This window comes from Manis pentadactyla, chromosome 9 (genome assembly GCF_030020395.1).
Source record: "Manis pentadactyla isolate mManPen7 chromosome 9, mManPen7.hap1, whole genome shotgun sequence".
NCBI classification, from domain to species: domain Eukaryota; kingdom Metazoa; phylum Chordata; class Mammalia; order Pholidota; family Manidae; genus Manis; species Manis pentadactyla.
In genome coordinates, this window is record NC_080027.1 from 19996680 (window position 1) to 20140858 (window position 144179).

At 36.0% G+C, this 144179-nt stretch overlaps 15 protein-coding genes and 1 pseudogene across 16 annotated transcripts in view; 11 read left to right on the forward strand and 5 right to left on the reverse strand.

Moving 5' to 3' along the window:
• Positions 1 to 2735: 2735 nt before the first annotated feature.
• LOC118908038 (olfactory receptor 5M1-like) lies at positions 2736 to 3683 on the forward strand. The gene has a single exon (XM_036877099.2). The coding sequence runs from the start codon at positions 2736 to 2738 to the stop codon at positions 3681 to 3683; it is 948 nt and encodes a 315-aa protein (XP_036732994.2).
• A 5225-nt stretch (positions 3684 to 8908) lies between these two features.
• Positions 8909 to 9847, forward strand: LOC118908041 (olfactory receptor 1030-like). The gene has a single exon (XM_036877102.2). The coding sequence runs from the start codon at positions 8909 to 8911 to the stop codon at positions 9845 to 9847; it is 939 nt and encodes a 312-aa protein (XP_036732997.2).
• A 7302-nt stretch (positions 9848 to 17149) lies between these two features.
• Positions 17150 to 18097, forward strand: LOC118908037 (olfactory receptor 5M1-like). Its single transcript, XM_036877098.2, has one exon. The coding sequence runs from the start codon at positions 17150 to 17152 to the stop codon at positions 18095 to 18097; it is 948 nt and encodes a 315-aa protein (XP_036732993.2).
• Positions 18098 to 23533: 5436 nt separating this feature from the next.
• On the forward strand, positions 23534 to 24472 carry LOC118908045 (olfactory receptor 1030-like). Its single transcript, XM_036877108.2, has one exon. It carries the CDS (start codon positions 23534 to 23536, stop codon positions 24470 to 24472), a length of 939 nt encoding a protein of 312 aa, XP_036733003.2.
• A 6337-nt stretch (positions 24473 to 30809) lies between these two features.
• Positions 30810 to 31778, forward strand: LOC118908001 (olfactory receptor 5M11). Its single transcript, XM_036877071.2, has one exon. It carries the CDS (start codon positions 30810 to 30812, stop codon positions 31776 to 31778), a length of 969 nt encoding a protein of 322 aa, XP_036732966.2.
• An 11200-nt stretch (positions 31779 to 42978) lies between these two features.
• Positions 42979 to 43935, forward strand: LOC118908060 (olfactory receptor 1030). The gene has a single exon (XM_036877124.2). It carries the CDS (start codon positions 42979 to 42981, stop codon positions 43933 to 43935), a length of 957 nt encoding a protein of 318 aa, XP_036733019.2.
• A 10183-nt stretch (positions 43936 to 54118) lies between these two features.
• Positions 54119 to 55053, forward strand: LOC118908000 (olfactory receptor 5M8-like; annotated as a pseudogene).
• An 8260-nt stretch (positions 55054 to 63313) lies between these two features.
• LOC118908061 (olfactory receptor 1030-like) lies at positions 63314 to 64252 on the forward strand. Its single transcript, XM_036877125.2, has one exon. The coding sequence runs from the start codon at positions 63314 to 63316 to the stop codon at positions 64250 to 64252; it is 939 nt and encodes a 312-aa protein (XP_036733020.2).
• Positions 64253 to 79828: 15576 nt separating this feature from the next.
• On the forward strand, positions 79829 to 80763 carry LOC118907999 (olfactory receptor 5M3-like). Its single transcript, XM_036877070.1, is given in 2 exon segments — positions 79829 to 80135; positions 80138 to 80763. Coding segments are annotated over 2 exon segments (933 nt in total).
• Positions 80764 to 86174: 5411 nt separating this feature from the next.
• Positions 86175 to 87110, forward strand: LOC118908042 (olfactory receptor 5M9). The gene has a single exon (XM_036877103.2). It carries the CDS (start codon positions 86178 to 86180, stop codon positions 87108 to 87110), a length of 933 nt encoding a protein of 310 aa, XP_036732998.2. The 5' UTR covers positions 86175 to 86177.
• A 3298-nt stretch (positions 87111 to 90408) lies between these two features.
• Positions 90409 to 91353, reverse strand: LOC118907998 (olfactory receptor 1038-like). The gene has a single exon (XM_036877069.2). It carries the CDS (start codon positions 91351 to 91353, stop codon positions 90409 to 90411), a length of 945 nt encoding a protein of 314 aa, XP_036732964.2.
• Positions 91354 to 104997: 13644 nt separating this feature from the next.
• Positions 104998 to 105957, forward strand: LOC118908052 (olfactory receptor 1038). Its single transcript, XM_036877116.2, has one exon. It carries the CDS (start codon positions 104998 to 105000, stop codon positions 105955 to 105957), a length of 960 nt encoding a protein of 319 aa, XP_036733011.2.
• Positions 105958 to 116092: 10135 nt separating this feature from the next.
• Positions 116093 to 117052, reverse strand: LOC118908073 (olfactory receptor 5AL1). The gene has a single exon (XM_036877136.2). The coding sequence runs from the start codon at positions 117041 to 117043 to the stop codon at positions 116093 to 116095; it is 951 nt and encodes a 316-aa protein (XP_036733031.2). The 5' UTR covers positions 117044 to 117052.
• A 1966-nt stretch (positions 117053 to 119018) lies between these two features.
• LOC118908049 (olfactory receptor 8U9) lies at positions 119019 to 121885 on the reverse strand. Of its 2 annotated transcripts, XM_057507073.1 has the most exons (2): positions 120965 to 121885; positions 119019 to 119051 (listed from the first exon to the last, which is right to left on the reverse strand). In XM_057507073.1, exons 1-2 carry the CDS (start codon positions 121883 to 121885, stop codon positions 119019 to 119021), a joined length of 954 nt encoding a protein of 317 aa, XP_057363056.1. The 2 variants fall into 2 exon arrangements, with proteins under 2 accessions (XP_057363056.1, XP_036733006.2); XM_036877111.2 differs by lacking the exon at positions 119019 to 119051 and having other exon boundaries at positions 120926 to 121885.
• Positions 121886 to 134939: 13054 nt separating this feature from the next.
• LOC118908079 (olfactory receptor 8J3-like) lies at positions 134940 to 135881 on the reverse strand. The gene has a single exon (XM_036877141.2). The coding sequence runs from the start codon at positions 135879 to 135881 to the stop codon at positions 134940 to 134942; it is 942 nt and encodes a 313-aa protein (XP_036733036.2).
• A 3750-nt stretch (positions 135882 to 139631) lies between these two features.
• The window catches only part of LOC118908053 (olfactory receptor 8K1), an 8829-nt gene continuing 4281 nt past the window's right edge, over positions 139632 to 144179 (reverse strand). Inside the window, exon 2 of the mRNA XM_057507072.1 lies at positions 139632 to 139664. Coding sequence (XP_057363055.1) covers positions 139632 to 139664 — 33 coding nt within the window. The remainder of the gene's footprint in view (positions 139665 to 144179) is intronic.

Genomic DNA, 144179 nt, shown 5'->3' on the forward strand with positions numbered 1-144179 from the left:
AGATTATACAATATTTGTCTTTCTCTGTCCTTCCTAAAATGGAATAAAAAACTGCCTAAATAGTGAAAGGAAGTAGCATACTGAAACAAGTCACATGAAAATTAAGGGATATTATGTCCTTAGGAAGGAGTCAGGTGTAAAGTGAATCAACCAGTATGGAATATGTTTATACTACTATTTAGTTTTAAAACACTAAAACCAAATATGCATGCATACTCGAGCAGCTGTTATTTAAGTGGTTTGTAGTTAGACAAGAATTGAGAAAATAATACGTGATAATGATAGTTGTTAATGTTGTAGGGACAAAATCATATAACACTCTTCTGTAGGAAAGGAAAGTTCTAAGTCAGAATAGGCATACCCTGTTAAGAAGGGAATTTATTTTGATTAAGGAAGCCTAATGAAACTAATAATGAGGTCATTAAAATACATAAAATATTAAGTTTTTCACACACTGGTTCTATATTCAAGATAAGTATAATAAGAAATATTTCAAATATCCACTGAGAAAATAGCAAAATTAGAGATTTGAGTTTTTTTGAGAAGATAATCACCTTTCACTGTAGGAAATTACATACAAATTGTATGAAGATAATTTTCATCATAAAGCACTTAATTTTGCTGATAAGATAGCTCAGGGGTTCTCAATTCTGGTGGCCCACAAAATGAAAGAAATAACTTATCTGCTAATTAATAAAGTATAAATGAGTTCTTGAGTGAGACTGAAAATATCTGATTAATCATGAACAGCTGATTTCTGCTGTTGCCTTTCTGATCAACCATTTCTAAACCACTTTCCCAGTCTGTTTTTTTATTAGGCTCTCACTTGATCCCAAGCAATGCATCCATGCACAAAAAATATCAGTATTGTTCCAGGGAATTGCATTTATGGACAAGCAACACAGTGCACGCTTTTTTTTTTTTATTGTTGTTTGAGACTAGTTTTTTCCTGGTGGGTGGATCTCATGGGAGACTGTTGAAATGGAACTTTTCTCCATTGAACCAAGGTTTCTCATTTTGTTTCACATCTTTGTTCAGCAGGCTATAGATAAATGAATTCAGCATAGTACTCACAAAAATACAAGACACTGCTGTATTTTTCCCTTGCAGAACAGACTGCTTGTTTGCTGGTCTCAGACACATGCAGAACAGGGACCCAGAGAACCTGGTGCCAAGTGTCAGGTGGGAGCCACGGGTGGAGAAAGCTTTGTGCCGTCCTTCCCTGGGATGTATCATTGTAATGGTGATGAAAATGAGGATGTAGGAGACAGGGATGATGAGTAGGGAACCTGTGAGGCTGATCCCTGTGGACACGGCCAGGGCAGTTTTCTTTCTGTGTTGGAACATGTCAACACCAGGAGGGCTGGGTCAGCGCAGTAGAATTGTATGGTAGTGTCGGTCCATAAACAGACAATGGTTTTCTAATTCAGATCCCCTCTTCTTTACTACATTAAAAGAGCACAACTTAAGTACCCCCATGTTTTTTTCCTTCCGTAGTATGAAAAGTGATGAATAATTTCTCTCTCTGTGCTAAAGAGCTCGTGCACAGCATAGTAGTGTATATGGATGTAGGCAGGAACCCTGGCCTCAGAGGAGAATTTCACTCTTAAGCATCAAGTTAAGATTATGCCCCTGAGGAAGGAAGATTTTGTAAACTGGCTTTGCAGAATTATTTTTAAAATACTCTGTGGAATGCACTTAAGAAATACATTATAAATTTCCCCACCTTGTTTTTCCAAAATATACTAAGACAACTTTTGCAGGTAGGTTGTTTTATATAATTGCTCACTAAAAATATCATATGTGTGGAGATTGGTAGTCCATCCTGTGGAAAAAATTGCATCTGAAATTTTCTTCATAGTACTTGTTTCTGGCCGACATAATGATATATATTTTTTATGTGTATATAATGTCTGCTCCTTCCTGTGCAATATAACATCCCTCTGTTTGGGAAATTTATTCCCTGCCATAACCATAGAACTTAGAACAGAGAAAAAAATATTTATCTTTACAGTGTAAACAATAAATGAATAAATGGCTGCATGAATGACAAGGCAGAGAGAACAATTTTTCATTTTGTACTTTCTTAGCCATGTGTCAAGGTATATATTTCACTAATTCAATATTTCTGAATGAAAATAAGCTGGCTGAATTTGGGTTGTAGGCAGAAACACTATATTCAGTGTTTGATTTATTGAGAACATCTTTTTGTCTATTTTCTGTCTGAAACAATAGAATATCACACCTTGGAGGCCTTAGAATTCCAACTATCTGTTATTTGAATGATGCCAATGACCTGGTTCTATTCAGATCTATTTTTCATTCCTTTGGCTTTTTTTTTCTTAAGAGTTTGAAAAAAAATCAAATAGATATTTCCTCAGTGAGACACGTATAAATGTATGAATATGAATATATATGTACATATAAATATTCATATATGTAATATTATTACATAATTAATATCAACATTAATATATATGCAAGTGAGAGAAAAAGTGAGTGCATGCAAATGTATCTGCATGTATATTTGAGATTTAGAAGAATTAGAAAACACAGAGGTTAGGGGGAAATATGTGCATTGACGTTCTGTTCTGTTTGTTAGAACAGGAAGAGTAATTTCCCCATAGATGAGTAGATCAAAGAGTTAATAATGAAGTAGATGGAAAAAATGTGGAATCTGGATCAGACAAAATTCCTCCATCTCTTTGTTACTTTCAGTTTCCAAGGGATAAGAAATGTCTTCTGTAAACCGCACCACAGGGACGGAATTCATTCTCTTGGGACTCACAGATGACCCAGTGCTGGAGAAGATCCTGTTTGGGGTGTTTCTGCTGATCTACCTAATCACCCTGGCTGGGAACCTGTGCATGATCGTGCTGATCAGGACCACGTCCCTCCTCCAGAGCCCCATGTATTTCTTCCTGAGCCACCTCTCCTTCGTAGACATTTGCTATTCCTCCAACATCACTCCAAACATGCTGTCCAACCTCCTCTCAGACAAGAAGACCATCTCCTATGCCGGGTGCTTCTCACAGTGTCTTCTCTTCATCGCCCTGGTCATCACCGAGTTTTACATGCTTGCTTCCATGGCAGTGGATCGCTATGCAGCCATTTGCAGCCCTTTACATTACAGGACCACAATGTCCAGGAACCTGTGCATCTGTCTAGTCACGGTCCCTTACGCTTGTGGCTTCCTGAATGGACTGTCCCAGGCGCTGCTGACCTTCCACTTGTCCTTCTGTGGCTCCCTGGAAATCAATCATTTCTACTGTGCTGACCCTCCCCTGATGATGCTGGCCTGCTCCAACACCCATGTCAAAAAGATGGCCATGTTTGCAGTGGCTGGCTTTACTCTTTCAAGTTCTCTCTTCATAATCCTCCTGTCCTACCTTCTCATCCTTGTGGCCATCCTGAAGATCCGTTCTGCTGAAGGCAGACACAAAGCGTTTTCTACCTGTGGTTCCCACTTGGCAACTGTCACCATATTTTATGGGACCCTCTTCTGCATGTACTTAAGACCCCCATCTGCGAAGTCCATAGAGGAGTCCAAAATAATTGCCGTCTTTTATGCTTTTTTGAGTCCAATGTTGAACCCATTGATCTACACTCTGCGGAACAAGGATGTGATCCATGCCATGCAGCAAATGGTGAAGGGCAATCTCTTTCATAAAGTTGCCATGTAGGGCTCTGTTCATTTGTAATTGCTAAGTGTCTCTGATAACACAGTGACTCCCTTCAAAGGATAAATCTACTACTTTATATTCTGATTTTTCTTCTTGGGTTCTTGATGATATTAGCTAATGTCTCCTCAAATTATGATCTTTAAGACAAAGAGTTTCAATAAAATCTTAAATATTGAAATTTAAAATTATTTTCTTTAGCAGAAGACCTCTATGAATAAATTGGGTAATATTCCATAAATCCATATTATTCTTTAAAGTCTTTATTTGCTTGAGGATAAATATAATGTATTCTGTGATGGGAACAGGGTAATCTCTCTCCTATGACTTAAAAGTCTACCGACCCATAATTATGGTCATATTGGGTGATTAGTTTTCACACCAGTCTTTTTAAATTAAGATATAATTTCTTCATGGCTCTGGTGCCTGATTGATTGGTCACTGGAATCACCCTCGTGAAACTTCTAAATTTGTGGATCATCCATCGGTTTAAGCTTTTCATAAATTTCCCCAACATAACATCATAGGCATACTGAGAAATTTTTCCCATTCAGAAATCCTACTTATGCTCCTCAGTTTTGAAAATAAACTGTCAGCACCTGCTTCTAAGTTTCCGGGAATATGGATCCAATTCCAATTGCAGTGTTGTGCGATGGCATTCCAGATATATTTTTCATGTAGTAGCTCTGACTTAGGTCTAATTTCTTAAGAGTTCATAGAGTCTTATCAATTGTATTCTGTATACCCAAGAATTCTCTAAAACAGCATGCAAATGACTCGTGTATATGCCTCTTTTTGGAGAAGAACAACCAATGTTTATTTTGGTTCATAAGGGTTTTTGTGAGTCCTTAATATCTGGAGAAGTCTGTCCAGTAATTCTCAAAATTTGTATTGAGAAAATTAACAGTAAAGGAGGTCATCAAGAGATACATCATCATCCACATCATTTCTCGCATTATTAGTCACGTAGATGGCTGCATATTGAAATATATATGAAACTTATTTTTAAATTGCCTGAAACATTTGTTTTCTAATATTGTGCACTCTGATTTTAGCTAAGACCATAATACTTAACGACCACATGAAAACAACTGCTCTGTTACCTGTAATGTGTTCAAAATGTTTCCAAGAAAGTCACTGAGATGACCTGCAGGTTTAGAAATACATTTGTGTAGTATAATACACAAAATTAAATCATACTTAAACTTAATTTCAAAATTCACATATCTATTGTAGAAAAACATATACAAAATACTGAAAGATTTTTAACATTTTGGAATAAACATCAATTTTAAATTTGGTGTAATAGCAAAATTTCTGGTAACTTCCTAATTAAAGAGAGCTGTTTTCTGTATTTGTTGTATTTTTTCCAACATAGTATGTGTGACAAACCATTATTCCACAACATTAATCTATCCCATTTTGTTAGGATTGACTCATATCTCTAGGGACATACCTCTATTCCAACAAGGACTCATTCCTAAATGGGAATTGCTGAATTAAATGCTTTGAACATTTTTAAAGCTTTGTCAATTTTTCTACATGTAAAATTTTCTCCATAAAGCATCAATCATTTATACTTATGAATAGTAATGTCCAAAAGTAACTATTTCACTGTGTCTTCATTAATATTAAGAAATATCATTTTGCTACTTTCTTGTCAGGACTGAAATTCTTAGGAAAGGAAATGGACTTAATTGGAACAAAAGAGGAAGTGATACATATATTTAACAAATAAAGGATATGTATCAGTTTGGTGATTGTTGTTCCTGTTGTTTGTGATGATTCCTCATATGAAGAATGTTAATATATTTTTATTCCAAAAAAGATTAACTTTTTTCAAAATTTATTTTATTTTATTTTCTCTTCCTCCCATTTCTGACATTCTGCTCCTTTCAAACATGGGTAAAACTCATCTGGCAACTAGATGCCAAAGGGACTCCACTGATGTGATCCACAGAGTTAAGCTCCAGGTGTCCAAAGCAAAGCAGAGAAGAAAAACCAATAGGTTGGGGTGGAGTCGAGCGACAAAGGCAAGATCACATGCACATCGGTACCTTCTCTCTGTCCATCATGTTCCCACAGCTACGTGTTATTATTCTTATTTAAAGATAAAGAACATGCCTAGGGATCAATAAATAACTAGTCCAAGGTCAATAAAAGTTAACTGATCTTCCAATGGTTTTTCAGGCTCCAAAACTTTCTCCCCATAAATGTACTATTCTTATATGTTGTAAACAAAACAATTTAATGTTCTTCCAAGTCAAAAAATACTAAGACATTCATGCATAAAATAAAATAAACAACGAATCCCTTTGCCCCATCATTCTTGAGAGATTTGATTCCTGATTATACTGGGGAGTGGGCAAACATGACGCCCTCAAGGAGCTCAGGATTTTCAGAGGAATACAGAGAGAGTGGTTGTTCATAGTCTGAATGAGTTTCTGTCAGAAATAATTGAACCACGGGGATTTGATCCCTAGATGAAAATTCTGTTATAAACTCTTCAGGTTCATCCTGTCCGTGCTGTCACTGGGAAATCACTCTTTGGTAAGTAGGATTACGCATGGTTAAAAAATATTTTGAAATCTAGGAATAAATGTTTTAGTCAATAAAAATAAAATTATGGGCTGAAGCATATACTGATGGATCAGCAAATGTCTGGATTTAAATTCTAGTGATGTTTTCAGAGTACAAATATTTATAAATATACAGTGGAGTGGTAATTTTAATGGAAATGGAATGAGACCAAAGAGAACATTTACTTCATCAGAAAATATTTATCAAGTCCATTTGGGAAAGCACTGTTCTAGGTGCCGTTAAGATTACAGCTATAGATTAGATAAACTCTTTGTCCCAAAGTGCTCACTCCTTGATGTTGAGTCTTCTTTTAGACTAGACCTGGATTTGTCACCAAAATATTAGTAGCTACAACTTATGAGGTGTTTACTACATGTCAGACATATTTTTTAATTTTGCCTTACATGGAGGATGTTACTGTTCGTAATCTTATCTTAAGCATGAGGAAAATTGGGCACATAGAGATGACTCACTTTCCCAGTTACTTTCCCAGCTACAGTAAGAATAAGCGGGTATGGGTTTTCTAGCCCAGAAGCCTGGCTGCAGACTCCCAGTAACTGGTACCCTTGGGGGACTCTCAATAACTAAGCATGTTTACTGTCTTGCTTCATGAAGAAAAGGAAGCGGTGGTGTTCAATAATCATTTTGGTTCCTTCTGAGTTAACAGTGATCCTTTTTGTAATTGTAAACAACCTAATCTATGATCTTCTGTACCCCCTTCATAGAAAATTAGCCACTTTTAGTTTTAGCATCAATGTTAATTTTTAAAGTTAATTAAAAATGAACTTCATGAAGATGTCTTGAAATTCATATTTCCATTTCAAAACGAACCATGATGACATGCCAAGGAGACATCACCCTTGTTAAAGCTAAATTCCACCTTCTAGACTGGGTGGCTGGGTCGTGGCAGCAGGCAGCTACCTGAGGGTGCCTTGGGGTGAGCTTGCATGTCAAGAGTGCAAAACCTCAGGCATTCCCAGAGCAACCTCTGTCTGCTGACAGTGCTCCTGTGTTTCCTTGCTCAAAATGGGTTAAGATGTTGTGTTCTGCTCATTAAAGATGGTTTTTCCCTTCAAGCACCCAGTGAATTTTCTGGAGTATTCATTCCTTGCACTGCCTCCTTTCCCCACAGTAAAATATAAATGGAAATATTATTTTGACTCTTAATTAATGTTCCAGTAAATAGATATACTTTGAAAATGCCATCCCAGGACCAAAGAGTTGTCTGCTATGATAAGTATATACTGTGATCTTATAAATTAAATAAAAAGAAAAACCCAATACTTACGAGCCCATTAATTTAGTTGACTTGTCTTGCATTTTCTTAGCTGATCTAAAAGTCTCAAGTTTACATGTGCAGAGTGGAATAATGCAATGCACGGGATGCTGAGTGGTACATTTACAAAAAGTGCCTTACAAAGTGACCTGAACCCATCCACGGCATTGTAGCTAATAAGAATCAGGACGTCATTGCCATACTGGGGAATGTGTCATCAAAGGAGGATATAGAGTTTTCCACAATGGTCTTCGCCTTCACCTGTGTCCTGCCAAATGTTGGTAGATGCACTTCATGTATCTTATGTCCTATCTCAGTTTTATGGTGAATATGATAATTATTTCAGTGTGGCCTTTTACATGTTTTTAAAAACTTAAATTGAATTCATGTTAGAGAGTTTTTTCTTAATTTTTTCAAGAGATAAAATGAGGTAAAATTACAACAAAACCATTATGGTAACAATGAGGTAGAATTACAACAAAATCCTTATGATCTTGTCAATCTCTTTTACAGTATTGCCTCCTCTCTCAACAGGGAAACTTTAATACACTATTATATCATCTAATCACTCCCCTAATGAACATTTTACACCATTGATACATGTGTATGCATATATCTAAATAAACATACATATAAATACATATATGTGTATGTATGTTTATCTGTATTCTTAAAAAAAACAGTGATTTACATTTGTGGCTTATGAACCAATTTTGCCCCAATAATTGGCAATAATACACAATGGAAAGGAGCCCCTGAGCTGAGTCTTAAAAGTTAAGTAAGATTCAGTGATGTGAGGCCACCTGAAGAAGATGGGAGCAGGGAAAATGGTCATTCATGGCAGGGGAAGGAAGAGCTTGAAAATGACCTTGAGGATAGAAAGGTCACTAGACAGATCCTAGCTTAAAATGATATGTGCCATCCAGCAGTGCCACTCCCCACATCAATTTAGCTGTGAAAAGCAGATAACCTTCAGTGACTGATGCTTAGATGTCACATCAAATGGTACGTTGGGGAAAAAAAGATTACAATTTCACATAAAAGCTATGATGAATGAAATTGTTTAAGGGAAGTGTAAGTACAAAAATGTCCTAAAGACTGGCAGAAAAGATAAAGTCTTTTCAAACATGAAAAGGCTTGTAGGAAAGTATTTACAATATGATTGTCTTTATAAATAAGGAGCTCTCTATATTAATTTAGACATTTAGATGATCAATTGCATGTTTACTAGGTTGTTTCTTTGTGCCGTGTGCATTTATAAATTTGAGAGAAGAGAAAGAACTATAATATGACATGACGGGCAAGACAGATAAATGACCAATGCATTTTTATTTCCTTTGCTTTGGCCCTCATTTGAAGCTGAGGAAACACAATGTCAGAGGAAAACCACACGGCAGTGACTGAGTTTATTCTCCTGGGACTGACAGATCGCCCTGAGTTGCAACCTGTCCTCTTTGTGGTCTTCCTTGTCATCTACCTGATCACCGTGATTGGCAACGTGAGCATGATTTTGGTAATCAGAAGTGACTCAAAACTCCACACGCCAATGTACTTCTTCCTCAGCCACCTCTCCTTTGTAGACCTCTGTTATGCCACCAGTGTCTCTCCTCAGATGCTGGTTCATTTCTTATCCAAGAGAAAAACTATATCTGTCGTTGGTTGCTTTATACAATTCCACTTTTTCATTGCCCTGGTGATCACAGACTACTACATGCTCACAGTGATGGCTTATGACCGCTACGTGGCCATCTGCAAGCCTTTGTTATATGGCAGCCAAATGTCAAGATGTGTCTGTCTCTCTCTTGTTGCCACTACATATATTTATGGCTTTGCAAATGGTCTGGTCCAGACCATCCTGATGCTTCGTCTCTCATTCTGTGGACCCAATGAGATCAACCACTTTTACTGTGCAGACCCACCTCTCTTAGTCCTTGCCTGCTCGGATACGTATGCCAAAGAAATGGCCATGTTTGTGGTGGCTGGTTTCAACCTCACCTGCTCTCTTACCATTATCCTTATCTCCTACTTTTTTATATTTACAGCCATTCTGCGTATCCGCTCTGCTGATGGAAGGCGCAAAACCTTCTCCACGTGTGGGTCTCATCTGATGGCTGTCACCATCTTTTTTGGGTCACTGTTCTGTATGCATCTGAGGCCTCCTTCTGAGGCATCTGTGGAGGAGGGGAAAATTGTAGCTGTTTTTTACATCTTTGTGAGCCCAATGTTAAACCCTTTGATTTATAGCCTGAGGAACAAAGATGTTAAAACAGCAATTGGAAAAAGTTTCCACAGGAAGTTGTTTTCCAAGTAAAGTATATATCTTGGTGTAGGTATATATCCTTATTATCTGACCAAATAATGATCATTTTAAATTAACAAATGACATTTTGTCATTGAATATTTGTTTCTTTCAAAATTTGCATATGGTAGGTAAGTTGGAGGAATGTATCTAATTATACACTAATGTTTGCTGTGACTTCTCAGTGGATAAGAAAATAATACTGCATAAAAATTTGAAGAGAAGGTCAAAGGCACTGGTTTTGCTCTAAAAAATCAAGAAAGAACAGATGATTTAATCCATAATACTCATATTGGTTAAATGCTATAAAAGACAGAATTGCCAAATGATGTTATGACAATGACCAAATGTTTGATTTTTTTAGTGCTAATAATTTCCAAACTATTTTCCAGAAACTTCTCCAATATAACAGGTGAGTGTTTTCTTTCTTTTTTTCTTTATATAAACCATATATCAGTGAAGATCTTTGATTATCTCATTTTACCAATCTCATGCCATTTGAACGATAATCCTCATTCAAGGGAATCCTCATTTGTAACGCTTCTGATGGAATGCCAAGTTTCCTTCAGCAGATTTTTTTTCACTGATATTCATTCCCATTAAAAAACTGGTTTTGTTGTTTACTTGTTAATTTTTTTCATGAACCATTTCCAACATACAGTAAAAATAGAAAGTAATATAAAGACCACCTGTGTAAGCAAAAGTGATCATTAAGTGAAGACACAGTACTTTTGCTTCAGACATTTGAGATACTTGGATACTATTAAATTGAGTTCCTGGTTATATTCCTCTCTCCATTTCTTTCATTGAATTATAATATGAATTTACAGTTTCTTATCCCTACATAGATTTTTAATATATGCTGCTGTTTATGTATGCACAGAACTATATATATTATTTTGTTAGATTTAAAACTTGATATAAATGATATTATATCTTTCTGCAATTTTATTTTTCTCTCTATATTGTTAGATTTATCCATGTTGATTCCTGTGGCATCTGTTTTTACTGATACATTTCTATGTCAGTATATAAATATACCACAATATATCTGTCCATACTATTATTGAAGAATGAATCTATTTTTCCTATTTCTTGATAATATGAAGTCCAGTAATACATTTTCTTGGGAAGTTCTGAGTGTGTACCAATTCAAAAGTTCCTTTCATGTACATGCCTAGGATGGTCATTTTTGGGCCATAAGGTATGACCATCTTTAAATTTAGTAAATATTGCCAAGTTGCTTTACCAATTTAAATGTTTTCTAATCTGAAGGGCAGAATGGATTCTCATTTTTGTCTAAGTTTTTAGATTGTTTTACAAGTGAAGTATTTTTAAATGCTTGGATGATAACTGAATATTTCTCTGTCTTTCACTTGAATATCTATATTTTTGTTCACTTTTCAGCTGAGGTATTTTGGCCTTATTTCTTACATCTGTAATAGTTATTTTTGTATTCTATATCAGTCACTATTCTTTTAAATATCTTCAACCTTTTTTGTTTGTAACCTGGTATTTAATTTTTGTGCATAATATATTTGGACAAAACTTTTTCATTTTAACACAGTCCAAATTTTAATTTTCTCTTTATGGATATAGTTTGTATATCTTGTCTAAACAACTCTTCCCTATTATAAAGGTATTCTCCAATCTTCCTTTCAATGGTTTTAAGATTTGCTTTTGCATATTTAAATTTTTATTTGTTCTGACATAAATGTTGCCAGACTCATTCTATTTTTTAAACAAAAATAGTCAATTTTCAATGTTCTGAATACTTCATACATTTCTCTTTAAGTTTTTAGTGTAAACTCTGTCATGTATCAAGTTTTCTTTATATGTATCAGTCTGCTGCTGGTTTCTCAGTTTAGGACAAATTTGTCATTTCCTACATCAAAGGAACTATTTTATAAAAATTGCTCTACTCTTCCTCATCTGGAGGTTTGAGATACTAGGGTATTTTCTTCCAGGATCTCTGACAAGAGATCCCATTACATTGTAGAGAAATACCTATATTCTCTCCAGAGTCCACACCTGTCATCTCCTTGGAGGGTGCATGAAACCAATTTCAATGACCCAGTACTGGTGGCTATGGGAATGAGAAAGTAGATATTTACAGTCTGTGTTTAGTAATGTGTCTCCCCTCTCATTTTGGTAGTCATCATCACAGATATTTCTTACCCGTGGTTTGACATATTTTGCAGTGTGTCATCAGGCATCATTCTGCATACCTTGATAGCCTTTCTTTCCTCTCCAAGCTGGGCCAATTTCTTAACCTGAAACCATCATCCCCTAATTTAAGTTTCACAGGCAGAAGAGCAACAGAAGCGAGGTGTCATATTATTTTACTCCCCAGGCATTACAGGAGGTACATTTCTTGCTGGAAAATGTGCACACCCATCCATGTCATGGTCCCTTACTGCTCATCTTTGGCATTTTCTCCAATGACATACTAGTTCTGGAAGTCAATGATCCCAAAAAACACTCTGAGAAGAAATGAGACCTACACAAAGCAAGATTCTATTAAGATAATCTAGTTGCTATTATTTTTCTTCAGATATGCAGGTCCCTACAAATATTTTGTTTTATATATTAAAAGGGAGAGAAATAGTTATGGGTTTGTCGATTTCTCTTTGTAATTTCTTTCTTTAAACATTAAGGCTTAATCATTAGGTGATGTTGAATAATGAATTAGTATTATTTGTTATATCATTTTATAGTTCCTATCCTATTTTGATAACTAAATAAAAAAGTCTATTGTGCCTGATATTCATATGTCTTCAGCAGTGTTCGTTATTTGTATTTATTGTATATTCACTGAATTAAATACACTTTGCACATGCCTTATATTATTCAGCAATCAACATTTGCTGATCAACTACTTTCCCCCAGGGCCTGAGCTAGCTGTGGAGATTGCAGTCCTTGCCTATTAGGTTCTTAAGTCCAGTGATGGAATAGAAATGTTAGCAGGTAATTACAACAGAGTGTGTTAGACAAGGATGGGGCAGTGCCCTAGGAGAGCAGAGAGGTGAGAGGTCAATCCCACATTTGTGGAGGCACAGAGACGAGCATCTTTTGAGAAGACATCAACTGCAGCCCCTGCCACCGCCAGGTGCGATGAGAATCTGATGAGAATAAGGAAAGCACTGACTGGAGGGAAGCTGGGGACATATTAAAACGGTGCTAGAAGGAAGCACAGATCCTGCAGGTTGAGGCGTGGCAGCTATCTATGTTTGAGAAAGGAGTCACCTGGGAAGGTGTGAATACAGGGATTCAATCCCACCCTGCCACTTGCCAGCTGCATGGCTCTGGGTGAATTAGTCCCTCACTATTCACTCAGCGGAGCCTCTGTTTCTTTAGCTGAGTGTGCAGGATGGAGTCCTGACCTCTTACAACTGTATTGGAGAGTCAACTCAATTATCGTCATGAGAGACATCCCAAAGTGCTCACCAAGGTGTTTACCAACGACTCCGTGTGTTTCACAGTCCTGTTTATGAGTAATCCTGGACAGGACTTCAGTGTTCACCAGAGAGGGTATTGCTAAGAGCTCTGGATTTTATGGGAGGAGACAGTTTAGAATAACATCAAAATTTTAATATGAAACTTTTGTGCCTTCCAGAGATCTCTTGGGACAATATTAAATACGGAATTTTGGGGAATTTGACTCAGGATCATGATTAGCTTTCTGATCCCAGAGAGCTCCAATTAATCCCGAGGGGCCTGATTCCCTGGATGGCAGTCACTGCTGGTACTCTGAAGTCCCTCTGAAATGTGCTTTAGAGCAGGTCCTTGTACCTCCCACTTGCTGGTATAAATGCTGGGACATTTAACATCTGAGATAGGCATGCATGAACTTCCTTAATCAAAGGTGAGAAAATAGGTGAATATCCAAAGTAGAGTTAAATCTTTGTGTTGCTTACGTTCCTTTTAGTCAAGAGGAGATAGTGTTGAAGTCTCAAACTGAGGCCCGCTAATTTGCCCCCTGTTAGCTCAATATATGTAAACACACACTTCAGCTTTCTGCTGTCCTGGAGCTGCTCCTTTCTCCGTCAGGCGGAGGCTCTCCCCGGGTGTGAACCGTGTTTGCACAAGTGCCATCCGTGTTCAGCAGATTTTCACCTTTTCCTCTGGCTTGACACAACCACGATTTTCTTTCTGTGTGAACACATACCATTCAGTCTTTTCCTCCTCTCTCTGCTTATCTGTATTTTTGCTTTACTTCAATTGGGTATTTCTGGATCCCACACAAGTCACTGAGCTTGTGAACCAGACCATTTCAGATCATGATAATGATGATGAAACTGAAAAGGCAGGAGATGAGATGATGACTGGGGAACCGGAACAGCTTTCTGTAAGTCCGAACATGTCAACACCAGGAGGGCTGGGTCAGCACCGTAGAAGTGGTTGGTGGTGAAGTTTCCACGAAAGGACAAGCAAGAGGCCAGTATTACCTGCATCGTGCCTCCCCCCCCCAGAGCCCCAGGGGAGCGGGAGCGACCAGGCAGAAGCAGAGGCACCGCACAGTCTGCGGCTTTCACGCAGGGGATGCGATTGCCACCGACCCGCCGTTGCCGCGGCATCGAGCATGTCACACTCAGTCAGGAGCAGGCTCCTGAAGATGAGCATTTCTCTTGACCACTCCTTGACCACTTAGAGCTCTTCATCTAACGATTTCTCCTCCCCTACCTCTCTGACTCCTTCCTCATCTACCTCTTTTTTTTAAAACCCGTTGTTCCTTGATACTGGGAAAGAAAAGAGGAAACAGATATACTAGACAGCTTTCTGGATTCCATCCTCGATGTACTTGTTAATTTTCAAGATGAAGGAGGTTTGAAGACAACCTCAGCATTCACCTCTTAGCTTGACCTGCTTTAAGTATGGAGAGAACCCTGATAACATGAGCCTCTGTTGCTATTTGTTCTAGGCCTTCAGGATTAAACAATGAGTGAGTAAATCGATCTGCTTGACCCTGAGGAATGCAGAAATGAACTCTAAGTGAAATTTCTGCAGGTAAATTTCTTCACCATAAAATCTCAATATGTCAGTGTAGCTTGACAAAGGTGTACAGCCATAATCTCATATTCCAGTTCTCAAGGCTGCTGTGCAGGTGCGGAGAGGGGAAGGGGGTAGGGCACATAAAATTGCCACAAAACTCACTTTACTTAGCAAGGTGCTGCCGTGTTGACTTGAATAAGCAGCTCTAAGTTTGTTGCAAGCCTTTGGCCAATTTCTGAAAAAGCTGATTTTGATAATGTGTCAGTGTTTTCATTGCTTTTATGGGGGATCAAGTTTGGGGAGGTCATATCCCACTAATCATAAGTTGATCTCCCTCTCTATATATTCATTTAAATTGCATTATTAGGTTTTCATTTTTATTTCTGTGTAGTAGTCTTTTAATTGGATATATCCCAGTTTTATTATCTATGCACCTGGTAATGTTCATATGAGTGTCTTTGTGGTTATGAGTCTTATTTTCTCATGTATGAATAATACTTTCTTGGCCAGAGTGTAACAAGAAACTGTAGTGCTGTGAGATATTTTATAAGGAACAGCCAGTTTTCCTAAGCAGTTATTTTATATTCATTCAAGTGACGTACTGGAAGAGTTTCAGTTACCTCACATCGTTATTATCTTTTTAATGTCATTTAAAAAATATTGACACTGATGTGACTGTGAAGTGGTATACCTGCTGTGGTTATAATCTGCATTTCCCTGACAGTTATGGATGGTGCCGTTCTTTTTGTGTGATCATTCACCATTCGTATATCATTTATGAAATGTCTGTTCACATCTCAGACTTCTTCATTAAATTGGGCTGTTGTTGACTGGGCAGTGAACTGTGGAGAACGTTTATGTGTTCTAGACAGGTACTTTGTCAGCATTACTGGGCGTGAATATTTTTCCTCAGCTGTGGCGTGCCTGGTAATTCTACTCCTCAAATCTCTCATTTACAGGACCTTCCTGCTCCTCACTCTCACTAGATGACCTCACCTCAGTGTGTAGAGAGGAAAACTGAGGTCTTCTAATTGGGATTCCCTCTTCTTAACACTATTAAAAAAGCACAAATTATGTACCTGCATGTTTTCCTCCTTCCATAGTATGAAAAGTGATGGCTCATTTCCTTACCTGTGCCAAAGAGCTCATGCACAGCACATGGGTGTATACGGATGTAGGCAGGGACTCTGGCCTCTGTGGGCAGGGGGGGAATCTCGTTCTTAAGCATCAAGTAAGGATTATGCCCTTGAGGAAGAAAGACTCCTTTAATGGGCTTTACAGAATTATTTTTAAAATGCTCTATGGATTACACTTAAGAAAAACATTATAAATCTCTCCACCTTGTTTTTCCAAAATGTGGTAAGTCAACTTTCATGGGTAGGTTATTTTATACATTTGTTCACTACACGTATGTTTTGATCTTTTTTTGAGGGTTTGTATCCCAACATGTGGAACAAATTGCACCTGTAAGTATCTCACCTTCATTTTTTTTCATAATATTTGCTTCTAACTGACATAATGATATATATATTTGTCCAAATGTTTACTATCTGTTCCTTTTTCTGCAATATGTACTCCCTCTGGTTGGTGGGATTTCTTCACAGATGGAACCATAGAAACTAGAAGAGAAAAAATCATCAATCTTTACAATGTAAGTGAATAAATTAAAGTGTAAATTTACAAAGTAGAGAGAACAATTCTTGATAGCCAAGTATCAAGATAGAAATTTTGCTAATTTAATATTTCTTAATGAAATAGAACCATGGGTTTTAAGTGAAAATACTATACTGAACATTTATGCTCTATTTTATATCTGAAACAATAGGGTATCAGAGCTAGAAATCCAAACTCCTTTTTTATTCTACTGAATGATGCCAATGATCTGCTGGTTTTCACATCTGATTTTCAATCATTTGGCTTTTTTTCCCCTAGATTTTGAAAAAAATAATATCAAATACGGAGTCCTCTAAGAAAACAGGTACAAAATATATTATATGTCATATATATATACATAACCAATATTTTTACATTATTATATATTAATATAATATGAATACATATGCAAATGAGAGACAGATGTTGAAGGGATGTGTGCCTGTTTATGTGCTTGTGATTGATATTTATAGAGAAAGTGAGAGATAACACAGATTTTGGCAAAAATATTATATAGACATTCTTCTGTGTTTGTGATATGAGATGAATAATTTCCCCATACATGAACTGATCAAAGAGTAAATGATAAAATGGATGGAAAAATGTGGAATCTGGATCAGACAGAATTCCTCCATCTCTTTGTCACTTTCAGTTCACAAGGGATAAGAAATGTCTTCTGTAAACCGCACCACAGGGACGGAATTCATTCTCTTGGGACTCACAGATGACCCAGTGCTAGAGAAGATCCTGTTTGGGGTGTTTCTGCTGATCTACCTAATCACCCTGTCTGGCAACCTGTGCATGATAGTGCTGATCAGGACCACGTCCCTCCTCCAGAGCCCCATGTATTTCTTCCTGAGCCACCTCTCCTTCGTAGACATCTGCTATTCCTCCAACATCACTCCAAACATGCTGTCCAACCTCCTCTCAGACAAGAAGACCATCTCCTATGCCGGGTGCTTCTCACAGTGTCTTCTCTTCATCGCCCTGGTCATCACTGAGCTTTACATGCTTGCTTCCATGGCAGTGGATCGCTATGCAGCCATTTGCAGCCCTTTACATTACAGGACCACAATGTCCAGGAACCTGTGCATCTGTCTAGTCACGGTCCCTTACGCTTGTGGCTTCCTGAATGGACTGTCCCAGGCGCTGCTGACCTTCCACTTGTCCTTCTGTGGCTCCCTGGAAATCAATCATTTCTACTGTGCTGACCCTCCCCTGATGATGCTGGCCTGCTCCAACACCCATGTCAAAAAGATGGCCATGTTTGCAGTGGCTGGCTTTACTCTTTCAAGTTCTCTCTTCATAATCCTCCTGTCCTACCTTCTCATCCTTGTGGCCATCCTGAAGATCCGTTCTGCTGAAGGCAGACACAAAGCGTTTTCTACCTGTGGTTCCCACTTGGCAACTGTCACCATATTTTATGGGACCCTCTTCTGCATGTACTTAAGACCCCCATCTGCGAAGTCCATAGAGGAGTCCAAAATAATTGCCGTCTTTTATACTTTTTTGAGTCCAATGCTGAACCCGTTGATCTACAGCCTGCGGAACAAGGATGTGATCAATGCCATGCAGCAAATGGTGAAGGGCAATCTCTTTCATAAAGCTGCAATTTAGGATTCTGTTCATTTGTATTTACTAAGTGTCTGGGATAACACAGTGACTCCCCTCAAAGGATAAAACAGGTATTCTGTATTCTAGATTTGTTTATCTTCATGAGTTCTTGATGACATTAGCTAATTTCTCCTCAAAACTGAGATCTTAAAGGCAAATTGTTTTAATAAAAACTTTAGTATTGAAATTTAAAAAATATTTCCTGGTGCAGAGAACCTCTGAAAATAAATTTGGTGGTACCCAATAATTCCATATAATGCTTTAATGTGTTTACTTATTTGTATGTAAATATTATATTTTACTCTCTTTGTAAAATATTATATTTTACTCTCTTTGTACTCTCTTTTTACACTATGTACAGAGCCATAGTGTGGATCTAACTAAAGTGAATAGTTTTACATTCCCATTCTTACAATTGTGAAATAATTCTTGAAAGCATGGCCTAGAAAAATAACTCTGGTGCCTGACTAATGACTGGTATTGCCTTGGGGAAATTTAAGTGTGGGAATCTCCCACAGGTCCAAACTTTCTGTAAGTTTTCCCCAACCCACATCATGGACAACCTGAGAAACTTTTTCCATTTGTAAATACTACTTATGCTTTTCAATTCTGAAAATAAACTGTTAACACCTGCTTATAAATTTTCAGTAATACAGATCCAATCCAATCAGTAGTGCAGTATAATAGCATTCTAGATATATTTTTCAGGTATTTGCACTGACTTTAGTCTAATTTATTAGCAGTTAACAGAGTCTATCAATTGGTTTTATCAAACCTACAAATGCCATCAAACAGTTTTCAAATGCCTGTTGTGTATGCATTTTTCTGGAGGAGAACACCTTATGATTACTTTGGTTCATAAAAGTGTCTGCAACTCATTTTCTAGATAAGCCTGTTTAGCAGTTCCTAAAATTTCTATTAAGAAAATTAATAGTAAAGAGGGTTACACTAGGGGAAACATCTTCCATCTACATTAAATTTCATGCATTCTTGGTCAGCTAGATGGCTTCATATTTAAACAAAGGAAACTTTCTTTAAATTGCCTGTAATATTTGATTTGTAATACTGTGCATTCAATTTTAACTGAAGCTGAAATACTAAATAGTAAATGCTCATATGAAATTAACTGTTGTATTTCCTGTAATTTGTTCAAATTATTTCCCAGAAAATCACTGAGATGACTGCAGGCTTAGAAATTTGTGCTCCATTCATAAGCTGATTGAATAAGGCTGATTGTATCAAACTAGTTCACTACAAATAATAAAATTAGAGACACATGTGAGGAAGTAATATTTATCAGTGATATGTCCTAAACCAATGGGCAACTTCTATTTTTTTTGTTCTGTTTGTGAATAAATTGATATGCACACATATTCTTACAATTCATAATATAAAATTGAGATCATTTTCCATATAAAATCATTTGTCAATATTCGTACAAGTTTGAACATTGATTTTCATTTCATATAATGTTTTTATTTTCACATAAATAAAGTATTTCAGTGAAAATCATTTTAATGTAGGATAATACACAAATTTAAATTGTAGTTGAACTTAATTATACAAATATTACATACTGATTGCAGAAAATCATACCGAAATATGCTTAGAGATTTTTCAATTTTCAAATAAAATTCTCAATTTTGGAATAAAAGCAGATTTTACTTTTAACCTCCTGTTTATTTATTTATTTACTTTTATTTTTTAACCTGGTTAAAGAGAGCTGCTTTCTGTATTTAGTGTGTATTTCTCACATAGGGTATTTTGCAAACCATTATTCCAACATATCCGTGTATCCTATTACTGTGAACGATTCATATCCCTATATGTACACACCACTCTGCTTGTTTCTTTGGATACATTCCGAAGTGGGAAATTGCTGAGTCAAATGCTCTGAACATTTTTAAAGCTATTTGTAAATTTTTCTGTGGCTACATTTTTCTCCAGAAAGCATCAACCACTTATACTTACAAAGAGTAATGTTTGAGAGTAACCATCTCGCTGTACCTTCATTACCATTAGGAAATATCAGTTAAGTCTATTTGCTTCTTCATTGTCAAGAGATGAAATTCTTAGGAAAGGAAGCTATCTTAAGAAAAGAAAAATTGAAATATATACTTGATGAATGAAAATTATATACCAGTTTGATGATTGGTGTTCATGTTATTTCTGAAAAAATTTATCACTTTTTTTGAGGTATTTTTCTTTTCTTCCCACTTCTGACATCTTGCTGATTTCTCCCTTTGGACAAAATCAGCTGGAAACTGGATAGCAAAGGAGCTCTACTGATGTGATCCCCAAGGGTTAAGCTCCAGGTGGACAAAGCGAGGTAGAGAAGAAAAAACAGTAGGTCTGGGTGGAGTCGGGCGACAAAAGCATGATCACCCATACATCGATGTCCTCTATCTGTCCATCATGTTCCCATGGCTGTGAGTTATTACACATTTTAGAAGGTAAAGTGTAGGCCTCGGAATCAATAAATAACTAGTCCAAGTTCAACAAAAGACAATTGATCTTCCAGTGGCTTACAGACTCCCAAACTTTATCCCTCCACATGCACTATTTTTACATTTTGTGAACAAGAGAACTTAATATTCTCCCAAGTTAAAAAATATTAAGACATTCAGGTATAAGTTAAAATAAATAATGAATCCCTTTGCTTCATCACTCTCAGGAGATGATACTCCTGATGATATTGGGGAGTGGGCAAACATCACATCTTCAATGAGTTCAGGATTTTCAGAGGAATACAAAGAGAGTGGTCGTTCATAGTCTGAATGAGTTTCTGCCAGAAATAATTGAACCACAGGGATTTGGTCCCTAGATGATAATTCTGTTATAAACTCTTCAGGTTCATCTTTTCCATAGTGTTACTGGAAATCTCTCTTCCACAGGTAGGATTGGCTGTGATTAAAATATATTTTGGAATCCAGAAATAAGTATGTGAATTAATAAAATTATGGACTGAAATATACACTGATGAGTCAACAAACATCTTGACTTAAATTCTAGTGAAGTTTTCAGAGTACAAGTATTTATAAATGTACAGTGGAGTGGTAATTATAATGGAAGGATATGAAACCAAAGAGAACATTTACTTCATCAGTAATTATTGGTCATCTCCTTTTGGAAAGCACTGTTCTAGGTGCCAGTGAGGTTACAGCTACAGATTACATAAGCTCCTTGTCCCTAAGCGCTCACACTTTGATGCTGAGTCTTCTTTTAGACTAGACCTGGATTTGTCACCAAATAATAGTAGCTACAACTTACGGAGTGCTCCCTACCTGTGAGACATATTTTAAACTTTTTACATGGATTAACTGCCTCACATGGAGGAAATTGCTATTCATAATCAAGCCTTTGCATAAGGAAAATTGGGCACACAGAGACAAATCACTTTCAGCCCCACAGGTAAGAATAAGAGGATATGGGATTTCCAGCCCAGAAGCCTGGCTAAGCATGCTTACTGTCTAGCTTCACGAAGAAAAGGAAGTGGTGGTGTTCAATAATCTTTCTGGTTCCTTCCAAATTAGCGGGGATCCTTTTGTAATTATAAGCATCCTAATCTTCTGTACCCCCTTCCTAGGGATTGGCCACTTTGAGTTTTATCATCGATGTTAATTATTTAAAGTTAATTAAAAATACAGATGTCTTGAAATTTATTTTTCCATTTCAAATAGAACCATGACCAAGTGCCAAGGAGACATCACCTTTCACTGGGTGGCTCGGTTGTGGCAGCAAGTAGCTACCTGAGGGCATCTCAGGCTGATGTGAGCATCAGGAATGCAAAGCTTCAGGCATCCCCAGAGCTACGTCTGTCCACTGACAATGCTCTTTGTGTTTCCTTGCTCATAACATGAAGGATGTTGTCTTGTGCTCTATAAAGATGGTCATTATTATCAAGCAACCAGTGAATTTTCTGTAATGTTCAGTCCTTGCAATGGCTAATTTTTCCACAGTATAACACAAATGGAAATATTATTTTGATTCTTGATTAATGTTTCAGTAAATAGATATATATTAAAAATTCCATCCCAGCACCAAAGAGTTCTCTGTTATGATAAATACTGCAATCTTTTGAATTAAATAAAAAGAAAAGCACAATACTTTTGAGTCCATTGATTTAGTTGACTTGTCTTGCATTTTCTTAGGTGATCTAAAAGTCCTAAGTTTACATGTGCAGAGTGGAATAATGCAATGGATGGCATGCTGAGTGGTGCATTTACAAAGTGCCTTACAAAGTGACCTGAACCCATCCATGGTATTGTAGCTAATAATAAGAATCAGAACATCATTGCCATACTAGGGAATGTGTCATTAAAGAAGTATACAGATTTTTTCACCATGGTCTTCACCTTCACCTGTATCCTGTACAAATGTTGGTAGATGCCCTTCACATATCTTATGTACTGCCTCAGTCTTATGGTGAATATGATAATTATTTCAGTGTGGCCTTTTACATGTTTTTAAAAACTTAAATTCACGTTTGAGAGTTTTTCTTAATTTTTACAAGAGTTGAGATGAGGTAAAATTACAACAAAATTCTTATGATCTTGCCAATCTCTTTTTTAGTATTGCCTCCTCTCTCAACAGAGAAACTTTTATATATTATTATTTCATCTAATCACTCCCCTAATGAACATTTTATACCATTGATACATGTGTATGTATATATTTATATACACATACATACACACATATATATCAATACATATATGTGTACATATGTTTATCTGTATTCTTAAAAAAACCCCACTAGTTTTCATTTGTGCCCATAAACCAATTTTGCCCCCCAAATTGGCAATAATACACAATTGAAAGGAGCTCCTGTGCTGGGCTTTCAAAGTTAAGTAAGATTCGGTGATGTGAGGCCACCTGCAGTAGTTGGGAGCAGGGAAAATGGTCATTCATTGCAGGGTGAAGGAAGAGCTTGAAAATGACCTTGAGGATAGAAAGGTAACTAGACAGATCCTAGCTTAAAACGATATGGGCCATCCAGCAGTTCCACTCCCCACATCAATTTAACTGTGAAGAGCAGATGGGCTTCAGTGACTAATAGAGACCACATCAAATGGTATGTTGGGGAAAAAAAGATTACAATTTCACATAAAAGCCATGATGAATGAAATTGTTTAAGGAAAGTGTAAGTATAAAAATGTCCTAAAGACTGGCAGAAAAGATAGTCTTTTCAAACATGAAAAGGCTTGTAGGAAAGTATTTACAATATGATTGTCTTTATATATAAGGAGCTCTCTATATTAATTTAGACATTTAGATGATCAATCGCATGTTTACTAGGTTGTTTCTTTGTGCCGTGTGCATTTATAAATTTGAGAGAAGAGAAAGAACTATAATATGACATGATGGGCAAGACAGATAAATGACCAATGCATTTTTATTTCCTTTGCTTTGGCCCTCATTTGAAGCCGAGCAAACACAATGTCAGAGGAAAACCACACGGCAGTGACTGAGTTTATTCTCTTGGGACTGACAGATCGTCCGGAGTTGCAGCATGTCCTCTTTGTGGTCTTCCTAGTCATCTACCTGATCACGGTGATTGGCAACGTGAGCATGATTTTGGTAATCAGAAGTGACTCAAAACTCCACACACCAATGTACTTCTTCCTCAGCCACCTCTCCTTTGTAGACCTCTGTTACGCAACCAGTGTCTCTCCTCAGATGCTGGTTCATTTCTTATGCAAGAGAAAAACCATTTCCTTCCTTAGTTGCTTTACACAATACCACTTTTTCATTACCCTGGTGATTACAGATCATTATATGCTGACAGTGATGGCTTATGACCGCTATGTGGCCATCTGCAAACCTTCGTTATATGGCATCCAAATGTCCAGATGTGTCTGCCTCTCTCTTGTTGTCACTACTTATATTTATGGCTTTGCAAATGGTCTGGTCCAGACCATCTTGATGCTTCATCTCTCCTTCTGTGGACCCAATGAGTTCAACCACTTTTACTGTGCAGACCCACCTCTCTTAGTCCTTGCCTGCTCGGATACTTATGTCAAAGAAATGGCCATGTTCGTGGTGGCTGGTTCCAACCTCACCTGCTCTCTCACCATCATCCTCATCTCCTACATTTTCATTTTCACAGCCATTCTGCGTATCCGCTCTGCTGATGGGAGGCAAAAGGCCTTCTCCATGTGTAGGTCCCATTTGACGGCTGTCACGGTCTTCTTTGGGACCCTGTTCTGCATGCATTTGAGGCCCCCTTCTGAGACATCTGTAGAGGAAGGGAAAATTGTAGCTGTTTTTTACATCTTTGTGAGTCCTATGTTAAACCCCTTGATCTATAGCCTGAGGAACAAAGACGTTAAAAGAGCAATCAGGAAAGTTTTCCACAAAAAATTGTGTGCTAAATAAAATAGACATTTTGGTCACAGGTGTGTAATATATCCTTATCTGACTAATTAATAATTGTTTTAAATGAACATATCACGTTCTGTCCTTGAGTATTTTTTCTTTTGTAATTCACATATAGCACTTGGAAGAATGTGTTGATTTGTTTGCTACTGTTCACAGTGCCATTTCAATGAGATTTTTGAAAGTACTGCATAGGCATTCAAAGAAAGACCAGAAGGCTATCTTACAGCTTTATGTAATCAATAAAGAACAGATGATTCGATCCATAATATTCAGACTGATTCAAAGTTATTAAATAAAGAATTACCAAATGATGTTATGACATTCACAATTAATTTGAATTTTTCTATTGTTTAATAATTTCCAAACTCTTTTCCAGGAACTTCTCAATAATTGCAGGTGGGGTGTATTTTTTTTTCTTTATCCCTTTATGCAAATATATAATAATGAAGATTTGGGTATCCCAGGTTATTATTCTAAGATTGAATAGCCAAATATCCTGTAGAAAATTTTATTTCATTTCATTTTGTTTTGTTTTATTTTATTTTATCTTATTTTTAGTTTCCAAGATGGTTCTGCATCATAAAACAAGTTTTGGTTTAACTCATTAGTTTTTTATGAACTATTTTGACATGTAAAAATTACAGAAATAATATAAAACCTCTATTGTAAACATAACTAATCATTGAGTCTTCACACAGTTCCACTTTTGTTTCAGACTTTTCAGGTGCTCAGATACTGTGAAACTGAAACCTCCCTGCCAGATTCCGTTCTGCTCCACATTGCCTGCATACAACTCTGTTATGAATTTAATGTTTCATATGCTTATGTAGCTTCAACATTTGCCAGTGTTTATGTATCAACAGAATTATATTATTTTGCTATCCTTAAAACTTGATATAAATGAGATTATGTATCCTTCTTCAATTTATTTCAATTTTCACTAAACATTTCTAGATTTATACATGCTGATGTATTTTCCAATGACATATTCTATATCATTACAAGTCAAGTGTTTTTAAATGCTTTGATACACATTGAAGATTTCTTGTTTGTTTGTTTTTATATCCACATCCCTTGTTCACTTTTTAGATTGGTTTCTTTTTAGTATTTGAATGCTACATTTGTAATAGCTTTTTATGCATTCTGTACTAAACTTTTTAATGACATATGAAATGTGAATATTTTCAACCTGTTTGTAGTTTGTATTTCATTTGGAGCATGATAGCTTTGATAGTACAGAATTTTTTTCATTTAAACATATTTCAAATGTATCAATATTTTTATGATTTTGCTTTATCTTATCCAAATAATTTTGATATTATAAAGATGTTCTTCTACCTTTTCATTCATGTTTTTATGTTTTACTTTTACATATGTAAGTCTGTATTTTTCCTGATATTATAAATGTTGACAAACAGAATCTATTTTTTTAATGAAGAGAATCAGTTTTCCATTTTTTGAATACTCCTTACTTTTCTCATTAGGTTTTTAATGTAAACTCTGTTATGTTTCTAGTTTTCATATGTGTATCACTTTCTTTCTGGATTCTCATTCCAGGAACAATTTTCAATCTCTTCATCAATAAAAACTATTTATATAAAAATGGCTTTACCACCCGTTATAAGGAAGCTTTAAATAGAGCATTTTCTTGATTTCTAACAGATCCCATTAAAATCTGGAGAACTACCTATACTCTTTCTAGAGTTCACACCCATTATTTCCTTGGAAGACATGTGACACCAGTTTCATTGATCCTGTACCCGTGGCTATATAAATGAAAGAGAAAAAAAATTATTTGTAGCCGATAGTCCTCTGTCTTCTCTCTTATCTGGCAATCACCATCACAGATAGAGATGTTCACCAGCATATGATGGTTCAAGTCACAAGTTTTCATTTCTGCAATGGCGCAAAACTTATATACATTTAGTAAAAGCCATACTTCAGACTTTGAGTTCAGATCTTTTTCTGGGGTAGCAATATGTAGTACATACTCTCACGTGATGATAAACCAGGCCCTCATGTGAATAAATAAGCAATATACTTAAAAGACTTCATGTGAGACATATTCTCTCTGTTTTGATATTTTTTTAAACTCTCTTGTTTTAATGTTAATTCCTGAAGAAAAATTCATTTGGGTCTGGATCTAGATAGATATTTGCTTTCAGTTGTTAGAAAAGATTTCATTTTCTGGTTTCTTCGATTTTTTTTTCTTTTTTTTGATACACATGATTGTACTACCAGATTATCTGTTACTTCTGTATAAGTGGAATGCCTCCTATTTTGAAATTTGGTACTTTTGAGTTTCTTTTCGTTAATATTAGTTATATTTGTCCTTTTCTGATTTAACTGCTTCCTTGGCTGACTTAGTAAGACATATCCTCTTAGTTCTAGAGGACATATGTTCTAACAGTATCATGTACCTCTAATTCACAGAACTCCTCCTCACAACTGTAATATAACATTATCTGCATGAACGATTCATGGTTGTATCATTACTCAGATTGTCAACTCCATGATGAAAAGGTGCCTATCTGATACTGCTCACTATTTTAAAGCTAGCATTTATCCCATAGTCTAGAAATAGGTGGTTCTCAATAAGTATCTATTGAGTTAATAAACAATTACTGTGCCCCTTGCGTTCTGGCTATGGGAGTGCAAGCTCTACTCTTTACCACGTCCTGATGTGATCTTCCTGAATTCTTAACAATCAACACCCTTATCCTGAAATTTTAAGTATGCATATCTCTTCCCTCCCACCATGAACCAGAAACTCTTACAAAGTTTTTCACTTCCCTTTTGCTTTCTGCATAGACAGTACAGTGGTGAAGGAAGGTTTTCCCCGAATATTTATTAACTATACGAATGAATGAATGAATGCCACAATAGCTGGAGAATGGTTAGTATGGTGTGAGCATGGCACAACTATAAACAGTGAATTTTCACAAACTAATGGTTGCCCTGTTTGAATCTCAGGATCACAGTAAATTATTTGTATATGAAAGGGAAAGTCACTTAACCTCTCTATGCCTCAGCTTCCCATCTGTAAAAGGAAAATAATGATACTAATGACCCATGGAGTTGTGTGAGGTTTCACCTAGCTGAGGCTTGTAAAGTGCTGAGCCTGATGCCTGGCAGACAGTAGGTACTCAATCTTTATTTCCTGTAATTAATTATCACCATTTGGTTTTCTTTCCTTTGGATTCTCAAACAAGTCAGTCACTCATCCCAGTTCATCTCCCAACAGAATGTTTGAGGGTAAGGGAATGTGTTCAATATAATGTGAAGTTACCTGGGAGGGAATTACCAGAATTTGTTGTATATTCACTGAATTAAGTGCATATTGCATACCCCTTATATTATTCAGCAAGCATAAGCTGATCAACTATTTTCCTCCAGGGCCTGAGCTAGCTGCGGAAATCACTGTCCTTGCCCAGTGGACAAGGGTCTTCAGTCCAGTGATGGAAATAGAAACATTAGCAGGTAATACAACAGAGTGTGTTAGACAAGGATGCAGACAGCGCCCTAGGACAGCAGGGAGGATGGAGGTTCAGCCCCAGGTCTGTAGAGGAAGAGAGAGTGTCTTTTGTGAAGACGTCAGCTGCAGCCCTTGTCCCCAGCAGGTGCAACAAGAATCTGAAGAGAATAAGGAAACCCTTAAGGGAGGGAAGCTTGGGATGTATTTAAAAGGGTGCTAGAAGGAAGCGCAGGCTCTGCAGGTTGAGGCGTGGCAGATACCTACATTTGGGAAAGAATCAGCTGGGTGTGTGTGAATACAAGGATTCAATCCCACCCTGCCGCTTGCCAGCTACGAGGCTGTAGGTGAATTAGTCCATCACTATTCACTCAGCGGAGCCTCTGTTTCTTTAGTCAAAAGTGCACTATGGAGTCCCTACCTCTAAGAACTGTATTTGAGAATCAGTTCAGTTACCTACATGAGAGATGTCCAGAGGTAGAAAGTGCTCACCAAGGTGTTTGTCAATGACCCTGTGTGTTTCACAGTCCTGCACATGACTGACCCTGCTCAGGACTTCAGTGTTCACTAGAAAACATTGGTAAGAGTGCTGGATTTTAGGGAAGCAGGCAGTTGTAGAATAAAAGGAAAAGAAAATTTAAAAATCAGAACTGCAAAATTTCAATAGGAAACATTTTTGCCTTCCAGAGATCTCTTGGGACAATGTTAAATATGGAATTATGGGAAATATCATTGAGACATATGATTAGTTTTCTGATTCCTGAGAGCTCCAATTAATCCCAAGGGGCTGGCTCCCTGGACAGCACCCTTTGCTGCTACTTGGAAGTCCCTCTAAAATGTGCTTTATAGCAGGTACCTGCACCTCCCACTTGCTAGTATAAATGCAGGGATATTTTACAACTGAGAGAGGCGCCCATGAACTTCCTTAATCAAAGGTGAGAAAATAGGTGCATATCAGAAGCTTAATTAAATCTTTGTATTGTTTGCCTTAGACAAAGGAGATTGTGTTGAAGTCTCAAAGTGTGGCCACAAATTTGCTGTCTGTTAGCTCAATACGTGTAAACGCCATCCTTCCTGTTTTCAGTAGCAGACTTTAGACCTCATCTAAGTTCCCTGTCAACAGGCTTATTTAAATTTTCTTTCACCTCCCTGGACAGCATTTTAGCTTTTTACTATTCTTGAGCTGGCTCTTTCTCCGTCAGGGGGAGGCTGTCCCTGTTGTGAACTAGCAATTCCACAAGTGCCATGTTGAGCAGATGTTCACTTTTCACTCTGGCCTGACACAGCTGTCACAAAGCTATGATTTCCTTCTGTGTGAACACATACTATTCACAGTCATTTTCTCCTCTCTCCACTTATCAGTACTTCTGCTCTACTTCAGTTGGGTATATCTGGACCCCACACAAGTCACTGAGCTGCGAGTCCAGACTATTCAGATGCTGTGGGTAGTCATTCAGTGACATGCAAGAGATGAGGACTTTTGCCAGTGAATCCAGATTCCTGCTGTGTCTATAAATCCAAAACTCCCACAACTTGATTTTTTCCCTCCCATTTTTCTCTGTGTCTTTAACCACTATCATTTCCCTTTCTGAGGATTCCTGGGTGCCGGAATATATTAACATATCTCCTATACCATTTTGTTGTTGTATAAGAATAAGTAAGCTGTTTTTAGAGTATTTCCTGATAGAACTTTCTTGAAGAGAAGCTGCTAGTAACTGCCAACTCCTGTACTCCAGTGAAGGTCATAGATATTGCTCATAGGAAAGGCATAGGTGGAGGTGAATAAGACTTCCAAAAAAAAAAATGGAACATTTGTGGTTTGAGGAACGTCTCAGCTGCGACTTTCTGCACCTCTGTGCATGAGCTCTGCACACGTTCACATCACTGGGATTCTAAAGAAAGATCACGTATGATATCTTTGCATCTGTTTTTTAATCTTCCTAGAACACCTGTCTTAAAATACCTTTATTTCTTTTTCTCTTCCTCTTCAGTTTGTTGCTAAGCAATTGTTACCCTTTCATGAGTTCTTCTTTCTTGGTACTATTTAAAGTTTGAGCACCCTTTCCCCCAAACTCCACTTTGTGTATTTTCTCCACTAGTTGAAATACCATTTCCTTCCCCCAGTCAGTGTCTTTGTTCACTAGACTGTGAATGCCAGAAGGGCAGGGGCTTTTGAAGGTTTTGCCAAGTTTTGCACCTACAGTGCCTAGTCACAGGAGATGTTGAATACCCATATATATTTGTTTTATGAATATCTAATTTGTAAATATTTGTTTTACAAATATCTAATTTGATGTCCACAATGACTTAACGGGGAGACAGAACAGGTATTATTGGTCCCACTTAAAAACAGGGAAATGAAGTGACTCAGAATTAAGGATCATTACACATTGTCAATACCTATTATTAGTGTATTCAGCAATATTCATTAAATACTTACTAATCTAGATAGGAGACTTGGTCTCTCTATAACTTACACTGAAGTAAGGCTTAGTGACTTATTTTCAAATGAGAGAAGCATTGGGAAGGTTTACAAAATGTAATTATGAGAAAAAGGGTCAGAAATAAAAGCATTCGAGAGAAGAGAAGAGATTCAACACTTGTGACATGAAGGAGAAATGAAATCCATAGTGAGTGGCATTTCTGCAAAGAACTGGTGATTTTAAATTAAATACTGATCATGCAAATATTTTCTTTTCTTTACCTACAGTATGTCAGTGCTATAACGCTCCCCCAAACACTAAGTGAAAAATCATATGAATTGATGATTCTTTGCTCATTTTTCTTTACCCAGTACTATGAGCTATACCTTCATGTCTGCTCCATTTCCTTCTGTTTCAAGTACAGGACAGACTCCAGAAAATGTCCATCAGAAATGCCAGTGCCGTAACAGAATTCATTCTCCTGGGGTTCACAGGTCGCCCCGAACTCCAGCCTCTCCTCTTCTCGCTGTTCCTCCTTGTGTACCTTGTCACCCTCTTCGGGAACCTGGGCATGGTGGTGCTCCTCAGGCTGGACTCTCGCCTTCACACCCCCATGTACTTCTTCCTCACTCATTTAGCCTTTGTAGACTTGTGCTATACCTCCAACGCAACCCCTCAGATGTTGACTAATTTCTTAGCAAAGAGGAAGACCATCACCTTTGCCGGCTGCTTTACACAGTGTTACATTTTTATTGCACTTCTCCTCACTGAGCTTTACATGCTGGCAGCAATGGCCTATGACCGCTACGTGGCCGTATGCAATCCTCTGCGCTACAGTGTGAAAATGTCCCGACGGGTCTGCATCTGCTTAGCCGCATTTCCTTACATCTATGGCTTCTCAGATGGGCTGCTCCAGGCCATCCTGACCTTCCGCTTGACCTTCTGTAGGTCCAATGTCATCAACCACTTCTACTGTGCTGACCCTCCACTCATTAAACTTTCTTGCTCTGATACTTATGTCAAAGAGCATGCCATGCTCGTATCAGCTGGTGTCAACCTCTCCAACTCCCTCATCATCATCCTGGCATCCTATGCCTTTGTTACCGCTGCCATCCTCCGGATCAAATCAGCAGAGGGAAGGCGCAGGGCATTCTCCACCTGTAGTTCCCACATGATGGCTGTGACCCTATTTTATGGGACTCTCTTCTGCATGTATATAAGACCACCAACAGATAAGACTATCGAGGAGTCCAAAATAGTAGCTGTCTTCTACACGTTTGTAAGTCCACTGCTTAATCCATTGATTTATAGTCTGCGGAACAAAGATGTTAAGCAGGCCTTGAAGAATGTCCTCAGAAGAAATACAGTAACTCTGATGGCCATGCCTCCAATTACCAACAAACCATAACTTTGAGTCTTTGGCTGAAGTACTTTTGCATTTTGATGATGAGTTTCGGTGTTCTCTATGGATATGTCTCATGTATCTCAGCTAAAAAGTCAGGACTGTGAAATATGAGCATCACTAGAAGCCTACACCCACCTGAAAGTGCAGTCCGTGGGTCTGCAGTCACAGCATTAGGCTGGAGGTGGTTAGAAATGTAGCCACACATTCTGCAACTCAGATCTACTACATCCAAATCTGTGTTTTAACCAAATCATAGGTGATTTATAAATATATGAAGTTTTGAGAACACTGTGCTAAGTGAAAATTCCCACTTGGTTGGTCCTAGGGCACCGATGTGTTTTATTGTTTACAATATCAAACAGATTAGCGATGTTCTCAGCTCAGCTCTTTGACTTTATTCTATTCTTATTACCATCTATTTTGGAGGCTAGAAGTCTTTAAGAAACACATCCTTCTCTACGCTTCCCATAAATTACTAAGTGAAGCCATAAACAATGGGCCACAATAGCGGTCCCCATTCCCTTGAATGTCCTTGGGTAATGGTTGCTATGAGAATGGGAAGAGAGAGAAATAGAATGACCATTTCTCCCTGAGCGTAAGTTTCTGGGTCCAGTTTGTGGCCTCTGAGCTACAGGAACTTACTTTCTCCTTGAGATGTGCCTGCCTGCTTCCTAAGACCCAGAGGTCTAGCAACAGAATGAATGCTCTCTTACTGCTTGGGCTTGAAAACCTTAGAATTTACTTGAAATTATCTCTTATCTTCTTTCCTAGATTTTTAAAGGAAAGTTTGGATTACTGATTTGGCTCTTGCTTTTTTTCTCATATAAATGTTTTTATATGTATTCACTTAAACACTACTTTACTTGGAAGCAACTAATTTTGGCATTTTTATCATTCAGTTTTTAGTGTTTTCTTAATTTTTCTTTAACTTTTTCATTAACTTATGGGACATTTAGAAGAGAATGCTTAATTACCATATATTTGGGATTGTAAAGGTTATTTCATTATTCTATATTTGTGATTTAGTCCTGTTTTCAGAGAACATATGACTTTTGATTTTAATCTTGAAAATTTTTAAGACAAATGTTTTTCCTCTTTATTGAGATATAATAAACATGTAACATTGTGTAAGCTTAAGGTGTACAATGTGATGATATGACACATATATATCTTGCAAAATGATTATCACAATAATATTAGTTACACATCTGTCATCTCACAGAAGTAAATTTTTTGTTGTTATTCTGGTAGTAGTGGTGAAAATATTTAAAGACCTTCTCCTTTAGCACTTCCCAGTGTATAGTTCAGTATTGTTACCTATAGTTATATACTCTAATATAGTCATATATTTCATGTATAGCCATATATGCTCATATATAGTCATATAATGTAATGTTGTCCATTAGATTCCAAGAACTTTTTCATTTTATGATGGAAAGTTTGCACCCTTTAACCACAGCTCCCTATTTTCCTATCTCCCAGCCCTTGCCAACCAGCATTCTACTCTGTGTCATCAGTGGTCCAACTTTTTAAGATTCCACATAAAAGTGAGGTCTTATAGTATTTGTTCTGTCTGACTTATTTCACCTAGATATTGTCTTCAGACATAATCCATGTCATTGCTAATGACAATCCTTCTTTTTAATGGCTGAACAATTGTCCACTGTACATACTTGCCACATCTTTGTCCATTCCTCTGTCAGTTGAGTCCTTCTTGGTTATTGTGAATAATGCTGCAGTGAACATGAGGATGTAGATATCTCTTTGACATTGTGATTTCATTTCCTTTGCATATATATCCAGAATTGGGCTTCCTGGATCACATGATAGTTCTAGTTTTGAGTTTTTGAGGAACCTATCTGTTGTTTTCCACATTGACCATACCAATTTACTTTCTGATCGGTAATGCACATGGATTCCCTTTTCTCCACATTTTCTCTAGCACTTGCTATTTCTCATCTTTTTAATAATAGCCATTCCAGTGAGTACGAGGTGTTACCTCATTGAGGTTTTGATTTACATTTCCCTGTTGACTGGAGATGTCTGTTACCTTTCAAGTACCTGTGGTCATTTGTATGCATTCTTGGGAAAAATGTCTATTCTTCCTTTGCCAATTTTTCAATTAGTTTATATGTTTTGTTTTTAGTTTTGTTGTATGACTTTTAGATATTAACCCTTTATTGGGTATATGATTTGCAAACATTTTCTCCCTATCTATTGGTTGCCGTTTCACCTTGCTGATTGTTTCTTTTGCTGTGAAGAAGCTTTTAAATTTGATGCACTCAAACTTTGCTGTTTCTTATTCTTTCGGTTTCATATACAAAAGCCACTGCGAAGAGCAATATCTGGAGTTTTTCCTATGTTTTCTTCGAGGCTTTTTATACTTTCACATCTTATTTAAGTCCTTGACTCATTTCAAGTTAATTTTTTGTGAGTGGTGTAATATCGGGGTCCAATTTAATTATTCTGTATGTAGTTACAAGTCTTCCCAACACCATCCACTGAAGAGACGACAGATTCTCCATCGAGTAGTTTTGGCTCCCTTGTTGAATAGTAGTTGACTATATGTGCATGGGTTTATTTCTGGACTCTCAGCTCTGTATCATTTGTCTATGTGTCCTCTTTTTATGCCAGTACCATACTGTTTTAATTAATATAACTTTGTAAAATGAATTTAAAACCGGCAAGTGTGATGCCTCCAGCTTTGTTTTTTCTCATAGTTTCTCATAATTTGGAATCCTTTGCTTTTCCATATGAATTTCAAAATTGTTCATTCTGTTTCTGTTAAAAATACCATTGGGTATTTAACAGGGATTACATTGAATCTATAGATGGCTTTGGGTAGTATGGACATTTAAACAATTTTAACTTTCCTCCAATCCATGAACAGCAGATATGTTTTTACTTAAGTCTTTTCCAATTTCATCAATGGCTTATTGTTTTCAGCATACAGATCTTTTAACATTTTGATTAAATGTATTCTTAAGCATTTTATTGTTTTTTTGTGCTATTGTAAATGGGACTTTTTTCTTTACCTCTTTCTCAAATAGTTCACTGTTTGTATATCGAAATGTGACTGATTTTTACATATTGGTTTTTTATCCTGCAACTTCACTATATTTGTTTATTAGCTCTAACTGTTTTTTGGTGGAGTCTTTAGAGTTTTCTGTGTATAAGGTCATATCATCTGCCAATAGAGACAATTTTACTTTTTCTTTTCTGATATTGAATGCTCTTTTCTTGCTTAATTACTCCAACACAGACTTCTGGTAATATGTTGAATATATCGGTGTGGGCACTCTTGACTTGTTTCTGATCATAGATGAAAACTTTTCAACCTGTCACCACTGAGTACGATGTTATTAGCTGTATGCTTGTCAATATGGCCTTTATTATGTTGAAAATGGTTTTTTTTATACCCAGTTTCTTTGGAGTTTTTATCATGAAGGGATGTTGAATTTTGAAAAATGACTTTGCTGCATCTGTTGAGATGATTATGTGATTTTTATTCTTTCATCTATTAATGTATGCATCCATTTTTTTCATAAACCACTGCTCTCTGTAAAAATAGTATACTGTAATAAATAATGTGGCACAAATGAACTTGAATCTTATTTCTAAGGTTTGATATGTGTTCTCTGACAAGTGACTTAACTTCTTTGATCCTTAGATCCTTAACTTACTCCTGTTTGATTTGTAATAATAATAAAACATTGTAAGATTTTTAATAACTTTATTTTATAAATAAATAATTTACATGCAATTAAATGTATCCACTTCAAGTATGATTCAATGTATTTTGTCAATTGTTTTTACACCTGTATTACTACCACTCCAACTGAGATATAGAACATTCTCATCACTCCCCAAATTTCCTTTTTATCCTTTTGCAGACAGACCTTCCCCCCCATACTCAGCTGTTGGTAATCACTGTTCTATTTTTATAGCTGTATTTCATATAAGTGGAAGCATGTGGTATAGTCTTTCATGTGTATATTCTTTGACTTAACAAAATTTTTCTGAATATCACCCAGTTGTTGCATGGATCTGTAATTTGATATATTTACTATTATTGAATATTGCATTTTAAAGAGTTATCACAATATATTTATCCATCCATCTCTTGTTACAATCTGGATCGTTTCACTAAGGATGGGACAATCTTAAGCATCAGGGTTAATGATGGTATGATTTCAAGAGCAAAAGAAGATTCTTCCACCAAGTTGGCAAACTCATCTGGAACATTCCAATGTGACCACAACAATGAAAAACCGTGACTTTCTGCCTTCAGATATGAAAGACATCTTGTTTTCTCTTCCTCAACTGTTCAAGGCACCATGGATACATAATCACCACCTCTGAGTTACTTGCTAGATTTTTGTAGGTAGACATGATAATTTTCAGCATTGTTCCTATTCTGCTTTGTATCTAAAATCTTTAGTTCATTTCATACGATATTCAATACTGTGGTCAAAAAAATCAAATAAGGTTGTGAATGTTAGATGTGGGTTTAAAGACAATAGTACTAAGTTTAGGGGTCTTTGGCAACCATAGAGTGTTTGCCCTTTAATGGAGGCAGATACTACTCAGCTTCAGGCCTTCGTTTCCATTCCAGGATGCAAGTAAGCAAAGTCAGATTATTTTGATTTTCACAAAATTTAATGATATGGTAATTAACAAAAAATTTGGCAGTTTAAAACACCATGTGAATCAAAACAAAAGATTTCTTTGGGTAAAATCCTCTTCTACTTTATTTTCAATAAATTAATTCAATATATATTTATAGAGAACTTAGCATTATTCAAGCACTGCACTGAATTCTTTGTATATAGTACATATAATATACAAGTCACCTATCCTTTTGGAATTAACAGCCTGGAAAGGAAAACAAATCTTAAACAAATAAACCACATTACAGTTACAGGTAATCACAATAAATATCATAAAGAAACAGAGCAGGGTTACATAAGTGAGAATAATTATTGTGGTGAGCAGGTTTGATTTAAGTAGAAGAATGCTTCTCTAAGGAATTGACATTTAGGCTGATATCTAAAGGACAGGTAGGCAATAACCCAAGGAAGTTTGGGAGAAGCAGTATTCAAAGAAAGTAGCGACAACACCTATGGGCAGTTTCTGAGTTTGGAAAGAGGTTTTTGCAAGACCAACAGGATCAGTGGATAAGGGAGAGATTGATAGAGAATGAGGAAGTAGATTATAGTAAGGACTTTGATAAATATATCATTTGGAGACTGTGTCACAATTGGAGCATTCACATGTCTCTTACCTTCACCATTAGACTAAAAACTACTTAAACACATATTACTTTTATCTTTGCATCTGTTGATTGGGTAGATAATTGGGTACTTGGTAAATGGTAAGGAAAAGTAGATATATTTTCTACTTTTATATATGTAATTTATTTTATTATATATATTATATATATAATTTATATTAATAATATAATATACATGTTATTTTCACCTTTATTCTATTGGTTTTCATGTGTGGGCAAATAAATTACATATTGCTAAATTACTTGCTCACCAGGTTTTCCCTAAAAGATTACTTTCCAGCACTTGGACCTAACAGCTTGAACTAACTCTACTACAACTCATTATAACATCTTGTCCAAATGGCTCTACTCACTGGGTTTTATAATTTAACCATTTTATTCTAGATATGCAAGTCCTTTCAGCAAACGTTCACTCAGTAGTAATTTTGTAGAAGATACCATACAAAACACAAAGTCCACGCATTATGTCATGTTTTTATATCCTTCTTAATTGTTCTATTCATTTGGCTGGAATAAATGGTGATTCATAATGCAAGAATCCCATCAGAACAAACTCCTGATCACTCAAAGCAATTATCCCAATATGAGCACAAACTGATGCTATCACACTGGGCAAATCCCAAGACTGATGAAAATGAGTCTGCATAAATTATTATTTCCCTAGTGTTTTCTCTTGTATAAACATTGTAATTATATTTTTCAGGTATGTTGAAAATACTTCAGGGATAAAAGCTCCAAATTACAGTTTGGGTATAAATCGTTCCCGGCAACTCATCACTTGGACCACTAGTGTCTCTGAAAGAATCTTTCTTGGGGTAAGGTAGGAATGAAAATTCTGACTTCTACACCTGTCCTTTCCCTTTCTGTTTAATTTTGGATCATCATCTGTAGGAATCAGATGACAACAAAAGCAGCATTGTATGTTAGCTTAATTTCTTAACAAGTTAAAATGAGTTGGTATGTATTTATTATTTAGAGAGTTCATGAGAAAAGATTAAAATTATATTGGAGTTATGTGTTTACACTAATTACTTTTCTTTACAAATAGCATTCTCCCCATTCACTCAATCATTTAACACATTGGATAAACATATTAGATTAAGCACTTGATAATCATAATTTTTTAAGAAAAATATATCTTGAAAGAACAGTCCCTCTCCCCCTCCTCAAAAAAACTATCAAATGATTCAAAAGACAGCCAAATTCCAGCAGGAATTATGCTCAGTCTAGCAAAAGCAAAACTCTGGTAGGACGTTACAAATCTCTTTTAAAGTTACTTGTGTGAGAAACATTTGGGGAAAACTCAATATTAAATAAGAGGTACATAATTAGTAATGAGTGTAGGATTTGAATACTGAAGCAGTGCTGATTAAGTGCTAAAGCAGAATATTATTAATTATAAGCATTTTAGAAATTAGTCAAAGTCTGATGTTGAATAAATGGGGACTCAAGTCCACAGGAAGTTCACATGATATTCTAATCAGAAGAAAGTAATTTGACATTATTGATCCAGTGAAATCTTATGTGGAGGCTTATTGCAGTTATATTTCTTGAAATAAGAAACACAGACTTAAAAACCCATTGCCACCTACACTGATTCTTAATTACCCAGAAATTTCAGATTGGATACCAATGCCATGTCTAAAAGGATGTCTGGTTCCTTGCCTCACTAAAATTTAATTATTTTTCAATGTGCTATTTCTCATGCAGGGATCAAAATAGATATTTCTGACTATTACCAAACTGGATCAGCAATCTCTCCAACTCACTATGAATTATTTGGCACTCTGTGTTGGAATAGGAGTTAGGAAATGATAAGAATCATGGGAAGCAAATTTTTCTGCTGCTTACATAAATACCAAATAAACGAACAGTCTTTCTAGCTACAGGGTGCCCTGGGTTAAGTAAAAATTAAATAGGAAGCTCTCAAAGGAGGACCCACAGACAGTAAGCATGAGCCTTTGACACACTTATGCAGAGGAAACTTTATAAGCTTTTGCTTATAGAAACAGAAAAGATCTTGAGTTAAATTTCTAGTTAGTATTCCAAAATCATTCAGACATTTACTTCCAGTGGAAGAAAAGGCTTCAGCTCTAATGCAGCAAGAACTAATTTATCATAAGAGTCTACCAGAAAAATCTTTTATTTGCCAAGAGGATTTATCATATACACACTTCACATCTCAAATATCTTGTTTATTGAGATACTGAGAATTATGTTTCCTAGCTACCTTTGGCCTTTGAAATTGTGAATCAGGCAAGAAAAGCAATTAGAGTGATCTTGGGAATAGGGTCATGAATGGCAAGAGAGGGCTGAAAAAAGAGAGGAGAGGAGAGTTATGATTTTAAAAAGACCTTACCTGTAGTAATTTCAATATATAACAATTAAAATGTGTGTACATTAAATGAGAGTATTTAAAATATCTGAAGCTTGTCTCATGGTATATCCACATGTACGGTAATTTACCATTTGCCTTATTGCAAATAGACAAGAAACATGTTATTATTTGCTGTGGTATGATGAGCAAACAGATCCTAATATTTAGTGTCCAGCTGTACAGACAATGTGTTTGAGACTAGAAAAGGTTTGTGTCTACCTGTGATTGGTGTACAGAACTCTGTTGTCATATTTTATTCTATTTCCCTAGGAACACTTAGATTTTTTTCTGACTTGTTCCTATTCCCTCCCCATTTATGGAGTTCCTCCATGATCATTATTTGCAGTTTCTTTAAGAGCATTAATCAATGATAAATTCAAAGGGGCTCTAGTACTCTACTAGTGACACTATTGAATGAAGGTAGTTTCCCAAGTAATGCAGGCGATGTCTTACTTCCTTATATTTTGTTTAGCTGTTGAAGTGCAAGGACTCCAGCAATCTCTGGTACTCAGTGTGGAATTAAGAATTCTTCACCTAAAGAGAACACTTGAGATTCTCCAGGCATTTGAATTAAATTCAAACGGCCTGTGCACATGGGTGTACAAAAGGTTCTGAGACTTCCTGCAAGCATATCCCATTTTTCTTTTTTTTCCCCAAACTCAGCATTTTCTCACTTTATTTTTAACATAAACCTATTTTGTTGCCGGATATACAGTCGCTCTGCTGAACACAGTTTTGAAAATACGAATCTAAGAATGCAAGGGACAGCAAGCTTAACATTTCTTTGCATCGTATTTCCCCCATTCCTACTTATACTTATATTATTGCAGGGTTCTTCTAAAGGTACAGTAAAATAGAGCAGCATAATTGCTTTGTAAAACTGAAGTATCTATGTGTATAGGAGGAAATAGTACTATCAAAATACAGTCTTGTCTTCCTAAATGGTAGAGTGTGGTTGCTGAACTTGTTAAAAGGAAAGGGTAGGAAAGAGGCAAATTAGTGTCCAATTTCCTTTTTATATTTTTATTGTCTTTATTTTAATTGTTAAATGGAATGTGATGACCAAACAGGTGCTAGTATTTACAGCAAGTTGTACATATTTAAAGATTAGTATTTTTATGTCATTAAAATGGGAGATCTACATATACTAAGGTGAATATTTTCCAAATAGACTCATCCATCTGGTGAGTGAGGAAAGAGCACTTTTGCTGTTTACACAAATCCTGATCCTCTAGTTATTGTATTTCCCTCCCAGAGGCCAAAGTTAGAGGTTTAAGTCCTGCAAATTACTTCTATTGCAAATTAGCAGGAATATTGGTTCTAATCCATCACCATAAACTGGGTGTAATAGACACATGAGCACACACACACACACACACACACACACACACATCACATACACACACACTCCAAAATTGCGTATTAAAGATATGTACTTTGTAGCATTCATAAGTGTTCATACTTTTTGGCCCATGGTGAGGACTTTGTATTTGTTTGGCTGTTTGCCACTTCCTGAGCATTTTTTTTTTTGGTACAACAGAAAATTCATACCTGCATATATGTGGAATACCTTTGATTTCTCCTGAAAGCCTTCTGTCTCTGCACATACTGTCCACACTTTCAGAAAAACAAATCTATAGTTAAAGATTTTTCATTCTTTGATGCTTATCTGAATTACTGAATGCAACTAGTTACTTCATTCAAATCTTTATTTTTGCACTAATAACTTTTAACCTTAATTTTCTCTTCATGTATTTCCTTTACCAAGAAGACACCAACTAGTTCTTTGGAAACAAGCACTATTAACAGCTCTTTTTATTTCCTTAGCAAAGTAACTTGTACATATGTAGTGTTCAATGCTATTTATGCACAAAGGTTGTCTTATTATAATGACTAAATTATACATACAACTTCTTGAAAGTATCACAGAGTCAAAGTAGCTAATTTTTGAGGGTATATGGTTCAATCTCCAGGAACTGCTTAGATATGGAAATATAATTGGTGACATTGGCATTGCATGCAGTTGTTATTTGGTTCTTGGTAGAACAAGCCTGCAGATTTCTTTTGTGCTCTGGTTGAAGATAGGTTTAAAAATTGAATAATTTGCCAACACTGTATTTAGTAGGTTTCACATAAAAATAATAAATTCTGATACCTCTTTGAAATTGGAAGCTCTTGAGAACGCAGCATCTACATTACCACATAGTAAAAATTCAGCTGGTCTGAAAAATAAAGCTGATTCTTTAACTTGGGAACCACTATCTAGTTCACTTTGGTTTACACTTATCTGTAGTCCACCTCACTCATTTTTATTACCTAAATGGCTCCCAAGGCATTTGAGTTTTGATCCCTTATCTTCTTTAATGTGTCACTTAAAAAGTAACATACAACATTGAGAATCCAAAATGAAAATATATTCTCCAGATTCCTGGTACAATAATTTCTCATTTCATTATTTCATTGTAAATTATATTATCTAAACTGACAATTTTACCAATTTTCCTGGTACAATAATTTCTCATTTCATTATTTCATTGTAAATTATATTACCTAAACTGAAAATTTTACGTGAAAGTATAATATTTTCATTATAATAAGTATCATGTGAGCTCTGTACTAAGAATACTCCTCTCATGATTAATTTTTGTTTTATAACTTCTGGACATTATAATTCTGCAATGAAGGAAATTAAACTACTTACATATGTTACTACAAAGTTTAATTTTGTGTTCCATCAGCAGTACAAATTTAACAATTTTTCTAATATGCTGTAAACTCCTTAAATGCTTTTTGGGATAAATCAAAAGAAAAGAAAAAAGATAAGCAAACAAAACTATGATCTGAGCTTTGACCACTTGGTTTTCCCCTACCCATGTCTCTCTTGCGTATTCATACAAATTCTTCTGATTGAAAATTTCTTTATTAGTAATTCACATAGGGCTTTGGTATTTCCAAATCTGGGGTCCTTATCTTTGGCCTATTCACATAAAAATATCACACAGCCTTCTGTATTTTATGGGTATAGCAGTAAAACGGGTCCCAGAGAATGTCCTTCAAACCCCTATAGTTTTAGGCTCTCTATTACAACCAGGAGGGAGTGCAATTCTCAAAGGTCAAACTTAAAACTATACACACACAATTAATGACTGCACAAGTGTTTTCAAAAACATGTCACCATTTTTTTCCGAATCATTTCTGGGTTCTGATGAAGCTCATGATTTTATAGTAAGCCTGAAGTGGTAGTTGGCGGTTCAATCCATTTTTAGACAAACTTTGGGTCATAATTCCCCCATTCAAAACAAGTTGGTGTTCCTAGAGGCATTCTCTTTGAGAATCATCTGCACATTAACACACCTAGCTAATAGGGGCCATGACCTTCTTAAAAGTCCCAGATCCTATAATCTCAGACTCTGTGTGATAATAGCTATGTGTGAGGGTGACTGAAAGAGAGAGAATGGGAGAAAAAGGGAGAAGAAGCCTGTGATGGGTGTTTCATTCACTTCTTAATTCATTTTAATTCATCTAAGTAAACAATGTTGGCACCCAAGAAAATGATCAGAGGAAATTCCACGTTGGTGACTGAATTTATCCTCTTGGGATTAACGGATCGTCCAGAGCTGCAACCCATCCTCTTTGTGCTGTTCCTGGTGATCTACTTGATCACTGTTGGGGGGAACCTTGGGATGTTGGTATTGATCAGGATAGATTCACGCCTCCACACCCCCATGTACTTCTTTCTTGCCAGTTTGTCCTGCTTGGATTTGTGCTGTTCCACTAACGTGACTCCCAAGATGTTGGTGAACTTCTTATCAGAGAGGAAAACCATTTCATATGCTGCTTGTTTAGTCCAGTGTTATTTTTTCATTGCCATGGTGATCACTGAATATTACATGCTAGCTGTAATGGCTTATGATAGATACATGGCTATCTGTAACCCTTTGCTTTATGGCAGCAAGATGTCTAAAGGGGTCTGTGTCCGCCTGATTGCTGGCCCATACGTCTATGGGTTCCTTAGTGGTCTGATGGAAACCATGTGGACCTACCGCTTGACCTTCTGTGGCTCTAATGTCGTCAATCACTTCTATTGTGCTGACCCGCCCCTCATCCGACTCTCCTGCTCTGACACTTTCATTAAGGAGACCTCCATGTTTGTGGTAGCAGGATTTAACCTCTCCAACTCCCTCCTCATAATCCTCACCTCCTACACCTTCATCCTCATTGCCATCCTGAGGATGCGTTCAGCTGAAGGCAGGCACAAAGCTTTTTCCACGTGTGGGTCCCATCTGGTGGCCGTGACCGTGTTTTATGGGACCCTGTTCTGCATGTATGTTAGGCCTCCCACGGACAAGTCCGTCGAGCAGTCCAAAATCATTGCTGTTTTCTATACTTTTTTAAGCCCTATGTTGAACCCCATCATTTACAGTCTGAGGAACAAGGATGTAAAACAAGCTTTTTGGAAATTGATCAGAAGAAATATACTGAGGAAGTAAATTAACAGTGCATCTGTTTACAAATAAACAAAAGATGTATTTATGAGAAATTGATCCAACTTTAACTCCATTTACGGTAAAGTCAATTTTGAAACTATGGTGCAGAGCTATCATCTAACAATAAAACATTAAAAGGAAAAGGTATAGAAGATTTACAGTTTTATATGTGACATGTGATTCATTGATTGTGTAAAGGATTGGGAGCTATATATGTAGCTATAGGGGATAATTTCTCTTCCTTTATACACTTTTTCATTTGTAAGTCTACATGATACTTTTACATTATAAAAATTATATAGTCTTACAAGAAAACATTCACTCTCTATATAAGAGTATAAACTACATGAGTGAAAAACATTTCCTTTTCTTTCCTCTACCCTGATCTTCTTCCAGTCTCACTTCTTAAAGTTACCACTATTAACAATTTTCTTATGTTTCCAGAAAATGTCTAATATCTACAAAGCAATGAATATCTTTATATGTACATATACACAGAAGTTGTTATTACAGATGTTGACTGTTGAGCTAATTTTTAGGAGTTTATAATTCTGTAGCATTTACTATGCAGGGGCTTTGATCCCATGGCTTAGAGGAATGTGACCACAATTGCTGATGAAACTTGCTGTCACCTTTAAGAGAGCTTATGAAAATACCTCCATGTCCATGCCTGACATCTATTTATTTCTCCCCACTTGCTAGAGACCCTTTCAATAAGATACATTCCTCCTTCTGCCATACCAGGGCATGAAAACCTCCAAATAATTAGTTTTTTTAGATATTAACTCCTGAAGCAGACAAAGAGTGACTCTTATAAAGAAAGACACATGTCTTGTTGTCAGAGGGAACTGTGACTTCTGTAACATTTCTCAGTGACATTCCATTCTCCTGGAGTCTGAGGGTTGCATGCTTTCCCTCATCTTTACCTATTAACCTATTTTTCAGAATGGAACAGATATTTGCTATTTGTACCATAGTGTAAATTTTGCCCATAGTTGTCCTTTGCCATAATGAATTGTTATGTATCTTATTTAAAAATTAAATATGTTGACTTGTTTGTAAATATTTTCATGCTGAAGGATGCAAATGACAAGTTGATTTTTTAAGATGTTAACATTTCAGGTGAGTATAAGCAAAGTTATTGAATGTTAAGTGAGCATCTACAATAAGCCAAGTATTATTTCAAGTACCAAGGAACTTTCAAGGAGCTTTAGGATTATATAGCTTTGCAGAGTTTCTGAATCTATAATGAGAAAACTCAGTAAAATTTGTTAAGTATAATACAAGAAAATTAAAGTGCTGATGTAACAGAGGAAAGAAGCAATTTATTCAGAGTAAGTTGAAGTTAATTTTGGGATTGTACAAGATAAAAACATGTTCATCCTCTGTGCACCTGCTCCAATACACCGATAGCTCCTAGTACAATGTTATGTCAGACCAGGCAGGGTCTGAGCAAAATAAATGTTAGAACTGATTTGTAATCATATGCATACATGCTACTCTCAGTGAAAAATGAAAAGCCACAGAAGTTTAATTAATACTTCCCCAATGTACATATTTTACTCAGTTGTATTTCAAAGCTTCTTTTCTACCTCAGAGCTTATTTCTGCTCAACATTTCCTATATCGCAACATCTTCCTATTCACTAATTCTGTATTACCCCATATAATTGCTTCAACCTTTCTATTACCAGGTGTTGTTCTTTAAATATATTTCTTTTGAAAGTCAGATTGTCTACACATTCTTTTAAAACACAAAAATAAACAAGCAACTCTTTTTATAACTTCCAACTTTCAAAAATAGCTTGTTGGATTTTATCTAAACAAATATCTTTGGATCTGTTCCTTTTTTAGCATACACATATATTCAGTTACATAAAACTAGCCCCTTTATTGTTCCAAATTGTTTGATTTCAGAGCCCCTATGTCTTTTTATCTTTACAGTCTAGTTTGGCAGCAAATAAAGTCTCAATGACTGCAGCATTAAAACAATAAATGAATCTCCATTTTGAGCACTGACAAAATGCCTCCATTTTTGCATATATAAGACAATGTCTTTGAGTGGAACAATGAATGACTCTGACAAAATATGAGTCATAAACCAATAGCTTTGTTCAGAAATAGAAATGACCCATAACGTCATTGACATTTATGACTGATATTACCAAAATGAAGCTGTAGTCATGTTCGCAAGCACCCAAGTTTAAGATACAAGAGGAGTTTCATCATGTGCTTTCATGAATTGACTGGTTGGCTGGAATTAAACTATTAGACAGTCTCTTTTAGTTCATATTACACTGTGCTGGATGTAGAATAAGTATGTACTCATGAAATGCTTTTTGTATTAATGGTTAATTCAGCAGACCCCGTCATTTTACCTAAAAATTATAGAATTCCTTCCTTAATGACAAAGGCTCTTTTATGAAAAGGGTTTTACATGCTTGCTTTTCTTTTAAAGTTAATCCTGCTGATTCTGTATTTATTGAACAAATGGAGCAATGTGATGTTGGAAGAATCTATGAGAAAATAGAGACTATTTACTGCACTTTTCTAAGGAACAATAATTATAAGACATTGTATGTATTTCTTCCTACCTATCTAAAAGATCATGACACTGATTGGTAGTTTTTTTTTTAAGGAAAACTGATCCATGTATATTTTTTAAAGAATAAACAAATATTCCAGGGAATGATAATGCTGTAAGTGTAACATTTTTGTTTATATGTCATATGTTTTCTTGGGAACAGTGGACATTTGAAGAATGTTTAGAATCTCAGTCTCATACAGGCACACATGAAAGGCAGAGAAAGAAATAATAATGCTTACCAAAGTTCAGACATTATTTTAACATACAGTGTTTCACTTAGTCTGCCCATTAATACTATGATTTCTGCATTATTATATCCATTTTAAAGATGAACAGAGACTCAAAGATGACTTGTTAACAAAAAAATAGCATAGCTTAGAATAGAAATTCAAATGTTTCTGGTTTCAAAATTTTTTTTCTTACCATAATAAACATTTTCCTTATATTTTATTGGAGCGAAAAACCATGCAGTGAATATAAGTATTATTTTATGTCATCCAAAAATGTTGTTGATCAGTTATTTGACAGCTACATTCACAATGAGTAACAGAATCCACTATGAGAAAACATCCTATTGTATAATGTATAGACATACTCAACTTGTTCAATAATGTGAGTTTTTGACTCCAGCATTTCTCAGATAAATTAACAGATAAGAGCAAGAACTCTGAAGTCAGATTTACTGAGAAAATTACTCAACCTCTCTCTGCCTCAGTTTTTCCCTCTATAAGATGAATGCATAGCAGTTTTATAGGGAAGCTGTGTAGGAGAAATGGATTAATATATACAAAATACTTAGTACAATGTCTGATACATGCTATTCACTCAATAAATGCAAATTCAGTTTTATTATTAACTACAAAGTTACTTCACCTATTTGAGACTTGTTTTCCTCTTACAGCTTTCTGAAATTTTTCCATTATTATATTTATCATTCTTTGGATATAATACCCTTATAGTTTGGGTTATTTAATTAATGCCTGTGTTCCCTATGATATTGTAAATTCCATAAGGTCAGATATAATGTTTGAAAGCAATCATTTCTGTATTTCTCAGGCTGGTTCATAGTCCGGGACCCTTTAAAAAAAACCAAATAGATGATGGAAATGTAGGTAGATAGATAAATAAACACAATTTTTATAAACTGGAAATAGTGATATTAATTTTATAAGGCAATGGGAATTAGAAAGCATATGAGATACACTGATGGAATCTTAAATGTATATAATTTATTCATGTATGATTGGTCTGTTTTATGTCCTTAAACAGAAGAATTCACCTGGAGATGTTCAAGATAAATCAGACCACAGAGAAGGAATTTGGCTTCCTGAGGTTGACCAGTTGTCTAATGCTTCAGCCTGTCTTTTTTATCTTGTTTCTAGTTATCTGTGTTCTCCTTCCTGTGGCAACCTTGAGCCTAACTCTGAAGATCACACCCTCACAATGTGTGCATACCAATCTGCCAATTTCAAACATTATGGGTAACCTTGCAATTAGGAAAATCATTTCCTTGGCTAATTTATTTGAACAGTGTGACATGATCACATTCCTGTTAACTCAATGTTTTGTCCCTATTGCTGTCTGTGACAGTCACATCCACATGATCATCTGCTCTTCATGTAGTTACAATATTGTGTCCAACATGTTCCACATTTATATGAATGCCATGTCCTCTATACATGGTTTCATATAGATTTGTTTAACGTCACAGTTGTTTTCTCCATAGCTGGCAGGGTGGTGGAACATCATCATGTCTTGTCACTTTGTAGCTACTGAGATCAAATAAAACTGGATTTTGCCACAGACATATTGGACATCCAGAATGCACTTAGGAATCCATGGGAGCCTGAAGTTTGTATTTTTACTAACATATTTTCAATCTTCCTCATCATTGTAAATAAGATAAAGCTCTCTACTTCTGAATTATCTTATAAATATGACTAGGTAATGGCACCTCCTTGAAAAAAATCTGTAGCAAAATTAAAACAGTATCTTTCCTATATGTTGTCACTTTTATTTTGAACCACCAAATAACTAGGAGAAAGAATATAATATTTGAAATTATGTGGATATGTATGAATTACCACACAAATTTCTTCTTCACCCATAAGCATGAAGAATTACCATATGAGTAATTTGAAAGACTTGTATTATATTGTGCTTTTACTATGTAATGTTGTATAACATGCTGGGTATTTTTTGTTTGTCTGTTAAAGGGAAGGTGATTACTAATTTAAACAGAATAAAATCTTTAAAATCTTGTAGAGTAAGTTTTCAAAGAATGTCTAATCAAGAGTCAAGAATGTTAGTTGGATAAGTGAGTTACTAAAAATCTTTGGCTTTGAAGCCTTGATTTCATTGTTTATAAATCCTGTCTCTCTCACATCCTACAAGTAGATGTCTAATGGTGATTTCACTGTTCAATTAATTTTCCTGAATTTAAAAAAGCATGTTAGAAATGATGTTAAGGCCTCATGAATGAGCTTAGGAAATCAGAATGCATGTGAAAGTAGCCATTGATTTGGAGACTTATAATATATTTTAAATCATTACTTATTTTGATAGTCTGCAGTTGGGAAACCTATTAAAATAAAATAGCCTTTCCTTGAAGATTCAGTCTATTTAATGACTTTAATGGAACCTGCTTCACCTGGATAAGACTATGTTGAGGACAAATTGCCTCTTGCTTTACACTTCAACTGAAGGCAATATCTTCATATATTTGTGGTCACACATCAACTCAGTTCAAAAAGTTATTGAAGTCTATCAAAGGCAAGTCACTATAGATTTTTTTAAATGATTAAATATGTAACCATTGCCAATGAAGAGTAATGCTTATTTATGGAGGAATTACCACAACTATTTTACCATAAGACTTGCTAGGATAAGAGAAACAGTTGAAATATTTTTAAAAATTGTCTTCTGAGCACAGGAAAAAAAACCCAGTAATTCTGCTTAAGGCTTTTAAAGTAATTCTCCCAGAGCTGGTAACCATTAAGCTGGGATTTGAAAGCTGAGTAGAATTTCAGAGGACAGAAGATGGTTGGAAAGGCATTTCCTAAAGAAGGAACCAGCTGGCACAAGGAGAAGAGCTTGGTTGTGTGTGGGATACCAATCATAGATAGGAATGTAAGAAAAGATAGGGCTGAATAGTAAACTGAATCAGATGAGGAAGGAAGTAATGCTTTGCTAACATATTTAGACTTAATTTGGTATCAATGAGAGACCATCAGCAATTTTTAACCTGAAGAGTGATTCAAAGGTATTGATGTCAGTATACCTTCAGCATGTGCCTGAGAGAAGAATTCTGCAGAGGACAATAGTCTTGTTTTAATCAAGGTGGACAGTGACTGCATGATTAACAGCCTTTATTAATCCAAAAAAATATGAATCTTCTTACTAAACCATTTTTATGCCAGTTGTTTCCATTTCGGGAATGACTTTAGGAGAAACTTATGAATTGTTTATCAATTTATCTGTTCCTATTTCTTTGCTACCTTTCTACAGCCCAATTTCTTTACAGATTCAGTGTTTTGCTGTCCAATTCTCCATTATCAAGGTCTTGAAATGCATGGTGATAAACCTCCCCTTGTCCCCTAAATTGCTGAGGAGAAACTAAGTCTTCAGAAAAAAAAAGTTAGTGGCTAAAGACAAGAAATTTGTAGTCAGATCTGCTTTCTCATCTCAGCCAGGTCACTTAGTAGCTCTTTGACTTTGAACAAATTGATTATCTTCTCTAAGACTCAGTTCCGTCAACTATAAAATGAGTTTAACAGTACTCACCTGATAGTCTTCATGAATTTCTAATAAAATTATATATGAGAAACAAGTTCAGTTGTCAATTTTAATGAAAATTAATAGCTTGGTTAATCAAATATAGTAGAAATACTTAACCACTAGAAATTCAACAACTATGCAAAGTACATTACAGCCTAGGAAAGTAGAGAATCCCACAGATTATCTCAATCATGTGCATAATTTAGGTTTCTCCAGTTGTTTTCACTTGGTCTTGGACTTCTCTAAAAATAGTAAGGTGATATAAAACAAGCAAAAATAAAAAGGGCTACAACTACCCCTTTTTATCAAATGAATGTTTGATCACTGCAATGATGTCATATGGTAGAATATGCTCTTGTGGTAACCAAGTGAAAGGAATAGCTAGCTTTCTTTAGAATGCAACCTTTCTGCCCAGGAATGGAGGCAGTGAGGGAGAAGGGGCCCAGAACACATGGCAAGCAGTAGGTAAGGCCATTAACAAGGAAGACAAAGGAGACACAGAAGAGACGCTTAAGCCATTCCTAAATCTTCAAGGTGTGAAAGCTCCTGAGCTGTCTTCAGGGAACTTTTAATCAATTGGTAGAATTGGTTACTTCATCTTGATTTAATTTTTTTAATACTATAGGGAAAATAAATCAACTTTATAAAAACATGCAACAGTTTCCCTCACATATTTTTGAGGGCCCATTATTTTTTCCTACATCTGTGTAGGTAGGGCTCTCTATTTTTATGTGTGTTAGGAACCAACCGAAGTGTTACTGTTTAACTTTGAAATCCAATTTCTTGTTCGGTAGGAATAAATGTATGGCTGGAAATAGAGAAATGACAGCATAGAGATTAGAGTTGATCATATGACAAATGCTCATAATTTAAGAATTTTTCATTATTTTAAGTATTAAGCAAGGGAGATTCTTGGATTGCTTAAGCAAGGGATGATAGGGAAAGTGGGCACTAAAAATGTATTGTGATAGCCTTCTATGCCTCACACATAGTCAAATACTTACATATATTACAATTTTTAATATCCAGAGAAAACCCTTGCAACAACATTTTAAAGGTTAGCACTGAAGCTCATAAAGGTTAAATCAGCTAGAACTGTAGAGCTAATATGTAGTATGGTTGTAACTGATCAAATCAAAGCTTCCTAGTTTCCAAACCTTGATTTTGTGAGAATATCAGTTAAAGATAATGTAAACAAAATAATTTTTAAAGTTTTGGAATGTGCAAAGATTCCTTGATAGCTTATTTTTAAGGAAGTTAGGAAAGAAAAATACAGCATGAACACATGAAAGCTACAACATGATGTTGCAGTATTCTCTGGTAGATGAGAAAGAGTGAGATAGCCCACTACTCAACCTGCATGAAAATACACGCACATGCACTAAAGCAATTGATTCTATATACCATATGTATTATATATAAACACCAAATAACCCCTTTTCAGAAGATAGTGGCTCCTATTATATGAAAAGTCTTTTAGTTTTACAAAACATCTTAATGTGTTCAGTAGGCAAAGATTGATCTAAGCTGATCTTGAGGACAGGAGGCACAAGGTGAATTGCTTTTGTGAGCCTATTCCTGAGTCATTCTGGGGGTGAAGACAGAGGTGAGAAATAGGAGTTAGGGGGTGGAATATAAGAGAAAGAAGAGAAGTGTATGAAGCTGGCAATTAAGTACTGCAGTATAGCCAGTGGTAAAATCCTCTGTGGTTAGGGTATGAAAAGGGAAATTAAAGAGTAACTATGTCTAATGTTTATATTTTTATTTTTCAATATTTTTGCAATAAATATCTCTTATCTGCATTCCATAGAGTTGCAGTGTGTGTGTGTGTGTGTGTGTGTGTGTGTGTGTGTGTGTGTGTGTGTGTGTGTGTGATATTTTGGATTTCCAGATGGCATGGAATGAATGGAAAGGAGGTTTAAGGTTATTTTAAAAGGTCTCAAGAAACTAACATTAGGGTTATCTAAACATTGCGATCACTATTTTGAAGTCATAGTAAGGTACTTGGGGATGACCTCTGAGGGATTAATTAAATTCTAACTAATAATTATCACTTGGTATTGTTATATCTTATAGAGATAAAACAACTTTCGTCTTAAGTCAGGATTCTATATACCTATACCCAGGGGTCTATATTTTCTTCTGATTGTAGCTTAATACTAAGTATTTTTCTGATGTAGAAGGGGGAGATTTTTTAATGGATTTGGAGCAACTAGTAATGATTGGCTTTTCCAGCTTGTAAGGAGAGTCTTACATAGATTTTAACAAAGAGTACACCAAGGTCCACTAAAAAAGTACGGATTCTAGATTGTCTGTATCTTAAGACCATAAGAAAGAGTAATGGTGAATGCAAATCTGAAGACCAGGGAGAGTTCTATGGAGCTTACGGTAATCATGAGCACTGATGTAGAGGTTTATATTAGTTGGATAATGATTTCAGTTCCTGCAAGAAGAAAAACAAAATAATAAACCAGTTAGAAGTTCAATTTTCATTTATATAAAATTCCAAGCTGGTATGGTAGTTCAGCTCTGTCATGAATTCAGGAGTTTCCATGTGTTCATTTTTATTTCTCTGCCATCGTCTCCAGATAATCCAGGGTGGCTCAGCCCTGCACCTTCATTACAGCCAGTGGGAGGCAGAAAGGAGGAGGGGAAGGACCAGCCTATGTTCTAAAGGAAGGTGAAATTGCACAGGTCTCTTTCATCACATTCTCTTAGCTGGAATCTGCTCTTTGGTTGTAGCAATCTAGTTTGAGAATAAACAAAGAAAAGGGAACTTTTGTGGTTGTCTTGTTTTGTTAACTCTGGCTTTGTTTTTCAACACTTTCCCATAAAGACCACCTCTAGCTCTAACCGATGACTGCCTTTTAATCCGTTTTTCAAGTGTAGACCACATACTGAACTAAGCCATGTCTATGATCAAATTCAAGTCTGTGATTGATTTTTAATCTGCTCTCAAAGTATAGACAAACACACCGAGCTAAGTCATTTCTATGTTTTAGTTCAAATCTCACAGACTGAATAGTATGCTTCTCCAAAGCTTAATAAATTAACTGGAAAAATGTTAGAAGACTTTTTGAAAGCTTTCCTGTGCATTATATCACTTCCCATTCATGATGAAAGATTTGTATTCATTCAGCTTTTCAAAGATTTGTTTTCTTCTATTTTTTTCACAAAGTAGCATCTAGTCATTGTAAAACTTTTTAAATATGTACTGACTTTTTAAATATATTACAAAGAATGAATTAAGATACATCATTTAATTGATCACTTACTGCATTTTACAAAGAACCTAAGAGGTTTATCTGGGATGCCCTGGAAGAAACAATTGTTATCAGAGAAAGAACTTCTGGTACAAAGTTCTCAACTTCTAGTTAAGTTATCTGGTCAATTCATTTAGATAAGCAGCAAGTATTGGTTTGTTTTTGACACTGAATGGTAAAATCTGGAATGGAAAAATTGACCTGAAGTTAAGTAAAATGTGGAGACAAAAATATAAGTGGAGATGGGTAAGAAATGAGGCAACAGAAACCAAAAAGATAAATAGACAAGGAGAAATCACAGAAAGAGATTTGATGCTGACTGGTGACTGAGGCCAAGAACCAGCTTGAGTGTCTTTGCTAAAGTTTAATTAGATCCTGTTTTAATTCAACCACTATTTCTAGTGTCTCTTGGACCAAGGAAATCCTAGAAGAGGGAAAAAAAAACTGCAGAGAAAAAAAAAAAAAACAGAATGATGTTCTAAAAATATTTGATTTCTTTCTTGCCATTAAAAAAAAATACTGTACTGATCCGAAGTTCTCATTTCCCATGCAAGGACATTATGAGCAGAAATTTCACTTCAGTGACTGAGTTCATTCTCCTCGAACTGACCAGTCTGCTGGAATTGCAGACTCTCCTCTCTTCGTACTGTTTCTGACCATTTATGTGGTCACAGTGGCAGGGAATCGTGGCATGCTTATCCTCATATGGGGCAGTGCCCGGCTCCACACGACCATGTACTTTTTCCTGAGCTACTTATACTTCACGGATCAGTGCTTCTCTTCCAATGTGATTCCAAAGATGCTGAAGGTTTTCTTATCAGAAGAAAACAGTTTCCTGTCCTGCTTGTCTGGTCCATGTGAAGATCTACATCCTTGCTGTAGTGGGCTACGATGGGTATGCAGCTGTCCGTGACCCTCTGCTTTATGGCAGCCAGATGTCCAAGAGTGTGTGCACATCCCTCATCACATGTACAGAGAGCTCACTGGCCTCATGGAGACCACGTGGACCTACAACCTGGCCTTCTGTGGCCCCAAAGAAGTGAATCACTTCTACTGTGCTGACCCGACATTGATTAAGCTGGCTTGTTCTGACACCTACAACAAAAACAAGCCAATGTTTGTTGTAGCCTGATGTAACCTTTTCTTTTCTCTCCTCATCCTGATTGCCTACCTGTGTATTTTCCCGGCTATCCTGCGGAGTCGTTCCGCAAAAGGCAGGCGCAAAGCTTTCCCTGCTTGTGCCTCGCATCTGACAGTGGTCACCGTGTTCTATGCAACTTTTTTCTTCATGTACCTAAGACCCCCCTCAAAGGAATCTGTGGAATAGTGTAAATGGGTTGCTGTATTTTAAACCACAGTGATCCCAATGTTGAACCTCATGATTTATAGCCTTAGAAATAAAGATGTGAAAGAGGCATTAGCCAGAGATTTGTTAAGCAAAAATATATTTTCCTTAAAGATATCACCATTCTTTTGGTCCCCAACCTTTCTCTAGACCTTTTTCTTAAGTTATAGGATAAAACTGATGTTGTAATGAGAAGGATAGTACACCAAAGGGGAACACTACATCTTTTTTAAAGCTCTAATAGCTGTTTTTCTAAAATCCAAACATAAAAAGTAAAATTTTCATCATGAAAATTTCCATGTTTGTACTTGTCATTTATTTTTTTCACCAGTTATTTTATTTTATTTGCCTTTTGTATACATGATAGCCCTGCACATCTCCCCTTTTGGGTTTAGGTGGGGGTGGGGGGCTATTTCCAGACAATGAGTTAGACTAGAATTCATACGTGTCACTTCTCAATTGGGCATTTAACAGTTGGTCAGAGAATCCCTTAATGTTTTAGTTTTTCTTATTGTCACGGTGACCAGCAAGATTTAAGATTGAAATGTGGGTTCTTGAGTGAGGAGAGAGATCAGATCACCTCACAATAGAGTTTTAGATGAGTGAGAAATGCCCTTTGTTGTATAAGCTACAGTATATTGAATTTGCTTATTTCCATGGCAAGAAGTAGATTCTTCTGGTTGATACAATATTAATTATATAAAATTCAAACCTGAGGATGCATATATTATAGATATTGAACACCACAGCCCTCAAGGAAATTACATTTGAGGTATTATGTTCTAGTCTTCTTTCTATTTTTACATATATGCATGTACTTAGCTAAAATTACTTTGTATAATTATTATTTAAAATTACAATGTAAAACATGTATATTGCTTTAAAGGGCAAATATATTAAAAGGCTTATATAAACTCCTGTCTTTCTTATCTCCTACTCTATCTCCTCATAGGTAACACTTTCTTGTTATTTTCTTTAGTAATTAACTCCCTTTAAATTGTATGCCTATATATCTGTTTATTGATTTTTCAATCATGGACATGATTGATTGGCACCTTTCTATTAAATGTAAAGTGTTAAAATTATTTCACCAATCCCTGCCTCCTTATCTAAGAACCACTTCTTTCTCATCTTCACAATATGTTCACATTTTTCTTAAGTTGACATTTGTTGTTAAAATTAATATGATGCATCATTAATAATACCTGAATAACTGAACAAAGTGACACTATGAACATTGCTCATACTAATTACCAACACTATGAGTAATAAATACTATGAATTCATTTATTTTCTTGCATAATTGTTTGATTTTCATTGAGTAAAGTTGTCTTTGCTTTTGTTTTTCTTGTCGTGTCTACTTTTTCTCAAACTTTCAGCAAAACTATAAAGCACCTCTCACAGAGAGAAACAATAGTTGATCTGTTATTCACCCATTTTCTCCTTGGAGGCCCTCCCTTTCCCTGTAAGATTCTGCACTGGTTGCTCTCTAGGTCTGTTGCAGAGCTGTTTTCTGGAACTTGTGATTTGTTACCGTTGGTTTGAAATGTTTCATTCATTCAATCTATCTTGATTACTGGGAAATAAGTTACAAATTGGGGAGATTCAGTAATAAATAAGACAGAGAAAGCCCTTTATTACATTTTAGCATTGGTTGGGAAAGTTAGCAAGGCACTTAAACAGATAATAAAATATTTCAGGTATAGGTAAGTGCTATGGAGAAGGTAAAGTGAGGCAGAATGGAAGAAAATGACTGGGCATCATCAGAAGGGAGGGCCATGCTAGTGTGTTGATTTCAGTAACTGGGAAAGGACTCTTGGAGAAGGTGACATTTGAATTGAAGCCTAAATGCTCAGAAGAAGGCAAACATGAACAGATCTGTAAAAAGTATAACCAGGAGAATCAATTGCAAGTACAAAGTTTCAGGGATGAGGCCCAGTATGTTGGAGCAGCAGAAAGAAAGAGCACATGGCTGGAACTTAGTAAATGGGAGAAACAATAAGAAGATTTGATGTCAGAAAATGGGCTCCTCTGCCGACTCACAGACTCCAAGAAGGGACTAGCGGTTACCAATGGGGAGGGGTGTGAGAGGGCAGGTTGAGAGGGAGGGCGATGGGGATTGAGGGGTATTATGTTTAGTACACATGGTGTGGGGGGTCACGGAGAGAGCAGTGTAGCACAGAGAAGGGACATAGTGGATCTGTGGCAACTTGCTGCACCGATGGACAGTGACTGCATTGGTTTGAGTGGGGACTTGGTAATATGGGCAAATGTAGTAACCACATTGTTTTTCATGTGAAACCCTCATAAGTGTGTATCAATAATACCTTAATAAAAACTAAAAACAAAAAATAAAAGAAAACGGGCTCCTTTATTTATTTAATGGTACTGCAAACTCCCATAGTTGACAAAGCAAACTGTCTTCAACACCCACTTTTTTGTCCACATTTCGGTTGCTGTCACCTGATAGGAGGTCCATATTTCCTCCCGATAGAATGAGAAGAAATAATTTAGTTGATCAAGTTTTTTTAATGATTGCTCTTTTTATTAGCAACTATAATTTTATGAAACATTTAATGTAATTTCCTGCTATCCAACTCAAAGTTCCCTCCACAATTTCATTTACCCTTATAATTGAAGACCTAGCTGAAGCATTACCTCTTCCAGCAAGTCTTCCCTAATGCATCAGGCTGTGTAGGTACCATATTATAGTTCATTGAGTTTACAATTCTATCATTACATTTGTAACAAGGTACTATAATTATATGGATATACATCTGTTTCTTTTGAGTTCTTCTAACTCAATTGTATTGAGTTCTTAAAGGAAAGGACCACATATTTTCATCTTTGTATCTTTACTGCCTTAGCATAGAGTCTGGTAAAGACATGATACTCACCATTTGTGTTTTGGAAGAATAAGAATTTGCCAATCCTTTCCTCTTTCCACTTCTGCCTATGTCTATGGTCAATTATAGATTTTTCTCTGTGATACTCCCTTCTTCCACCCTAACATATAATCAAGACAGAATAATAGATGATTACTAAGATATTTTAACAGTTGGTTCAGTAAAATCATATTCAAACTATCGCATTTTAAGATTGCAGGTTTATTGGCACCAGACAGGAATGCTCACACACTACATGTCTATGTACATGAACAGAGACAGACAAAAGTGAATGCTGAGCCATGGTAAAAGGATTCAAGGGATCTAGCTCCTAGCAGTCTTTGTGACATTATCTTCCTTAAGATCCATTCATACTTGTACATTTTGGAAACAGCTTAGAGACCGAAGCATCTCCACTGCTGCTCAGGTAGGGAAGAAGTTTAGTGGGAATCACAACAAAATGGGTATTTACTGAGACCAAGAAAGTTACAGTCCTGGAAATAAATACACTTCCTGCTCTTTATATCTTTGGGCTTATCAAGAAAGCCCTGACTATCAACTTGGCAGAAGTTCATAAAATCTTTTATGTAGGGTAAATAAAAATTCTGTGTGCTGCTTTTTCATTGCCAACCATCCCAAGATTCAGGCATCTGTTAAAACATTCTGTTATCTACTGAACACAAAAATCTCTTTATTTTGAGACAGAATGGTGTGGTGGGAAAATGGTTGGTTTTGGAGTTATTCAGACCTGAGTCTGAATCTCAGCTTTATTATTTATTTCTCAGGTGGATAAACTTAGAGAAGTTATCTCTCAGGATTGGTTTATTCAGCCACAAAATATGATTAGTGACACCCATATCATGGGATTATTGGTAATATCATATATTATTTGTAAGGTAAGTTTTGCTCAGTTATATTTTGAGGTAAGTGTGCTCTTTCACTTTTTAGGAAACTTTCCCAAATGTGATAGACATGATAAAAACCATAAATTAAATATATGGATTTGGTGATTATTGTCTATGTCAGACACTCTTCTTGTCATTGGTAATTATGTCTTCTCTACCTGTGACATTCCATGTGTTTTTCTTCTAGAAGTTAATCATTTATACCTAGTATTACTTATTACATAGCTTAAACATTCCATTAATATGAAGACTCCGTTAGGGGAAATATATATTTTTCATATATGTATTCTAAGATTAAACATCATTTGCATTTAGTATGTATTATGTGTGATTTTTTGAAGCCCAAACATGGTGAGAAATGTGTTAGAGACCTTGAAATAATGAAGATAATTACCTGAATTCAATTTTTTAAGAGGTTGTGTCTATAGAGTATTTAAAATTTGGCCTACAGAATCATCTAAAGTATTGCCCTAGTATTCATTGCAGACAATTTGTTTAAAGTCAAATGTGGAATAAAATATGGATTGAAAGATATATTGATTTCAGAAAGTACAGTGCTACCAATTAGTATTTCTCCCTCCGAGGATGTTCTCTGCTGGGATTCCACTTCTAATTGCTTCCTCATGAAACCTTTGGGGATTCTCCTGAGATAAACAGTGATGTCAATAACTTGGATATAAATCCTATAGCACTGGCTTGAATTTGACCTTTCGGTTCATTAAAAAGATACTCTTATTTTCACAGGTAGGAGAGAAAATGTGTATATCGGTTTTCAATATCCAGTCATTTATGTATTCACTTCGTTAAATTGCAAATGTCTTAGACACTATGTGTTGAAATAGGTATTTTAGAAGAAATTTGCAGACAATGAATTTTCCACCATGGAAAATCTAAGGGTGCTTCTTCAGTTATGTCTGTCTCTTTTGTTGATAAAACCAGTATATCTGAATATTCTGATGGAATTCCACAGTGTGGATCTCCAGCAGATGTTTCATTATAATTGGTTTTAAATAATACAGTTTTTGTGTTTTCCATTTTCCTAATATCTTAATGTCTACTATTACTGATTTCCATAAGAAAAAGTCCAACTGGAAACTTAGGTCCATGTAGTTTTTTGGTGGTTCAAATGTTTTCTGAACTCTACAAAGTAAATCATATGCTTAAAGAGGCTTTTTTTTTTTGTGACCATGAAACACATGGAAAACATTAGCTTCAATACACATAGCTAAGGGGTTTATACTAGAAGATCTCTAAGTCTTTATGGTTCTCCTTAGTATAAGATTCCAGATTCTTTTCCAATGCCTGTTCTGTCTAGGACCTCACTTTTCACAAGCCATGCTTGCACTCCAGGAAAATTTATTTTTCAAAATATTGTTCTTTTTTTTTTCCACCAAAATACTTGAAATATGAGTTAGTCTGATAATACAAATAACCAAATTGGGTCAAGAAAAATTGTAAGCAGCAATTGCTGATGAAGAGGGTCTTCATTCTTGCTTTGCCAGTTTGCCTATGTGGTCACTTGACTCATCACCTAAGCTGGTGACTTCACCTGAATGTTTGCTGTGCTGATTCTTAGCAGCAGTCTGACGGACCTCTCATGGACAGTATCTTCATATTGGCTGTCTCTATTTTCCACAGACTCACCATTCTAGAATTAAATCTGGAGAGAGAGAATGGTTTCCATTAAAAAAATGGCATGTGCCTGTGACCAGCAAGGCCTAAGCAAAAATGGTACGGCTTCTTAGAGTTTAAACCAGTGTTATAATCTTGATCTTAGACTGGAGAAGTCGCTCATGGGCAGAGAGATAAAAGAGGAGCTCTTGGCTTCCCTACTGCCAATTGATCACAATACGAAGGTGCTACCCTAGATTCTTGATTCAATTGTTTTACTCTTTTAAGAATTAAGTCAGTGACCCCTTGGCTGCCTTTCTTCTCAGTCCTCTCCCTGTTGTCTTCATTGGCGTGTCTGTCCCTATCACCTGCTATCTCAAAGAAGAACTATGTCAGGACCCTATTTTATTCATACAGGCATATCTTATTTTATTGCACTTCACTTTATTGTGCTTCGCCTATACTGCATTTTTGACAAATTCAAAGTTTGTGACAACCACGTTGATTCCCAACAGCATCGGCTCACTTTGTGTCTTTGTGTCCTTTTTCAGTAATCTTTGTAACACTTCAAACTTTTTCACTGTTATTATGCTTGTTGTGATGATCTGTGACCAATGATTACAACTTGCTGAAAGCTCAAATGACAGCAATTTTTAGCAGTATTTTTAAAAATTAAGGTATGTACATTTTTTAGACAAAATATTACTTTATTGCATACTTAAGAGACTACAATATAGTGTAAGCATAACTTTTCTAGGCAGTGGGAAACCAAAAAAATTCATTTGACTTGCTTTATTGTGATATTTGTCTTATTGCAGTGGTCCAGAACTGAACCTGTAATAATCTTCAAGATCCGTCTGTATTTATTTCTTCTAGTAGCCTATAATTCAATCATTGCTACAGAATATGGGAATATGGAGACAAAAATATTAGATGAATTGATTTTTAACATCTTGATAGTAGTTATTATTTTTTCCTATGCAGTCTGTTCAACTGAGAGGAAGTGATGGACTTTCCCAAGAAAGTAGCATGTTACAGAGGAAAAACACCTTACTGGAAACTATCGTATCTGATTCCTCTCTTGGTTCTTCCATTTCCATTTCCGTTTTCTTCCATTCCATGTTACAGTTTCTGAATTTGGTTACTCATCTACCTGAAGTTATTGCCTCTGTCTTGTCCATCATCTTACTTCTAGCATCCAGCACCATTCTGGAACTTGAAAGATGCCCAATAGTTACATGCCATAAGCATATACACATATATATGAATGAATGGTTTACAAGTGACATGAAGTGTTTCCTGAACTATAAAATTTGATGTTGATATGATGAATACAATTGTTAAAAGACCTCATAATATTTAGTAGCTGAGAAAATGAGATTTGAAATCAGAAGGCCAAAGAACCCATCTGTTTCCTGCCTGTGAAATGGAAAGATATCATATGTGTTGTTGGAACTAAGTAAGATAATATGTAGAAAGTACTTTAATATGGTGTGTGAAGCATAAGAACTCAGCTTATGTTATTAGTGTGTTGTTATACCTTCAAGCAGCAATTGACCAGATCAATTAGTTTCACTTATATTCTTAGGGCAGGTGAAAAATGGAGTGCTACTCACAATGATATTCTGAGTCTGTTCTGAGAGTGTAAGTTTTATACAGCCTCTGACAAGTTTTCTGACAATGACATTTGCTAATGTCAAAATTGTTTCATGGAAAAAAGAATATTTAGATGTAAACATAATTATACACAATTATTAGTTTATGGAAATCTGTAAATTAAAATTTGGAGACATACCAACATACAGTATTTTAGCTTATTTTTGGTATATATTTAAAATAATTTGCAATAAATTCAATAAAATGCATACCATTTACATAAATTAAAAGACATAAAAATATGAGAAATGCACATTAAAACACTATCTTGCCTTAGAAATTACTTCTGTAAGTAAGGATGCAATTTAACTTTTTCCCATTTAACTCATCCATTAAGCCAATGCTGTCAAAGAGTTCCTTTTTTCAACCCTGATTTGGAATTCCATCTCCATCATCTATCAAGTTTCTTATGTGTGTAGATCTACCTGTGGACTTCTCATTCAGTTACATCAGCTATTTTTACCAACTGTGTGCAAATAACATATTGTACAGAGTAGTATAGTTTTACAATAAGTCGTGATTGCTTATTAACAATATTAACTCTCAGATCCCTTATTTCTCTGAGATTTTAGAGCAACTTTCAGTGTGTTCTCACTCTCAGTGTGCTCACTATTACTCTTAATAGTTGGCTACTCAATATATACATAAATAACCTTGGACTCTCTGTTTTAACTCTTCCCTTCCCCCAGCAACACCCCTCCCAACCACTACCATCACCATCAATCACAACAACAAATAAACACATAAAACTTCTTGTTGGGTTTCAGACAATAGTTGAACTTGGTAAGATATATAATACAAAAGTAGATCATTAACCTGAGCAATATGAGATGAAAGTCTGATGAATAAATCACTTCATTTCCCTGGAATTCAGTTTCTCAATGTTCAGAATGAGCTTTACCTGTGTTATCTTCAACCTTTTTCCTAAACTTCTTTGTACATATGCGTATGTATGAAAGTACATAGGCAGGAGCTCTAGGCATTTCTAAATTTATATTATGATTTTTTCTTTAACATATATCTTATCTAGATTTTTTTAAATCTCCCAAGTTATCATGATACTTACACTTACAATTTTGTCTTTAGTGTCTGACTTGATTGCACTGTGTGATTACAAATATAATCTGAACGAAAGTCATTTGTTGAAAAACTTTTGAATTTGCATTATGGTGTATCTATTCATATCTAATCATGGAAACACTACTGAGATAATACAGCTAAAGCTTTTTGGAGCTTTTTAGAATGTTTACCTGGTACAATATTTAACCAGGGTTTCAGTGATTTAAAAAAAAAGAACAACTTTTATATCTCTCTTTAGATAATCAAACCAATACCTCATATAGGAGACAAAGAATGTCTGGAAGAAACTACACTGAAGTGATAGAATTCATTCTCTTGGGCCTAACAAGCCGCCCAGAGCTGCGAGTTGTTTTCTTCGTGTTGTTCCTTGTTGTCTACATAGTCACGGTGATCGGAAATGTGGGCATGATTATTTTGATCAAAACTGATTCTCGACTTCACACTCCCATGTACTTTTTTCTCTCAAGCTTGTCTGTTCTAGATCTGTGTTTCTCTACAAATGTCACTCCCAAAATGCTAGAAAATTTCTTATCGGAGAAGAAGACCATCTCCTATGCAGGGTGTCTGGTGCAGTGCTATATTGTCATTGCTGTGGTCCTTACCGAGCACTGCATGCTGGCTGTCATGGCGTATGACCGTTACGTGGCTATCTGTAATCCTCTTCTCTATAGCAGCAAGATGTCCAAGAATGTCTGTGTCCTCCTGATCATTGTCCCTTATATCTATGGCTTCCTGCTTAGTGTGATGGAAACTTTGAGGACCTACAACCTATCTTTCTGTGGTGCTAATGAAATTAATCATTTCTACTGTGCTGATCCTCCTCTTATCAAGCTGGCGTGCTCTGACACCTACAGTAAAGAGTTATCCATGTACATAGTAGCTGGCTACAGTAATGTCCAGTCCCTCCTGATCATTCTTACATCCTATATGTTCATCCTTGCTGCTATCCTCAGAAGCCATTCTGCAGAAGGGAGAAAAAAAGCTTTTTCTACCTGCGGCTCCCACCTGACTGTGGTCACAATCTTCTACGGAACCCTCTTCTGCATGCATCTGAGACGTCCCACAGAGGAGTCCGTGGAGCAAGGCAAAATGGTGGCTGTGTTTTACACCACTGTGATCCCTATGCTGAACCCCATGATCTATGGGCTCAGGAACAAGGATGTGAAAGAGGCATTGAGAAAAGCAATAGTGAAACAAAAATTGAGGAAATAGAAGAGTTAAACTGTCATTAAAAACATTTCCAGACATGTAAGATATTATTGTATAAGACATTCATTTTAAGTTAGTGTACAATACATCTCCAACTTTTTGTGTTAGGTAGCTGATGAGGTTAAAATTCCTGAAAGGGGATCCATTCACATTCCTGTATCAACTAGTATCATCTCTTACAAAAAACACTAGTTGCTTAAACAAATCTGAATGTTCACTTTAATTTGTTTTTCTGTCAGAAGAAGTCTGGAGGTTAGCAATGTCCAAATTACATACCAGCTTTCTTACATTTGGTTTCTAATCCCTTATAGCTCATTTTACCTTAAACATGGCTTACCTTCTTGTTCTTAAGGTCACTTTATGAGGCAAAATGGCTGGGGGGAAGCTAGCCCACATGTGCAAATGTTCTTCTAATGTTCTAAATAAACCATGCAAGAAGTGTGTTCATATCTGTTGGGCCAAAACGTAATCATATCCTCAAACCTCCCTGCAAGAGAGTCTAGGAAGTGTTTATTCCATGACACTGAATATCAGGCTAAGAGAAATGAGTTCTGCTTCCTCTCACTGGTGAATAGCTATCTCCACCCTATTTACTAAAAGTACCTCACCTTCACCCCTTATTCATTTTAGTCATGACTTCCTAACTCATTTCTAATGATGCCTAACCATTGAAATTAATAACACTTTATTTCACAGATGATAGAAAGATCTTAGAACCTGATAAAGTGCCTACAAATGATGAGTGGGATCTTTTAAAATATTTTGTCACATAAACATTTTTCCAGAGGCTCAGTATGACAACTAAGTAAGCTATTTCTTGCAGCGTCATTAAAATGGCTCTATGGGTGTGTTTTCTAAATGCATCTGGCTGATTTAGAAATAAAAATAGTATAGAAAATTGTGTTTCCTTTATGTAGGTTGATGGTGCATGGTACATTTTTAGATGTTTCCTGTTCTTGTGTATTCAAGGACCATTTTTTAAGATCATGAGCAAACCATTTTTAAGTCATTTAACTGAAGTTATTTTATAAATCATGAGGTTTAGGTTTAGTTGTGTTTAGATATCAACATGGGCAGCAAGGCTCACAAATATGCAAATAGGAGACTTACTGCCATTCTTCCACCCATTTGCCTCCACGATTAATTACATGGTGATCTAATACGGCTGCAGCCAAATTATAATGGGCTGTAATCCTTGGAGATTGTTAGAGACTGGTCAAAATTGCTGATATTAAATCAGTGAAGAACAAAGGTACACTTAACTTTTCTTATTTACCTTCTCTATTTGTTGACATTATCCCTTAAAATGTCTTCTCAATAAAGGCAAATACACAGTTATAATCCATGTCCGAGGGATGGGTTTGCTGTGTTCATGGACTGTTCTAATGACATGGCTTTTTATAAGTGTGAAACTGTCTGGTATCATTAAGTTTAAACTCAAGAATCAAGAAAGAGTTAGAAGCAGTTTACTAGATTGGTCTGATAAGTACATTATCTAAACCTCTAAATACCAGATACAGAAACAACTTTTGGGGATCACAGGCTTTATTACAGTCGAGTGAGAGATGCAACACCTGGCGGGATGTGCCTGATATTCTAAGTACTGGTCAAACCTGATAGTATTTACTCTGCCATCTAGGCCTGTTTTATAAAAAATAAGAGAAGAGACACAGTAGAGGTTCATATATAATGAATATCACCATTTTATTAAATTAATATTAGTCAATAAAATCTAGCCATTAGTTCAATAAATAAGCCTTTGGCTTGAAAAGAGTTTTGCCAGTAGAGATACAATTTGTCACATGTTGTTTGTTATGCTTATGAGAAATGGAATTTGGTCTTCAGGGTTTGTTGAGCCTGTATAATTTTTTCTAGTTGAGAATTGGAAGCAACAAATTACAAAAATTACAATGATTACAGCATGTGTGTAGAGATGTGCAGGGCTTCAACCTCCCAAGTTGTTTTATGGTCCAGCAGAGTGTATTACCTCCAAAATATTATCTGTTTCTTGAAAGGACAGAGAAGTATATAAAACTGGCAAAAATTAAGGGATTGAAGATTTCTAAATGTGGAAAACTCATTAGATCAGAGTAAGAATATATTACTAGAACTTAAGTTCTATGAGACCAGGTACTATTTTTTTTAACCATATCCCGGGAACACAGTAAATGATTAAATAAACAAATAAATGGATGTCGATTTCTATATATAATGACACCAAGGTCAAGAATTTTTCTTTTCTCAAATAAATGGAAAGAGGTACCATGCTCATGGATTATAAGAATTAATATTGTTAAAATGTCCACATACCCACAGCAATGTACAGATTCAGTTCAATCCCTATCAAACTGCCAAAGGCATTTTTCATAGAACTAAAAATAATTCTAAAATGTGTATAGACCCACAAAACACCCTTAATAGCTAAAGCAACCTTAAGAAAGGAGAACAAACCTAAAAGTATTGCACTCCCAGATTTCAGACTGTAGTATAAACCATCAAAACAGCATTGTACTGGCACAAAAATAGACACACAGATCAGTGGAACAGAGTAGAGAGTCCAGAAATAAATCCACACTTACATGGTCAATTAATCTACAACAAATGAGGCAAGAATATACAGTGGGGAAGGCAATCTCTTCAATAAATTAAAAATAGAAATACCATTGAATCCAGCAATTACACTTCTGGGTATTTTCCCTGAAGAAAATGAGTATAAATTCAAGAAGATATATGCACCTCTAGGTTCACTGCACCATTATTCACAATAGCTAGAAAATGGAAGCAACCCACATCTGTTGATAGATGAATGGATAAAGATGTGGTATATACATACATACAAAGGAATATTACTGAGACACAAAAAAGAATGAAATCTTGCCATTTGTGACAACATGGATAGACCTAGAAGATATTATGCTAGGTGAAATAAATCAGATAGAAAAGACAAATACCACATGATTTCTCTGCTATGTGGGTGTGGACTCTACAACCAAAACAAATGAACAAATAAAATAAAACCTGAACAAATTTATAAATTAAAAAGAAAAGACTGTGGCTGCCAGAGAGGAGTTTGGGAAGGTGGGTGAAATAAGCGAAGGGGATTAAGAGAAACACACTCTCAGTGATAAAATACATAAGTCACGGGGATGTACAACAGGAAATATAGTTAATAATATTGTAATGACTTTGTATAGTTGGTAACCACCATCACGGTGAGCATTTTATAATGCATATAAATGTCAAATCACTGTGTTGTACACCTGAGGTTAATATAATGTTGTATGTCAACTATACTTTAAAAATAAAAGAAAAAAATTGTTGTGTTTTTCAATACCTGGGAGTACATTCATCCCATAGAACTCAGGCACAGCCCTGTGGAAGGCAGGGAGAGAAACTAGTCAAGTTAAATTTCTATCACTTTGAAAAATGGAGTCTCAGTGCTTACATTCAACATGATTTTACCCTAAGTCATTGTTATAATTAGAGACAGTATCCTGACAATAGAATACTTTACATAGAATATGTTATAAACACTATTTAAACAATGTTAATTAGTATAATTATATGCTGTATTAGTTTCATTTCAAATGTATATTAATTAAACTTCATTTATACAGAACATAGTTAATATCCTATGGTATTCACTTAAGATCCTATTTATGTCTTACCTTATAATTTCCCATATCAGAGGGAAATAGTACAGTATCACTCATGTTTTGGAATTTGGAATATGTTTCCATAATTTATTTCAAGAAGTTATCTTTAAAAAATTTCTGGAGATATACAGTTATATTTAGTCTTCCTTTTTTTTTCTTCATGCTTTTTTTAAAATTAATATTTGGGTTTGGTGGTAGTAAGAAACTATAACACTTAGTAGTTCTAGAACATGCTTTTGTAACTTGTCACACATTTTACATTTGACTTTAAAACACCTCATCATTGATGTGTAACAGATGCCCTGTCCTTTAGTTTGTGTGGTACTGTTGCCTCAGTTTCAAAATGTTTTTATTTGAAAGGACAAGTTTTGAGATATAAAGAGCTGATTTTGATTGACTGTGAATGCATAAAAGAGCTTATGGTTGGAAATAGTATACCATGTCCAAGCCTAGCCATGAAAGTCTCCCATGGTTCATTGTCCTTTATCTTTTATTTTTTTTTGTCTGTTCACCAGTTGCAAACAGTAGTTGTGAGACCCCAGGGGATGGTGTGTGTTCCAGGACAAATTTGGCTCATTGAATCACTGTGACACAGGTCTGTCTGCTACATCTGCATTTGCCTATTATGTGAATGAGAAATAAACTTCTGTGCTTAGGCAAAGATTGCAGAGATTGTTATGGCCACTAGCATTATTTTAGCTATGATGAACAGACTGAATAACTACTCACATAAAAGCCCATGTAATACATGCATATTTAAAATATAATTTCAATCATTAGGATTTATTTTTGTATGTGGTCTGAGGCAAAAATCTAAATTTTCATAAAACATTAACCACCATTATTTATTTATCTCTGTCCCCACTAATTTAAACATGCCAATAATGATATAGATAAACTTATTTATATTTCTTTTGGTCTGTTTCCTAGCATTCTTAACTGTTGTCCTATTAATTCACTCATTCATCTAACAAATGTTTGCTGAGTGTCTATTAAATACTAGACACTGTTTTAGTTATTTGTTACCAATGAACAAAACAGAAAAATAAATCCTTGATCTCATGAAGCTTATATTCCAGTGGTGTGAGACATACATGTGCAAGTAGCATAATATATAAGTCAATCGTATCCTATGTTAGTGATCATATGGCAAAATCTAGAATACATATATTGTAGGATAAAGGAGCAACAGAGGGTCTCTGGTTTAGGTATGAGAATGAAGGTAGATTTTATTGAGAAGGTAACAGATGAATAGAATCCTCATTAAGGTAGTTTAGAGATTAGCCATTCAAGTGCTTGAGGGGCAGTGTTCTAGGCAGATGGAACAGCTGGTGAAAAGACTCAGAATGCAAGCATTCAGGGGGTGTTTTGAGGACTGATTGGAAGCCACTGTGGCTGGAGCCTAGACAATGAGAAAATTAATGGAATATGATATCAGAAGCATAAAAGGGGATTAGTGGCCAATTATTTAAGATCATGTAAAGCCACTGGAAAACCTTTACTCTGAGAAAAATGCGAAACTGTGGGAGAGTTCCAAGCTAAGCAGTAGTATGAAGCAACATGTTCTAAAGGGACCAACTTCAGTTTTTGAGTTTAGGGTGGGTGGTAAAGGAACAAGGGTGGGAGTGAGTGATATAATTCAGGCAAGAAAGATGGTTGCTAGCCCCAGAGTAATAGCAGGAAAAGTGGTGAGAGGTAGTTGGGTTCTAGAAACATTCCCCATATAGATCTGCTGCTTGGTATGGTAGCGTCATTGCTTGGAAACACTGATCCACCCAAATTGTTGTCGCTGTTATTTCTCAATACTGCAGTGGGACTAGTTCTCACCAATGGAATGCAAACATAACTTCCTTCTGAAACTTGTAGACACAGGTGCTTAAAATGTATAGGGAGCTTCCCTTTCTCCAACATCTGGCAGCTGGACATAGATGCTCAAGATGCCTTTGTAAATTGTGCATTATTGAGCACAGAAGGCCAGACAACTCGAGACCCTGAATGACAGCATGAACCTGAGCCCCTACCATCATGTGGAATGCCTGTTTGTAAATGTTACAAGTGCAAAACAAAGTTCATAACATCATATGTTTTTGTACTTTCTCTTTTGGTTGATTATACTAGCTAGTAATTTGTCCATATCAAGCCCCAGATCCTCAAAAACCTCTGTGAGTAAAATTGCAGTATTTCCAGAATCTCTTGCCTGGCTTTAGTGCATCTCCGTAGTACAGGTGTTGCCAGGGGGTTGAAAGGAGCAGTCCATCTTCACATGCATAGGTAATGACAAGGGCGAGCAGGGCTTGTCTGGACCTGAGAGGTTGGGTGAGGGTTCCTGCAGCCAGGTCGCGAGAAACACAAGAGAGCAAAAGTGGACTGCTTGGAAGAAATAAACGGGTTTCTCCCACTTTATTTCTCCCTTTGACTGATTTCGGTTTCAAAGATATTTTGCCCTGGGATTTTCCCCCTGGAGTTACAACCTCATCTTTGAATTTTTAAAAAATCCACCCTACTATTTTCTGTTATCAGTTTTTCTTCTATGTTTATGAATCTCATTTTCAATTGTCTTTGTATTTATTTATTTTTTTAATGTTTGGAGTTAAATGCTTGACTGATTAATTTACATGTTTTCTTGCCTAATAATGATAACTATTAAAGATTATATTTCAAATTTGGACCATATCATATATTTTGAAGTGCATAATTTTTACATTTTAAATTGTACTTTTGCTTTCTCCTTAGATATAGAATTATATAGGTAAATATTTTAGTTTATAAATTATTGTATTATTAATTTAATATTACTTAAAGATGTACTCTTCACTGTTTTTAAAAACCTTGTATTCTTTTATATATTTTAGATATTATCATGGTTCTTTTTTGCTTTGCCAATAGACAAATGTTGGCAAATATTTAACGGTTGCTTTATTTTTTGATTTCTGGAAAGTTTAGATTTCTGTACTAAAGATCAATATTATATTACTCAGCCATAAAAAGAAAAGAAATCCTACCATTTGCAGCAACATGGGTGGACCTAGAGGGTATTATGCCCTATGAAATAAGCCAGGTGGAGAAAGGCAAATACCATGTGATTTCACTTATTTGTGGGATATAAAAACAAAGCCAAACAGAAGTAGACTCATAGGCACTGAGAAGTGACTAGTGGTTACCAAAAGGGAGGGATTGGGGCAGGCTGTGGGGGAGGGAGAGGGGGTTAAAGGGGCACAATAATTGGCAATCACAATATAAATTGGTCATGGGAATGTTATACAACAAGGAGAATATAGTCAATGTTTCCATAACATCTTTCTACATTGATAAATAGTAACCACACTAGAGGGGGTGAGGATTTAATAATATGGGTAACTGTTGGAGTATTGTGTTGTACATTAGAAACCAACATAAGATTGCATATCCATGATACTTCAGCTGAAAAAAATCTATATGATCATTATTCACATCTTCTATATATTCATTCTTATTTTTGTTTGCTTTTGAAAAAGCTAAAATATATATTAAAGGTTCAAATTTAATTTTAATTTCAGTTATCTATTAACTTATGCTGCATAACTCATCTGTTGCATGTATTAACTATTATATCTTCATCACATGTGATACACTTTTCCAGTTAAAAGTGACATTTTCTCTCTTACCTAATAATTTGTAATTTATATTCTCTTTTGCTTCATACTAATATTGCAATCTCTACTTCTTTGTATCTGAATTCACTTGTCTTGTGCCCTTTTAATCTTTCTGAGTTTCATGTATGTCAATTGTAGACAAAAGTAGTTCTGCTTTGTTATAAACCATTATAAAAAATTGAAACACTTCACTCAGCTAATTTACAAAGAAACTGTTTCTGTTTTAAGCAGTGAGTTCCCAGGGAGAAGAGCAGGCATATTCCCAGGTTTTGCTGTGCTTTGGTCATTATTTTATAATCTTTCAATTTATTCTAATGTCAGATATTGAGGAAACATTCACCCAATTTGCTCATAACTAAAGATTCCCAGTGATTGTCTCAGTTTGTCTCGAAATGTCCTCTTGAATACGCTTTGAAATGAGGCTGAGACCTACTTATTTTGCCTACACAAATCACATTCAGATTTAGATTTAGAGTTAGGTAAATCGTCAATCTGTTTACTTCCTCTATTTTGCTATTTTAATGCTTTGGCTTGTGAGGCAAAAATCAGTAGGTTGAAGATGGCAGTGGATTCTCATTCTCCATCATTGCTTTTCTTGTGTTCAGATGCTGTATTTCAGACTTCAAAAGAAAATGTTCCAAGTGCCTTGATAACAAAGTCAGATGAAGCTTTGTTGTTGTGTAATAATTTCATGGTGTGATGAGCAAAGGAATTTACCTGGGTTGTACACTTCAACTTGATTAAGGCAGAGAGCTATGATCAGAATTTCCTATCTCTTTAATAACAACTTATTGTGCAGAAATAGTGATCACATGAAATGAGAAGGAAAATAGAACATTATTAGGCCATTCCAGGAAAGCAACTTGAGCAGCAAAGTAACTCAACCAAAATAGACTTAAAGACAACATAAATCATTTTAAATTTATTAGGGGCTTTTCTACAGCTGATTCATGATAGTAGGGAAATGTTTATTTTTCTTGCCATGATTTGCTTCCATGTTTAAGGAGCCAATCAATTCTGGTGACTGAACTTGTGTTAACAGATGAGCGGCTCTGGAAAATAAAGGTGAAGCATCATTGTACTGGAGTGATATTCTCTTACATCACACAACCCTTCCATGCGAGGGCTACCTGTCCTAAATTTCTAAGGTAAGTAATATCACTGTCAGTAATGCTAGACTTTACAAAGGAAGAACAAAACACTGTGTTTCTTCAAGAGAATGAAAATGATATATATGACTTCAGAATTATGGACCAGAAAATACCAATTTTAACTAGAAAAAACTACTTGGCTTCTGGTACCATTTTAGGTAAATGAATGTATGGAAGTTAACCAAAACTATTGTTTCTAATGTGAAAAACTAAATACTATTAAAATGGTTTAGAATTCATGGCTCAGCTGGCAATGATGGAAATCCTCAAAAGCTAAAACTTAAATAGAATGAAAATTTCAGGCATTTTAGTTATTTTTTTTTAAAAAAGCTTACATCTGTCCTAAGGATCTTCCGTGATGAGCAACTTTGTTTTCACTGGCCATGTGGGTAGCATAGGAAAGATAAAGGGACCTTTTAAAAGGGCAACTTATATGAGAGAGCCTGTTATCAGCTTGGAGCTCTAAACGGTTACATTCTTGGTGAACAAAGTTTCCAGAAAGCAAATATTTCTTCAAATGGAGAAGACAAGGAAACTTGTCTGTTATTGAAGTTGAGTCTTGGTGAAGGGAAAAGAAAGTATGAGGGAACAGAGAGAGAGAGAGAGAGAGAGATTCCCCTGAGAAGTTGTAATCACAAGCTCTATTCTCAGGTGAATTTCTGTTAGCTATTTTGTCTTAAAGATTCTAAGCCAGGAATTTATTTAAAGTAGTCTTAGGTTAAAAGGGCTCCAAGGCATTCCTGGTAGAAACCAATTCAACACCTTAACAGAAGCATGTTCCTTCATCCAACGTTTCCAAAAATTCTCACAAAGGCCCATGAAAAACTAAATCAACCACAGTCTGAGTTGTCCTGGTGCCTGAGATGGTTGCTGCATATTGGAGTGTGTGCTAGCTGTGTGTGGTCAGTGTGTAGTTGGATTTAGGGTTTCTACCTGCTCTATGTGTTTCTGAGTGTGTGTCCTGATGTGAGTGAGCAGGACAGGAAATATTCCATATCTTTCTGTATCCTTTGCAGCACCTACCAGAACACTTAGTGTTTCATAATTATCAGGGATGCAATAAAGACACTGTGTGTCATTTCAAATTGTTTGTAGTCTAGCATTATGAAACATGCATTTAAGACTGTGATACAAAGTGTTTGTTTTTATATAAGCAGTATGAGATCAATGCTATTGAAATAAATGGGAGATCATTAATTTTACATAGGGAGCCTCAAGGAAATGTTTAAAGAGATGGTAATTTTTGCATGGTTCCTTAAAGTTGATCTTGAGTTATCTTCTTCACAGCCTGCAGAGGACTTTAATTAGAAATGGAAAAATGAAAACTCATTTTCTTGCTCTGTGGAAGTTGTCCCATCTGGATTTATCTGAGCTAAATAGGAGGTCCTCATAGTTTCTTACATGGAGAACTGCATTTGCAACATAAAACCCAGAGGAACATATGAGGTATATTTAGTGTCTTGCAGACACTGGTCTTCAAGATTTAACCTAACACAAACTTTGGTGGGAAAAAAAATAATTAATTTGCAATTGGAAGAAATACACAGAACTGTAGGTTACTCTTTAAGATGATAAGGACAAGACTTTGGTGGATTGCAACCTCCTAGGTATAGGAGCACAGTTATTTTCTCAAGGCAGAAATTATGCTCTGAAGACCCACACAGCTCTGCTTACCCATGGTTAATTAACACTCTTCATTCCAAAGTTTAGTTTCATTGTAAGCCTGGAGCTGATCAACATGACTCAGAAAAGTATCTAAGTGGTACTGATAAGGGCCTGTCCTACCTCTGTGACTCATCTATTGAAAGTATGATCATTGAATGATTTTTCTTTATTCAACAAATATTTCTTGAACATCTATCATGTACCCAGTATTGTTATAGTTTCTGAGCTAGTACCATGAGCAGGCATTTAATGGCCTCCAATCAAAATTGTATTTCAATGGAAGAAGAATAGATTTGGGGAGAAACTAGTAATTTCCTCCACAGGTCTTAATAAGCAGGAATAGGCTCATGTAGGACTGAAGGAGAGCCAGTAGGTGTGAAGTGCAGTGGTCAGGCCAGAGAACTCACACATTTGAGAAGGGGCACAAATTTCCAGGTAACTCAAAGTGATCAAATGCATAAACCACTAAAATTATCTACAACTTGTTTGGCTTTACAAAGAACCTATTTTTGCACCCCAAGTCCATAAAGACCATGATAGGATATATAATGTACACCAGTTATATAGTGGAAATGAGACTCCTTTTTGGTCAGGAATTGAGATTTTTGATCTGTCTTGTTGTTAATAGTTACTCATTGAGCAATAAGATGAAATGATGAACGATACCAACTCTAGAATCAGGAATCTAGTCCTTGATTCATTGAAAGTGTGACCTTGAGCAAATCACCAAATCTCTCTAAGACACTAAGTTTCTAGTCTGTAAAACTGTAACAATAAAATTTATTTCATGAGGTAGTTATGAGAATTAAATTAAACTAGCACAGTGTTTGGCATGTACTAATTTCAGTAAATGCTGTGTTGCTCCTGTTATTAAAATTCTAGTTTTCCTTATTTATAAGATGTGGGAGTTGAAGCAGATGTATGTTTTCCTGCTTTGATACTCGATAGTTTTAGTTATAGGGAATAATACATTTTTTCATCTTTCCCTGGAAAAAACAAGTTGCACAGACCATGAAGTACAGAACACAGGACTGGCTTATGCAGGTTGAGTAACACCATCTCCAAATTTAGCTTGATGCAAACTCAAAGCCAGTTTTGTATTTGATCCCAGGACACATTCAACATGACTTGAGTTTGGGGAAAAGTGTAACTGTGCAAACCTGTTTTTAAGAAAACACAACTCAACAGCTGACTCTTTCTCTAGAGATGTATTCCCCTCAGGGTTGTTTCAAAAGGAAGCTTCTTAATTGCTTCTTTTTTTCCTAAGGCAAATATTTAAGGGGAACTGGTCTTGTGGACTTGCAGTTTCCCTTTTGCCTGGCGCACATGGTTCGCCACCTTTGACATAGCATTCACTTTTCAGTTCTGCATCCTTACCGGGAATATTTCTCTTCATTCTAAAGTTGCTATAAAAATCCCTTTATCTGGAACTATCAGATGAAGTTGCATCTTAGCCTTTTTTTTCTTTTTTACTTATCAACATTAGTTAATACGAATTATTCCACATAGGTTGTCAGTGGGTATAGACATATATTTGTGGATGGGGAAGAGAAAGGGAGAGAAAGAGAATGCAAGAAATTTTCTATTGAGATTTGATTATGTGATTATTAAAAAGTCTTAGTGGAAGCTACCATTTTCAGTAGTGCATTTAATATAAATGCACCTTGTATTATGTGTTAATGTGTAACATCTCTTTTCATATGCACAAACACAATTAATGCTAGTATTACTGTCATATCATATTGAAGCATAGAGAAATTAAAAACAAAACAAAACAAGAATATTCATAAAATTAGTCATGGAGCCAGAATTCAACCAAAGTCTTATAATGGAACATAGTTGTTTAATTACAGTACCTAATATTTCCTCATAGTCTCAGGGAAAAAAAATCCATGCTTCTTTATAATTTAAATTGAAACATAGAGTGATATGATATGGAAAGTTTGTGTATATATTTTTTCCTTTAGATAGTGATGAAAATAAGTACTGTAAGGGCTTCTGAGGTCCCCAAACCCTCTACTTTTTTCCAGACTTCATATGCTCTAAGAAGGGACCTAACCACTCCATTTTTTCCTGTTAGCTCACTATGTGATCTGTTACCTGGCTAACCACCACTCAGGTTTTTACATACTGAGCTTTGCACATACTAACACCATCGTCATTTTTATATCTTCTTTTGTACTGAATCATCCTTGGTGCCAGGCAATCAGCTCTGACTTTCTAAATAAGTATTCCTCAAGGTTACCAAGGGGGAAGGGTTAGGGCAGGTGGGGGAGAAGGAGGGCAAGGAGGATAAAGGGGCACAATAATTCGCAATCACGATGTAAGTTGGTCATGGGGACAGTAGTACAGCATGGAGAATATAGTCAATTATTTTATAACATCTTTCTAAGTAGATACTAATGGCACTAGAGGGGGTGAGCATTTAATATTATGGGTAACTGTTGAACCACCATGTTTTACATTTGAAACCAATACAAGATTGTATATTGATGAAACTTTAATAAAAAAATCAACATCTGAAACAAAATGCCATAAAAATTAAAATCCTCCTCATTTAAAAAAAAAAAAGAAAAGAATGCCTCTATTGCTAATCTTGAAAAAATGCCTGCATGTGAAAAACACAGGTGGCCACAGGCATGTTCCTTTGCTTCAATGATCTGTTGACATATCTGTCATCTCTTCTCAGGTAGAGTATTTCTTCATCTTTGTATTTTCTTTCATCCATGATGGTGTAGAAAAATATTTTCAATAATTTGTCTTTGTGTATGAACATAAGAAACTTTTTAAATCCAATTTGTTCTTGTTTAGGGAGCTCATCTGCCTCAAAAGTTAATGCATTAAAAAAAGATGAAGTATCATTGCTTGGCAGTTTATCTGTGGTCTGTTCTTCTTGTTCCCGTGGACTGCCCCTGTTCACAAGAAGCTCAAAATAATACTGTGGCACATTCACAACACATATTCAAAAACACATTTTCTCTCCTTCCCAGGCTTTCCAAGAGCATATTTAAAATTGAGAACATAGCAACATGCCACAGAGCATCCATTCAACCAGAGCAGGAAAATATTTTAATATTTTAAATATCTTCCTGCCTTATATTAATTCTTTTCTCCCCCCAAAATGATAAAAGTCTTGAGGCTCAGAAATAAGGCTGAACAACCAGTGTAAATGTTAGTGGACGTCAATGTTAAAAATTAGTGTATAACTAAGTTTATGTTTATGTCAGAAATTTAAAACAGAAGTCAGAAGAGAAACCAGTATGGCAGAATTGAGTCATCACAGGTAAGAGATGCATAGTACCACTGTGTTAACACATTTACCACGCTCTGACCAGAGCAAAGCAACACCGTCCAACATATTCTCTTAATTGCTAGTCATAATGCAACTGATTTATAATTTCCTTTGCATTTAGTTTGCATTCTTTAGCTTTATGAAGGTTGTGTAAGTGTCACACATGGTTACTGTACATATTTGAGAAATTTTGTAATTTAAAAAACTCAAAACTAAAAAATATTTTCATATTGCTGACCTTCCAGTTTGTCATTTGGTGTCATCTTTTATTTCTTAGACTCACAAATATATTCCTTGAAGGTGGTAACCGAACTCTTGTGACATGAATGCTAAAGTGACAGATAAATAATTTTGGCAAGTTTATTAATACACATGCTATGAATACTGACCTGAACAACAGAAAAGTAAGTAACTACCATTGATTTAGTCTTTAATGCAGTTTAAAACTCTTCTTCACATATAGTAGACTGATACTCAGCTGTAATTCAGTGAGATCACAATGTGTTATATTCTTTAAGCTTTAATTTATCTCTGTATATCTGTATATCCTTAAATCCAAATGTGCATGTCAAATGGACCTTTGAAAAACTCTTTGAGGGAAGAGTGAATCCCATAGAAATAACATGAAACCTTGGGACTGGAGGTGAATGGGAAGACCCTGAGATTATATGGAAAGGGTGGTATTCTTTATATGAGAAAACAAAGGATTTTAGAGATGAATTTATCAACTCTGTAGCAGATATTTCAGCCTATCCATAAATATATTCCATATATATAACTTATCCATAGAGTCCATCAAACCATAGTTGAACAAAATATAATCCTGGAGATTAAAACAAAGGTTTTGGGAATAATCATTTGCATTTAGCCTTTGGAGGCATAAAACAATCCCATCTCCAACAAAAAATCATTGTTCTATTGAAAAGCTATTTCAAGATTCTCACTGGATAGAATTGTACTCTGTGTTCTGCAGAATTAGAATGTTCCTTGATACTGATGGAACCTCAGTCTCTTTTTCATTTTCGAGATAAGTAAATAAATGCTAGTTAGACTAAGTATAACAGAATTCTTTCCCACAGAACTTCTCATAGTTTAACTTTACCGAGTAAATTATGTATCTCTAAGAGATTGGATAAGATACGAAGATTTCTCTTTTTATTTGATGAATGAACACTTGTGGATTTTGCTCCATAACACCTATCAACATCATTCAAGGCACTACTGTTTTCTCAGGAAAATAATTTGTGGAGTGTTATTCTGGAAAGGAAAAATTTGCAAATTAAAATTTTGAAAATAAAATGCAAAATACCCAAGGAGCTTTCCTGAAACTCCACTGGATTTCCAAAGAGTCAATCATTCCCCAATCTCTGACCCCCCAGTACAACTCTGTATGAATGTATCATGGGTTAGAAAGTTTATGTATGTTAGTATGTTATAAATCCTGCCATTAATCTCTTTATCTTATCTTTGAATCTCCCGAACATAGTAGTTAATGATTTCTAGTAGATTATAATTGCATGTTAGATATGCAAAAAAAAAATCCAGGGAATATGCATACTGCATGAGTGTGTGTTAAGTGATTTACTCCCATATACTTGACTTTAATGCCTACTTTGATCAGTTTGTCCTTCTTCAATTAAATGGGTGTAAGGTTAGATTAAAAATAAATTTTTATCTGACATTTAGGGCTGAGGAATTCTTTGATTCAGTGGCTTCCATCTCTAATCATGGAGAATATGCTCCATGAAAGAAATGAGGCAAAAACTATTTTTAAATTATGTTAAAAAGAGAACTATAACATAAATATCTTAAAAATATGAACCTACCAAAAATATGAACCAGTATTGGAAACAAGGGACATTTACGAGGTAGTCTTGGAAATTTGGCTAATCATAATATTTAATATGTTTCAATCACAATAGTTTGTATTTATGCTATGTAATAAGGACTGTGTATTTTTTTCATATAAGTCACCATCAGAGAGCCTGTTACACAGCAAGTCCTCAGATAAGATTTGCTGAAAAGAAGGGCAAGCACGGTCATATATATATTTGGTAAAGGAAGACACAAAAGGGGGCGTGGATAAAGTTATACATTAATAAATAGACAATACCTGATTGTAAATTTATTTCGTTTTAGTTATCACAGCAATTTGTAGCTAATACTGACTGAGAACTGGGAAAATGCTTAACTCTACTGATGTGACAGAGTTTATTCTTTTAGGACTAACCAGTTGTCAGGAATGGCAAGTTGTCTTCTTCATAGTTTTTCTGGTTGTCTATATCGTCACCATGGTGGGTAATATTGGCATGATCTTATTAATTAAGTTCAGTCCACAGCTTAACAGCCCAATGTACTTTTTTCTCAGTCATTTGTCATTTGTTGATGTGTGTTTTTCTTCCAATGTCACCCCTAAAATGTTGGAAAATCTGTTATCGGAGACCAAAACTATTTCTCATGCTGGTTGTTCGGTACAATGTTTCTTCTTTTTGCCCTCGTCCATGTAGAGATTTTTATTCTTGCTGTGATGGCCTTTGATAGATACATGGCCATTGGGAACCCTTTGCTCTATGGCAGCAAAATGTCAAGGGTTGTTTGTATTCGACTGATCTTCCCTTACATATATGGTTTTCTGACTAGTCTGGCAGCAACCTTATGGACCTACGGCTTATACTTCTGTGGGAAAATTGAGATCAGCCATTTCTACTGTGCAGACCCACCTCTCATCAAAATGGCCTGCGCAGGGACCTTTGTAAAAGAATATACAATGATCATACTTGCAAGCATTAATTTCACATATTCTCTGACTGTAGTTACCGTTTCTTATGTGTTCATTCTCATTGCCATTCTACGGATGCACTCAGCAGAAGGGAGGCGAAAGGCGTTTGCCACCTGTGGGTCCCACTTGACAGCAGTCATCATCTTTTATGGAACACTTATTTTCATGTATCTCAGACGTCCTACAGAGAAGTCCGTGGAGCAGGGGAAAATGGTGGCTGTGTTTTATACCACGGTCATTCCCATGCTGAACCCCATGATCTACAGTCTGAGGAACAAGGATGTGAAAGAGGCTGTGAACAGAGTGATCAGCAGAGCATGTTTAACAAGACAAAATTGAGTTAATCTTGCCTTTTGTGTTTCACAAGCTTTTGTTCATCAGTAGATTATTGCTTAGTACATAGTTAAAGACTTTTTACGGAAAGCTAAAAGATCTGTGCATTGCAAAGGAAACAGCAAGACTCAAATTCAGGGAAAAATAAGTAGATCTACCCATTCCTGTTGGTGTAAGTAGTGAGGAGTATTTAAAAATTAAAATGCTGATTAGTGGAGGAGTTGATTGGAGCAAAGTTCAGGGATCTTCCAATTGAAATTGTTCTAATAGTTAGCTAAAATGAAGATTTTGTTTTTTCTTATTCAAATACGCAGTGGGTGAATTTTGGAAATATTTATCAATTTGCCTATTTAGAGATAAATTGGAACAGGAAAAAAATAACATATTTTATTCATTTCTAGTATGAGGGCATGAAAAATGGTGGCCTCGCAAATAGCTACAACATTGTGTGATGTTTCTTATTTTTTCAGTGTAAAAGGTGGGTCTGTTCAGAGACGACTGCTTTCAAAACTGTAATCTTATTCTATTTAATCCTTGTGTTTACAGGACAAAATACAGTGTCTCTCTTTTAGAGATTCTAGTAACTTCCATGCTTCAACTAAGAGGTTGCCTCTGACTAGACTGTGCCCTTCTCACGGCCTTGCCAACCGTCTTCAGTCTGACTGAAGAGTGGGTAGAATTGGTGGATGGATGTGTCATTTTGAAAGCACAGCTCTCCAGATTCCCCTTAAGAAATGAAATTGATGTTCATGTGGAATATTTTGCACTTCTATGATGTAGATATGGTTCTTAGATATTTTAAAATAATTTTTGTCTTTGAAAGAAATAAGATAGGGTGGTCTATTTGTCTTTCACAATAACATGACCTACCATCATAATATTCACATAGTTTGGTGTCTCTTCTGTACCACATTTTACAAAGTACGTGCATGAGCCAACAACTGTACAATTTGGACTTCCTTAAAGTCTCCATGTGCTCAGATAAATGAATAAATAAATAAACTCCATTTTGGTGCAGAAAATACATAACTAAAGAAACACAACTCAGGTGTTTAAGTTATACAATTAAGTATTTATGAATTTATCTGAGAAGATGGAAATATAAAATGTGACTGATGCAGTATGAGAATAAACATTCTTCTTTGTCCATTTTTAAGTTTTTAGTTTCCTCAAGGGAAACCAAAAATGCATATAAATTCATTTCCACATATTATGCACATGTATCATGGGCACTACTTTAAAGCTATTTGAATATAAACAGATTGCTGATCAGATTAAATTATAATATTACTGTATTGCAATACTATAGTTGCAAACTTAAACCCTCTAAAAATTTAAGATCTAACTTACTTAATGTTACTTTTTGGGTGAGTTAAAAGTAACTTTTTTCAGCCATACAATTAGTCACTGTTGGTTGGAGAACTCTTGATATGCCAAAGTAGTTGTTGATTACCAATAAATTTCAAAATATGGGTTCAGAGCATTTTAATAAATATTAAGTCTGTTGGCAGGTGGATTTAGATAATCTCTGTTACCTCTTTTTCTCTTTTCCAAAAGGGGAAATGCTTTCCCTACTTACTTTTTTGGAGAGTTAGTGTTACATGAAGAATGATGATCTCATGGTCAATGGTTAAATCATGTTCTTGGTTTGAGTTTCCAAATTTCAAATTAGTGTCTGGGTGACCTTAGAACAGGCATGTTTTGTTATTCATGCTCCAGTTAATTTTTAGGTTGCAGTCTTTGGTATCCAAGGTCTCTCCTGGTTTAAAATTTCCTGAATCTACCTTCGTTAGCAGAATTGAATCAATTTTGTCATTTGCTGAAAATTCGGGGTACTTTTACAAAAACCTTTTAAAGATAGATCTTATTGTTATGTTTATTTCTACAGCTATCAACTTCATTATATTCCAGCAGCTCCAACATAAAGTGCATTTATTTCTGTCTCTTTGTCTTTCTTGCTGTCTCTGTAACAGACACACATTCTTCTTTTCAAATATGCATTTTCCTGAGAGCCTGAATTTTACTTCATAATAACATGGTGCCAATGAGTTCATCTGATGCACTTTCACCATAATAAGGGAGAAGGAACTCAGGATTTCTGAGTACTTGGGCATTGAAGAACACAGAAGGAAACATTGCCTTAGCACAATTCTGTTCTTCATTTTCCAGACTAAATTGAAGGAGCATTAGTTTGGAATTTAAATTTGGTAGAAAACTTAACCTCATAGTTTTTTTTTGGCATAGTTTTATTTTTCAACATAGAGATAATATTAGTCACAGTCCTATAGAGGTGGTGAGATCATACTTGGGACTGCTCGGAGGAACTGCACAAATCATTCCAACTTTTTTGAAGGCTGCCTTCGAGATGGACATTGAGCTGAGAGTTAGCCCTTTATTATCTGAGAGCATCCCATCGACCTGTAAGACAGTAGTCTCCCCATTCTGCAGATGAGTATGGGGGCTGAGAATTGTTAGTGACCCAAGGACACGTAGTTGAGGTGGTACGGCCAAGGTCTGATCACTGATATGTCTGATTTCAAAGTTGATGCTCTAATGACTCCCAGAGAAGCCTAAATTCAGTGAGACAAATTGTCCTACTTTGGTTGATTACTTCACAGGTGACCTATACTTGCATTCATTCTCCCAAAGACATTTCCAAGTGATCTACAATTCTGAGAAATCTGACCTCTGTAAAATAACCATGAGATACATAGGGCACATACTGCTGTGATCGTCTATCCTAAACAGTAGCTTATTAGAACTGTAGCACTGCAGAAAAGAGAGTGATTGGCTGAAATTTTACTTGCTCCAAGCCAAGAATATTTCCCTGAGATGTGTAATTGCCATGTGTGACCAAAACAGGGCAGACCCATGTGAAGACGAGAGAGTTGATACCATGATATTAAGAATTTGATTTAATTTTATTATAAGAATTTGTCTTCTACTTTACACTGTTTCACTTCTCCTTCCCCTGAGATGTTTCTAGAACCTTAATCATTATTCCTTTAATAATTACTTGTACAATTCCTTGGAGAGAGGCTCTCAATGTTCAAAATTCTATTATAAATAAAGAGAAATTATCATATGTTATTCTCTTCTACTGAAGGTAGGTCTGCAAATTGTGTACTCTTTGCAGTACATATTCATGCAGTCAAATCTTTTCATTTTTATGCTTATCTTGAAGAGAAGACTGAGACCTTAGTTGTACACTTATTTGTTACCATAGGGTTTTGTTATGTGAAATTATATTACTGGGAAACATTCTTATTTCTATCCAAAGTTAATTCAAAACTTCTTAAGAATGAGCTTGTTACAGGGGGATTTAGATGTTTATTCCTCAGTGTTTTTACCCTTTCTCCAAGTCATTGAAAATAACCACTGATTTTCACATTGTTCTTTTAAAATATATGTGGATGAAGTTGAGGAGATTGTGTCAGTGGGCATGACACAATATTACACCCGAAATGGTTATAAAATTCCTGAAACTTTAGCAAACATATATGTATTTTATAAGTTACATATTCTATCTTCTCAGCTGTTGTGATGGGGATGCATACCTACATAATACATTGGCTTTGTCCCTGAAGTCACTTGGTCATCTGATCCTCAGGCTAAGGGATCACCTAAAACATTTGAGGGGTAGGGAGAAACAGTGGTTTACTCTTTTACTTGTTCCTGCTCAAGGGCCATGCTCCATTCTTCTAGTCCGTCAAGGATGAACTGCTAAAGGATGACTTTGTCATGTCTTGGAGGATAACCAAACTAAGCTTTAAATGTGAAGAAATCGGCTAATACGTCATCAAGGAGGCAGCAATATAAGGTTACTAAAGGTAAACCCTGGAGTTAATTGGTTTGCATCCCAATCTGCTCACTTGGTAGATGTCTGACCTAGGAAGATCTTTCTAGCCTTTCAGTGCTTCAGTTTCCTCATTTGTAAAGTGACGATGCTAACAGATTCTGTTTATAAGGACCTTTGTATATGCTCAACGGAAGTTAGCTACTCTTATTAATTCTATAAACTTCAGAGTGTTGCCACTGAACAGTCTTTCTTAGAGAGTTTTAATAATATTGAAATATTGTAATGCATTATATGAAGCTGATCTAGAGATCAGGACTTAAAAAAAAAAGTCATGTGTGCAAATACTTCAATATCTGTTTTATGTAATATCTAAGCTAGGCATTTTAAAGAAGTCCAAGATGAATGAGACAATCGGCACCCTGCTTCCCCTTAGCGCTTGTCTTACTAGCATGCTGGAATTTGGCCCCACCATCCTGTCCCTATAGATCTCATTGATTATTTGTTTATTGCTTACTCCTTTTCAATAAGAATAGAGTAGGACACAACCAGAATCTTGTATACCTTGTTCACTTTCATTTCCAGAATTTAGAATACTTCCAGATACAGCAAACATATCTGACATATAATTGGCTTTGATGTTTGGGAACTGAAGGAATGTCAACAATTATGAACCAAGACCATTTATAAGTCAGGAATATACTCTTCAAACACCATTGTTATAAATTTGCTTAAATACCCAAGATGGTACTTAATCCTACAGAGGTCCTTAAGAATTCATGGTAAGTTTTTCCTTTTTGGAAGACACAAACTAAGTAAGTGTAGTTAGAGGAGAAAATATTGTTTGGGAATCTTTCCCTTGCAATGACATTAGATTTGAATCTGAACAATAAAGCAAGATTTGATTATTTCTGAAAATGAGTGGAATCTGAAATGAGACATAGTAGTTATTAAAACATGTCACCTGAACATTTCCTCATGGTATTGATCTATTAACGTAATTTTGATAATGGGTGCTAGGTCATTGCACCCATTGTCATTTCCTAATCTAATTATAACGCTGCTGGAGCATGTGCCGTTACATCCCTCTTACCTCATCCTGCAAGTAGTAGCAAGCAAAAAGCATAATGTTTAGCTAAATGAAAAAAAAATGACTAGGAATTTCATGCATTGGAAGCATATATCGCATGCTGGCATATGTAGGACAAATATGTCAATAACCAGATTGTAAGACCAATCTACAAGTTCATATTCGATAAGATCTAGCCATCCTTACAATTCTCATCTCACTTTAGTCATATACATGCCCTGTGACTTTAACATTAGTGTACTAATCTAGCAAAATATAAACGTCTAATTTTAATAACATATGTTAAAATGAATGTAACAGAAAAAATTGATAAATATTGATAGTAATGATCCATAAGACTAATTGAAGGAAATGATTATTCCTGTACATTCTTATTGTGGAAACTGTACAAAATCTGCACTGATTTTTAAATTATTTGGATTAGAATAAGAATAAATGTGCCTCAAAATCTTCAAAAGTAAAACAAATCCACTCCTGTTTTTTGTTGTTGTTTGTTCTCCATAGGGCAACATAGACTGGTTCTATGTCAGGACAATGCCAAATTTCACGGATGTGACAGAATTTATTCTTCTGGGGTTGACCAGCCGTGGGGAGCTTCAAGTTCTCTTTTTTGTGGTGTTCCTAGTCGTTTACATGATCACTCTGTTAGGGAACATTGGTATGATCATTTTGATCAGCGTCAGTCCCCAGCTTCAGAGCCCGATGTACTTCTTCTTGAGTCATTTGTCTTTTGTGGATGTATGGTTCTCTTCTAATGTCACTCCCAAAATGCTAGAAAACTTATTATCAAAGACAAAAACCATTTCCTATGAGGGGTGTTTGGTGCAATGTTACTTTTTCATTGCCCTCGTCCACGTGGAGGTCTATATCTTAGCAGTGATGGCCTTTGATCGCTATATGGCCATATGCAATCCATTGCTTTATGGCAGTAAAATGTCCCAGACTGTCTGTGTTCGGCTCATCTCTGTGCCTTACGTCTATGGATTTTCTGTTAGTTTAATATGCACACTGTGGACGTATGGCTTGTACTTCTGCGGAAACTTTGAAATTAACCACTTCTACTGTGCAGACCCTCCTCTCATCAAGATTGCCTGCGGGGGGGTCCACATCAAGGAATACACGATGATAGTTATTGCTGGAATTAACTTCACATATTCCCTTTCAGTGGTCCTTGTCTCCTACACCCTCATTGTAGTGGCCGTGCTGCGCATGCGCTCTGCTGATGGGAGAAGGAAGGCATTCTCCACATGCGGGTCCCACCTGACAGCCGTTACCATGTTTTACGGGACTCTCATATTTATGTATCTCAGGCGGCCCACTGAAGAGTCTGTGGAGCAAGGGAAAATGGTGGCTGTGTTTTATACCACAGTCATTCCCATGTTAAATCCCATGATCTACAGTTTGAGAAACAAGGATGTAAAAGAGGCAGTCGACAAAGCCATCATCAAGGCAAACTTGGGGCAATGAAACTGAAGTAGACGTTTTTGTGGTATGTTGTTACTAATTACTAATGTCCAGGCATAAAAGTCCTAGCTGAAAAGGATTTTCTAAAGGCAACTCTCATATACAATAAAAGGTCCAATCTAACACAGTGAAACATTACCCCATGAATGGACTCTAATTACTAAGCCTGCTTTATCTTACATAGGCGACCATGTTATTAAAATTGACATTAGTGTCATTTACAGTGTCTATAAAACTGTGCTAAGTGTAGTCATTGGAGGGACTCATAAAAAGTTAGATAAATAAATGTTAATTTGGAGGTACCTTTGCTAGAGTTGAACATGATTTCCTAGGTTATTTTCTCTATACCATGCTTCTTCACATAGGATTCATAAGAGGTATATAATTTCATGAGGAAAAGAGTAAGAATTCATTTATTTTCCATGACTACAGGATGTTGTTAGATTCTGGTTTACCAAATAAGTGTTCTATAATGTTTACACCTACATGGATCTTTGAAAATGAAATTATATTCAGAATCTTCAGCTAGTGTCTCAGTATGATCTTAAGTCTTGTCCTCAATATGTGTTGTTAAATGTTAACAATGTTTCTGTTTCAATAACCTGTTTAATCCTCTAATTCTACTCCTTGCTTTGGATTCTAGTGTAAATTTCATGATGTTAAAAGGGTGAAACACTTGCGATCAAAGATTTTCCTATCTTAATAATAATAAAAAAAGAACTAGTATGAATTTTCTGGTATTTAAAATCTGACCTTGGGCCATAGGACTTTGCCCTATTAAACCTTTGGTTGATAGGATTTGAAATTTGCTTGATTCCAGTTTCTTATCACTAGAATTAGATCCCTTGGTTCTGTATTTAGCAACTTAAATCAAATTCTTAGTGCCTGAAGTGGATCGACCAGATAGGAAGCACCATTGAACTAAATGCTGTTGTACTGGGCATGCATTCAAATTTGATCAATACAATTAAAAATGGTATATCATTGGGTCTCATTAAAAATATTAAAAAGTTCACTGTCCAATTTATCTAATTCGGTGTATCAACAGCATACTTAATTCACATTCTATTCTTAGTACAGGTCCTGATGAGTGAGTTTATTCCTGTGTAAATGCTAACCAATAAAAAGCGGTGCACAACTGAATGCACAGCAAGACTCTAAGAAGTATTATATGGTTGTGATAATACCACTGGCAAAATGGACTAATTCAGACACAGAGAATATTGCTATTCAGACTAATTTACTAATTAATCACTGGCTATTTTCCCTGAGAATGGATCTGAGGAAAGGCAGATCATGGGAGGAGGGAAGTTCTCTTTGATAAGTTTAGATTCTGAGCAGCAGTAAAGAGTACCATTGTTTAGTTTTGCAAACTATGTTAACAAAGTATTTTTCTTTAATGTTTTTAAACAATCATGGCTGCCACATTCCACCTCTGTGTTGTTGGAGATTCTTGGAGGGGAGAGGCCCGTTGTAAGCAGGTCATTGTAATTGTGTTCCATTTGGTTTACTCATTCACTGTAACTCCAAGGGGAAAGTAATTTCCTCGCCTGGTCAGTCTGAAGCCAAAATCAGTTAAAGGAGAAATAAAGTGGGAGAAACCCATTCATGGTTTATAAGCAGTTGTCCACTTTTGTTTGCCCATGTCTCTCGCCACCTGGTTATAAAAAGGGATCCAGCCCAACCTCTCCAGTCCAGAAATGCCCTCCATCCCCCTTGCAATCACCTATTGATATGGAGAAGCACTACTTCTCTCCACCCCTTGGAAACACCTGTGGATACGGAGATGCACTAAGGCCAGGCTAGAGATTCTGGAAATACTGAAATTTTATCCATATTCACTCATTCAGAATGATTACGGATATTATATTAGACACTAAGAGTGCTGAATAGTTGAAGACAAATTCATCCTATAGTATCTCAGGAATTGAGCATGTCAGATTGAAAATCTACACTGTGTATTGAAGTCAAACCCAGGCAAGTCCTAACATACTGGCAGACTTTCAGGCAAAAGTGATATTTGCTCTGGAGCCTGGTGAACATCACAAAAAAGAATCAGGATTGATAATTTGTCCTTATTTCTTTTTAATGGGCTTAGGATATTGCTCTCCCAAACTGGCACCGCCTTTTTGCCCTGTGCCTCGGAACCTCATGCAATATTCCCACACTTACAGGATGCCACAAATCACTTGTGGCTAGTAGCTTGGACTACTGGAAATTTTGCCTTGATTGTACATTAATTGCCTTAATCACCCTTCTCTGACATATCAACTCTCTGAATCTCAGTAACTCATATCAAAATTGAACATGTATTTTGATTACTAATGGAGTGATATCAGCTTCCTCTAACAAACTGTTCAACACTATCTGGTAGGAAATGTATTTGTTTTTGCTCCCAGGGATGCTTCACAGTATCAAGCATGTGGGTGGTAGACACTGAATATTTGAATTTGAGTGAAAAACACAAATCTACTGTATTACAGTTGAAGGCTTAAGTGGGTGTGCGATCACGCTGCTTTATAACAATGTCCCAACACAGCATCCCAACACAGAGCTATATTCTTGGAATCTGACAGCAACCATGTTTATTATTTGGTTTTAAGCTTCCCCCTGCTGCCCGCAAAATCATTGTTATGTCCTCATATCCCCCAAAATTCAAAGGACCTTTGAGGAACCCAGCTTTGTTTAGCAAATTTAAGGAGAGGTCTGCACTTTTGCTTTGATAGGGTAACAGACAAGGAGTATGGCTTTCTCAAAGCTAAGCTGATTCTCAGATCTGCATAGTGAAAAAAGACAACTTTTCAAAGGACATGATAATTGTGTAATTTCAGGGAGTGACTCCTAGTGAATCTGCAGGTGGTCAGAGGTGGAGTGAGGAATGATGTTCAGCAGACTGGGTACCACTGAGGAGCAGGCCATTCATTGCAGGAAATGACCAGAGGATGTACAGCCAACTGACTCCTCACCTTCCTTGCTCTCTTCCTGTCCTCTACCACTGCACAGAACAGAAACGTATCTGAAGGGAACAGCTAAAATTTATTATCAGCTGAATAGGGAGTATTTGGGTCGAAGCTATCAGAGTCACGTGCTTAAACAACAGCAATGTGTCAAAAATCTAAATTCTACTCCTTTAAAATTTTCATCTTATTACACACTATATGAAAAATGGAACTCATGTACAAAAAAATTTTCTCATATAAAGGATGGTAAAAATGAATTTACTTTACAAAAATTTTAAAAACAACATTTCTACATGTGACATCATTCATTCCCAGTTGGACATTGTTTTTCTTATCAATTTTTAAAATTTGTTAGAAGCAGGAACATAACATTTTTCAATTGCTTTCTTCAAGGCGTTTTTTACCTCTCGATTCCTCAAACTGTAGATCGTGGGGTTCAGCATAGGAATGATGATTGTGTAGAACACAGAGGCCATTTTGTCTGTGTCGAGGGAATGGCTTGACTTGGGCTGCAGATACATGAAGATCAGAGTCCCATAGAATACAGTCACAGCGGTCAGATGAGAGGCACACGTTGAGAAAGCTTTGCACCTGCCTTCTGCAGATTGTATTCTCAAGATGGCAGCCACGATGTATAAGTAAGAAATAAGGACAGTGGTCAAAGAGATGGTCATGTTGAACCCAGAAGAGATGAAAATCAAGATCTCCTTGAGGCTAGTGTCTGAGCAGGCAAGGGCCATCAGAGGGATATCGTCACAATAGAAGTGATTGATGATATTGGGGCCACAATAGATCAATTGGAAAGTAACTACCGTGTGGAGCAAAGCACCAAAAAAGCTGTATAAGTAGGGGCCCATGACCAGCTGCACACACACCTTTTGGGACATGGTCACCAGGTAGAGAAGAGGACTGCAGATGGCTACATAGCGGTCATAAGCCATGACTGCAAGAAGGAACATCTCTGAAATCAAGAAGTTCAGGAAAAAGCCCAGCTGTGTTGCACATGCATAGAAAGATATAGACCTGTGCTTGGTCAGAAGGGTCTCCAGGAACTTGGGGGCTATTGACGAGGAGTAGCATAGGTCTACAAAAGCCAGGTTACTGAGAAAAAAGTGTGTGTGAAGCCGAGAATCCAGACAGATTAATGAAATTATCCCAAGGTTCCCTACCAAAGTTAGGGTGTATACCACTAAAATGAGCAGAAAGAGAAGGATTTCAATCTCTCTTTGGACTGAAAAACCCAAAAGAATGAATTCCATCACCCTGGTGCTATTCCTTTCAGCCATTTATCCCAGTCTCTCAACTGCCAAAAAAAAAAGACAAGATAGAACCAGATACAAGTTATTGAAACTAAGGAATTGTCATCAGATGCCAACTCTTGCGTGTTTTACCCTGAGACATTATAGATCATTCAAGTAGAATATCAGAACAAACAAATATCCTATTTCAAAAATCTCTTCTCTCGCTATTTATAATTTTAAAAGGCCAAAAATTGAGGGCCAATAAAAAAGAAACCAACATTGAAGTCTACATAGTAAAGATATACTATAAAAACTCTTTATATGTTTGTAAAGGTGTGCAATATTTTGGTTTTAGATCATTTTAAATTATATTGGATAAGAAGAAGAAAACAAGTTTTTAAATTTTCCGCTACCTCATTTTCTTCTTGGTGGAACAAAATCTTAATGTAACTAATTTATCTTTTTTGCATAGATATTTTTCCCCATTTTAATAAATATACATTATGCTAAATGAAAAGTTAAGCAGGATACTTAATGGGGGAGAAAACTAGGCCATTAAGCATTCCTACTTGCAGATCAAGCAAATTTTGAATTTGTATGTAGTTAATTCATTTTCAAATACTGCTTTCTAAACAATAAAAAAATATATACACTTCTGAGTAGGGCTAGAATATGTATATTCTAGAATACATATGTATATTTAAAGTATAGTTCTTTAAAGTGTCCTATAGCGTTCTATTTTAATTACTTCCAACACTTATAATTAGAATGTTTTCTACCATCTCTTGATAAATTTTCAGCTAAAACTGTCCTATAACTATCTGCTTTTAAAAGGTCATCTCTTTGAAAAGAGAAAGAATAATTTTTCAGAACTAATACTCCTATTATATAATGTTTGTAAAGTTATCATCGGTAGAGTAATAGCCTTTATGTTCACAATTGTGAATGTCAGTATTGCTTCCTGGTTCATGCTTAAGGGTCCAAGTTGTCATTCAGTCTACAACCTGGACAGTTATAGGATGAAGATGCAGAGAAATTAGATAGAGCCAGATCATGGCAGTCTCCATTAGGTGTTAGAAGTAACTTCCCCTCATTTGGATTCCATATTCATAGGGAGCAAAAATCTATGTTTTCTTCCAATTGCCATTATATTCAAGGAGTCCTCTTAGACCCTTGGGTTCACTGCCCTCCCTCCTTTGCCTCCACAGTCAGAATTAATCCATTGTATTTCTCTATATGTAACTTGTCTATGGTAATTACAATCTAGATGGTGTGGTTATTGGGAGTTACATATCTCTATCCCTCAGACTGTGAGAGCTAACTTTGATTTTTGGAGTAAAGTAAAAGATGAAAAGTTATCACCATATCAAATACACACAAAAAATTACACATATAAAATAAAGAGAATAATCTTCCTTCCTCCTCAAACACATTTCCCAAAGAGAAACTTTTTTTTAATAGTTTGGAATGAGTGGTCAGAAAATCTGCCATTACATTTCCTCTTCTTAATTTATTGATTCAACTTAATACTATAAATGGTACCTAATGCATTCTCCAAACACACACACACACATACACATATTTACATATACAAACACATATACATACGTCTATACATAAAATCTGACACAAAACCTTTTTTCCCCCATTCATTTACTTTTTCCTTGGTGGAACCAAAACTTCCCTTGTGAGAGGTGTGCTTGGGTGAAATTGCTGAACTGGCTCGTCTTCTTGAACTGACATCTCACATCTATCAGTACTTAAAAGGGTTCTGCGTGTAAAATAAAAGGGAAATGAGGAAGTATTGACTTAGCCAGCATTTGCCCACCTCCAGACATTGGATCACTGTGGACGTTTGAGACTTGGAAGTCTGGGTATCGGGTTACTTTTCTTTGCACGTGCACTGTAATCATGCTCATTTTCCTTCCTCATACAGCCATAAAAAAAGAAACAAAAAACCCCCCACAAAACCCACATGGTCTGCTCCATTTCTAACTCTGAAAAGACTGGCTCCCATTTTTGTATATTCCTTTCGCTTATGAACGTCTCTTTACTACACATTCTTTCTGAACCATCACAAATTTTCTCCTGAAAGACACACACAAATGCTCTTCTTCCACAGGATTGGGCTTCTGAAGTTTTAGAAACAGATAAAAAATATTCTGTTCTGAAGGAAGCCCAAGTCTCAGGGAGCTGCTGGGGGAAAAGTTTTATTTTGGGAAAGTTAAGAGGGTTATTTCATTCTTAGATGTCAGCTTCAATTGGTTGGAGCAGAGTTTGATTGGATCGTATATTTTCTTTTTAATGAAGAAAATTTGAATGACTTGGAGGAGAAAGATGATGGAAAGGACCAGCTGTATGTGGTGACCTACCCGGTTGTGAAAGAAATCTTCCTCTGAACATTTCCATAGGAGTCTCCTTACATGACTCTCTCAGACAGTGAGGGTATATGAATGTGCTTTTTATAGTGGTGTCTCTATTCCCAAGAGCTAATTCCTAATGTTCCCCAGACGAGACTGCCCCAAGATTGCTACCCCTCCCAGGCACAACTATGATTTGAAAGTTCCAGTTAGATAAATAAATATTACCCTTTAAAAACAAAGGTGACGTAACATTAGGTCATATTAATCTTACCATGGAATCACTAGATTATACAATCCAATTTATATAAACAAAACAAAGCAAAAACAAATGGCAAATAATTTAAATATCACATCCACTTCTAATGTAATATCATTTGTTTACAATTGTCCCTTTCTTTCCCTGAGACCTTGTTAGTCAAAGGAATCCTGATTTAATCATGTGTTTCGCTACCTCATTACCAAGAGTATTTTATACTTAGAAGTCACAGTTTTTAAGCAAATTGGTTTATTTTTCCCTTTGCTAAGTGAGGACATGAAAACAATAACAAATCCTCTTTATTTTCATCCTACAGAGTTAACACTTAACTTTTTGAAATCACATGGCTTTAGAAACACACAGGCAGAATGACGGAAGCAGAGACTGGAAGATGTATCCGCTGGCCAAGGGACACCAGGGATGCTGGCAACCAGAAGCCAGAGAGACAAGGAAAAATTCTCTACTGCTTTCAAGGGAGGCATGGCTCTGCTGACATCTTGCCTAGGACTTCTTGTCCCTTGAATTGTGAGAGAATATCTTTTTCTTGTTTTAAGCTACCCAAAAATCAAGGAAATGAATAGAGTTGGTGCTGGAATTTGGGTACTGTTCTGCCACATACATATAAATGTGGGAGTGCCTTTGGGATTAGATAATGTTGATTCACAGATGCAGAAAACTTTTCTGCAAGACTCATAGCCCAGGTTTCACTCATAACTGACTTAGATGGGATTTGGGATTTTGAACTGATGACATTTTGGACTTAGTCGATGCTAGAATGATTGAGACTCTGAGGGCTATTGGAAAGAAGTGATTGTATTTTACTTCATGGACATGAATTTTGGGGGTCCAAAGAGAAGACTTTATGGGTTGAATTGTGTCCTCCTCAAAGATATCCTGAAGTGCAAACACCCAGTACCTCAGAATGTGATCTTATTTGGTAATAGGATCATTGCAATTGTCCTTAGTTAAGATGTTTTTATGGGAGAGTAGAGTGAGTTCCTATTCCAGTATTATTGATGTCCTTATAAAAACTTATAAAAAGGAGAAACGGGTTAAAGACACAAAGGGAAATGTTCTCATGTGATGACAGATATTGAGACTGGAGTGATGTATCTTCAAGCCAAAGAACACCAAGAACTGCTCATAAAAAAACAGAAGCCAAAAGACACGAGGAAGAATTCTTACTTACAGGGCTCAAGGGAAACATGGACCTGCTGACACCTTGATTTCAGAGTTCTAGCTTCCAGAATTGTGAAAGAATAAATTTCTGTTGCTTTGATTTACCTTGTTTATACTATTGTATTATAGCAGGCCTATAACACTAACACAGCTGGGAAACATGAACCAAAATTTTAACTGTTTTGAAAATGAGATTGCTGTGTGTTTTGTTGCCTACTGCAGTCCTCGGAAATGTGCAGCTGACTCAGGAGTCCCCAGAAATAGGAGAGTGAGGGCAACTGTTTTTTTGGTGGGATATCTGTGCCCTATATATACGAATCAGTAAAAATAAGGGGTTCATAAGATTCAACTCAATTAGTCAATTGTTTCTTCTACCATGTAAATTTCTCAGTGGTTTCATCTTTGTAAATTTTTCTAGGAACAGGTAATATAGATAAATATATATTATATATATATATATTTTAAAGTTGGTTAAGGATAAAATACTTGCACTAGGATATAACATTTGCAAAGAGGTTTTACACTATTCATTCTAAATATGGAATGCAAATATGAATCTATACATAAAAAACATAGACCTTTAAAAAAATCACGTGGCTTTAATTTACTGTGACCTCACTCAATAAATTTGACTCTCTACAATGTTATAAAGGACTTTTTTCTGCACTAACATTAATAATTATATATATATTTTCACATTGACAAGCTTGTTTTAAAAATGGTGTTTCCTTTTGTATGTGTATTTAAATAAATGATTAAATATGTAAAAGAGAAAACACCATTTTTAAAGAATGAGCTTAGCACTGTTGGGAGTCAAATTGCCAAAAACTTTCTGATTCATTTATTGTTCAACAAAAATTTATTGAGTCCCCAGTTTATGTCAGGAACTACAGATGAAGTGGCTAAAATGAGACTTCTATTTAGTTGTTTCCTTTTATTTTTAATTCTTAATTTATATAAGGCTTTTCTGTTCTTTACCCAAGTTCTGACATTTAATTCATCATGTGTCTAGTTTCAGTGTTTCTTATTTAACTAAAAAGGTGTATACGGCTGTGCCTAAATAATCCTCTGCATATGCCTTCGTTTGTAATCCTAAACTTCAAATTTGATGTATTTCTTCAAACAATTTGGTTTTGTTTTTTGTGGAATGGCTTAATTTGATAACTTTTAATACAGTGTTTGCATTGTGATAAGATTTTTGTGTCCTTTCCTAATTCTCGGAAATGATCAATTCATAGTCATAAGCATTTTGTTATGGTTCAGTTCATAATCCATATTTTGAAGAAGATATGAAGAAACCAACACTTTGCCTAATTATTGTAGTTCACAGACCATCATCTTTGTCCAAACTGTACATGCATGGCATATGCCATCTTAGATTGCTAGTATATGTTCACTTTATATTGGATATTTCTATCTTATCTCAATAAGAGTAGGCCACCTAGCTGTTTTGGATTTCTTTATCCGTTAGTCTACTTAAGTGCATTTTAGCAGAGACTTTAGGTCATAGCGTATGTTAAAAACTTTAATTGTGAAAAAAAGTAGTAGTTTGACACTAAACATGAAGATTTTTATTCAGTGATTATATTTATAACTTATTTGATAGTGGTTAATATGCAGCATCTCATCACAGAATTTAAAATGTCCCATGTGCCTATTGCCTGTGCATACTATATAATATGAAAGCAATTAGGTTAACATTTCCAGTCCAGCTACAAAAGTATCTGGAAAAATACAGAAAAATGCCATTTGCTATAGTTACAATTCTTCATCTGTTGATTTTAATTGCATAAATGTGGATAATTAAAAGAAACTGAAGTCAGAGTTTGCTTAAGTGTTGATGATGAAACCGTCTCTTTGTATCTTATTATAAACTCTCCGTTGCAAACAGAATTCCCTATTGTAATTGCTTAAAGTGAGTTTACTTGCTAATCAGTTTCAAGGGGCCTTATTAAAATGACTGTTTTTCCAGCTTTTTCATGGGGACATAATAACTGAAGCCAATCTAAACAAACATAAAGTTTCAAGTCAAGGTTAATGAATATGCGGCTTAGTTTGAGTGTGTTGAGATGATTCCTCAGGGATGGCTGTTTCCTGTAACTTGAAGCACCTTCCTTTGGGGGACAAGTGCAGTGGGAAGAGGAAAGGATTTGGTGCCAGATGTAGGTTTGTGCTCAGGCTTTTCTACTATCCATCCATGTGCTCTTGGGGAGGTTATAAACTCTGAGCCTCCACTAAGAAATGAAAATGCTGTTTATAGCACAGGGCTATTTTGAGGAGTAAACTTACTGCAGATACTAAATTGCTTTGCAAACTGTAAATTTATGCTGCTGCAATGATTAGGAGTAGAATGATAATGGGAATAATAACAGTGACTAAAATTTCTTAGTTATTCATTATGTGCCAGGCAAGCTACTGGAAAGGTCTGCATACATTCTTTACAAAATACTCTGCCTACATGTGTGGGTATACATATTCATAGATACACACACACACACACACATATACATATATACACCAAATTCTAAATAAATTCTCAAGAATGAATTACTAGTGTCCCTTTCAGTATCTGTAAGAAAAATCTTGCATACTTTTGTATTATTTGTAGTAGTATGAATATATTGACTTAGATAGATAGACAAATGTGTACACACATCTATACACATACACATATATCATTAAAAATTATTTTATATTTAAAGCAATTTTTATTCTCCCCCAAACAAGAACCCCACATTAACAATGAATACTACATCACATCAGCGCAACCCAGGGAACAATAAACTACAAAGTATATCTAAATTCTCTTATTTTTAAAGATGCACACACACCAGCTATATAGCATGTAGTTCTTTTTTCATTTTGAATTCCACAAATTTTTTTCTACTTAAGTTGCTTTCAAATTCACTGCATGTTGTTCCGTAATGTTAAACCACTATCTTGTCTGAGGGAGCTCTTGAAGTGCATCTGATTATATCAATCTTGTATATAAGACATTTCTATTGTTTCTCTCTATTACAGGATTGAGCCCAAGCCTGTTAGTGTGACCTGCGTAGACCATGGTCCTGACTGGTTTTTCCAACTTTTACTCCCTCCTGCTTTTCCCCTCCCTGTCTGCCACAGAGTTCCTCTCCTTCATTGACTGTGACTGTGCTTGTCTTTGTACGTTACATGTTACATTACATCACACACTATGTGTTGTTAATTTACCCAAGGGTAGAAACTCTGACAGAGTCATAACTTTCACTCCAGTGCTTCCACAGAGTGGCATGTCAAGGTATTATTTTTACTTTTTCTAGTAAATAGTGGACTAATTTGAGTAAAATTATCTAAAGAAAAAGCTGCAACATAGTAAAATATTATCATTTCTAAGCCAAACATTTCATTTCTTTATTGCCTTTTTTATTTCAATATTTTAAATGTATGTCTTAGTTCAACAGACTTGTAGATAATAGAACTAAAAGTATTGTAAGTAGATTCTTTTTCCCATAATATTTTTTACATTTCTAGTATATAGGGGTGCTATTTTTGGTGAAAAGTCATCAGTCTGATTCATTGATTTCCTTGGGTTCTGCTGATCACATTGTTTGTGAAGCATGCTTTTAATTTTTCCTTTAAAAAGTCCATGTCTCTTTTTTTTTATTTGTACAAATTTTCTGGCCTCTATGATAATAATTTCAATAGAGATATACTGATATTTTGAACCTAAAATTAATATGACTACTTACAAATTTTTTATCCTTTTGCTAACATTTTATAATAAATGTTTTATCATGAACATTTTCAAATAAAAAACAGAATTAGAATTTTTGATATAATAATCCCCCTTCATAACACCCAAAATTATTTTGAAGTAAATCCCAGATCTCACACCATTTCATCTACTGATGTTGTCCAAGCAAAGACCATCAGGAACAAATATCTAGTCAAAGTTGTGTCACTGTTGCTTGTTTTCATGCAAACAAAACAACAAAGTGAAAGGTAACCTATGTAATGGGAGAAAATATTTGAAAACCATATATCTGATATCCAACTTAAGATACGAGGTAAGGACTTAAATAGACATTTATGCAAAGAAGGCTACAAATGGCCCACAGGTGTATGAAAACATGGTTAACATCACTAATCATCAAGGAAATGCAAATCAAAACCACAGTGAGGTATTACATCAGTTTGGATGACTGTTATAAAAAAAAGAGATAAGGGTTGATGAAGATGTGGAGAAACTCAAATCTTGGAACATGATTGGTGGGAATATAAAATGGTATCACTGCTATGGAAAACAGTCCAGAGGTTATTAAGAAAATGAAAATAAACCTACCATGTCATTTATCTTCCTACTTCTGGATATATATACAAAAGGATCTCGAAGAGAGATCTGCACCCTTATGTTTGTTGCATCGTTATTCACAAGAACAATTATGTGGAAACAAATTAAATGCCCACTGACGGGTGATGGACAAAGAAAATGTGGACAAAGGCAGCTTTGACTAGATATTTTGACTAGATACCTACAATGGACTCTCACTCAGTCTTAAAATGAAGGAAATTCTGCCATATGTGACAGCATGGATGAACATAGAGGACATTATGCTAAATGAAATAAGCCAGTCACAGAAAGACAGATACTGCCTGATTCTATTTCTCTGAGTTATGTAAAAGAGCCAAATTCATAGAAACAGAGTAGAATGGTGCTTGCCAGGGACTTGGGGAGAAGGAAATGAGAATGGTTCAAGAGATAGAAAGGGTCAGTTATACAATGTGAGTTACTTCTAGGGAGCCACTGTACCACATTTTGACAATGATTAACAATACTATTGTGCACTTACAATTTGCTAAAAGTGTAGATCTCATGTTAAGTGTTCTCACCACCATCAAAAAAAGTAACAGAAAGAAAGTGTGGTATCACAAGCAATGAGAGACACATTGTACAACGTTTTCAAATTTGAGAGGAAATCCAACGAAGAATTGAGAAATGCAATTTGTATGTATCAAAAGTAAGATAGATAAACTCTAAAAAACTGGCTTCAGTGGTGGAGGGAAAAGCTGGATTGGGAAAAGGTAGAAGATTGTGAGGACTGGGAGCAGAAGGCAGCTTTTGCAAGATTGTGGCTACTACTAAGAGTTTTGTTTTACACACACACACATATCTAGCAATATATGGCATTTATTACATTTGAAAATATTTTTTCTGGTTTGAAATTCGATGAGAAATTAGATTTTACCATTAACAAAAAGACATTTCCCTTTTGGTATAGATTTCACCAAGATGGAGTCTCAAATTGTGCCAGAGACATTTCTGTTTCTCTGGTAGATTTCTTTGCAGCAACTTGGCTTTATTTATGGTTTTAATTTGTCTTACTTTTTTAAGCAAATATCTTTTGAACACTTACTACTTATCATGGAGTTTACTGTGTCATTCACCTACATTAACTCACTTGACGCAAAAACATAAGAGAGTTACTATTGTTACTTGACTTCACAATTGAGGACTGAGGCTTAAGACTGTGGACATTGTCCAAAATCTCCTAAGTAAATTATTCAGGATTTAAGTGCTATTCTTATCCTTTCATAGAACTTGAATTGTTATTCAGATGAACTAAGGTTTATGGTCTTTTTATGTTGTTTCCACTTGTATAGCCTGCCTACCTTTGCCTTCATGGAAGTTGACTGGTATACTTGAAGTATGGTTCCTTCAGGAATATAGATAATTAAAATACATTTTTTTTAAACTCCACAGTATGATTTGTCTAGCTTATCTTACTCTGAGAGAAATAAGGGAAGGGACTATTACAACTGTCTGCTATCTCTAGAGGTTCAAGTTTAGACCCAAAGGGACCTAGGAATGAATAAATCACCCAAGCAATTTCAGAACGAGCTCACTGGGAGCCAGAATCTTTGCTAAGTAGGTGAGTCACATGGAGTTTGCATATGGAGTGAACTGTCAGCCCTTCATCCATACCGAGCTTCCATTTGAAACCTTTCTCCTTGGTGAGCTGTGGTATTAAATGGATGCAGTCTGCTTTAAGAGATAACACCTCTAACATTCTAACTGCATTTCTTACTTTCATACTCTCTGCTTTCCAGTACTTTCAAAGGATACTTACTTACAGTTAAAATACTATTTTATTAATCTGTATCTCCCTGTCCTCCACTCCCTCCCTCCATCCCTCCTTCTCCTTCTCTCTCTTTCACACACATTCTTAAATGACCTCACATTGAATTAACCATATGATCTCCTAGAGTTGCCTTCCATCCCCCATTATTACCCTCAAAAGACATTTGTTACTGTATGGCTGATGGAGGAGGTCTAAGAGGGAAGGTGTGATTTCCTGTCTAAAATTCTTTTATGAGGATGGGTCACCAAGAACAGCTCTACACTTAAGTGCTGGTAAGAGATTTTTAAAGTCCAAGTCCAACCTTGGCATTTGGATCTTAACACAAGGTTAAGATTTCCCTCTTAAAGAATGGACACTCAATGTAATTTTTAATTCCTGACATATAGTAGACAACCACAGGTATTTCATTTTTCTAATATTGTTTCTCATAGCCCTCAAACAGGGCTCTAAGGCAATCAGTTTCTAACCAGTGCTTCCTAAGGCTTTTGCATGTCAGGTTATGTTGTTTGCATGTGTTTTGGGCTGCCTGGCGGGAGCAGCTGGCGGCTCAAGCAGTCGCAAATGTGCACACATGCAGTGCACCGCTGGTACACACAGTGTCTCTGCAGGTGGGTCGGCGAGCTTCAGTGAAGAAACCAAGTGTGGTATAGCCCCAAAAGGAAGGATGCCTGGTTTGGAAAAGCCATACAGACACTGACAAAGCACAGGGCAGGACCTGGATAACACTAGGCAGTGAGTGGGGAATATTTTGATAAATAGAGCAGTGGCTAAGAGAGAGGAGGTTTCCTGATAACCATTTCTTCTTCCTTATTAGCGAACACTTTTTCTGTGCAAAGCATTGCCATTGTGTTGATTGCCAAGAGTGTAGAAACATCAGAGCCATGTTCCTAATCCTTGATAAGCAAGACAAACCTTGTAAGAATTAGTATAAAAGAGAGTAAATTGAATTAAATTCATTCACTCTGCAACTGTATTTTGAGACTCTAGATGGTCAAAATAGAATCTACAAAGACTAATAGAGAACCAAATAAATGAAGTTGCTGTAATTAGACAACTACCAAAAAGGGCTAAAAATGATAATTACTGACTATTTTGGTACTCACTAAAATAATTAGAAAAACAAGTATTTTCCTCATCAGAAATAGTTAACAGCTACAATTTTCACCAATACTTTAAACAGGTACAAGAGATATAAGTTTGAAAGCGTGGCTGATCTCTGCTTGCCATTCTAATCTGTGAATGCATTCTTTAAACTACTTATTCTCAAACAGGGCTGTACACTGGAACCACTCAGGGAGCTTTAAAAATCCTGATGCCTGGATCCAGCCCAGATGTTCTGATTAAATTGGTAGGGGTTCCCCTGGCACTGAAATGTTGAAAACTCCATAGGTGATTCCAATGTGCAGTGAAGTTTAAAGCAAAAATTACTCTAGAAAAGACACAATCAAACAAGAGGCAGCAGTGCTTATTAAAGAAATCTTTGGGTAAAAGGTGTCAATGATTTTAAGAACTTCCCCTCAAAATTGACAGAGACGTGAAAATAACTGGATAAATGGTGAAACTTTGGGCTGGTCAGGATAACCAACGAAAACTCACTTGAGACTATGAGGAAGAAAATTTACTCTTAAAAATTTAGAGGAACTGATAAAGAAAAAAGCTAGAGAGTTGGGAGGTAGATACAAAATCATAAATGCTGTAATTTATGAGCACTTGAACAAACTTTTATAGGTAATTTAGTTTCCATGTGATTTTTAAGTTTATTGAATTTGAAATACAACCCCCACCTTAATACACAACTACACTGCTAACTTTGTCAGTATTGTGGTGCTTACATATTCCACTTAATAGTAAATACCTGACATGTTTAATGTTCTCATTAATGTATTTATCTTTTCATATGACCCCTTTGATTTGGTTTGACATGTACCTGGGAACCACCACAAATCCTGAGCTCATACAATAGCAGTAACACATGAAACTCTAATGTGTAACTGATGTTGTTACTTCAAGTAAATATTATGATAAATTATAAACAAATCTCTTCCTCTGACACCGATTTTCACTGAAGGTCTGCTTTACTTTTACATTGTATGGTAGTTTTATAATTATTTGCAACTAAGTTTCAATCCCTAAATTCACAGCTGGAATTGAAGTAAAAGGCTTTGTAAGGAAAAAAATTGAGTAAGTGTAAGCCCTACATGTAAGCAAGAGGACTCTCAAATGAATATTCTTGAGTGAAAGAGCTTTTACCAGGAAGGACAGCATTACATAATAACTTTTTAGAAGTTCAGCATCCTCCACTTTCACTTTAGCAAAGTACATGGAAAGCTTAGCAATCTCAAACTACAGCTTGCATGTTTGTATTCTCTAAGTTTTCAACATTTTGCCTGCTGCTAAGAGAAAACAGATGCATCTGCTACCTTGTACTATCCCAGTGATTAAAGCTGAAGAAGCAAGCCACCCCACTTTGGGTAGCATAGCATTATAATTGGAGTAATCAGGTCCCTGCTTTCCAACAAACCCAGCCACATGCATATCATACCATCTCCTATCTGTGACCATAGTCATAAGCCTGTATTTTTTCAGTTGTTAATAAAAGATGATGGGATGGAACCATCCTCACAGTGTTAGTAAGAGAGTGTCATTAAGTTAATTCATATACTGCAAGTAAGTAAAATATTTACCTTGAGTGAAGACAGCACTCAAATGCAACAGATGAACAATAACAGTAGTAATAAATAAAACTTGAAATATGAAGGTGTTAGATGTGAATTCTCAAGGACCCTTTCTTTCTTAACATTTTATGGTTCCATTTTGTGGAAAATAAAGCCAGGAGCAAAATTAAATTCAAATAAGCTAATAGTGGGCTTTATGAGACTAGTCCTCTTTTTCAGGACTGGCAGAAAGGTAAATAATTACAATTATTCTGAAGCACGCCACAGAAACTCTACCTACATATATAAGTTTCCATAAAACTTTGTGTACAACTAATTTTTTTCTTTAGGATGTATGGCTAAAAGTGAAACTTACTAGAGTAAGAGTTTTGCATATTTTATGCCCTTGAAATATTATGGGGAAAGATGTTTATGTACAGATAGTGTAGAATAGTAAATTATCTGATAAATAGCTTAATATTAATCCTGGTCAACACACTTCCAACTATGATGCATTATGAACTGGAAAAAAATCGTAAGTCTCTTTAATTCCTATCTGAGCCAAATTGTATCTTTTCCCCTATTTCTGATTAATTTTCTTTTAGTTTCTGTAGTCTCAAGTACTTTATAAAAGTGGGGAAGGGGATATAGGAAAGTGAGTAAGTCATAGTAGATCATTTTGATATTTTTGAAGACTGGGAAGATGCACAAAATTGAAAAACGGGACTATCAATATCATGCCATTTATGAATTACATATTTTGTACTGCCTCTTTATACATACATAGAAAAAATCATCACAATTAAAATACTGAAGTACTGCTAGTGTTAGTTGTCTCAAGTGTTTTCTTATAAATAGTATTTAACTTTTAACCAGAATCCCCCTTATTTCCTAAAATTATAAAGCCAAATAACAGTGAAGAAGACTATTCTGAGAGCAAGAGACTCCTGTCCCTGGGCCAAGAATGGCATGTCATCAGAGAGCAAAGGTGCACTTTTTGTCCTCAAGATGACACGATTCAAGGTAAGAAGACACCAGTGATCATCTTCCCCCAACACTGGCAGGGGCCGTGAAAAGCATCAATTTTATTCAAGTTGCAGCAAATTCTGCCAGAATAAATGGCTGAAGTTAATATCAGTTATGTCACTGAATTCGTTCTCCAGGGAATTACAGACCGGCCAGAGCTTCAGGCCCCATGCTTCGTGGTGTTTTTACTCATCTACGTGGCTACAGTGCTGGGCAACCTTGGCTTGATTACCTTAATCAGGATTGATGCTCGGCTCCACACACCGATGTACTATTTCCTCAGTCACTTGGCCTTCGTTGACCTTTGTTACTCCTCTGCCATCACGCCGAAGATGATGGTGAACTTTGTGGTGGAATGCAACACTATTCCTTTCCATGCCTGTGCAACACAACTGGGCTGTTTTCTCACCTTTATGATCACCGAGTGTTTCCTTTTAGCTTCCATGGCCTATGACCGCTATGTGGCCATCTGCAGTCCCCTGCATTACTCAATGCTGATGTCAACAAAAGTCTGCATTCAGTTAGTGGCAGTCCCATACATATACAGCTTTCTGGTTGCCCTATTCCACACCATTGTCACCTTCCGTCTAACTTACTGTGGCCCCAATGTAATCAACCATTTCTATTGCGATGACCTCCCTCTCTTGGCACTGGCCTGCTCAGACACTCACATGAAAGAAATTCTCATCTTTGCCTTTGCTGGTTTTGATATGATCTGTTCCTCTTCCATTGTCCTCACCTCCTACATCTTCATCGTCACCGCCATTCTAAGGATCCGCTCGACTCAGGGGCGACGCAAGGCCATTTCTACCTGTGGCTCCCATATGGTGGTTGTCACTATTTTCTATGGCACACTGATCTTTATGTACCTACAGCCCAAATCAAACCACTCCCTGGACACAGACAAAATGGCATCTGTGTTTTACACAGTGGTGATCCCCATGTTGAACCCCCTAATCTACAGTCTAAGGAACAAAGAGGTGAAAGAGGCCTGGAAGAAAGGCTTGGATAATGGTTGTGAAACCTTAAAGATATTAAAATTAAGAAAATAATAAAGAATAAATGCTTTATTAAATACAGGAAGGGAAATAAGTGAAACTTTCTGTTGTTGACATTTCTTGTCTTTCTTTCCTAATGAAAATGTGATGGCTACTTCCCCAGACCTTGACCTTTTCTTACTGGATTCAGGCCAATCCTGGGAAGTCAGTATGACTCAAAGTATGATTCAGGCCATTATCAAGCCTTTACAGACCACGGAAGTTGTGTTCAAACATGCCCTCAAACACCCATATGTGTATCTCAAGCAAAGGCAGTTGCATGTTTTTGTTAGAATTCAGAACTCTGGAACTAAGTCTGCCTGAGTTTTAATGCTATTTTCTTCCCTTACTAGCTGTACAACCTTGGACAATTGACCTGAGGTCTGGGGTTCTGTTTCCAATTCTGGAAAATGATGGGACCAAACTCATTGGTGTGTTTTGAAGATTAAATAGGTTCCTAGCTACAAACACTTAGAACAGTGTCCTGTGATAATAAATGCTATGCAAGTGTTTCTTATATAAATGTTTGTATATATCCTTAAAGATAATCCGTTGACTTCTCAAAGGCTTTTCAGTCTTTAAGTAAGAGGGACAAGGCCTGGTTAAGTTTCTACCACCTGCCAGGCCCTTAATCAAATAGTTTTGCTTCATACAATTACACAAATCTAAGAGAAGTGTGAGGTTCCACCTTTGGGCCTCAATCATTCATAAATAGCCTAAGTTCATATAAGTGGTAATGTGAAAATTCTAAATGCGAATTCAAGTCTATGGGTGTTATGGGTGTTAAAAAAAAGGGTATTATAGGTTACCTAAACTTATATGTGTCATGACCAGATTTTTAAATATAATTGAAAGTTATTCACTTATAAGAAATTGTGTTATTAAATGCATAAGTTCTGTGTATGTGCATATTTGTTCAAATAGAAGTAATCTAAAGTTACAATGTCATTTAATTGTGCCTGCTTGTATTCAATCACCCTTATAGGATCATGACATGAAATTTAAAAATGTAGTGATTTGATATGATTTTATTATTTTAACATGTCATAAAAAATGAATTAGTGGTTTAATATTATCTTAAGATTTTACCATTTTAGAAGGAGAATCTTCATTATATAGGAGAAAATTTGAGGTTTGTAATCAAGGTGATTATTTCCTTTTCTGCACCCAATCTGTAAATACCAGATCTGCCGCCATAAGGCGCTATGAGAACCTTGTAAGTTGAATGAATTCTCACATTTTCAAGCAGGTTTAACAGAGAAACATGGTGTTGCTTTTTCCCACACTTTATCTAGAGTATATGTTTATATGGAAAGATACACACACGTATTGTCCTTCATCACATTCAAAACACACAGAAGCATCATAGACAGTCTTTTTATAGGTAAAGGAATTCAGACTTAGAGAATCTTGATGCCTCACCTGAGGATCTGCTCTTCTGGGGTTTTCTGAGGTCTCGCTGCACCTTTCTGTTTAATGCAATTATTACAAGAACAATGATTAAATGCTAATCAATATCCTTTCAATTATATAACTTAACTTACATATTAATAAATTGTCAGAAGCACGCCTGGTTTTCCTATGTATTTTGACCTTAGCAAAGCAATATTAGAGTGTAATCTATGAAGATTACTAGTGATTATATATTTATAGAATATTTAACCCCCCTTCAGCCTTCTTCTTTCCACATGCAAAGAGGGAGAAGAAAAAAATTCTAGGAAGACTTTGTAACATGCAAACTGGTTTCTGACTAATTAAAAGGGAAGAGTTTTTAATGACGTTTTGAGCAGGTAAAGTGGCATAATTCACTAACTAGTGCTTGATTCTTAACCTCAATCCGTAGTTTATAGAAAGGATCTCCTTTCAGAAAGGCAAGAATTCCTCCCTGAACCAGAGATCAAGGCAATTTCAGAAAGGCGATCTATGAGTTTGTCTATGTTAAAATGTTTATAACAGTTCCTATTTTATACCATGTACTAAATAATCAAAATAGCTCTTATTAGTATTAACAGTATTTATACAGGAGTGTGCTCTGCAGAAACCTGGGCATGCTCCCATCAGACTGATGACTGCAGGAGGCGATTCTTTTTGTAATATTTGAAGGATTCTTCCATCACCTCCCTAACTTGTGATTGCAAGTTATAGCCTCTCCCGGCTCTTATTCTTTCTAGAACTTCTATTTCTTTGATGTTTTGGAACCTAGGTAGCCCTTGCTCTGATATTACCAAACTCTCCAACATCTTCAACCTTTGAATTCCCCTTTCTTAAGCTGAAACTTGGCTTCCCCTTGAAAACCTACTTCTCTCCAGATGACTTCTTTGCAGGCTGCTCCATTTTAAAACTTTCCACATATTTCAAATTTAGCAGGTGAGCTGAGGCATTATTCATGTTCAGAGCATTGTATTTATTGCATGATTTACAGCATAATTTATTGTTGCATCTTGCATTTGTGTAAACTCCCCTGATGCTTTGAGGCTTATACCCATACTTATTGTTGCCACATATTTTCCCTCTTACTTATTGAAAATTCTGGTACGAAGATCACTCTGCTCCTCTTGCACAAAGTTGTCATCAGTGCCCAGGCACACCACGTATTTAATAGCATGGCTTCTCAGATTCTTGATCTTGATGTCAGTGACCCCACCACCATGCCACCTGAACTTCCCACTCCCATGGCTTCATTTTAAAAATTTTATCTGGAAATTGATCAAATGTTAAATATACAAAATCAAAGCTTTATCATATGACCACAACTTTCTATCCTTCCCTTTTCTCTTCAATTATGAAATACAGCTTTTCATTTGTGAACACATATCCCTATTCCTTTAACTCCACTAATTATCTGTTACCTTTTGTCACCTCCTTCCTTCAGTTCTTACTTTATACAGCTTAGACTCCATGATTTATTACCACAATGGCGCTTCCTAACATCCAAAACTACCTTGCCCTATTTTCTCCCAGATGTACCAAAATCTGGGGATTTTGAACTGTTCTCTTCTCAATTGTTCCTGAACTACCAAGAACACCGTCTAGATGGAAGTGAGTTATTACAAACTTATCACATTCAAAATCAAGCAGTCACTTACTTGACCAGCTTCTCGCCAAATCAGTGTTCTGCCTTCCGGTCAGTATGTAACTATTTCCCCCTCACCACCCTCTTACTAGTTCCTAACAATTCTAATTTCACAAGGAGACTCAAAGTAACAAAGTGGAATGTTTCTCAGTTCTTGTCACCAGCCACACAAAACTACCCGCTCCCTCATCTACCCTCTTTTTTGGGGGGTGACTTATGACTTCTCTTCTTTTCCCTTTATCCCTTAACCTCTGTTCTTCTCTTCATGGCTTCAGTACCAAACATCCTGGGAAAGTCATTCACTTCCTCCTTCACATATATCTCCACCTATTGTATTCTGAAATTTGTTTTCAGCATAATTGCAATGAGATTACTCCTTCCAAGCTCACTAAAACTCTCCTTATTCCCAGAGACATAACAACTTCTGTTATGACATCTCTGTGGCAGTAGACACCATCGACATCAGCTTTCGTCAGGAAAACCATTGTTTTGTTTCCAAGTCACCAGAATCTCTGGGTTTTCCACTCTTTCTGTTCATTTTACTTTTCTTGGTGGCTCTCTTTCTTTGGTTTATGCTTTAAATACACTGTTAGTTTATGTTTCTTTCCTAAGCCAAATCAGTCATTTTCACAAACTCTTGTTGGGAGCTTTCATCCAATTCTATAGGGAAAATTGTCTTTTAAATGCTGGTGATATAAAGTCTAAATTTCTAGGAAGGATTTCTCCTTGGAACTCCAGATACGTATATTCAATAGATTTCCAACCTAATTAGCTATCCCAAGTGCTCTAAATTTTACATTTTAAAGAGAATTCAACAATTCAAAACCACCCTATCAAACTCACATGCTTTGGACTATATATTTTCTAACTCACTGAATGGTGCTGTCTGCCAACCAGTTATCCAGGTAAGAAACCAAGAAAACATTTTTCATATATCCTTCTAACTTTCATCAGTAAAATTTAATTATTGAACACTATGAACTAACATATTCTTTAAAAACTTCTCAGCTTCTAATGCCTTCCACATTCTTTCATTTATTTAGGTCTCTATCAAAACTTTCAAGAACATCACCCTTTGACATTTTATTTTGGCTGCCAATCTCGCCACTCTTTCTGTGCATATAGCACCTTGACTGTAATTATTAACACGAAAATCTTAGCTTATTGTTTCCCACTGACCTTAGGATAGAGTCCAGAATTCTTAACCTGCTAACTCAACCTTTGATAAACAAGTCTCTGTTTATCTGTCATCTGACCTCTTGTGACATTCCTCGTGCAATCTCCAGGCTCCAGCCATGCTGCAGACTTTCTCTAGTGTGACCACAGATTCTGCACCTAGTTGGGACAGAATACTCCTCCCTTATCTTCACTCCTCTAGTTGGCTACTAGGTTTCCATTAATCCTTCAGCTTGCAGGTGAAATTTCACTTCACTCCAGGTGCTTTGATACCTCTAGCCAACTATTCATTCACCCATTAATGTGTTCGTAACCTATTCTTAATTTCAAATTCTTGGTAAGCGAAGAAAGTTCTCCCATTCTTTTATCCCAATACCTAGTGGGACTCAGCAATTAGTATATAAATATAAATGTAATAGCAGAATAATGGAACAAATGAATACTAAGTTTGTGTTACTCCAACCCTTTCTACTGCCTTAACTTCCATGTTATTTTTCTCCAGTAAATGATACTTTTGTGAAATCCACAACATAACCAGGAAAAGTCCAATATATCTTGAGGCAAACTCAGTGAATGCTGACAATACTTAACATGATGAGTATATTTTGTATTATTTGTTGGTCCCTCTAGAACATTTTCTTTGTACTACATCATTTCTGAACAAAACAATGTAATGATGTCTCACAGATATGAGTGATTATCTTATAGTTAATCTTTTGGGACTTGACTTCCTTAATAGGCAAAGAAAAATCACTTTAAATTTCAGATCACTATGTTGAACCCAAGTATAATAAAGAATTAATAACTAGCAGCAAAGATTATTTTAACACATGGGAAAAAACAACTCACAAAATATTTAACTACTTTTTAAATTTACCCTTTGTACTTTAATGCGGATTTTATTAAATTTTGAATTTTAGTAAGAGGTCACTATTGATATTCAATCATCTGTTGAGCTCAAACAATAATCAAACCACAAATTTTTTTACTGATCTGGAGGTATATTCAGTTCAGTCTCAGAAAATTGTTTGAAAGTTCTGGTCAAAAAGTGACATGATTTAAAATGAACTTCATTTTGTTTCTTGAAGTCTGTTGGAAAAACAAAGTCATGCATATCACAGAGAAATTAATACTTCTTCCCTTCAAACTTTCTAACAAATTATTTTCATCCCCATTCTACATACACGTGTATGCAGAGTGATCAATGGAAAAGTATCCAGATAGGAAACCCATAGGCAATTGCTTATTTTTACAAGACAAAAAAGTCCTGTCTTACTGAACGTGGATGGTGAACCTAGGAACACTGTTTTGATTTTTCATAACACCATACTGTCTAGTCAAATTAAAACAACAACAAAAAAATCTTAAACATAAATTGTACAGAAGCCACCATATTTTTTGGCATTTTTATATGCAATTAATCTGTTGTAATGATTATACTAAATGTGGTTTCCCTCGGAAACTTGAAAGAAAAGCAATAAAGCTTATAAGACATTGATCAATATGTACACCGCTGGAGCCTCTGAGAGTATGTTCATTAATTATTTTAGAAAGATATTTTAAACTTTATCCTTCTGTCAAAATCATAAAATCTTTTCCAGGATTTCCTCTTAGAATTAAATTAATCCTTTAAAAAATTGCAATTCATTCTGTAATCACTATTGTTTTAACAATGTATTTCTGTATAAAAAACACCCCAAATCTTAGTGTCTTGAGGCAACAATGATTTATTATCTCTCATAATTCTGTGAGCTAACTAGACAATCATTCTCCACGCGGCGGCAGCTGGGGCAGTAGAACAGCTGTGATCCAAGATGATCTTGCTGACACAGTTGACACTTGGTAAGGCTGTCAGCTGAAATTTTTTTTTATCCATGTGTCATTTCCATGTGTCTGGTTTGGGCTTCCAACAATATGGCAGTTCGGTTCCAACATGTAGCATTCCTATGGAGAAAAAGGGTGTAGCCTTAGAAGTTTCCTAATACAACATTTCTTTTGAGGATTCCATTATATTAAGCATGTCACAGGTCCAGAGTCCATTAGGGAGTTAACTATATATGTATGTGAATAGAGACAAAGGGTTTCATGTGGACTACTTAGTAGTAATCTACTGCAACCATCATCAATGGGTTTCTTACCAGTTTCTCCAGATATAGTGTAAGAGGGAAAGGGGGAGTGCTAAATCTTGAAAACTGTGAGTGGGCAAACATTAAAAATGGAATCAGACACTTTATTACATATCTTTTCTCCTCAAACCCTCCATCAAAACCTCAGTCACCACTGGCTCATAGGATGCTCTTACTCCTCCTTAACTCCTTCCCTCTATTATACAGATAATTTTACCCTTTCTCACAGAAAGAAAGAATTCTCCCTGTTTAGGACAGAAAAGAATATATTTGAATGTGTAAGTATAGGATTCTTTACTGATCTCAAAGAGAGAGCCATATAGGAACATGATCATGATAATAAAGCTTGCCAATCACACCAGAATAAGAGAAAGAAATGTCTCCATTTCCTGAAGCATCTAGATTCTTCTTTTTTTTATGGGTAACTAATAAGAAAGTGCTTTAAGTATAACTTCTTCAATGATTAGTAATGCGATACTTTGTCTCATTTTTAAAATAAATTTACTAGACATCAATGTTTGATGAATTATCTTCCCATGCCTTTGGCAACTTTTTTTTTAAAAAGAATATTAATACTCAGTTTAATGATAGTAAGAGGTTTTCATATAATCAGAGTGTTAATCTTTATTTGTAAAACATGTTGTAAATATTTTACCAGATTTATTTCTATCTTAATTTTGTGTGTTGTATATATTTTCATATATGGACTACTTAATCTTTAAGTATCCACTGTATCTTGCTGGCCTCTATAATTCTTGAATTCTTATAAAACTGTAACCCACAAATCAGGTAAGAAATTATTTACATTTACTTCAGGTTCTAGGCAGTATAATCTTATATTAGTGACATGTTACTATTTTGGATTATTTTCAGTGCATATGTGGCATATAGTGTGATTTTAAAATTTTTATTCTTAAGGACTTGGAGGCTGGAGCAGAGAAAAGGAAAGAGGAATAGGAGAGGAGTTCTAGAGGTTAACATGGGCAAGATCATCAGAGCTTTGTGGGTCCTTGTAAGTCCTTTGACTTTTACTTTGAATAAAATAGGATGGACTTTAAAGTTTCTAGAATAAAAATCTTGCTTTTTTTCACTTTTGATTCATTAAAACTCTTTAAAACTTTAATATGTTTCCAAAAATCAAAACTGCATAGCAGAGTAATTACAAGAAAAGATTGACTTCCATACTTGTCAGTGCCTTCATCCCAGCCTTCCCTATGAGTGACCATTTTTATTCATTTTGACTCACCTTTTCAATTTAAAAAAATCAAATATCATATGCATACATTATCTGCAATCATCTCCTTTTGCACTGTGTGACATACACTGTTTTTCTTTTCAATATTATATTGAGGTGTTTTTTTTTTTTGTATTATTTTCTGAAAAGCAGTGTGTAGCATACCTAGAAATCTTCCTAATTTCCAGAATAGCTGTTCCTATCAATGGATATTTGGGTACAATCTGTTGCTAATATAAATAATAACCTAGTGAATGATCTTGCACATGTATTATTTTGTATTTGAGTCAACATTTATTTGGGATAGTCTGTGAGAAGTGAGATTTCAGGCTGCTGCAGTTTTGCTAGATATTGCCAAGTATCCCTCCACAGGAGTTACATAATTTTTCATTTCTATCATCAATATATTACAATTTCCCTTCACCTTGTCAAATTGTTGTATTTTGAAATCCTAAATGAGAAATGGCATCTCTTGGTTTTCATATTTAAGTTGAGAGAGACTCTCCCCTAGATGGTATTCCCCCTGCCCCTTTTCATACAGATTAGACATTTATGAAATCTAAACCTCTACAAGAAAAAATTACACATTTTCAGTGGAGTGAAAATTTTAATAAATTTTGGTTGACTCAGACAATCAAGGATGGTAAGGCTGATGGAGATCATTTGATTAGCTCTCATTTTACAAGTAACAAAACTGACTCTTTAATGAGGCCCAGGGAATTTAAATCATGTAAGTAGGCTATGCGGCTGAAAATGGACTTTCTGAATGTTGAAAGGGAAATTACTATAAAAAAGTGTATACTATTAGAAATGTTTAGAAAGTGAGATCAAAGAAATTAAAGGAGACTGTAGGTTCCTCTTTTACACAATGGGAATCACGTCTTCAAGCAAAAGGCTATAGTGTAAAATATTTTTGAAATTTGTTTCAGCATTTTATCTCTTTTTAGGGATCATCACCATGAGTTTATCATTCTATGAAGCACATCTGAGAAACCCAAACATAAGAGTACATACCCCTGGGGATGCTGGTAAAGTAGAATTTGGCTGGATTTGAAATGGTGATGGCTAGAAATAACTTGTGTTTGATTCAAGCCATTCCTCATGGGGCCAGGGCTCACTTTAGGCACAGCAAAAATGTCTATGGCTGTACTTTTCTGGCTCACTTTTCTCTGTGTGCCTGTAAAGTACTAAACTTCCATTTGTGAAATAATTAAAATGACTCTGAAAGAGTCAGACTCATTTCCCTCACTCAGTGAAGAGCTGAATCTTTAAGAAGAGACAATGATAAATTTCAATAACTTGGCTGCCGTTTTATGGCCATTCATAAAGTTATTAACAAAAATCCTGTCACTTTAAGAACTGTTATACAAAATTATGACGTAAAGTTTTCTAAAAAGATATGATACATTGTTTTAGTTTGTAACAGATGAAAAATACAATCTTAGTAATAAGTCCTTATTAAGCAAAAGCTAATTTTGTTGGACTACACTTTATTGCAGATGAATGATTAAATTTTCTTAAAGATATATTGCTTATAAATACTAATTTTAGGATTTTGAAGTTATGAAGACTTTGAAATTGGGACACCAAGCAAGAAATATGCTAAAAGATATTGATCAACTAAAACTTTGAAATTAATTAATAAATGCTGAGGACTTACTTTTTTAAACTTTTTATTCTGACATAATTTCAGAGTTACAGAAAACATGCTAACATGTTACATGTTACAAAGAATTCCCATACACATTTACCTGACTTCCCCAAGTGTTAACATTTGACCACATTTTTTCCCTGAACTGTTTGATAATCAGTTGAAGACATGATGCCTCTTTACTCTTATATACTTATAAGTACATATTTGCTAAAATCAAGGACATTCTTGAATGACCACACTACCACTATAAAAAATCAGCAAACTAACATTGATATGGAATTATTATCTAATCTCAGACTTTATTCTACTTTGAAGGGCTTCTCTCATTTGTCAGAATTTGGGCTGCTCTTTTTGTTTTTTTTAAGTTAGGTTTCTACTAGTGTTGATGTCATCGTCCCTGGCAGGTCATCAGAACGAACAATTCTTTTCAAATTCATATTAGTGCGAGTGTGTGTGTGTGTATGTATTTTATAGATAGTGTTAATAATGTAAAGCTGTTTTAGCAATCTAAAGCAGGCATAGTTTACCAATGTCTGTTTCATGAAGTGAAGTGTTCAAGTCAAAACTCCTCTATGGCATAAAAAAAAAGATTGATTTTAAATTATGGAACAAAATTTAACCTACTATTTGCAACTGCATTTACTTCATTAGCATGTCTTTTAATATTATCAGGAGTTATAATTTTCATAATAATAGAAAATGAAATCCAAATATTAATGTATCTTCAGTGTCAATATTAAATTAGTTTATGTTATAATCTTACAAGACATGTTACTAATGGTATGCTAGTACAGAAAAATGGTATGCTAATGAGGTCTGTTTTTTCGCTGTTGTTGTTTTCTTTTTGCATCCCAACTCTGAAGACTTTCACTTAGACCGTAGGGAATTTATTTTATAGTAGAACACACCTTTTCTAGAGTTTTCTTCAAAGCATTTTTGACTTCCTGGTTCCTCAGGCTGTATATTAAAGGATTCAACATGGGAATTATCACAATATAGAAAACAGAAGCTATTTTGTCAGTGTCCAGAGAATGACTTGTTTTTGGCTGTATGTACATGAAGATGACTGAACCATAAAATATGGTGATGGAGGTCAGGTGGGATGCGCAAGTAGAAAATGTCTTTTTTCTGCCTTCAGCCGAGTTAATTCTCAGAATGGCAAACAGAATGAATATGTAAGAGACAAGAATGATAAAAAGAGAGAAAAGGGTATTGAAACCAGCAAGTATGAAGAGTATCAGTGTTTTGATGTCTTTGTAACGGGTCTTATGACAAGCCAGACCAACCAGGGGAATATCATCACAGTAGAAGTGATGTATTATATTTGAATTACAGAAAGACAAGTGGAATGTAAGAAATGTCTGGAGGAGTCCCACAGAAAAGCCATTCAAATATGTACTCACCACCATTTGCACACAGACCCTTCTGTTCATGACAATGGTATAGAGTAAAGGGTTGCTAATGGCCACATACCTATCATACGCCATGACTGAAAGCATGTACACCTCACAAACCGCAAACATGACAAAGCAACACAACTGAGTGGCACAAGCAGGTAAGGATATTCTTTTAATTTCTTGGAGGAAGTTCACCAAGGTGTTGGGGGTGACAGAAGAGGTATAGCAAAAATCAACAAAAGCTAAGTGGCTGAGGAAAAAATACATAGGTGTGTGAATCTGAGGACTGATATGAATTAGCATAATTAACCCAAGATTACCCATGACACTAATTAAGTAGATCACTAGAAAGATCCCAAAAAGAAGGGCTTGTAGCTCTGGACTGTCTGTGAGTCCCACGAGGATGAATTCAGTCACTTCTGAATTATTTCCTTTGGCCATGGTGTATGTGTAGAAGCGTATTATACTGTTATCTCTAGCATATCCATTCTGGATAATCTTCCACTTCTTGAATTAAGGACTTGACTCACACTTGTTTTATGACAACTGTATTGGAAAAATCCTCAGTCATGCCATTGAGCATTCTCAGGTTTCAGTTCTGCCTGCTTTTGATCTGAAGGGATTTACTCCAGGCAGAAATTCCAAGAAGCTCAGTGGTCTGAGGGATTGTTAAAGAATTGTTAAAGGATGCCTTGAATTAAATGTGGAATCTCATACATACAATGAAAACCCAGTATTATAGGTATAGCAGGATAACTAATTCAATGATACTAGATATAGCAGCATATTTCAGGGTAATATATTAAGATGAAATACTGGGCATTTCAACTCAACTGAGGATTATGACAGCCTTTACTGTCCCTAAACATTCTAAGTCTGCTAGCCAATGCATTAGAAGAAGAAGGAAAATATCATTTATAAAGCATACGATATTATGTCTGAACCAATAAATTCAGTGGAAAGATGTTTTTCGACTTACTATGATTGTGGTAAACTCTTCTGTTACAAAGCTCTATAATGAAAATGGTCTCATAATAAAAATGTAACTGTAAAGCAATCTGAAAATAAACTTTTCAAGATTTCATTTAAAATAATAAACAATTTAAAACCTAGAGTTTAATTTTTAAAAATCTAATATTAATAAACATATTAACACTAAAGCAAAACATTGGTTCATGCTGTTTTAGTTGAATAAATTCATAGTGTCACATTATTTCTCAGCAGAATGGCATTTAGGAAAGAAGAAAACTCTTGCAGGTTAATTCAAATATGAAATGCATGATAGATAACCCTAAATAAATCTATTAGATAAAATTGCAAAACAGGATATTTTGTGAAGTATAGTGAAGGGTTATTTTAACCTTACAAATAATAAACCATATTATAAACTAAAAAATGTAAAACAAAGTGGAATTAGTGTCATGCTAGTGAATATGTATCAACTGGTTTTCAAAAAAAAATAAATGCTAATTTGTAGCATCTGCTGGTTTTCTGATTTCCATGGTGTAAGTATCCCCAACCATAGCTGACTTCAAGCTACCAACCTGAAGTCATTGAACAAGGGGTGGGGAAGAGATATGCAGGTATAGATTTTGTTATATATGTATACTGTTATGAGCTACACTGGTGATAGTCATTCCAAAATAGGTTATTATTGGAAGAAAAATAAAATAATATTTTGTCTAAGATAACACACATATGATTATACCATAAGCTAGAGAACCACTGAAGTCATTAAACATTCACATGGCCCCTAGATTTTAAAGAGTGGAATTGAAAATTGTGAAATTGTTATTGCATTTATTTGAAACATATGTTTCATGTATCTCTACATCTATCAATTGATCATCTAGCTATCTGTCCATATCACAGTTATTGGTTGTACATGACAGTCCTCATTTATGTCGCGCTGCTCCATGTTCATTATTATGCAAGGGAGGGAGATGATATGCAAGTACCTATCATTTACTATAACCTATTTTCATGTAAAGAGATTCTAAACTGAATGACATTGCCATCATTTAATTGATAATCTAATGAGAGCTGTACACAGTACAATGTCATTTTTTGACCATAGATGTAGATTTTTTTTCTCTGGGCTACACTGCCTACTGGGTTCATTGTATTATAAACTTTACTTTAATCCATCACAACCAACTTACCTTAGATCTGCGGGGTATAACTGCGTATTATCTTTGCTACTGGCAAAATGGGGCATGAGGTTTCAATGATTTGTAGTATATTTATTTAGAATGTCTGAAGCTCCTGGGATTCCATCCCTGAATTACATTACTATTTTTAAAAATAATTAGAAAAAAGTAGAAGGAGGTCTCATAGGCTTAAAAAAAGCAGCTCAGTTTCAGTCTTTTGAGAAAAAGAGTCACTCTTTCAAGAACAAACCAGACTTCCTTCCAGGTCAGTGGAAGGCTGTGTTAAATAAATAACATAATTAAAGTTAGGCTGTAGTACTATTCTCTTTAATAAAGAAAATTTGTTAAATGTATAAATATGGGACAGCTTCATATTGTCTTTTATTTCAAGTAATTATCAAATCAGAGTAAAATATTTATACTATGCATCTTTGCTTTTTACATGAGTCATTGTTGATGCAGCTGGAGAATGCTCTTTGGAGGTGTGAAGAGTCTAAACTTTTGTCCATGTTCTGCCTTTAACTCGTTATATATCCAGGTAATGGCTTTTTATGCAATTTTTCATTTGAGAAATGGCAAAATCGGTATAAATCTTATGGACCAAAGAATTTTATCTATTTCAGTTGAGGTACATCCAATAAAATACACGAATTTTAGTGTACAGCTCAATGGATTTTGATATGTGTGTGCACTCAGTAACCACAACCCAGATCAAGATATCGAACATTCTCACTTTTTTTCCATTTGCCTATTTCATCCAGCCCTCCACACCCCCTCCTCTGTGCCACCAGTCTGAAACACCAGTTTCTCTATGCGTATGAGTCTATTTCTGTTTTTTTTGGCTCATTTGTTTTGTTTTTTTAGATTCCACATGTAAGTGAAATCATAGGGTATTTTGTTTTCTCTGTCTGACTTGTTTCACTTAGTTTACTATACTCTAGGTCCATCCGTGCTGTTGCAAATAGCAAGATTTCACTCTCTTTAATAGCTGAGTAATATTCCACTGTATATATGTTAGCACATCTTGTTTATCTATTCATCTATCAATGGACATTTAGGCTGCTTCCGTATCTTGGCTATTGTAAATAATGCTGCAATAAACATAGGGGCGCATATATTTTTCTGGACTAGGGGAATTATTTTCTTTGAGTAAATTCCTAGAAGGGGAATTGCTGGGTTGTATGGTATTTCTATTTTTAGTTTCTAAAAGAAACTCCACACTGTTTTCCATAGTGGCTCACCAATTCAGACTCACCAGCAGTGTACGAGGGTTCCTTTTTCTCCACATCCCCACCAGCACTTGCTATTTCTTGTCTTGTTGATGAAGGCCATTCTGACTGGCGTGAGGTGACAGCTCATTATGGTTTTCATTTGCATTTCCCTGATGAGGAGTGATTTTGATCATCTTTTCATGTGTCTCTTGGCCATCTGAATGTCTTCTTGGAAGAAATGTCTATTCAGGTCCTCTGTCCATTTTTTAATTGTGTTTTTTGGGATTATTTTTGGTGTCGAGTCATAGGATTTCTTTATATATTTGTGATATTAGCCTTTTATTGGATATATTATTTGCAAATATATTATCCCATAAAGTAGGTTGACTTTTCCTTTTTGTTATGGTTTCCTTTGCTGTACAGAAGCTTTTTAGTTTGATGTAGTCCCATTTGTTTATTTTTGCTTTTGTTTCCCTTGCCTGGGGAGATATCTCCAGAAAAAATTAGTAATGCTGATGTTCAAGAGTAAAGCCACTCTTGAGCAGGGGAAGGAGGACAGTGGGGTGGGGCTGGTCATTAGAGCTGGGGATCCAGAGTTAGCCAACAAGGGCTTCTACTTACCAAAGGAAGAAAATTGTATTCCAATTTCAAGGCTGGAACAACTCAGGAAAAGATAATAGTAGGCCAGTACCCCTTATCAGATACATCGTTTGCAAATATATTTGCCCATAAAGAAGAATTAATTATTTTTAATACATTTTCCATTTGAAAAATGAGGGGATGGATATAAATTCTTATGGTTACTTGTACATCAGAAATCTCATTTTAACTAAAAATATTTAGAACACTTCATTTTACAGTAAACAGATACATAGAAATTACATATTGAGAATAGGATTCTGATAGTTTTTTGGAGGAAAAAAATCAGACCATGAAGAACTATCCATTTTTATTTATTCAAGTCACTTTCTCAATTTTACAAACACAAAAGCCAGGTTTCCATTGCTAATGACTTTCTTCAGGGCCTCTTTCACCTCCTTGTTCCTGAGGCTGTAGATTAACGGGTTCAACATGGGAATGACCACAGTGTAGAAGACAGAGGCCACCTTGTCTGTTTCAAGGGAATGGTGTGAGCTGGGCTGCAAGTACATAAAGATGAGGGTCCCGTAGAATATGGTGACCACCAGCATGTGGGAACCACATGTGGAGAAAGCCTTGCGCCTGCCCTCTGCTGAGTGCATCCTCAGGATAGCAGAAATAATGTACATGTAGGAGATGAAGACAGTCAGAAGGGAAGAAATGAACATGATACCAGCGCAGGCAAAGATCCAGAGCTGTTTGGAGTGAGTGTCAGAGCAAGTTAGCCTGAGGAGAGGCATGTCATCGCAGTAGAAATGACGGATGATATTGGAGTGGCAGTAGGAGAGGCGGAAGGTGAGGATGGTATGAAACAGCGCCACCAGGAAGCTATAGCCATAGGGGAGAGCCACCAGCTGAATGCAGATTCCCGGGGACATTACAGCCATATAGAGGAGAGGGTTACAAATGGCCACGTATCGGTCATAGGCCATGGAAGCCAGTAGCAAGCACTCAGCAGTCATGAAGGCCAGGAAACAGCCTAACTGAGTGGCACACGCATTGAAGGAGATTACGTTTTGTTTATACAAGAAATTGCCAAGCATTTTGGGAGTAATAACAGAAGAGTAACAGAAATCGACAAAAGCCAGGTTGCTGAGAAAGAAGTACATTGGTGTGTTGAGTCTTGCATCTGTTCTAATGAGTAGGATCAGACCTAGATTGCCGGCTACTGTGAAGAGGTAGATGGATAAGAACACCAAAAATAAGGGCATCTTCAACTCCTGACGATCGGTGAGGCCCACAAGAATAAATTCTGTCACCCGGGTGCAATTTATCTGAATCATGTGTCTTCAGTGAGCCTGGATGAAGAGATTTAAATCTCACCTAATTAAATTAAATTTAAACCTTCATATCCTGAAAAGTAATTTTATTTGTTAATATGAAAGCACTAATGTTAAAATTATTAACATAAGTGGATGGAACAAAGAATTAAAGGACTATTTGGTGGAAAAGGCTTATCTCTCTTGCTCAACTCGATTACATTTATAACGAGTTATGATAGGATCCAGTCCCCACTGGCTCTGTTCAAAGGTTTTGTGCAATGCATTCTTTAAAATGTGTTGATTTTTCATAATTTTAAAAACTGTTGTTTTTGTTGAAAGAAATCTTAACATTTATAACAGTCATAGGGAAAAATTTAAAAGGACAGCAATCTAGTCCAGGTGGCTCCCTTCTGCTTCTCAGCAAAAGCAACAGAAACTCCCTTAATTTCCGCTCTGCCAGGCACTCACTCCCTAAGCTCACTCCCTAAACTCACTCCCCCTTGCTTGCTTGCTGTGCACGTAGAAATGATGCAGATAAGGAAGCAGAAAGATATATACTGCTCCCCTTGCCTTTGTTCGGGGCTCAGACCTTGGGAGAGGACTCCCCTCTGAGCTCGCCGGTGTAAAATAAACCTCAACACTCCAAGACCTCCGAGTGCCACTTGGTTCTTCTGTCAGCGATGCAGTCCCAGTTTTTCAGATTTTTCTGTGATAACAGAATGGAAAATGGGTCTTCTGCAGTGATATCACTGTGACAGACCTTTCCTCATGCCTGGGTGATACAAACTCCAGGTTACTACAGTACTGGGAGACATGAAATGCTCTATTCTCCTATTCTACATCCGTTGCTTATCCCCGAGAGGTCGCCATAGGTTGCTACACAGTCTTCATAACTGCGTTAATAATGCAAATACTGAAAATGGGTAACTTTACAAAAGAAGCAATAACATACTTTATGGATGTTTATTTACTTCATTTCTTCTATGCCCATTTTACTAATAAGGAGAGAACTCTCAAACAGGTAAGTACCTGAAGTAAGTTCAGATAGCTAGTCTGTCCGTCATACAGTTGTAATTCAAACCTGTGTTTTTCTGGTTCAAGATCCCACCCAACTTAACCAGATCAAACATAATAAATACCTGCAAATTAAAAAATTTAAAAATGTTTTGCTTAATTAAAATAAAAGTGTTATCTGCTTTCTAATAGATTTATACCAGTGTACATGGCTCCTACCACTTTATTACTCATTTTAAAAACTTAGATTTGGATTATTTTATATTATTTCTTTATTATTTTAAGTGGAATATCATCATACATTTTGCCAGTCCTTTTGCATTGTTGTTCATCGTTGGAATATGAACATCAATATAAGATTTAGTTTAGGGTAGAATAACATATAGGAATATGGATTCTTTCCACAATGCCATATGTCATATTTTTCTCTTTCTTTCTCCACATAAAAAATTAGAAACAATTTTGAGAAAACATAAATTGCTTTGTACTCACTGGCAGTTACAATTGGCAGAGTCGACAAAAGCATTGTACAGATAAAATAGCTCATAGTTCCTGACAGTCTTTTTGATGACTAAGGGCTCTTACCTACTACAACTCTTCATTGGGTCATCTTGAAAAGTTGCCATATTATTAACTTTTGTTTCTTAACTTTAATTGAAGACATTTATTAAGCAATGATTCTGTGGCAAGAAATTACTTTCAAAACATGTTAGTTTACTTTTAGTTTATCATAAAGGTTTTATAGTCCATGTTGGAGCCCTGACACACAGATAGATTTTTAATGTCTAATGACAGCAATGTTATCATGGATGAAAATGCAGACCTAAGAAAGCTTCATTCTTATATATTCTAATTCACATATGCAAAAATGAAATTCCATTATAAGAAAAATAATGAAAATGATGTATATGGTCATACAAACTATGGGAGATTACTCCTCTCTGAGCCTGCCGGTGTAAAATTATGTATATGGCCACCCTCTTCTTGAATAGTGGCTTTAAGACATTTTTGTCCATGATCTACTGCAAGAACTATGTGTAATATATGAATAAAACTCATAAATACATAAACAAACTAACAGTTTCACATCTAGACATGTAAATTCAGAATGATTTCCAGAATGCACTAATATTTTCTTTAAAAAAACATCTTCAGTTTCATTATAAAATGCAGGCTTTGAGGTACTAAAGGCGTTCAGCATCTAGTAATGCTAGTAATGTTTCCTTAGGACAGTTTAGTTCAGTTCCCTCCCCTACTCCAAGGCCACTTCTTACTGCCAACAGCTCAGAAATACAAACATACTCTTCAACCACCTTCTAACAGAAATATCTCTTGCTCATCTTTCTATCCCTTTCTATGTGAAGAGGACAGTCTCTTTGATGATATTATCAACGCCAATTGCCATTATATGAGATGGGGAGGTCACGAAAACTTTTAAAAGCCTAGTTGGTAGTCCCACAAACAGATAAATTCCATTTTAAAATAGTTAAGCAACTACAGCTGACCCTTGAACAATACAGGTTTGAATTGCATGGGTCCACTTATTCATGGATTTCTTAAAATAAATATATTGAAAAAAGTTTTGGAGCTTTGCAGCATTTTATTTTCTCGAGCTTACTTTACTGTAGAATATAGTATATAATACATATAACACAAAATATGTGTTAATTGATGGTTTATGTTATCATTAAGGCTTCTGGTCAACAGTAGGCTATTAATGGTTAAGTTTTGGGGGAACCAAAAGTTATATGCAGATTTTAGCTATGTGGGGGTCAGCACCCATAGCCCCTGTGTTGTTTAGCTGTATTTGATCGGAAAGTCTCAAGACACCAGCTAAGTCTTCACTGTTTAGCATCTATAAGAATTTCAGAATGTCATTTGATTTTATGTTGAAGGCAGAGTATGCACATGTATGCAAATACATTTGAAAGCATATTATATATGATCTTTTACCATCTAACCCATGGTATCTTATATTCAAATACCACCCACATCTCTTCCCTTCTGACACAACCAACACACAGTAACTAGTTGGAATAGCTGCTTTGTGGTTACAACATGCCTTTATGTGCTCCCCTACTTTCTTTGTGCTTTTTCCCATGCTCGTCTCTACCAAGTGAATGGATAATGTAGAGTTAGAGGGAAAACTCTTATTCACCCCCAAGGCCTATCAGAACCCCACCTCTCCTATGAAGACCACTCTGATTTCTAATTTCCATTCTGTGCTGCCCACCAGTTTTCGTCTTCATATTCCAGAAACATTTTATACGTAACTCATTTACATATCAACTCACATTTACAGTAGCCATCTATTTCCCTATTTCTTCTCTTGATAGATTATGGACTCCATGGGTGGCAGTCATGATTTTTTCATTCATTTCCCTATATAGTTCCTTCTAGATGCTTGGTAATGTGGAATCAAACATTAATTTTTGTAGTAACATTTTAATATTTATTTCCCTTGCTCATAATTAATGTCCTTATATCAAATATATCCAGGGACATATTGATGAATTCATTTTAATGTACTCACCTCTCATCCCAGGCAAAATAACTAGCTTTTACAAATATGGGAAGGACAGTTTTGATTACAATCTTGTTAATTAAGTACCTAATTTTTCCAAATGGTCTAATAGATCCTATCTTGGAGATCGCAATTTTTTTTAAAATTTCAAACTAATAAGAAATATACTTTACATAATAGGACTTACACACATAGCTGAAATGAAAATGGAACACTTTTTACCTTTATCTGAGAAAATGCCACCTAAAATGTTTTATTCTAAAATGCATTTCATTCAATTTTACTTCATTTTAAAAATACTTATTTTGATCCCAATTTTTAAATAGTATTCGAAACTACCTGGGTAGAGGGTGTTCCTCTTTCTTCTCAAGTTGGTTTGGACAGCAACAAACTGCAGGGTTTTATCAGTGACTCTACCCCCAAAGGATCTTTCTTCGGAGTATGATGCAAGTAAGATCGCCAGAAAAATTACAGTCCATACTCCATAGGGACCCCAAGGCAGTCTGGAGATCAAGTAACACAATTCTCTGGTTTTGTAGAACCACACATTTATGGCTCTGCTTGTAATATGACATTATTCCCTTAACATTCCCTGATTTTTGGAATGCTATTATTTATTTATTGCTTTTTAGTGGTTCATGTTGTTGTTTAGTGACAGGGTTTGAATTTATCTTCAAAAGAAAGGGAATAATTACCTTGTGAACTTTCTTACAAAATACCATTCAAAGGACCAAACATCTAACTCTCCCAGGAACCTATTCCTGAACATCCCACCTGTGGGTGTGCAGGAAGAACATGGTTTTAATACTTCTTAGGGAATAGTGCAGCTGCTATAGGTTGAGTTGTATCCCACCCACCAAAACTCCTATGTGGAAACCCTAACCCCCAATGTGATGGTATTCTTGGAGAGTTACTTAGGTTAGATGAGGTTGTAAGGGTGGGGTGCTTGTAAGAAGGCACACCAGAGCTTTCATTCTCTCTCTGACTCTCTCTATCCCAACACACACTGCAAAAGAAGAGGTCATGTGAACTCACAGTGACCCAGTGCCCTCCTACAAGCCAAGGAGAGAGCTGCCATCAGGAACCAAATCTGCCAGAACGCTTGATCTTGGACTTTACAGCCTCCAGACTTGTGAAAAACAAGTTCTGTTGTTTAAGCCACCCAGTTTATGGGTTTTGTTAATGTCAGTTCAAGATGTCAAAGACAGCAATCTGTGGAAACACAATAATCCTCTATACTGCAAAAGGATTAAGGCGTGTGGGGAGGAGAAATTATGGCATTCTGTAAGAATTCAAATTTCCTTTATTCTACTAGTGCAGTTTCTGTTGTCTTTTCAGTCATTTGGGGAGGTCAGCATTTAACTGAGGATGTACCAGATATACCAATGTACTAGGCTAGTCTTCTAGAGGCTTCAAATAGACAGTAAATGAAAAGCACAACTGAGCTTATACACAGTGAGCTTAAAAGTTATACACGAGAGGATCAGTAAGGCATTGGGTACAAGTCCTGGGGTCCAAAGCAGGAGAAATTTATATTCCCAGGGTCTCTGAATTTGATAATAGGTAAGCAAAATATTGTGAATATGGTTTGTGGGGAATAAGGGGTGGACTTGACCATTTTCCTATAGTGGCTTTGATCATAATATTTGTCACATAATTTTCTAGGAAATAAATTTTCAGCTATAACTTTGGGCTTTAATCTAATGCTGGGGCAGAGTGTCAGTATCTAACATTATCTATAAATGCTGCATTAACACAATTAACATTGATTCACCGAGGAGGAAAGAGCAGCAATTCCTTAAAGATCACAGCCTGATATGGTTACGTTATGTCAGGATTAATCAGAATATTTTGATACGTTTGAGCTATATTTGAAATATGAAATAATTATTCTGTGACTGCGTAGTACTTTTGCCTTAAGCTGGCAAACATGGGAAGGACAGTTTTGATTACAATCTTGTTAACAGCTGTTTTTGCCTTAAGCTAGCAAACATACTTAATACAGATGGCAAGATGAGCTATTCTAATTTATGTCTTGCTGCAGAAATGCATAGCTTGGTACCTGGGATTGGGATGTTGTAACAAAAACTAATAGGAAATCTTCCATGTAAATCTATGCATATGAATAAACTAGGTTGAATTCAAATGACAAGGAAGAGAAGGTATTAACCACAACTTATTAAGACTGTATTTTTATAATGTTATTTAGCCATTAGCTTTATAGGTGCTTTCAAAGGCTCTTTCCCAAGGAATGTTTTGTCTTCCCATTTCTTAGTCTTTAGGTAAAAGAGATCAGTGCAGTTGATTAAAGTTTGGGAGAGGGGAAAAGCATTTGACTAGGAGCCCAGGAACGCTTTATGGTATAGGGACTGTTCTGCAACTTACTGAGGTGCTGGTTACTTGACTATGTATTTGTCACAAGTACATAGACTTGCCCATCACAAGGGGTAAATTACACGTAAGATAAAAAAAATTAACCAGATAGTCAGCAAATGCCAGGACTAAACACATGCTAGGACCAATGTATCTAACTGAATCGTAAATGCACGATGTAAGCACACTAAAGTGTGGGATTACCTAATTTAAGTAACTGTGGACAATGGTGTATTGATTGGAAACTAACTGTTCAATTATAGACAAAAGGAACCCTGCCTTAACTCTGTGCTCCAGTTTGTAACTGTGTTTCTCACGGGGGTTCCAATTAACAATGCTGAAATTGCAGTATCTGTATCTTGCAGCTGAACAAATAGTTAAATGGTTGTTAATTGTTGGAGAGGGACTTCGCAGGTAAGCCTATAATTTAGGCTCGAATGAATCCTGTGGTACTGGATTCGAGGGAATGGTATAGAATGAACTCCTATTTAGCTTAGTATGTACCCACACTCTCCCCAATCCTCTGCTGGAAAATTTTCCTCATCATTGTGTTTTTTCATCTGTGCAGAGTGAGTTTTGGAGTTTCATTTTTACTTTTTCTCCCTTGATCATCGTTTAGAACCCAGGAGAACCAGAAAGCAGGTTTGATGGCATCTCCCGCGAGCAAGTGCCATCGGGACTCATTTGTATCACATTCCCTCCTGAGTAGTCGCAAGAGAGCAGCCTGTGGGAACGTGGGGATTGAGCCTCGATAACGAAGTAAATATGTTAATATCAGTACTTAGAAACGTCCTTATATTGTGGAATAAATTATAGCAAATTATGATAAGTTATAACATGCTGGATCCCCCTAAGCATGTTATTAAAACATGGGTGTGGGTTTAGGGTGGATGGATGGAGTGAGTGGTGGGGGGTAAAGGAAACAAAAATCTCAATGATAACGTAAATTGGTCATGGGGCTGGAAGTGCAGGATGGAGAATATAGCTAATGATGGTATAATATGTTCCTATGCTGACAGGTAGTAACTGCACTAGTGGGGGTGGGGATTTAATAATGTGTATAACTGTTGAGTCACTCCATTGTATACTTGAAACCTGTGCATCAACTATACTTCAATTAAAAAATACACTTAAAAAATACATAAAATTGACCTCTTTTCAATAACACTGGAGTACACATTTTAAATCAGACCCACACACAATTTTAGCATTTTCATGTTCTCCCTAGCAGCAAAAAGTTACACTTCTTAACATTTTGAAGACAATAACTGGTTTCCAAGCAATGTTACCAATCAGTTTTCAAATCCTCAAAGAGACAAAATTTCCTTTTCAATCTTAGGTTTTCAATTTACAATGCAGGAGACGGCCTGGTGGGCCTGATTCTCAAGAATGCTACCTGCACTTAGCACAGCTATTCACAATTGGAGGTGCAAGTGGACGTGATTGTTACAAGGACTTGAGGGGCTCAGGCACAGGGCAGGAGCCCTCCTGGGGAGAGAGACATCCCCTGGTAGCAGAACTCCCGGTGTTCTTGTAAGAAAGTGAAAGTCAGAGAATGACTGGAATGTAGGGGCCCTTGGATTGTATTGGGTCTCATGGTTGTCTGGCAGTGGTTTGAATTGTAATCTGATCTATGGAGATGACTCAAGTGTGGCTGAATGACCTGAAGGCAGATGTCAGCAAATGTGTTAAGAAAAATGATTAGGCAAAGCTTTGTGCCTGTCACTTCATTCTACCAGAATGGCTGTGCTTATTACTGTTACTTTTGTTGTGACTGTTGTTATTATTTAATCATATTTAGAATTAATCTGTCAGCAAGTAATCCTATGAATGGAAAAATGAAAATGAAAACTATTGCTAGTACAATCCCATCATTTTACCAATGAGAAAACTTACACACAAAAAGGGCAAAAATGAATTTCCCAAAGTAATTCAGCAGTGGTTCTACCAGGGGTGTGGCTAATGCCTACTACATCCACATCTACTCATTTGTCTTCCTTCTAGAAGAAAAATAGACCCAGAATTTTGTGACTATGAGCTAACTAGGCCTGCATCTTTATCAGACTTACACTTATTTAAGTTTGGTTTTTATACTTCTGGGCCCATTTTGTGATAGGAAGAGGTGCTAGAAGTAAACAAGTAAGGCTCAGCAGGCAGAGAAATGTTGACGGGGGGTGGGGTGGGGGGGTGGGGGGAATCGAGTTTGTTTTCCTTGGTGCTTGTCCCTGTCACAGTAGCGAAGCAGAGTAAAAGTTCTATCTGAATGCACTCTAAGAGAGGAGAGGGCCAAAGTCAAGGTACGTAAAGGGAGATTCATTTCATTACATGCCAAGGGAAGAGTGGACCAGAGTCTAGATAGACAAAGGCAGGTTTACTTGAATAAATCAGAGAGGAAGGTAAATAGAGGGAAGAAAGGGAAGCCCACTGATCTGCTGCTCAGCATGAGGGCATACATAATCCCTTGCCAACTCCTAAAGCCAGTGTCATTGGGCGTACAGTGTCCACTTGCATTTGCACCATGTAGGAATATTCGCATACAGCTCCTGGTGCGTTTTTCCTCTTCAGAGTCAGTGCCTGGATCTGGGGGAGCCTTGGAGCACTGGGTGGAGCGAGATTATGTTCTGAGAACTTCCTAAAGGCAAAGAAAAGAGATTTCCTGGCAGGCTGCTAAAGAGCATGATCGCCCAGCTGCAGGCCTGTCCAGCTCACCCAGGAGACCGGAACTTGCCAGCCCAAATCAGAGCTCTCAGCAGCCCCGCCCTCCTTATCTGGACTAGGACAGAGAGATGACACACTCAAAGAAAGACGAGTGTGGGCAACCTCAGGGAGGAGGCGTTTGGGTAAGGGCCAGTGTGAGGCATGATGTAGACAGATGATTTATAATTCCTTCAAAGTTTTGTCCTAACAATAGGGTTATTTAGGTGACTATGTTGGTTTGGGACTTCAGCATTCCTTGTCCATGTGGGTTTAGTTACACTTCTGAGGTCTGTCTCCTGCCCTGGTTACAAAGTTACTTGTTTAGGGGTTGTAGAGAGAGGGAAAAAAGCATATAGGTTAAGTTAAAGAATAAGCTGGGTCTTTTTTGCAGGCTAAGTAGATTTTACAGTGGCATGATCTGATTGATACAGTGAAGACATGTCCTGCGCTCTGATACTTCTCTTTATTTAGGGAATATCGGGGATATTTTAAGTTACTCCTGGACTTTAGAGCTTCAGCTGATTAACTCATGAACGTGGTAAGTCTTTTCTGGTTCTCTGGTTTTATCTCGTTAACTCTGAGTCCCTTCTAGTGGGCTTTACTGGCCTTATTCTTCCTCTACCAGCTTGTGTCCATTTTTCTGCCTAACAAAATAATTTCAATGTTTCAAAAAGCATTTATTACCCAAAAGACATTGTTTACTGGAAAGTTATGGAAATAAGGTAGCATATAGAAATTATAATATCACCTTACATTGGATTCCCCAAAAAGGAGACATTGGGTCAATGACTTGTAAAAATGTGATTTATTAGTAATTGCTCCCAAGAACAGTCATCAGGTTGAGTGGGAAGTGGGGTCCTGGAAAGGAAAGAGGCCAAGCAAAGGGGCAGCATCAAAGCCCCACGACAGGAACGTTGGTTAGATTCCATGGGAGAGTTTTGGGGACAGGGTGAGTCAAACTTTGGAACTGCTCTAAAGAGCAGGCAGAGAAGCTTGAGAATTTAACTCCTGGACGTATATCAGCCTTTGCTAAGGGCTGTCCCCTGTGGGATGTAAATCACTGGTAACTTCTGGCTCACCTGCCTCCCCTACAAAATAGCTTCAGGAAGTCTGACGCAGTTCTTCAACAGAGATCCAGGCACTGACTCTCAGGAGGGAAAACACACCAGGAGCTGTATGCAAATATGCTTAAGGGGTCCTGTGAGGAAGTGATGATTAAAGTGAGATCCTGGACAAACAGCATCACGCTAACTTGGGAACTTGTTAGAGATGCAAATTCTTAGGCTCTAGGCTTGATCCACTGCATCAGAAACTCTGGTTCTGACCCCATAATCTGTGTTTAAACAAGCCCTGCAGGTAGCAATGATGTTTTCAAACACTGAAGTTTGAAAGCAACCAGATAGTTCAAGGAGGGTGTACTGATTAGCATCTATTGCAAATACTATCTTACTGAGAATTCATTTTAAAGGAAAAATTATAGTCATGTTACCAGGCTGAGTTTGTTCTTTTTGGTTCTTGTTCTGCTGAAACAAAGAACTGAAAGGCAGAGACACAGCAGGGAAGTGGAGTGAAAATTTTATTTGAATACCCTCCAAGGTAGGAGCAGGCCAGCGTCAAGGTAGGCAAGGGTCCTGACCTGTTAGGTGGGAGGCCTTTATAGTACATTCTGGCTAGGAGGCGCCTCTTTGACTGACAAGGTGGGGTTACTTGATTGACAGGTCCATCTCTGTAGCTGTGCCTCACAGTGAGCATGTCCTTTCCTGTGATGAGATGTGGTTTGGGGGGTTCTTAGTTCTTTTTGATTGTGCCCCCCAGTGGAATCTGGTTGGGGAGAAGGTTATCTCCCTGCAAAGCCTTTATTGTCTTCCCATGGGACCCCTACCTGGGTGGAGTTTGGGTGTTGTTTTCTTTGAACTTTATCATCCCCTTCCCTGGCTGCTCATGCTTATCCTTGTACCTAACTATTCCTATCAGTCATATTAAACTTTAAATAACAACTGCCTTAAACCAGGTAGGTACATCTTTTAAAGTAAAAGGTCTCTTTATGTGTGACCACCTTAATGGATTAGGTATCTAAATTTGAGAGCAGAAGGTTAAGAAGCTCATTTGCCCAGAATAACTTTGGAAGAATTTAAGCTTCTGGTTCAATTGGGAATGGTTATATTACAGTCAGAAAAAATATACTTTAAGATGAGAAATGCTACCAGAAATAAAGAGAGGCATTTGATGATGATAACAGGAAAAACAACAACAACAACAAATTTAGCAATTACAAATTCAGGTACAACTGACAAAGACACCCCAAAAATAGGAACTAAAAACTGACTGATAAGAATTAAAATGGGGATTTTAATAATACTCAATAACTGATAGAAGGAATAAAAAGAAAACCTGCAAGGCTCTAGAGGACTTGAGGGACACTATCCCAGCTTGACCTGAATGAATGAAATCTATGTAGCAATTAGGCAGGTTTTCTCAACCTTGGCACTATTAGCACAGTGGACAGGATCAGTTTAGGTATTAGGACACTCCAGTGTATTGTGGGTTATACAGTGGCCTTCCCAGCCTCCCCCTGGAGAAAGCAGTGGCGTCCTTCACATCACCTCGTCATGTGAAAATCAGTATAACTTCTAGAAACTGCCAAATCAAAGTCACCCCCAGTTGAAACCACTGGTTTACAGCTGTCTCCTTACAACTATTATGGAACATATTATTAAAGCTTTCTTATAATCCTAACCTGGGCATTCAAGGTGACTTCACTTTTGTCTATTCTTAGCCAAGGCTTAGTTAGGTAGTTATCAGATGAGACAGTGAATTTTTTAAATAAATTTTTGTCATTTGAGAAATAACATGTTGTAAATTCTTTAACAAGTGGGTGTCTACTAAAAGACACCATATGATTTCATCCTTTACTATTTTTTTTTTTGTATCTTTAAGTTACTATACCTAATTTCATGGAAATAAAAAGATACTAAAGGGAGACATGGCCTCCTTGCTTACTAAAGCACCTGGTCCAGCTGACCATTCATAAACTAGGGCCATTCACCAATAATTTGGCAATCAATTAAAAGAAACAAGAGACAATGCAAAGTATCAACTTAAAGCTTGTCTCAATGTTAGTATTATTGATAAAAGAACTTTTCTATAGGATGCCCTGTATTTCTTCTCCCCAAGTTGGGAGTTTAGAAGAAAATCCTGTGGGTAACTTAATTAGTAATGGAATTAGTAGGGAATAGTTTAGAAAGGATTTTTTGGAGTGATCAATCCTAGGATACCCCAATTACAATTTTTCCACATCTTTGTAAGATTACATTTATTCTCTCATAATTATTATGACTGAAGATTTAGTGCCTATACTTAAAGAAGCCTTTCAGCACTGGATTCCACTTAAAAGTAAAGTGAACACACCCATTGAATGACCTTCCACACATCTCTTCTAGTTTAGTTGTTTGATTATTTTTCAAGACTCATTCCTAAGGTTGAATATCAGAATCACCCATGAACTTATTAAACCATGGATTCACTGATGTTTATTGGGTGTTTCTGATTTGATAATTCTGAGATACAGTGTGGTCAACTCTATTCAAACTTGTACAACAGAATTTGGTGTACACTCACTGTTTTAAAACTAACAGACAACAAAACTTTTTTTTATAAAAACATTTAAATTTTTCCTCTAAAACTCTCTCAGACCTGACCATGGAATGTCTGATGACATCACAGCACAGGACATGCATTACACACAATAGAGAAGACAGATGCAGTAGGGAGAAAGGAAAATCTTTACAGAATCCACTAAGTTTTGTGAACCATCATGAAAGCATATTCAACTATTATACTCTGGGTCTTTCATTAAAATGAACACAAATTATATAAATTAGGATAAAAACAATTTCAATCCTATTTTGGTTAGCATTCAGAATATAAATTCATCCACATGTATATAATTTTAATCAAAAATATTATGAAAGAGTTGAGGAGTTTTATTTTAAATATACTTTTCAGTGTAGTTTTATTAACTTTGCTGTAAAAAAGATTTTAGCCCACAGTAATAACAGTTCTGTTAGATGCAATGAACTCTATCCAAACATACCCAGGAAGAAAGCACAAAGGAAACCACAGATAAGAAAGGTCAGCTAACTTCTCTCATCCATATTTCATTGCTCTGTTCACAGTTGTTAATTTATTTTTAACTTTGGTTTTCTGACTGCTGGAAATATTTCTTTCCAACTGGCTACCAACATAGACCTTTAAAAGCTAGTGAATAATGCTTCATTTCTGTACTAATCTCATAATTCCAAGAGGTTCAGTTTTTTTTCAATCCAATGCTTCCGAAATCCAAGCCCCTATTAATTCCCAGACTTATTTGTAAACCTATGAGTTAGCCACCTAATGTTTGCTTTCTCTGCCCTAATGACAGCCTATCTTAACCTTCTCCTGATTTCCTTAAGAGTTCTAAAATTACATTCATTTAAAAGAATTGCATGAGTTTGTCAGAAATCTGTTTAAGGCTGCCTTCACATCCTTATTCCTCAGGCTGTAAATCATGGGATTCATCATGGGGATCACCAGTGTATAAAACACGGAAGCTATTTTATCAGTATCCAGTGAGTAGTTAGCCTGAGGCTGCAAATACATGAATAGCAGTGTCCCATAAAAAACTGTGACTGCCATCATATGTGAAGCACATGTGGAAAAGGCCTTTTTCCTTCCTTCCGACGAACGTATCCTTAGAATGGACAACAGAATGTTGAAATAAGATACTAGAACTATTATCATAGATAAAACCAAATTTGTAGATGCAGATATAAATACTATTGTTTCTGGAACGTAAGTGTCAGAGCAGGACAATACTAACAGAGGGACAATATCACAGTAAAAATGATTGATTACATTGGAAGAACAAAATGACAGAGAGAATATACTAGAGGAAACCACAATACCTGTGGAAAAGCCATAAAGGTATGTGAGGAAAGCCAGTAGAAGGCAGATGTGCCGAGATATCACCACCATGTAGTGCAGCGGATTGCAAATGGCCACATAGCGGTCATAGGCCATCACGGCTAATGTGAACACCTCAGCTACAATGAAAAGCAAGAACCCCCCCAGTTGGGTGGCACATTCATAGTAGGAGGTGGTTTTCTTCTTCACTAAAAAATTGATCAGCATTTTAGGGGCAATGACACTAGAACCCCCAAGATTGATGATAGCCAAGTGCCGGAGGAAAAAGTACATGGGGGTCTGAAGTCGAGAGTCAGCACTGGTGAGGGTGATGATGCCCAGGTTCCCTGCCACCGTCAGCCCGTAGATCCCCAGGAAAATGAGGAAGAGTGGAATCTGGAGCTCTGCCTGGTCTGAGATACCTGTGAGAACAAACTCAGTGACCCAGGTGAGATTTCCAGGAGCCATGGGAGAGTTTGGGAAGTCATCTGTTTGAAGAAGAAAAGGAGAAGTGGTTACAAATATCAAGGAATTGTTTTCTGGGGCTGCCACTAGATGGTAAGTGCAATTCCTCGGGTGATAGTTCCTATAATTATTAACTGAGTTTAATAACACAGTATTAATCTAACTGTGTTATTAAACTCAAGGTTCTAGGACTAATAAATAAATGTGCTGTCACTTGGGAGGGAGAAAAAGAAAGTATGGCAAATTAAGGAGATGATCCAGTATCATGCATATTTTGAGGATTTGCCTTTTATAATATTTTCAAGTTATGAATATCTTATTTGTTTGAAAATATTTTAAGCCACATGTCTCTTGCACTGAGTTTGACAAAGACTTAAGAAATTGGATGACTCCAAATAATCTAATGCCTCCATGATTTCTTAATCTGAGACGTTTTGCTTTTTCTGAAGAACAGACGAGTATAGTTACTATCCTGCCCCATTTTCTGTATTCGATCCTTCTTTAATGTCTTTCGATGAACAGTCAACTGGAGATTTCTGCCATCCATGTCTGTTAACTGCTTTTTCTCATTTTCCATTTTATTAACTCAGACAAAAATATATGGAGATACGTCCTCAGATCTATTCTGCAGGGAACTGATTCTCTTTGTAGTTTAAAAAAAAAATGGTTATCTGTGAAAATGTTTTCATTTTTATTATTCAACTCTTGGCTTTACTGGTGAGAAACTCCTCTTCCTTTCCTGACATCTTTTTCCCCTCATGCCCCACAAGGTGATGCAATTCCTCATAACCTTTTCACCACTTTTATTTTTAATCAGTATTTTTAATATTTAGGGTTTTGTAACATTTTTTTTAATTTTTAAAATATACCTGACTTTCATTTTTAGCAGATCATTTCCTTGGTACATTTTCAAGGTTTTGATATTTTTCATTACTGTAATAATGATAAACATCCTTAGTTAACAGAGCTTCTATGATAATTACGTTGCATATATTTGCCAAAGAATAAGCATAATATTATGCTATGACTGAATATTTTCCAAAAGATGCTTGTTTCAAGAATGGTCTCCTGCTCCTAAGTAAACCAATGAAGTCCCTTCCACTTCACAACTGATAGGTCCAGTGGGGGCACTGTTATAGTCTCTTATCTGAAGATCTGGAGTTAAATTCCAGAGAGTTAAGACTATATCATCATTTAACATAAGTTCTACCCTTTGGCAAAAGTTTAAATATACACAAAATAAGAATAATAACAAATAAAGTGAGCAGAAGGAAAATTTTGGGTATGACAGTTATGTTTATGACAGTGATTGTGGTGATGGTTTCACTGATGTGTAGGTATCTCCAAATTCACCCAGTTAGATGCATTTAAATGTATCCATTTAACACTAAATGTATCCAATACTAAAAGTATCTATAAAAACTAAAACGTATGGCTCTTTGTGTGTCAATCATACCTCAATACAGTGGTTTAAAAGGACTGAATGTCATAAATGTGTAAACTGTAAAAACCCATAGTAGTTGATACTTTCTCTCCTAAAAAATGACAGAATGGAAAACTATTTTAAGTGAAAAAAAAATGACTGAGGAACAATGTAAAAAGAATCATAGAAATAAGATCAAAATAATTTCTAACACTGAGTGCTGACATCAATTTGCTTGACACCAAATATTCTTTTTCTCAGTTTCTCAAATCATCCTCTTATGTATTTACTAAGTACTTGTTGATTTCCTACTGGTGCCACAGATTGTTCAAACTTCGGGTAAATTACTGTCCTTTCCTTCACGGACCTTTTATTCCAACAATAAGGAAGAGATAAAAAGCTGGTAATGAAACATACTCAAGATAGTTGTTGATTGTACTTAGTACAACAGTAAATTAAACAAGAAGATGCATTTAGATAACCTGTGATAATTATTTCTCCTGGGATGGTAAGGGAAAGCCTTTCTGAGAGGGGAACATTTGACTGAAATCTAAAAGATGGGAAGGAACCAACTATTTAATATATCCCAGAAACAACATTCCAGGATTCCAGGTAGGAGTATATTTCTTGAAGATGCTGCCCTGGGGTAGCAAAGAACTTAGGTTGTTTTTGTTTGTGAGAGGGAGCTTAACAGAGGCCAGTGTGCCTGGATCACACTGAGAAAGTGGAGAATTAGTAGAATCAGATAGCATATGTCACAATAAATATTTGGGTTTTATTCTAAGTCAGTTGTAAGTCATTGAGAAGTTTTGAGGTAGATGAATAACCTGATCAGCTTTAAGTTTTAAAAGATTACTCTTGCTGTTATGAAGGTAATGAACTTATAGAATTAAAAAGGGGTATACATTATGAGTGCAAGTAGAAAAAGGAGTCAAGCAGGTGTTACAGGATCCCTGGTGCAAAGTGGAGAGGCTGGTGATAAAAAGAAAAAGATAAATTTTACAGTTGGGAGCAGAAACAAGATTCGTATTATTCAACAAAATGTGTATTATGAATGATATGAGAGAGATATAAGGGAATAACAGATGGGGGTAGATCAAGAAAAGCTTTTGTGATTTTCTTACAGTTGGTTCAATGGCCATGACATTTTTTGAATATTAGAGTATATGGTTGTAGATGAAGTGATCAAAGTGATATTTTGAACATAGTTAAGTTTTAGATGCTTATGAGGCATTTAATCATTTAGGCAAGCTCATAATTAAGTCTGGAGCACATGGTTAGGCTACAGATACTTAAGAAATATCATCCTAGTTGATGATACCATTTTTTTTTCATCTATTTCAAGATTTTTAAAAAATATGTGCCCAAAATTCCTAATGTTCATCAGTCAATCAGCAACCTTTTCCTATTAAGGGACAACCCTCTGTTTGGAGATTGTAGCTTTCCTTTTGTCCCCAAACACTACCACCCAGGATTTTGCTTCCATGTCCCCTCCTGTGGCCTTTCTCTTCTTGCCTTCCCTGTGTTGACAATTTTTAATGTTTTGTCTGCAGCTTCCAATCTCTCCATTGTCTCCATTGTCAAACATTTCCACTATCAGCCCAAATGAATTGTTCCAAATGATATCAGTTCCTCTATTTCTGCTGAAATCTAGTATGTTGCTGGCAATAGGCATTATTTTAAATTTCAATAATAAATTTTAAAAAGCAAATATTTCAGCTGATACATTATCAGCTGAATTCCATAAACACTTTCCCACCCTAGGCATCCGTCTCTTCCAGTTTCCTAGGCAAAGCTCTCATAAACATGTTCATTGACCATTGCATCCTTCTTGGTCTCCATGTCGTGAATCTGTCAAATTAGCTGGTAGGCAAATGGCAGTCATTACAACTTTTGGAGTAATCAAGATATGTAATCTGAGCTATTTTTCAAAATAACCGAAACATGTGTTAGCCTCGTTTCCAGTGCATTCCATAATCCGTATCACTGCTATGATCATACTATCCTATCAAGCACACGTTGCCTATGAATTGTCCTCACTGGTCCTCTGTGTCCTTACCCACATTGATTTTCTATGAATAGTCCATTTTGTGTGTTTGAGAGGAGGCAGGATATCTGAAAAACTCATTTATTTTCTGTAGCTGTAGGCTCATGCGATCACAAAGTGGAAGTGCATGCAGTGTCACACGAGGCTAAAAAATTTAAATTTGAGTGTATTTAAGAATATCATTCTGGGCATTTTCAATCATCTCATAGATACTAGTGAGTAACTAGGATGATAAAGAATAGATGAGCAATGTCTTATGGATAAAGACTAATCACTGTAATCTTTAAAAAAGAACATTTGGAAATAATTTCCATCTATGTATCATTTTATTTTATTATCAAATTATAAAGCAAAATTTTTTTAAGTAAGTTTATCTGTGAACATCTTATATTGGGTCATTTAAATGAAGGACTTTTGTACATGAACATTTTTCTTGTTGGTCTTATTTTCTACTTGACAGTGTTACACAGGTTCTCTGTCAGACCAGAAATCTAGGGGTCTGCTGTTTCTTTAGGTCTTGGTCTGCTTATGCAGTGTCTCTTCTCAAATAGAAGCTTTCTTTGAAATCTTCTCAACTAAAATGTTGGTGGATTTATTTTGCTGTAACATAGAAAATTTACAGAACTATGTTACATTACTGTATTGATTATATATTATGCTTATATACATATTTTTTTGCTGTATATTACCAGATTTAATGGAAACTTTTATTTAGAACATTTGTGATGTATAGTTCTATTCTCAAAAAGCAGCATCACATGGAGTTTGAGTAGTTATGTAGCCAGCTTTATTTCACTGGTTATCCTGTGAAATGTGCAGCTTTCATGTTAGCTAATATTGCAGATATAAAACTATAATATAATTAATCTCAGTGAGCACAGATCCATTGTTTCAGTAGTGATTTAGTTTATTAAGTACCGAGGATATAATGATGCCAGGTCTGATCTGGAACCATAAAGAGCTGGATCATACTTAATACCCTGCATTCCCCAAATACATTAGAATTCTTAGAAACTGATTGCTTTAAATATTGTATTATTTGATTATACATAATGTCCGGTGCCTCCCAAAGTGAGACTGAAGTGGATCACTAATTTAAAGGTCATTATACAAAAATGAGATAAATAGTTCTACCCACCTCCAATACAGTACCTGGTTCAAGTTCTGAGTGAGAATCTGTGTGACTTGGGCAGTATATATGGGGATCCATGAACCTCTCAGATGCTAACTTTGAAGCATAGGTGATTCTAGGATCCACCAGTTGCCTTTTACATCTCTGGGGAAGATGCCACTGAGGGTTGGCTCCTTAACAAGATCTCCCTCTAGGAATTTGGCCAGGAACCCCTTGAGTCCTTTTTTGTGGCAGTCTGGATCTACTAATTGTTGAAATGAGTTCAACTCCTTGAAAACCAGGGGAGACATGATTCAGGGATCTCTGTCAAAGTAACTCATTTGCATTAGGAGATCATTATTGCAAAAGTGTTAAAGAGCAAGAAACCAGTGGTCTAGCCATGAAATTAGAATAAATATTATCTATAAATGATATTTCTGTTGCACAACTACCTCTTGTGTTTTTCCCCACTTTTGCTTGAAAGAATGCAATTAGCATAGTCATTATTTCAAGTAATGGGGTGAAGTGGCTATTAAAAGAGGATGTATCCTCCCAGACGTAGTTTTCAGGTAATAAAATTACTGTTTAATCTTCTCCTCATGATTGTATTTTAGGTGGAAAAGGTAAAAGGTTTCTACTGGAATGAGTCAAACAGTGTTTAATAATGAAGGCCTATGTCATGTGTAGAAGTTTTCTGTCACACGAATACATTTTTAAAACATTGAATGCTTTAGATACATATTTTTTATGCACATAATAACTATTAGAATTGTGTACAAAGAATATTACCTTGTAAGAACACTAGAAAAACAGTTTCACATTGAATGCATGATATGGTTACCAGGTGATGGACAAGAGGACTGAATGAAGAAATAGAGGAAAACTGTATGCATTTGCTAGGGCTGTCATAACAAATTACCATGATTGGATGGCTTAAACAACACAAACGTATCTCTCAGTTCTAGGCCTGGAAGTCTAACATCCAGGGTTTGGCAGATTTGATACTTCTGAGGCCCCTCTGACTTGCACATGGTCACAGGGTCTTTACTGGGTCTGGGTACATGTCACGTGTCCCTCTGCATTTCCTAATTGTTTCTTCCTAAAAAGACTCCACTAATACTGGATTAGGGACCACCTTCATGACCATTTTTTACCTCTAAGAGCTCCACCTCCAAATAAGTCACATTGGTTTCTTTTACAATACATTTTTTTTGGTATCATTAATCCACAATTACATGATGAACATTATGTTTACTAGGCTCCCCTCTTCACCAAGTCTCGCCCACATACCTCTTCACAGTCACTGTCCATCAGCATAGTAAGATGCTGTAAAATCACTACGTGTCTTCTCTGTGTTGTAGAGCCTGCCCTGTACTCTCCCCCATTATACATGCTAATTGTAAGGCCCCCTTTCTTTTTCCTGCCCTTATCCCTCCCTTCCCACCCATCCTCCCCAGTCCCTTTCCCTTTGGTAACTGTTAGTCCATTCTTGGGTTCTGTGATTCTGCTGCTGTTTTGTTCCTTCAGTTTTTCTTTGCTCTTATACTCCACGTAGGAGTGAAATCATTTGGTACTTGTCTTTCTCCGCCTGGCTTATTTCACTGAGCATAATATCCTCCAGCTCCATCCATGTTGTTGCCAATGGTAGGATTTGTTTTCTTCTTATGGCTGAATAATATTCCATTGTGTATATGTACCACATTTTCTTTATCCATTCATCTACTGATGGACACTTAGGTTGCTTCAATTTCTTAGCTATTGTAAATAGTGCTGCAATAAACATAGGGGTGCATCTGTCTTTTTAAAACTGGGCTGCTACATTCTTAGGGTAAATTCCTAGAAGTGGAATTCCTGGGTCAAATGGTAAGTTTATTTTGAGCATTTTGAGGAACCTCTATACTGCTTTCCACAATGGTAGAACTAATTTGCATTTCCACAAGCAGTGTAGGAGGGTTCCCCTTTCTCCACAGTCTCGCCAACATTTGTTGTTGTTTGTCTTTTGGATGGTAGCCATCCTTACTGGTGTGAGGTGATATCTCATTGTGGTTTTAATTTACATTTCTCTGATGACAAGCGATGTGGAGCATCTTTTCATGTGTCTGTTGGCCATCTGAATTTCTTCTTTAGAGAACTGTCTGTTCAGCTTCTCTGCCCATTTTTTAATTGGATTATTTGTTTTTTTGTTTGTTGAGGTGTGTGAGCTCTTTATATATTTTGGATGTCAAGACTTTATTGGATCTGTCATTTATGAATATATTCTTCCATACTGTAGGATACCTTTCTGTTCTATTGATGTTGTCCTTTGCTGTACAGAAGCTTTTCAGCTTGATATAGTCCCACCTGTTCATTTTTGCAATTGTTTCCCCTGCCTGGGAGATATGTTCATGAAGAAGTCACTCATGTTTATATCCATGAGATTTTTGCCTATGTTTTTTCCTAAGAGTTTTATGGTTTCATGACTTACATTCAGGTCTTTGATCTATTTCGAATTTACTTTTGTGTATGGGGTTAGACAGTGATCCAGTTTCATTCTCTTACACGTAGTTGTCCAGTTTTGCCAGCACCATCTGTTGAAGAGACTGTCATTTCCCCATTGTATGTCCATGGCTCCTTTATCGTGTATTAATTGACCATATATGTTTGGGTTAATGTTTGGTCTCTATTGTGTTCCATTGGTCTGTGGCTCTGTTCTTGTGCCAGTACCAAATTGTCTTGATTACTGTGGCTTTGTAGTAGAGCTTGAAGTTGGGGATTGATATCTCCCCACTTTATTCTTCCTTCTCAGGATTGCTTTGGTTATTTGGAGTCTTTGGTGGTTTCGTATGAATTTTTTTGAACTATTTGTTCCATTTCATTGAAGAATGTTGTTGGTAATTTTATAGGGATTGCATCGAATCTGTATATTGCTTTGAGCAGGGTGGCCATTTTGATGATATTAATTCTTCCTAGCCATGAGCATGGGATGAGTTTACATTTGTTAGTGTCCTCTTTAATTTCTCTTAAGAGTGTCTTGTAGTTTTCAGGGTATAGGTCTTTCACTTCCTTGGTTATGTTTATTCCTAGGCATTTTATTCTTTTTGATGTACAATACATTTTTATGATATAATTTAAGTAAAATAAAATGCTAAGGTGCATGGATAGCATTTGAAAAATTAAGTCACTATGGTTCCCTTTAAGAGAGTTATTTCCCTTACCTCAAAATGTCCCTTGAAGTCTGCTGGTGGTAAATTGCCCTACACTGTATCCCAGGCTACAATGGCTATGATCTCTGTCACCACAAACTCGTCTGTTTCTTGTACTCAACACAATATTTTTGAAATTTATCCATCTGGTTGTGTATATGGGCAGTTTATTCCATTTTATTGTTAAGAAGTATTCTGTTTTATTTATTACTATAATTTTCTCTCTATCTGTTGATGGACAGTTGAAATATTTCCATTTTTTTTTGTTATGAATAAGCCTATGAAAAACATTAATATATACATATTTTTCTGGACATGTCATTCCTCTTGGGTAAGCATCTAGGAGCGGAATTCTTGGGACATATGGTAGTACCTTTGTGCACAACAATTTGCAATGTATGATAATTTCAGGAGCTGAACAAGGTAACTGATAGGCTATTTTGTACTTGCCAATCTAGTATTTTTAATTTTATCCAAACTAGTGCATGGGAAGCAGCCTCATTGTTACTGTAATTACATTTCCTTGGTGGCTAAGTAT

Excerpts from the sequence above, each read along its gene's own strand:
- LOC118908079 (XM_036877141.2), bottom strand. The coding sequence starts at position 135,881 with ATGGCTCCTGGAAATCTCACCTGGGTCACTGAGTTTGTTCTCACAGGT.
- LOC118908052 (XM_036877116.2), top strand. The coding sequence starts at position 104,998 with ATGGCTGAAGTTAATATCAGTTATGTCACTGAATTCGTTCTCCAGGGA.
- LOC118908042 (XM_036877103.2), top strand. The coding sequence starts at position 86,178 with ATGCCAAATTTCACGGATGTGACAGAATTTATTCTTCTGGGGTTGACC.
- LOC118908073 (XM_036877136.2), bottom strand. The coding sequence starts at position 117,043 with ATGGCCAAAGGAAATAATTCAGAAGTGACTGAATTCATCCTCGTGGGA.
- LOC118908038 (XM_036877099.2), top strand. The coding sequence starts at position 2,736 with ATGTCTTCTGTAAACCGCACCACAGGGACGGAATTCATTCTCTTGGGA.
- LOC118908049 (XM_036877111.2), bottom strand. The coding sequence starts at position 121,885 with ATGATTCAGATAAATTGCACCCGGGTGACAGAATTTATTCTTGTGGGC.
- LOC118908045 (XM_036877108.2), top strand. The coding sequence starts at position 23,534 with ATGTCAGAGGAAAACCACACGGCAGTGACTGAGTTTATTCTCTTGGGA.
- LOC118908060 (XM_036877124.2), top strand. The coding sequence starts at position 42,979 with ATGTTGGCACCCAAGAAAATGATCAGAGGAAATTCCACGTTGGTGACT.
- LOC118908041 (XM_036877102.2), top strand. The coding sequence starts at position 8,909 with ATGTCAGAGGAAAACCACACGGCAGTGACTGAGTTTATTCTCCTGGGA.
- LOC118907998 (XM_036877069.2), bottom strand. The coding sequence starts at position 91,353 with ATGGCTGAAAGGAATAGCACCAGGGTGATGGAATTCATTCTTTTGGGT.
- LOC118908001 (XM_036877071.2), top strand. The coding sequence starts at position 30,810 with ATGTCCATCAGAAATGCCAGTGCCGTAACAGAATTCATTCTCCTGGGG.
- LOC118908061 (XM_036877125.2), top strand. The coding sequence starts at position 63,314 with ATGTCTGGAAGAAACTACACTGAAGTGATAGAATTCATTCTCTTGGGC.
- LOC118908037 (XM_036877098.2), top strand. The coding sequence starts at position 17,150 with ATGTCTTCTGTAAACCGCACCACAGGGACGGAATTCATTCTCTTGGGA.